This window comes from Heloderma suspectum, chromosome 3 (genome assembly GCF_057233095.1).
Source record: "Heloderma suspectum isolate Gila_16-S chromosome 3, 16-S_ref, whole genome shotgun sequence".
Classification (NCBI taxonomy): domain Eukaryota; kingdom Metazoa; phylum Chordata; class Lepidosauria; order Squamata; family Helodermatidae; genus Heloderma; species Heloderma suspectum.
Genome location: NC_139460.1, coordinates 178,253,323 through 178,375,218, shown reverse-complemented (window position 1 = coordinate 178,375,218; position 121,896 = coordinate 178,253,323). Strand labels below are relative to the sequence as shown.

The 121,896-nt window shown below is 44.7% G+C and overlaps 1 protein-coding gene across 4 annotated transcripts; it reads right to left on the bottom strand.

The window, feature by feature from the left end:
• Positions 1 to 11,783: 11,783 nt before the first annotated feature.
• Positions 11,784 to 93,420, bottom strand: ASPNAT (aspartate N-acetyltransferase). Of its 4 annotated transcripts, XR_014789289.1 has the most exons (6): positions 92,944 to 93,420; positions 53,928 to 54,092; positions 27,147 to 27,333; positions 26,791 to 26,843; positions 26,199 to 26,367; positions 25,664 to 25,967 (listed from the first exon to the last, which is right to left on the bottom strand). XR_014789289.1 is itself a non-coding variant. In XM_084845044.1 (5 exons), the coding sequence occupies exons 1-4, from the start codon at positions 93,278 to 93,280 to the stop codon at positions 26,798 to 26,800; spliced, it is 735 nt and encodes a 244-aa protein (XP_084701170.1). In that variant the 5' UTR covers positions 93,281 to 93,420; the 3' UTR covers positions 24,459 to 25,967; positions 26,791 to 26,797. The 4 variants fall into 4 exon arrangements, 3 of the variants coding, with proteins under 3 accessions (XP_084701169.1, XP_084701170.1, XP_084701172.1); XM_084845044.1 differs by lacking the exon at positions 26,199 to 26,367 and having other exon boundaries at positions 24,459 to 25,967; XM_084845046.1 differs by lacking the exon at positions 26,199 to 26,367 and having other exon boundaries at positions 24,459 to 25,967; positions 27,147 to 27,330.
• Between the last annotated feature and the right edge of the window lie 28,476 nt (positions 93,421 to 121,896).

Genomic DNA, 121,896 nt, shown 5'->3' with positions numbered 1-121,896 from the left:
TTGCTTTCACTGTCTAGAATATGTTTAAATTGTTTATTAGCTGCCTTGGGGGCTTATTGCTCCAAGAACAGTCTGGTTATTAATTACAATAAATCTAAGGTCTTTGTGTTACCAAAGACCAAAAGTGATGTAAGTGGACCCTAACTGGCAACAGTACAGAGCAAGTCCTTCATACAAGATATTTTGGTATACAAATGCAGAGCACTTGGTCTTGGTCTGAACAACGGGAGCAGGCAATTAATTCAGCAAACTGTAGCCGACAGGCCATTTCAAGGTTTTTCTTTAAGCAAGGTAGTTGCTTCATACCTTCTGCTATCCAAATGTATAAAGCTAAGTCCTTGGCCCAACTTACCTTCAGTATCCCAGTTTGGATTTCTGGGTTCAGCTGTCAGGTGTAAAGAATTCAATCTAGCTTCCTTAGGAAGATTCTGGGTTTACCTCTTGTGTGAAGAATGCAGCTATTTATTTGGAATTGGGTATCTTATCAGTTGAATTCCAGGCTTAGATAAATACACTGACATGTGCTTTTTTCTGCAGCTCCTGCTAATTATATTCATCTACTGTTTTCTGACTCCTTTGTTAGTCAGTGGATGAGGGAGATGGAGAAGAGGATTTTTAGGTTGGGTCTTTCTCCTTAGATTTTGGGCAATTATGGCTTAAAGAAGGCACACATCTCTGTCATGCAGAGATTAGAGGATTTAGATCTTCAGTGTCCTACCTGGAGGAAGATTCATCTGAAAAGAAGAGGAGCGGGAGAGCCAGCAAATGGGCCCCAGCCAGAGCTAAGCAGGGAACAGGAGGCCTTGGCTGACAGTCCTCCCCTGGAAACATTGCAGGAGCAACCTGGCCCCTCTCGAGCAGTTCCTGAATTTCCCCAAATGCTGGAAGCAGAACCTGAGTTGATCCATCCCTCTGAACGGCATAGAAACAGATGCGAACTGCAAAAGAACAAAAGCAAGTCACAGCGTGGGGCCTCCCTTAAAAGCAACACGCTGACTTAATTAGCCAGCTGTGCTGATTAAACCACCGGCTATAAATTCAACCCTGCAGACACCAACTCTCTGCTGCAAGCAACAGCGCCTTAACCTCAGCTTTGGCATTCCAAGATACCAGATCAGACAAACTCCTAGACCTTCAGCTACCCATCTGGACAATGCTTTTGGCCACCCCCCTGACTGGCCTTGATGCTTGATAAAATGGACACTGGTGAACTGACCTTTGGACTGCTTTGACCTCACCTCTGCCTGTGCCTACAAAACCTCCTCGGAATGTGTGTGTATGACTTCAGACTGAAGGGGCTGCTGTTCAGTCGCTGCCCTGGGACTACCTGCGCCTTGCCCAAGGCCCTTGCCTGTGTTGAAATAGGACACAGTGTCTGAAAGCTGCAGCTGATAAATCCTGTTCCCCATTACCTCTAAGCAATTCTCTAAAATATGGAATTGTTAGAGAGTTTCGTATCTGCATACACTGAATGTTTCTAGATACAGGAGAACATTCATGCTCATTCTTTTCAACATGTTGCCCTCTGCACTGTTAAGTGAGTGATTCAGTAAGACCCTGATTAACAAACGTCTGTGTCTGTGCAGAAAGGGTGCAATAGAGTCTGTTGATCATGTACTCCTGTACTATAATCTGTATAGAGACTGCAGATAGACGGTGATTCTCCCCTTATTAAGAACTCTCCTGGGATGATTGTTGGAAGAGCTGGTGATGTTTTGTTTGAAGGATGACTCCTCCTATATCACTGAGAAGGTTGCCAGTTTTTTTCTTATTTCAGTACAAATTATGGAAAAATTAGTTGGCCCCATTTGAAAATGTATTGTTTTTATCTAATTGCTCTTAATCAGTTATAACTGCATTTTGCATAAAAATGTGTATTCGTCTGTGACCGCAATAAACCATTCATTAGTCAATCAGTTTTATCAACAAGGACTGAGACAACCAAATTATCATTTTGGAAGTTCTTACTGAAATATGAAAGTATGATAAAATATAACCAGAAGCTCAAAAAATAAAAGATTAAAAGAATAATTTTATGCAAGGGGTAAAAACCCTGACTATGAAATAGGAACACCCTCCCCCAAAATTGATTTATAGAGGTTTTCTACACAAGGCTGTTAACTGCTGTATCTACTTTCGGTTTCATTGCAGAACTGAGATCTGAGCTCCACACAAAGAGCTTTTCCTTTCCTGCTTTTCCGCTACATAACCTCTGAGTGGAGCTGTGCTATAATAGCGGAATAGTGCAAATACACAAGTAGATACAGTGCTTTCAGAAATAATACCCCATTCTAATAAAACCTGGGAAAGTGCTCTGAAAAAACAAACGAAACTGGAGGATCACAATGTCATCTAAAAAAACTGTAAACAACCATGAGTAAGGAATCATGAGGGCACAATAAATGCCTCATGTAGAAAAGCTCAAAAAGGTTCATGAGATAGGCTGGAAGAACATATCTTCAGTATGCTAATATCTAAATGGTATTCATTTAAGAAAATGATAATAATCCATATAAAGAGGTGGGGAGAGAAATAGCAATGCTAGCTCCTGGGAGAGAGAGGGAAACAGCAAGGCTAGAAAGGGAAAGAAGAGTGCCCTAACATTTTCCAAGGTTTTTCTTAAACCCATTTTTTGGAAGGGGGCGGGAAGGGGAGAGCATTTGGGGCACCACTGGAGGTCCCCATGGGTGCCATGGCACCTATGGGTGCCATATTGGGGACCCGTGGTATATATGGATGAGGAACTTGCATATTCAACTTTTACGGGTGCATACTAAAGCAACTTGACATATGCCCAGTATCTAAATATTTTCCTGAAAATTATTTTTATTATTTGCTACCACAGGAAAAATATATATTCTGTTGATATTTTATTGTTGAGACATAGTTGCTTTGTAATTCTGGAGTAAGGAATCCATCTTCTCTCTTAACATTAAGGTGTTGGCGGACTGACTGGTGGGGCATTGTTGTACCTTACCAGTGTCCTTAACAATCAGGTGAAAAGGCCTGGATGATCTCCAAACTTAAAGTTCTTACAACTCTATCGAGGAGAGTCTCCATTGTATAAGAACATTTCAAACACCCCATAGCAACCAGTTAAATTCCAATACACTATGCTAAGGAAGTTTTTACAAGTAATACTAAGGAAACAAACCCCTCTGGAATGTTTCAAGTGAGATGCATTTTAAAATCAAATGTACTTTTTAGCAATTGTAGATTTTATATTTGAATTACTGGTGTGCAAATTGCAAAAGCCAATTCGAGCATCACGTATGAAAATAAAGTCTTGTAACACAGTAGCTCTTGGCAATATTGAGCCTTCTTCATAAGACCAACCATTTGATTACTTGGACGCTGTCCTTAACCCTTGACCTCACCGGCTTCTACTCCCAGTATTTGGAAACCCGAGTTTTCTTTGCAGTGGTAATTAATGTAGTCTTAAACATGTGCATACAACTCGTAACTTCTTCCTACTAAAAAGTACAGGGAATACTATGCTGAGCACAGAACTGACATAACTTTTCCCCATATTGTTTTTCCCCATCCCATGTGAACAAATGTAGATAGTGTAAGGAACTGTCCTGTGAGCTCAGCTAACCTTTTCTACATTGAACCATCTGCCACACAGGTCCTATGCAACTGCAGTGAAACCCCTGGGTTTATGTGATGCCTATTGCGAAGTAGGCAGTCGGGCATATTCCGAGTTTGTGAGGTACATCTGCAAAGTATTTGGCATGAACTGAGAATACAAGCTGGGGGGAGGATTGGCAATAGACAACATGCTGTCTTTCTTGCAACTTGCCTCCTTCATTTATCTTCTCACTGTTGAACCCCACAGTTTCACAGGACACAGTTGGCAACATTCATGCGTGGGAATAGTGACCAACACTCCTGGAAATGTGTTAAGACATATACTTAACTGGACTAATACTTCATAGAAAACTTTAACATTTCTTCTGTGGCTAACACTCCAGTTTAATTGTTGAATTAAAGTGTCAAACAATGGAAAGTAATACAAGAAATGCAGTAAATCTCCTTATATATTTATTTGGTATATATGCCATGACTCTGTAGGAGCAGAGAAAAAGTACAGAATGTTGTATCAAGTGGAGGTTTCAGCTTCCTGAGATTTCAGTTTTCTTCTTCTTTTAAAGCAAGGGCATAACCTTTCCCCTGCAAGACATGTTTCTTCCCTTCCTGGTGTGTAGACACCAGAGTTCATGCAAATATTGTGACTGTGTGTTTCTACAGATAATAGTGTGTGGGGGGGTAGCATTGGAGAATTGATACAGGCATGAAAAAGGCTAACTACTCCATGTCATAGCCCTGATCCAAATCAGACCCTTCGTGGCTGCTTTTCAAAGAAAGAAACGTCAGAAAATCCTATCACAGTTCTCACATGTAATGTGTATATTGGCCCTCACTGGGAGAACTCAAGGGTTTAAGTTAGCATAATTATCCCAGTTTTACCAATGAGAAACTTGGTAAACTGAGAAGGACAGAATTTGCTCGAGGCAGCCCCTGCAAGCCTGAAAGAAAATATGGACTTTAGAACACAGTATGCTAATTGTTAATTGGCACTGAAATTAATCGAATTAGGGCACAATCCTATTGGGATAGGCGGCCGCCTCTAAACTCGGAGGCGACCACCTATCCAATGTAGGGCAGGAGAAGCATGGAGAGGATCGTCCCTCTGTGCTTCAGCTGCCCTGCATTTAGGTGAAAGGAAAAGGTTATGTTTGACATCTGAATGAGGTGAGGCGGTGCAAGTTCTGGTTCAGTGCCTAGACTCACTGATGGGCTGGATGAGGGCCAATAAATTGAGGCTGAATCCTGGCAAGATGAAAGCCCAGTTCGTGAGTGATTCCCAAGTCTGGAAGATAGTCTTATTGCCTGTTCTGGATGGGTTTGCGCTCTCTCTCAAAGATCATGTTTGTATACTGGGGGTAGTCCTGGGCCCTGTTTCCATGACAACCGAAGGAGAAGGGAGGAGTGGCTCACCCGCATTTTTGAAGGAGCCGCTTTGGTCCCGGCAGGGCTCCACAGGGGTGTACATTGCACCATTCTAAGTGGCTTCACATAACTTACTTCCAGGTGGGGTGGTGGTGGAGTGAATGTCATCTGAGTGGCAGGGGCAGCTCAGCCAATAAGAGAGGCTTCCCCCACCTCCAGGCTCTGTAAGGAAGGTGTGAAGTAGTTATTTCCCCTTGTGTGCATTTGTAAGACAAGCCTCCCAACGAGCCCCAAGCCTCATTGAACACAATGGCCATTACTTCTGAATAGACACACATATGCTTGTGCTAGGGAAGGGGGGGGAGAACACAGGGATGAGAAACCAGCCCCCTTTCTTACCAAACTGATACTGCGCAGCATCTCTGTAACGAAGCTGTGAATTAGTTACTTCCTAAGGCAGTAAAGCAAACAGTGGAGAATTGGAGCCTTGAGATCGCGCTTAACCGCACTTAGGGAATTGGGCTTTAAACTGTGCCATTTCAAATAAGGGGGATCTCTCTAAGTACTGATGCGAGCATTCAGAGGGCAAGCCTCATTTACCAGTGGGAGTTACTTCTGAGGAGACACTAATTGGTTTGTGCAGGGATGGGAAACAAACAAGAAAGACCCCTTGACTGGGGTCACGGTGAAAGGCACACCCCAGGGCAGGGCTAGCATACCCCAGGTCAATGCGGGGGTTGGGGTACACAGCAACTATACCAGGGAGAACCTGATTTGAGGCAAATATTTGGACTTTAAGCAGTCTCAGGAAATCCGGTTTTTCCCTGATAAGCTCCGGGGTGGCTGCTGGATGGCCATGACTTCATGTATCCCTAACGACCTCAACACACAGCCAGCTTGAAGTAAATCACTGCAGGAAACACCCCCCAGGATCCATCTTTGTTTCTGGAGGCCAAAGTGGTGACAGCAACTCAGAATGCCTTCTACCAGCTTCGACCAGTACACAGTGGTACAGGCACTAGTAATCTCAAGACTGGATGACTGCAACATGCTCTGTGTGGGACTGACCTGGAAGCTGCAGCTAGTGCAGAATGCAGCAGCTTGTTGGGTGCTGAGGGGAACTGCACTGGCTGCTTATTTGCTATTGGGCCAAGTTTAAGGTTTGTTGCTGGTGTATAATGCCCTAGACAACTTGGGACCAAGATATTTGAGAGAGCGCCTTCTCCCTTACCAGGCTGTCCTGACACTGACCTGTAGTCTGTTTGGAATCCAGTCAGATCCCTTGGTGTATTGGCTCCCTCTCTATGAAACTCTCTGCCTATTGACACCAGTCAGGCACCAATATGGTTTTGTTTCTGGCACCTGCTGAAGAAATTTGTATTTAAACAAGGCTTCCCTTACTGACAAGGCACAGTTTTATTGGTATAATTTGATTTTAAATATTTTAATTCTGTATTTTGATTATTTTCCTTCCTTTTTATTGTTCCCTACTTGGTAATTTTACTGGATATAGAGCAGTATATGAAGCCTGTAAATAAATAAAAATGAATATGTTGGGTATTTGGATGAAAAGCTAGAGAGATTGTGAGGGCCTTAACAGAGACGGTGAAATTGAATTTTAGCTCTCAGTCATAAAAAGATTCAGCTATGCAGAAACATGCTGCCTTAAATGTGAAGGCTTCATTGAGCTACGTGCCATTTAGAGAATAGCTATTGATGGATATATTTATGGAGCACAGGTCTAATATGTTTTAAAAACCATCTAAGCAACTGTCAATCACCACATTTTGTGATTCTGAATTCCATATGTCAGTTATATTTTGCATGAAGGAAAACTTCCTTTTGCTGTCCTGAACCTACCACAAATCAAATTAACGGGAAGACCCCTAATTCTAGTATTAAAAGTCAGAAAAGTTTGTTAATGTCTGCTATGGCCACCAGTTCATAATTTCTGGTCAGTTTTCTATTCTGTTCTATTTCTAGTCAGTTGAATTTGATAGCATTGTGGATACTGTTTCTAAGTGTTCTGACAATACTTGCATCTTGTGCCATATCAGGCAGTTTAGGATTAAATCCAGGGTTGTCTCCCCTCTTGTCAATTCCATTGACTATTGTTCTAAGGCACAAACATTTACCAGAGGTATGGGTGGGGGTGGGGGTACAATGGCCAGACCTAATGGGACCTCACAAGTTCGGAGAGGGAGACTTCCTGCCCTCCCTAAGTCCCAAGGTCATACTTTGGGTAAGTGTGAGTAACCCATTCTTCCCCCATTTGATAAGGTTAGAGCAATGGGCATCTGGGGCTCTTTAGCATTTGTTGAGTACCAGCAATGTACCAACTTCATTTATAATGTCCTGTGGTGATTAAAGTGGCAAGAAGAGCAGAAACAGGATGCTGCTGAAAGCCAGTATTCATGACCCTACATGGAAGCAGCCTTAGGGAGATGCTCACTCTCCACAGACTTAAGCAAATATGTCATCTAAGGGGACAGGGCAGACCTTTCTAGGCATACTGCCACAGCAATCCTAACCGCAGTCTGATTTCCGGGACCTGCCAGATTACCGCTCTTGAGTCCTGGCTTGTCATCCAATGCTGACTGATACGTGGAGCATGCTTTTAGTCTAAGACAGTACTGCGAATTCAAACTCCAATGGCTATTTTGTTCCAACTATGCTAAGTTTACTATCTTTAACACAATTTTCTAGCAGGCCAACAAATAAAAAAACATAGATGCAGCCTACATCAATAGAGTGAGATATAATACATTCTGCAATTGTACTGTCTAGAAATATAAAGGACATGTGCATCACACAATCTCTGGCAGTATGTTGGTCAAACCATCAGCTTGTGAGAAGCACTAAGTACTTGTGTAAGTAGGGCACCCAAAGCCATCAGAAAAGATGTGTATGGGTGCTTTGAAAGACTCCAGCAAAAAGCACAGTTGGGCCAGTTCCTGGAGACATTTTTTAGCAAAAGTCTAAGAAAACAAAACTTGACAGAAGCTCAAATACATCCAACATGACAAACAAGGTTCTTGGTTTTGAAGGGTAGGAACTTCTGGATCAGCTTAATGACCAATGGAGGAAAGTCAACCTAGTCCTACATTCCAGAAGTTGGAAATGAAGAGGGCGAAGAATCATCAGGCCACATACTGGAAAGCTGTATAAAGCAGATGAAAAATCCAGTGATGTTAGCAGAACACATTTGGATTACATAACTGATAAGCATGACCTGAACACCCTTTATGAAAATCTGTCCACTCTGTATGGTCCAAATCATGTGCTTCACCCCCAGCTTTATTGCAGATGGTAATCTGCTGCTTATAGACAAAAAGGATAGCCTTTCTCAATGGGCAGAACAATTTGATAGCCTTCCGAATTGTCAATAATGAGAACTCCATTTTCCTTTTGAGATTTAGGTGCCTGTGAGGAAGCCCCATTTCGTGAGGAGGGGCCGGCACACACTTGGTAAACCACCTGTGTGCATTATCACATGTTGTTCTAGTCTCCAGACCCTTCAAGGCCAGAGTGGAACTCTTGCCAAATTAGAATGAATGATTTCAGCTGGCTGTGGTGAGAGCTTTTCACACACACACCCTGAAAGCCGAGGAAGTTATTCAGCCAGCCAGTGATTGGCTAAGGGGGGTTCACCTCTGAAGAAATTATTCAGCCAGCTATGGACTGGCTAAGGAGGCTCACCTCACATTTGTCAAGGATGTGGGAACGAGTATAAAGCAAGGGGGGCTGCTCCTGCCCTTTGTCTTCAGTCTTCATGTGCTAACTTGCTTTCAGGTTTGTGAGCTTTTCGATCCCAGACTGGGCCCTGGCCTATTGGAAGACCTGTACGAAGTTAGCACATAAGATTGGCTTAGGTATTGCTTTGTTATTTTTGCCTGCAGCATTGTTCCAAAGGTTTCTCTGGTATTCTCAAATTTTCTCTGATATTTGTATATCTTTTCACCCCTTTCCCTATGTAAATAAACGTAATCTCTACCTTTAGAGCTGTGTGTGCTTTCTTCCAGGTAAACCTCAGTATTAAATTCAGAGCCTTTCTGCTTGGCTTTGTTACTGTATAGATTTAGGCCTAGAGATTGAAATAGAGGGTGCTGACTTGGCCCCTTATTTCTGAAGCTCTAGGAGGGTCTTGTAAGGTCTGAGAGTCCCCTGGTTCAGGCTGAGGGGGACATTAAGGGGTAGTGGCAGACCACTAGGTAATTGTTTGCCCACTGTCTATACTGCAGGGAGTTTGGGCAACCCTCTCTACTCCCTTCACTATCAACCTATCATGGTCAATGAAATCATCAGTTCACTCCCACAGGACCTTATAGCAGAAAAAAAAAATGCACAGGTCATCCTTAATAGTTACATGTTCCATTCAGTCAATTCCATATCCAGAATGGAGGCTCTGTGCTGGTCATGGCACAGTGGGTAAGATTTTTGTAATGCAATAAAAAAAAAAAAACCAGATCAGAAGAACAACCTATGTCGTATTTGTGGACATGACAACAAGCCTTAATCACAGTGAATTGTGAAGGCCTGTGGAAACCTCTCTACAGATTTGTCTATCCGAAGGAGATTACTTTTTCTTCATTCATCAAATTCCTGGCATCAAGAGAATGCTTGCTGGGGACTATCTTCATTGGGTCGGACATGGGATCCACGTGGAGGCCACCCATATGCCTAACTTGGTGCTCTAGAGTCAGCATGGGCGCTTGTTCCAAAGGCCAGCCTAAATAAAATACTCTGAAGACCAGCCTCAGAACATGTGGGAGACATACATACTCACTGTAGCAGAGAGATGTGCGTGGCGAAGTCTGTCATAAGAACATTTCTGTGTTTGAGAAGCAGTGTATGTACCCCTTACAGGAGAAAGGAGCATGTTGTAAAGCCAGTCACACTATCTGTAAAACTTCTAACCTTGGTTGCCAGTCAAATTTACTTCTCTTGCAAGAAACCATATAAATTAAGGCTGTAAACCTATGCACACTTACTATGCACACCCATTGAACATAGTACGATATGCACACAACTGCACTGTGAGTAAAGATTTCATTTGATAATGGCTGTAGCCATCATAGTGGGAGTGGGAGAGTTAGTTGCTTGGGGCAAGGCTGGTGTTGGTGTGGGCCACTTCACACATAAACCTTTTTTTTAGATATACACCAAGATGCTTTGTGTCTACCTAAAAATGTAAACACATGCATATCTCAACAATACATTCATTGGGGAGCTGTGAATGTTCCCTCAGTGATGATAAAGTCTGAAATGGTATAATTCCCCACTGCTTTTTGGGCATGTTACCTTCTTCCCATAATTATACTATGGAAAATTTTGTTTCTGTATTGCATCCTATTCCTTATTTCACACCTAAAATAATATCACCTCCAATATGACTTACTCTGTCCATTCTACAGGTTTATATTGAGACAACTGTGTTCCATTGTTTCCCATTGTTCAACCAGGTTTCTGATATGCCCACTGTTTTCTGACATTCTGTTTTAGTTCCAGGCACTCGTAATTCACCACTCTTTGATTTTAGGCTATTACCATTAGTGTAAAAACACTCTATATGGTATCCCTTTTGTGTATAATATCTCATGTGACCCATTAGTCTCTTTGATTTGCTAATCAAAGCTTCCTTGTCCCACAATTTCTTTGTAACATCCATAGCAGAGGCTTTTGCATTTCCTTGTGAGGAGATACATGTGCGCCTCAATGCATGTATGGCTTGCGCACCTTCCCAAGTGCCAGCCTCCAGTTCAGACATTACATGGAAAACACAGACAGAGAAACCATGAGTGTTGCTTCCTCCCCACTTTCTGAAAGACTTAAAACCACTTCCAGGGACAATGAAAATGTGCTTTTTCTGACATAGGGCATCTCTACGCCAGCCTAAAATCCTGCATTTAAAATGGGGCTTTCCGCTTCCGTTTTAAATGCAGGATCACAACCCCCTTTTTCATGCGCTTCCTTCCCCCCCACCCCCTTCCCCCTCCTTCTCCCCGTATCTGAGTCTTCCATTATCTTTCATTGATCTCGCTCCTCTCCTTGCCGCTATTCCTCTTTTCATGGAGGAAACTGAAGTGGTACACAACGGGGTAGTTTGATAGCTCATTACCTGCGATCTATTTAAAAATGGAACAAAGGGCATTTAGTGCAGGAGATGCCTTGGATGATCACGGCGTAAAGAGCCCGCAAACTTCTGTGAAGGAGCAATCTCAACTGCAGGATAAAAACTCCGTGTGAAGAAGCCCATGGTGCAGCCCTCTTGTGGGCCAAAACCAGCTCAGAATACTCATAGAAGACTGCTTATCTGAAAACAGTTCCGCATAAAAACCTCCCTACATGTGAAAGATTACATCATCCATTCTGTATTTTTGATTTGAGAGGGCCATGCTACATCAAAAGCAGCATATTTGACTCAGCTCTTAGCTACAACAGTTTAAAGATAGTGAAGTGAAGATATAACTAGATAAACAAGAGGGAAATGTTACCTGCCTGCATTGGACTGAATTGTTTTTTTTTCTAATGTTCAGCAGAAGCAGGATAAGCAATATTCCAAAACCTGCATTATTTTCAAAAGCTTGCTTCCCTAGGCAAACTTACTAGTGTTATCATACAGTTATATTTAAATCATGTGTTTCTGTGGTGGACATGTCATGTGGTGGGGCTTTTCACATAGCCATGAAAGTGGAAAACTACAGTGGTACAAGAATAAGAACCAGCCACATACTTAAAGTGCCTCAATAAAAAATAATAATATTCATTTTAGATTATGTATTACCTTCATTCCTTCACTGCCCAATCAATTAGGCTACATAGTATTATTAATTCTCCAGAAACCATTTAGTGCAGTGACAACAAAGGAAAAAAAAATTAAAAGGCACAAGCAGTTATTTTCTTTCACTTTTTTCCTAATACTTTATAATATTATTCTGTGTTATGCAGTTCAATGAAATCACTGAAAACAGCTAGAAAATATTATACCAATTTCTGTACACTATACACCTCTATCCTACACCATCCCACAATACACATTTTAGCTTCAGGAGAAATGTACAGCATAGAAATTTTTAAAAAATACATTCCACATCCACACACACTCAGTTCCACTAGGTACATTCTGTAAATCAAATTCAATCATATTACTGATCAATTTATTTTATTGCTGGGACACAGTTTGATGCTGCCATTTTAGGCATGGCACTGTCTGAGGCAGGAAGAATACCAGCACTGACAAGGCATTAAGTAGTTAAAAAAGAGAACGTTTGGACTTTTGTGACCTATTCTTACTTAGTTGATATCTTATTATTTGCATGGAGACTGTAATGGTTCTTTTTCTGTACTAGGAATAGGGTTATGATATGAGTGGAATTTCTCTTCCATAAAGGGCGCCCCCTCCTGGATTAGGATGAAGAAGAAGCTGGGCTCTCAGAAAGCACAGTGAATAGGGTTGCAGCCTCCTCCAACATGGGTTAGATGAGGAATATTGAGCGCCCTGTTAATCCTCATGTTGACCCTTGCATCATTTTCTACAAGAATTTCTGCAGAAGCAAAGACTGCCTCCATGTCAAAGAACAAAGTTCCAACTCTTGCTGTCAAGCTGCTGAATTTTAGGAACACCAACTTGCAATTCAAGGCATTTGGTTTGGCCACCACCAAAGCTCTTGAGCACTGTACATGGATGCTTCTACCTGATGAAAAGGTCACGCCCTCTTTTACTTGAGTTCATCCCTCACCTCATTTGTGAAATGTTACCCCTCCAACATCTTGCCTAACTTCTATCATATCACATTCCTTTTTTTAATGAGGAAATGTTAAATGGGATTTCCCTTTAATAAGCTGAATCCTTCAACCCATCCAATACAAAGTGCAACCAGAAATGTTCTTAGCATTTCTGCTATATCACATTTAAAAACTCTCGCTTTCCCTCAAGATATACTTCATGCAAAGTTGCTATTCTTGAAATCAGTTATAGAATTGGTATTTCAAGCCAGAAGAAGCTATAACCTTGATTATTTTAGTGGCAGGTACTGTACAGACACACGCCAAATCTGTGTTGCATTGCTGTTTGCATTGTAGTGTACAATTCACAAATCTGACATCATTGAAGCAGCAGTTCCTTTTTATGGCAAGCTCTCTATATTTATTCCTCTAGCAACTGATTAAAATAGTATCTTTTCTTTCCTTGCCACCTTCAGCCAAACTCACAACTTCAGTCTTTTGCATATTGCTTTTCTGAAGCATTTAGTTTTGGTGCACATATTAGCATACAGGTGTGTTGCCATAGAAACAGAAGCCTCCATTTTGCCTCTGTGAAACCAGTCAGCAAAAGCTAGAGCTTGAATAAAGAAAGCAAAAAAGAATAAACAAAATTTTACATGAAGGTAACATTAAATCAAAAGGAATTCTACTGCATATAGAGATGTCTGGCACAGGACTGCAGGTTATATATACATCAGCGCAGATGATATTTCAGTACTTTACATATGTTACACTGGGCTCAGGGTTCATATTTGCTGGCTTAGGAAGAAAATGAGGATAAAAGAACAAGTCATAGTTATTGGATGCACCAAGATTCTTTCAGGCCGTTGGCAGAATGAGGTACATCAAAAAGTGCAATATCAGAGCCTACTTGGCAGTGCCATGTGTTTGAATGCATGCAAACACTTCCTCTTCATGCATTATAGCAAGCAGGTTTTTTTCACATTTTCTTTCAGTATTATTAACCAATAATACATGTCACGGTAGCATGAATGCATACTTGTCCATGAAATACTGAGAAATGCATTCAAGTAAAACATCTGCACTTAGCTGTATCATGAAGTCTCACTACATTTTTTTTTTATATTTCAGGGGGGAATACTATTTACAACACACACCAGACAAGCAGTATTGTTACATACTGAACATTTCTGTGCTTATGTAGGTAACCTGGGTAAGATGGGGAGAGGAAGGGTGTGTGTGTGTGTGTGTGTGTGTGTCCATCCTGACCTCCTTGGCCGCTTAACAAATGTATGCCTCAAGGACAGCCAGCAGTACCTCCAGCATTAGCACCATCACTCTACAAGCATGTCAGAAAGGAAGGACCCTTCATTAGTACAAGGAGTCTGTACAAAGCAAATGAACAAAATGAAATGAAGAAGCACAAAAATAAAATGAAATCTGCAAATAAACAATGACAGAAACTCCCACAAAACCCGCAAGGAAGATTTTGGGGAGGAACAAAATTAATTGGGGGCTTTTTTATTCTTCACGCAGCTGCAGGCAGTAGCGGTGATAGCGAAGCTGGAAAAACATTCGCTCTAGAATAGAATGCGTCATCCCAGGCAGAGTGTAGTGTTCAACAACACCCACATGCTTGAATCCTAAAGACTCATACAATTTGTGGGCTGCCACTTTCACTGCTGTGGTTCCCAGTACAACAGATGAATAGTTATTGACCATGGCAAACTCCAGCACCTTGCGACCCAGAGCTTTGGCGATCCCTTTACCACGGTATTTTGAGTCAACAGACATGCGATGCAGCTCCACTGTGTTGTCTTCCTCATTGCCTCTTGCTGCTACGATGCCCACTACATTGCCATTCAGTACTGCAACCCAGAAGCAGGAACCTGCAGGTACAAAGCAACATGAGAATCTGAAAAAAATAAAACTCATCTTCAAATGCACTTATTTAGGGTCAATATCTCACTTATTTTTTAAAAGTGCTGGCTTAAAACTATAAGCCCAAGACAAGGTGGGAACACAGGGATATCTAAACAAACAAGTTCCCTCTTGAGACCAACATTAGTCACAGGTCACTGTCCTACAAGATTTCCTGTAAATTTACAGCCAGTGTTACGAACACAGTCTTAAAAATCTGTCCCTGTAGAACAAGGAAGTTGAATGATGTTTTATGAATCTCACCCCTAAAAATGAGCAGCTTGTGGATGTCTTTAGAGTGATGTTGCTTAGTCGGCCCACTTCAAGGCAGCCTCAGCATTTCCCCCCCAGTAAGGCCTCATGAAGGCTTTCCTCCTGTAAAGCAATGCTGAAGCTGGACCTGTCAGACCAGCGGGGTTCAAATATTTGCATGTCCAGTGGGTATTTGGGTTTCACTGTTTCTCATCTTTGGTTAAGAAGGACTTAAGAAGAAAATGGCTGGATCTGGGCCAGCAAGGCCAGCATTCAGTTTCCAAGAAGACTTAGACAGATGCCTTTGTGAAGCTTGCAAGCAGAACATGAAAGCAACAGCCCTCCCTTCCAGCTTATCCTCACTATCTGTCATTCTAAGGTTATGGCCTTTTAACAGGGGGTCCTATTAGGCTGTTATGAGTAACAGTCACTTACAAGTGGGACCTGCAATGAAATGCCGTGATGTTTGGGATTCCAGCCGCTCCATCCCACCCCCCTTCTCCCTGGTTTTCCATGCTCCCTCCCCGTCCCAAAGTCAGTCAGCACTGGGTTGTTTGGGGGGGTTGTCCCCCACCCTGAATCTTTTTCCCCTAGACATTTCTGTAGTTCTGCAGACCTCAGCTTTCCCTCATGTCTGCTAATACCTCCCTCTTGCCCGTGGCTGGTGCCACTTTGGCTACATAAGGGCAGCACTTTGAAAATTGAGATCACTATTTGTGTGTGTGTATCAGACTTATCTTCCATTACTTAGTCCCAGTTCCTCTCTCTCTCTCTCTCTCTCTGTATGTGTGTGTGTATGTATGTGTGTGTGTGTGTGTGTGTGTATATATGTATGTATGTATGTATGTTTTAAAGTTTAAACTGTAAAATTTGTATCAAAATCCAACTGCCCTTTTGGCTTGCTTGTTTTTGTCCATACAGACAGTCACTTACCAAGTGGCAACTTACCATAGTGTGCATATAATCACTTGGTAAGTCATTTACCTATACTGTTCTGCAAAGTGGTGAAAAAAATCTTACTACACTTCTGCATCTGACCAGACATCCAGGGAAGCAGAGGGAGATCATCACAACTTAGCAAGAAAATACAAATGATTACCTTACCAAGAGATAATTTACAGATTACCAGTTTACATGTACAGCAGTGCTAATAAATACCACATGCTGAGCTGGTCATCTGTATTAATTCTTTGTTCACAAAGACTTCAGCTAATGAGTGATAAAGTTGTCTGGTATTCGTTCTATTTGTTGGGAGTTGTAGGACTTTTCCCCATCTAAACATGCATAGGATTGCTTAGAATGTAATTTATTCAGAAGCCTCATTCTGTTCAATGGGGCTTACTCCCTGGTAAGTGTGTGTAAGATGCAGCCTTAACAGCACTGAGTGATTCCAAAGGATGAGGCCATCTGACATCGCTTCCTGGTTTTTATTTTATTTTTTTCTTAAAATCTATTTTTTAAAGTACGTACTACACAGAAAACAGTGAGATCTTAATTGTATTACATTTCTCATGATTTCATGCTCTTCAGTAACCCACATTGTGGGACCTATGCTCGTCATTACAGAGCCCAAGTGTGTGTGTGTGTGTGTGTGTACATTTTAATATAATTTCTGTGTTAAATTGTAAGATAATATTACTAGTAATAACATTCATGGGTAAAATAAATGAATGCACTCCTATAGAGAGTAATGCCTCTCCCCTTCCCATCCTCTACTTACAAGCATCAGGATATGGTTTATTTTAGAAGTGTCAGATATAAAGGCCTAGACCATATCAGGCCCTCTGAAGTACCCAATCACCCAACAATGCCACACCAAACTCCACACAGTCCAACCAATTTTGGAATCAGGAAGTCAGTAACCTAAGGAAGCAAACCACAGCTGAGGGGCTGTGGATGTTGCAGGCCTTCCTCTCTGCCTGTGGAGAGGGAGGTCCATCACTGGAGGCCTCCTGGTTGTGGCAGTGGAAAATCCACTGCTCTCACTCCACCATAGCTGCTCTGATGGTGGCAGGGGGTGAAAGGGATGTCAGGAGTGTTGGGGTGGATTGGGGGAGGCCTTGGATCCACAGGATTCAAAGCCTTCTTGTTCTTCCAACACAATCCTGACCGGGGGGTGGGGGACAGGGGGATGGGACGATATTTACTGGAAAATGGCAAAAGGGTGACCAAGTTACAAAAAAGGGAGCATAGGGAAAACACCCCCCCACACACACACCTTCTGCCCTGGCCAGTGTGAGCTAGGCAGGTTTTAGGAAGTGATGGTTCCTCTATCGCAAGACTCTCCACCTATCTGACCTCCATAAGATTGCTCTGTTAATAGAGCAACGAGCATGGCTTGCAGTGATTACCACTGTGTGTGTCAGCATCAGTTCCTCTCACATTCCAATGAACATTACAGCACATAAAATAGGAATAAAGCATCTTCTATTTTTTAAAATTGCCATAGTTCCTGTGAGGTTGTTTGGGTGTGTGCACTTAATATGCACAAAGAGCAGCACAGGAGTTACCTGTGTGCAAGTGTCCAGCTAGACAAATGAAGCAGCAGGCTTGGGTGCTTGCTCTACATTAAGCCTTTCAGCCCACTGCTTTTCATCGCAGCCTGGGGTCCTTCTTCATGAGGGAGAACTGCAAAGCAGGCACTACAATGGGACATTTCAGGACACCTGGACAGCTGCTCTCTCTCCCCACGTGGCTCTGTTTGCAAGTAAGTATCACAGCCTGCTATTTCAAACAGCAAGTTTGCAGATGGCCAGTTTGCCTCAACATATCATTGCCATAAAGTTTACACTTTAAACAAAGGAAGGAAGGAAGAGAAGGGAGGGAGCTTTGGGGGTGCGGGGATACTGAGCAGCGAAGCAGGGGAAACGGGGCTGTTGTCAGCATCCAGCATGGCTGAGCAGCTGCCAGGCCCCAGAGCCCCAGCAGGGCCCATTGCTGATGCCCCCCCCCCCATTTCCCTTGGGCCTGCACTCTGAGCAGCGCCACCAGCTGCTAGTACTGCTCAGAATGCTGCTGCTGCCTGCCCCTAGCGCTTGCTGCTGCTGGCCAGCTAAACTGGAGGGCACTTTGCCCGGGGCCATCTCAGACCTGGAGCTGTCCCTGAGGAGAAAGAGCTTAACTCTGTCCCTGCCCACAGATTCTGCACTCCAAATCACTCCCCCCCCCCCGTTTCTTCCCTCACCCATGAGGGTCAAAAGATAAATATGTGTTTTAGGTTAGTGGGGGTGATACAGAAGGCGATTTTGATGGTAGGCATGGTTAGCCTTTTGGAGTAGGCATTTTGGCAGGTAGAAAGATTTTGGTGGCTAAGCAGTGGGTGAGCCTGGGAGGGACTTTTGGCACAGGGCTGGTGGTAAGAAGGGGCCAATGGTGATGTTGGAGAATGTGTTTTGCTGGATGAAGGGGTTATGGAAAACAATGTGTAAGCACATGGGAAGGGAAGCAGATGGAAAAGGGCAGCACCTGGGTAGAAAAAGATGAGGTGGGGGGAGGTTAGACAGGCAACCATCAGGAAGATTACTCTGAAAGCCTTATTTCCACCCTGCCCTCACTGCCCTCCACACCAGGCAGTGAAATAGTTGCTGGGGTAGAAATATTCAAGAAGGGGACTTTGCAGAAATGAAATTGTGGTAGAACTGAGCATTTTTAGTGAAAAATCAAGGTTGCGTCTCCTGGGCATTTACTGAATAAAGAGCTTGACCTCACAATTCATTTTAGTTGGACATGTCCTTTAGTTTGCTAAGGAAACTCTCAATGACTGTTTCCATGTTTGTAGAATTAAAGGTCTGGGGATTTTCTTTGTTTTGTTTCCTTCTTTTATTTCTTTTAATTTGATATGTATATTTCTGTTATCCAAAATTAACGCTACCCAAAATTTTACTAAATGTGGTGTTCTCCTTGGCAGGGGATAAGATGGGTGGGCTAATGGGGAGGGAAGGAGGTTAAGCAGAAGGGATTTGGGGGTGGGCTGTGAATGAAGGAGAAAATGTGGCTTGTTTTGAAACATTTGTGTTTGTTGATATTTTGGTGTGTCTGTTTATATACCAAAATAAAGGTGACAACAATAATAAAGAAGAATAATGAAAAGAATGTCAGGACATCCCCAGTCTAATCTGTTAGGAATGTTGTGCTGAGGATACTGTCTTGGGCAGGGAGCAGGAATAGACCTTACAAGTCCTGTCCAGTCTTACAGTTCTATGGGTTGCATCCAGTGTTGTCATGCTGCTGGTGCAAAGCTTCTATTGCTTGCAGAAACCTGCTTTTCATACTTGCACAAGTGCCAGACTCAAATCCAATACTTTGATTCTGCTTGCACAAGCTGTTGCACAAGCCATTGAAAGTATAGCTCATGCTTTTATTTCTGTATGTGATTCCTGAAAGCCAAAACTATTAAAAAATAGAAGGCCCTTTCAAATCTTCCCTACTCATGACAGAGCTTCCATATCAAACTAGTAATTAACCCTTCTATTGTATTTTTCTCCCTTTTGCTTCCAGTATAATTATTCTTAATCCCTGGCACCCATTCTCTCAAGCAGCTTCATCTCTTCCACCTGACTGCTAAAATGACGTGGGGGATTCTCTTCTGCATTTCCCTGACATCGACAGCACCTCCTGCTGCTTCACCAGCTGTGACTGGGCCTCTCTCCCTGAAGAACAAGCATGTAAAATAAACGGCCCTATGAGCAGAAAAGGGAAAGAAGCGAATAAGACAAACTATCACTGCTTCCTTCTCCCCATGTGGCTGCTTTACTGGTTGGGAGTAGGCCATTCCTCTGTGGGGGCAGCGACAAACATTGGTGAAAGTGCTGTAAGCCACCTTGAGCTCATGGGACAGAGCAGGCTATAAATACAAACAGACTCACAAGTTGGGTTGAAGCAAATGTACTGGTGTTACAGGCTGTTACTGCAATGGCTTTTGAGAAATGTTCGTCTTTGGTTACAAAAAAAGAGGAAATGTAGCAACAGAAGATGAAAAAAACATAGACAGCAGCCAAGTGTGTGTGTGCATGGAGACAGAATTGCTTTCTCTCCAGAGATAGCATTCTGCAGAAAGACTTATAGGGTTTTATTTGAAAAAATTTACAATCAGTTGAGAGACCTAGAACGAGATCCAGACTTAGGCCACATCGCTTTGGCACCGCTTTGACCCCCCACCCTGTTGCAACTGCGCAGCGATTCGGCTTTGAGTCAGCGTGCCCTGCGATACACTCGCGATGTACTGCTGCACCTCCCTAACAGACTCGCCGTGCCCTTTTGGGGGGCCATTTCACTGACTGCAGCTGTGCAGTCCCGTGAGTGTCGGGGTGCGACAGTTCAGTGGCTGTTTTGTATTTGAGGGGCTCAGCTGTGTCTTTCCATCTCTTTTTAGGTAACAAGTGGGTGTTTTTGTGCTCCTTCATTTCTGCTCCGTCAGTATGTCAGTTCCCCAGCCTGAGACTATTGCGATGGTTCGCACTCAAAAGCGTGAGGACTATATGCCTAGCCATCGCTCCAAAATGGTGGCTGGAGCAATGCTGTTCCTTCCCTAAGACACACGTCCCCCCTGGCCCTTGGGTACTGAGTCCTCAACCATTGCAGTGATATGAAGCTGCAAAACTGTGTGAAAGTGTGATTACATAGATGAAAACCCCTCTGTGCCTCTGTAACTGCGCAGCGGTGAAGGGATGTGGGGAGTAAAGGGGCAGCACGGAGTGACGCAGGCACTTCGCATGCCTACAACATGCCCAATGTAAAATGTGAAGTCGGTTTGGGGAAGGAACAGATGGCCTGCAACTGTGGGGGAACCCCCAGCAACCCCCCAAAATCGCAGTAAAATGATTCCTTGGAACTCCGCATTTTCCAGGCGAAAACTACAGATGGCTGCAAAGTTGTGACTGTGTCATCTCTCACGAGGGACCTCGACTTGCACCCTCCCCAGAGTAAAAGCCCGGTGTAGATGGGGCCTTAGTCATACTTAGTGTAGGCTCACTGAAATCAATGGGAATTAAGCCTGTCATGTCCCATTGATTTCAAGGGGTCTACTCTAGGTATGACTAAATCTGGACTCAACACTTAAACAATCTCAGTTAAAATTAATCAAAGAGGCCAGCAAACAGAAATCTATAGATGATGCCTCCAATGAAGATTGGAGAGTTTGTTTGTGACCAAATCCATCTGCTAAGATTTAGGAAAAGGAGGGAAGGAACAGCACATAAGTTGGCATGTTACGTTGAGCGATGGCATTTTATTGCTGTATGCTGATGGTTTAAACAGATGATTGTCAAAATATTTTGTGGACATTTGGGCATTTAAAGAAATATTTGTTCTGGTGTATTTGATAACGTACCCTAAATGTGAATATTAAAATAAAAATATTTTACAAGACAGAGATCTGCTTTTACTTTGCCTTGAAGACAGAGGTAAACAAGTTAGCTGTTCTAGAAATTATCACCAGGTCCTGCACAGCAAATAGCAAAAATCACAGAAAGATCTAATTGGATTTTGGAGCATGGTTTCTCCATCAATTTCCAGGCAAGAGCTATCAAAAACAAGATCGTGAGGTATCTGTTGAAAACCAGGATGGCAGAGGGCCAGGAAACCAGCAGCATCCTGGTGCACTAAAAGCTGCAGAATGAACCATTTGGAAATCTTCCCCCCCAAAGGTGAAGAAACTGGTTGGGCAATAAGCACTGAGAAGTAGAAGCCAAATGGCTGTACGGCTAAGAACACAGGACACCCTGCTCCCACTAAGGCCTAATATAAATGTGATGTAATGTGTGGTAATTAAGAAGAACTTACCCTTGTAGCATTACATGTATCTGGTATCTCATTTCAATTGGATCACCTCTGCAAGAAATGCAGTGTTAGCATGCTAGAGATCCCTCGTTTAGGTGAGCACTATGTGGCATGTTAGCATTTGCACACATAGCAGTTGAGAGCCTGGTTTACCCAAGAGAGCAGGCACATGCAAACTGTGAAGTGTAGGTTCTTCTTGTCTGCTCAACATCATATTTAGATTGGATCTGAAGGAGCCATTGATAACCTCAGCCAGCATGAATATTTTTAAAACATTGAAAATGTGTCACCTTACAAAAGGAAAATTAATAAATCAAAATCAAGGTTTACGTTAGTAATATATCAAGCTGCTCTGATCTACAATTCATATTCAGGCTAAAACACGATTCATTTTCAATTCTGAATCAGTACAGGGGCTAGGGGCATTTCTACACCAGCCTAGAATCCTGCATTTAAAATGGGGCTTCCTGCTTCCGTTTTAAATGCAGGATCACGACGACTCCCTTTTTCACCGGCTTCCTTTCCCCCTGCCCTTTCCCCCTCCTTCTCCCTGTATCTGAGTCTTCCATTCTCTTTCATTGATCTCGCTCCTCTTCTTGCCGCTTTAACTCTTTTCATGGAGGAAACTGAAGCGGAACACAATGGGGTAATTTGACAGCTCATGATCTAAGATCTATTTAAAAACGGAACAAAGGGCATTTAGTGCAGGAGACGCCTTGGATGATTACAGCATCATGTAAAGAGCCTGCAAACTTCTGTGAAGGAGCAATCTCAATTGCAGGATAAAAGCTCTGTGTGAAGAAAGCCTAGTAATAGTTAGATTCATTAAAAACAATAGGACTTAAGTTAGAAATTACTATGGGTGTTTGCAGACAAGGCTTTCATTGTGTAATCATCCTGCTCATTCATGGAATTTTACTGGGGTCCAGATCTCATCTTCTTCCACTTGTAACCCTCCCCTGGATTCCCACCACTTCTTCTGGTTCCCCTCCCCCTTACCATAGAAAATCCATTGAAAGATGGAAGAGGTGCACAATGCCTTTTCACTGGTAGCACTTGGAAGCACTTAGGTCCCATTGATTTCAGTGGGTCCACTCTAAGTATGATTAAGTCTAGATCCAACCTTTGGTTACAGTTTTGCATATTTCAAAAAGTTAGACCAAAATGGTCAGTTTGAAAAATAAACATGTCTGGCTTTTTTGTTTTGCTTCTCTGAACTTAACCAAATAAGTATTATTTTCATATTAGTGCTACCTTCAATAAATTTTTCAACTAAAATTTCAGCTCAGGTCCTTCACTATCTCCCAAAGTTTCACCATACATATCTGTCTTGCTGCCATCAAACGGGGGTGGAGGGAATCATTATTCTATTTTCTTATTGAATAGAGCCCAACAAGATAGTCTGTGGCTTTGGTGGATGATAATACCCAGTTGCATCATAAATTGTAGCACCTTTTTCAAGATGGTTTTATTTTAGGATGGTCCCACCATCCCTTCAGACCATCATTTTCTAAAGATTACCCAAACCTGTATGCATGATTTCCTAAGTCTTTAGGATGTAAAATACCACTGAAAGGTCATTTTGAAGTAAGGGTCTGTTAATGTAACACAGTGTGGGAAGAAAATAATTTGATTCCCAGTTCTATCCAGTAGTTCAGTTCCTCTAAATGTCCCAATTCTCTCCCCCGCACCCCACTCCTATAAATATGTCACTCAATGAGGTTTGGTTTCCAATAGAATCATATAGATCTTGCATATTCAGATTTTTAAATCCTGCTTTTCCAAGAACTTGCTTTTCATATAGTGAACTATTTCTCCGCCTTTTATAAATGTTGATTATATGATGTTGATAAAACATCAGTTACCTTGATGTTTTATCACTTAGCTAAAAAAATCGGAAAAATGTTTTTCATTTCCATTAATCCATTTCCACTGTTTAATCCAGAGGTGGGGGATGTGTGGTCCTCCAGATGTTTTTGGACTACAGTTCCCAACATCTTTCACCATTGGGTATGCTGGCTTGGACTGATGGGAGTTGCATCAGCCCAGCCAATGATATCTGGAAGGCCATGCATCCCCCACCCTTGGTGTAATCCATCTATAATGTTATCACCTGGAATCTCTGCCAGAGCTGAGATGACTGCTCAGCCTAGTGCATATGCAAGATCTCATTATGTCTAATTTGTTCATGCCTAATGTCCATAACACATAATTTCAGCGAAGCTCTGAAATGTATTTGTTCATAACCGACAAATAATAGAGCTCCCATATTTGATTTTTTATCCTAGAAATGTTTCTGACTGCATTTTAAAATATACATTCAATGTTTTCTCAGCAAGTCTTTTAACAGTATGTTAAACTTCCCCCCCTAACAATTCCGATGTAAATCTGTTGACATTATATTTAGTTTTTCCCAAATACATTAATCAGTTTCCAGAAATCCAACAGAGATTCTTCCAGATTTGCCAAAATCATCAGGTGCACGCAATTCCACATGGGTAAGTTCTCATCCACACCGTAACACATTTAAGGGTGCAATCCTATGCTGGCTGGGGAATGCTGGGAGTTGGAGGACTTTTATTCTGTCTAAATGTGCATAGGATTGCACCTTAAATGGGGATTAATTGATAACTTCAGCCAGCACAGAATTCATGTTCTTATGATTGAATTCGAGCACTCAGGATTATGATTGTCTCGAGATCTGCTACAAATTAATCCCTCCTGGAGTTAAAATAATAACTTTTGTGTGTGGAGGGGGTCCAATAGCAGAGCACAGGCAGAGTCTATAATTTCTAAGAGCAGCACACATCCAAATATGTATTTTTGTATTTAATTAATTTATAGGCTACTTTTCTATCACATAAAAACTACAATATCTGATAAAACACCTAAAGTAAAGCAGAAGCAAAGTTGTATCCCCCCTAAAACTTGTATTTCTCCACCAACTAAAACAATTTTAATTTGCTGCCAAAATAAAAGAAGGGAAGGTGCTATGCAAACTTTCTGGGAGGATTTCCACAACCTGGGCACCACCACAGAAAATGCCCCGCCCTTGGTCACTACTGATCTAGCGCCTCCACCCCCAGCACTTTCTCTGCTGAAGACCTCAGCAAGCAAGCAGTTTCGTATTGGAGAAGGAGGTCCTTCATAAATCCTGATCCAGACTGTTTAGGGCTGTATAGGCCAAGAGCAGCACTTTGAATTGCGCCTAGAAACAAACCTGTGAGTTAGTGCAGAAGTAATGTGCTCAGAGAAGTGAGTTCCTGTTAACATCACTGCTATATTCTGGACCAGCTCTGGCAGCCAAAAGAACATTACAGCAGAGATGCACACACAGCTCTGGCATGAATCATGTGGGGTGTTTAGCGCTTTTCCTATGCCATTTTCAAAACTGAACTCCTCCAGCTGCTATTAGTTCCAGTTGAGGGGGAGGGACAGGCACAACACTGATACCAATCTTTTCTTCCAGTTAGGCTAATAGCAGTTGGCAGAGGGTGGGGGTGGACTTTACTTAGGAAAATAGGAAAGTAGTAGTAGTAAATGTTCTCTCCCAGCACTGCTGCTCCTATCCAATTTGGGTCTCCTTAAAGCTTCTCAATCTGGAGGGGCTTTTTAAATCAGAAGATCTTCCACACCACATCCAGAGGCACACATTTCCCCTTGCTTCTCAACATGGACACAGAGATGGACTCTGACATTATGGTGAATTGACTGAAGAAGAAAGCCTTCAGGGGAAAATCAACAGTTGTGAATAGCAGGAGAACCAATGGATGGGCAGAGGAGTCAGCAGCACAGGAACACATTGCCAAGGACATAATATTGATTGCATAAGCATAAGGAGCACAAGTGTTCCTCTTCCCATTTCAGAATGCACAAAGACTGGATTTTCAAAACATCTGTTGCACGTGTTGCTGACATCCCATCAGTTGAGATGCAGGGAGAAATGATGGAGCCAGCAGTGGTTGGAAGAGAGTTACTGCACTACTTCCGGAGACTGGAGACATAGAAGTGGCAAGGGGAAAAATGCACACATCATCTGTTAGGAAAAAATGCAAACACCATTTATTTATTTTTAATACAAAAAGAGAAGCAAATTAGAATAACGTGGGGAAATGTAGAAAAATAGATAATTTGAAAAAGTATCCAGGAATGCATATTGTGCAATTATGTGCTGCCTTTGTATTGTAAAAGCCCATTCTTTGAGGGAACAAGGCATGTCTTCTCTGAGGTGCCCTGGAGATTCCTGCAGATTTCCTGCCAGCAAGCTAAGATCTGCAGGTGTGCTTGGCCCAGCAGGCGTTTGGAGTGGAGCCTTGTCTCCTCCCTCAAGGCTGTTGGTTCTGTGGGAATGAACAAAACACAACTCACATCGTTACGGTTTCTGCCATACCAAAATGCACGCCTGTCAGCATTCCCAGCCCAAATGCTTTTCTTTTCTCTTTCAACTACTCGGCTGGCATTGACGGAAACTATTTTCAGAGCCATCCCAGTCACCACGAAGCTGTACTGAGCTGGTCTGAGTCAATATTGTACTCAGCGTTGTATTATTCAACAGTAGTAAACTTTGCTACCTTTTGTGCCTGAGACTCCCACTTTGAGGGACTGATGTTGTGGTTGCAGCTGCAGAAGAGCAGAAGAACATTGTTGTCAATAAAGTGGAGTTCACATTGCTTCTGTTGGCTTGGAGCAACCCTTCTGGTACTGGCATGGGTGCTGGTTCTGCTGCCCTTCTGACTGCTCCTGCAGAGGAGGTTTGGAAACAATCTGCCTGCCCTGAAGGTGGTTTATTCTAACAGCCTATGCAGCCCTGTCACTGGACAACATTGAATGCTGGATGCTGCCAGAAGTTAGGAGGAGGTTATCCACACTAACACTTCTGTGTCCAAGACCTGGTCATCCAGATCTCACAGAACAGTACAAGTGTGAAGAAAGGAGGGAAATGGAGGAAAGTACTAGTACTCCTTTCCTCCACACCAAAAATGGAGGAAAGCAGTACTAGGCACTGATGTTGCCCCTGGCTTTACATTCTCAAATGCTTGCTGCTGAAAATCCAAATGGACACCACAAAGAACTGCTAAGTCACACCAGCACACAGCACATTGCATGACACCCCTCCCTCCCTCCCTCCCACCCACACACCACTGTTCATCCACACACACCTACCTCGGCCCTAGTCTCTAGCATCTGGAGGGCCTGTTGTTACTCTTTCTCTCTGCCTGAGAAGACAAGAAAAAAAATCATCCACACCAACTTCAAAAAGCACACACCAACCCTGTGGCCCCTCTTATTCAGGATGCTTTCAGGTGCATAAAATCACCCCGCCTCCTCCAGACGCGTCTTGCGCCACCTCCAGTCTTACTCCTTCAAACACACCTACCCTAACCCCTTGAAAACCACACCCACATATGCTGCCCTTACATCTTCCAATTCAACAGAACCTCACATCACAGATATTGACTCTCAAGCTCCCCACCCTTACCCCATTAACATACCAGCAGTACAGTAACCAGTATACTTACCAAAGGATAACTAGTGGTTGCCTGTAGTATGGAGCAGAATGCTTCATACTTGCCATCATCCTGGTCACCCCACATGGCTGTAGGGTCCATGTCATGGCTAGTGAAAGGTCCATGGTGTGTGTATGTGGGGAGGTACCACCAGAGCTGTTGCCGCTGTTACATTTTCCTCCATCAGTGCTAATGACTTCTGCAAACAAAGAAAGCCTCTCTACGCAACCAGTCTGATGCAATTAATGTACAATGTCCAGGAAACAATATGTACGCTATTGAGACATGTTACTTATGTGTGAAATACCATTCATACCCAACGATGGAACAATTAGGATTCCAAAATGTGGGTGGATACTGAGAACTGAGTGGTTTCATACAGCTCTAGCCAGAATGGACAAATCCCTTCCCTGCAACTGATTTCTTGCATGCCCCAAGCCTCCACACTGCTTGATGACACCACCTGAAAATGATCCAAATGCCCTTATGTTAAAAGTAGTGTGTGCACATCCCAAATAAAGCCACACTTTGAGCATCTCTACACCAGCCTAAAATCCTGCATTTAAAATGGGGCCTTCCGTTTCCATTTTAAATGCAGGATCACAACAGATTCCCTTTACATGTGCTTCCCCCGCCCTTTCCCCCCTTATCTGAGTCTTCCATATGTTTCATTGGTCTAGCTTCTCGTATTGCAGGTTTTCCTCTTTTCACAAAGGGAACTCAAGCACTGTAATTTGATAGCTCATTATCTCTGATCTTTTAAAAAAACGGAATAAAGGTTATTTAGTGCATGAGATGCTCTGGTGGTTAATGACATCATCTAAAGGATCTGCAAACTTCTTTGAGTAGCCAATCTCAATAGCAGGATAAAAGCTCTGTATGAAGAAGCCCTTTGTCTGCAAATAAGGGAGCCAATGAAAGGTTAGAATCCTGTTAGTCCAGAAGTGTCTTAGTAACTCAGACATAACTTTTAATTGCATAGTAGTTTACATGGAATCAAATTTGAATGGTTATCATGTTCAGAAATGCAACTATATTCTTTCCTTCCTTTTATATCACTAGTCTGTTGAGGCCTTTGGCAGCTTGAAATCGTTATCCATGTCTAAATTGTAACATTGATCATCTGCATAGTGAAATGTAGCTGCCTTATTTGCAAACTGCACTTAAAGGTTTGCTCCTCTCATCCGTTGCTCTCGAACTCCAGTGTTTCATTCACTAAGTGTTTCCCCAAACCTTGACTGTTACTCCATGTTTATTCCCTAGCCCAGAGAAAGCAGGTGATGAGCCCCACAGAACAGATAATTTAAAGATGATTTTATAATATTGCTGCTCTAGAGTTTTCATAGTTATGCGTTTGTCAAGTAATTTGAAATATAGCTGTGACAGCCTAGACTGTCTTGACATCTCCAAATGTTGACTTAATCATTAAACACAATTATAGGTATTTATAAACATAACTGTTTTAATCATGTATATATTTTAAATGCTGTTTTTTATTGTTGTTAGCTGTCTTGAGTGCCATTTTCTAGTAGAAAGGCAGGGTACAAATTAAATAAATTAGTGGGACCTACAATAACATGTTGCAGTGTGGAGTGCCCCCGAGTCCTGTTCAGCATACTCCGTTCATTCCATTCTCCCCACCCCCACCTCCCGTCATTCAGCATTCCCCACTCACTGAGCATGCTCAGCTGTCATTGGGCTGTTTGGGTTCTGTCCTCACTTAGCATTTTCTTCTCTAAAACGTTTCCCTAAAATTTCTGAAAACGCTGCAGTTCCCTCAAGCTACCCGGTTGATTCTCCTGGATGTCTTGACTATGCCGCCCTTCTGGTCACCTGGCAGGGAGGAGCTGATGGGACACTCTTCTGCGGTGGCTTCATTCATTCCTGGATGGTTGGTCCCGGAAGGTGGTGCTGGGAGACTGCTGTTTCGCCCTGTGGCCTTTGGCCTGCAGGGTGCCAGAAAAACAAGGTCCCATCTTGTCTCCCATGCTTTTTAACATCTAAATGAAGCTGCTGGGAGAAGTCATTCAGAGGTTTAGTCATCAGTATGCTGATGGTACCTCCTGTTTTCATCCTCTGATCCCAGCTAGGCAGTGGGAATGGCAAACTGGTGTCTAGCACTGGTTCAGGAGTGGACATGCTAAAACCTAATCCACACCACAGGGGTGCAGAGCCTCTTTCAGCCCAAGGGCTGGACCCCATTTCAAAGGCACTCTCGGGGGCACTCCAGTGGTGGGCAGGACCGAAGGCAAAAGGGGCAGGGCCCCAACCCCCAGATACCGGCCTATTGTGGCTTAAAGCTCTAGCTGCCAGTTGCTAAGCCTTCGGAGAGGCATTTCAACCTTTTAGGATGGGGAAAGCCAGTGGTTGGGGGAAAGGGGGTGGGGTCAGGGGAAGGGACCTGTAGGGGAACCCTGGAGGGCCTGATTGGGTCTCCCAGAGGACTAGATGTAGCCCCAGGGTCTGAGGTTCTGCACTCCTGCCATGCTGGGGTTCTGGGAGATGAGGCACACCTGTCCTCAATGGGGCTGCACCCCCACTCCACTCCCGAAGAAGTAGATATGCAGCGTAGTGGTACTCTTGGGCCCAACACTTTCCATGGATTCTCAGGTGGTGACAGTTGCCAGCAGTGCCTTTTTATCAGGTTTGGCATCAGTTTTCCACACTTTCATTACTTCCAGATTGAACCACTACTGCAGTGCTTACTACATGAACCTTTCTTTAAAAACAGCTTGGAAACTTCATCTGGACCAAGAGACAGCGGTGGTGCCATGGCTCTAAAACGCCCTCGCTGTCGGTCTGGCTCCCATGTTAGTGTTTTTAAGACAGAACCTGAAAATACGTTTGACAGATTTTTAATGTGTAATTTCTGCTGCTGTTAAACTGCTTTTTTTATTCAGTTGTTGCCTTTAGACTGTATTTTGGAATTGTTTTTAACTGTATTTTATTCTCTTTTATGTATGGTGCTCTGGGTGTTAAAAGGGAAACTGATTTTGTAAGTACTAACACAAGGGCCCCATCTATAGGGCACCGCTTTCACCCCCTACCTCACTGCAATTGTTTAGCAATGCGGCTACGAATCAGCATGCCCTGAGATGCACTCGCAATGTACTGCGCGCTTCCTTAACAGACTCACCGTGCCCTTTTTGGAGGCCACTATACTGAAATGCACAGCTGTGCAGTCCCATGAGTGTGGGGGTATGACACTTCAGTGGCTGTTTTGTATTTGAGGGGCTCTGCTATGTCTTTCCAACCCTTTTGTAAAAAGTGGGTGTTTTGTGCTCCTTCATTTCTGCACCATCAGTTTGTCAGTTCCCCAGCCTGAAACTCTAAGGGTGGTTGGCACACACAAGCATGAGCGGTACGTGCCTAGCCATCACTCCAAAATGGTGGCTGGAGTGATGTTGTTCCTCCCCCAAGAACCCCCCCCCAACCCTTGGGTACTGAGTCCAAAAGCAACCATTGCGAAGATACGAAGCTGCAAAAATGTGCGAAAGTGTTATTAAATAGACAAAAATGCCCCTCTGTGCCTCTGTAACTCTGTGCTGTGAAGGGATGGGGGAGTAAAGGGGCGTCACAGAATGACACAGGCACTATGCACACCTACAACACGCCCACTGCAAAATGCGAAGTTGGTTTGGGGAAGGGACTGATGGCTCACAAGTGCGGGGAAACGCGTAGCAAATGAAAAACATCGCAGTAGAACGACTCCTTGGAACTCTGCATTTTCCCAATGAAAACCACAGATGGCCGTGAAGTGGCAACTACGTCATCTCTCACGAGGAACCTCAACTCGCACCCGCCCTGGAATAAAAGCTGGGTGTAGATGGGCCCAAGAAAAGGATGAGCAGAAAGGATGATACTGCTTTAATATTCCTCAGCTACCCAAATAATTCGGGGAAAATTTTCTGGAATCAATAAAGACTGCAGCACTTCAAAGACTTTTTAAAGGGCTCCCTGATTTATAGCTCTGACAATTCCAAGTTATTGTCATTTAAAGGTATGAAAGCACTTGATAAAACACAAATGACTGCATTTTTCTCATTCAGTGCCTAAATCCCACGTTTGATTAATATCCAGTTCTGTCCTATGAGCTGAAAGGGTTAGAGCCTTTCTACCCGAGGCATTTATCGTGCACTCATCATTCCTCACTCGTGGTAGTTTGCGGGTGCTTTACATGATGTCGAAATCATCCAGGGCTTCTCCCATGTTTGCAAACATTATAGTATGTTCGTTTTCAAATGAGGAAAGTCTGGTATTTCTTGGAATGGCGGCATGAAATCCTGGTGTATTTGTGTAATTCCACTATACCACAGCACCACCTAGTGGTTGTATAATGGAACATATAGAAAGGCAGAGAAAGAAAAACACAGGGGAAAACATGCGTAAAGGAGCTGTTCTTAATCCCACAAAGAATCTGGAAGCAGAAGCCTCAATAAAGTGGCGGGTTAAAAGCTTCATGTAGAAAAGCCCTTAGACTGCGGGTGGACTGGTGCAGTATACTTGGTTCCAGCTGTCAGTTGCCCTGGGACTGCACAGCTAAAGGGGAGCACATTCTGGCCCCATGCCTTTGCCATACCACCAAAAACTTCTGTGTCATTTGCAGCACCACTATCCAAGCAAAACCACCAGCAAGGGAAGATCAACTTGTTCCAATGGGATATAATGCTTAATTACAACTCACCACTTTATTCTGGTATTGTCAAACTGATCTCCCTCCTCTACCTTTTCCTCCCATTCACCTTCCCTTGTGTGTCTTGTCTTTTTAGTTTGTAAGCCTAAGGGCAGGGCCGTGTCTCATTTTTGTTTATTGATGTGAGCCATCTGGGATCAAAGTATAGTAAGTACAGATTATTTTATTACTTTTGGAATAAAAATATAAATAAATATACATTTAATTTACGCATTCCTGCTCCTTGTTGTGTTTTTTAATTTAACTATATTATTATGGTTTTGCTGTAGTTGGTTTGTCATTTATGAATATGCTATTGATTACATATATTGATGATATGATTTGTTAGTTGATTGTTTTACAGAAAGCTGGGAGGTAAATATTGGAAATAAAACCAACAAATAAATAATAGTTCAGTGTCCATTAAGGCCTGAGTATGGAACTGAAACTGCCTTCCTCAACCCACTGGAGGATAGGGGGTGGATAGGTCCAGATAGTGCAACCTTTCCAGTGCCCATAAACATTATGGCATAAGGCTTCCAGCACTTGTATCGTAACCAATATTTCCAGCATAGCTAAACATTCCATAGTCATACACTGTATGCTTTGGCTGAAGCAAACATTACCTGACGGGTTCTCTCTAGTATGGAAGAACTCTTTCCCCTGTACCCATAGGATAGTAGGCTAGGTTTCTTCTTCCACAACAAGGCTTAAAGGTCACAACAAGGCCATTTTCATGACTAGCTCTTAGCATGGTAGCTGCTGTTTGTGCTTATAAAGCAGAGGCAGATGTGAGGGGGCAACAGTATGTGCCGGGTAATGCACTGATTTTAGTGCCAGCTGGTGAGACTCTGCACACCTGCTTCTCCTCTTAATAGTAGCAGTTCTGAATCCTAAGACCTCTGGAGTAGGGCATTCAAGCACTTCATTCTCTGTCCTGGCCAGGCTGACATTCCGATAGCCAAAATGGAATCGTGCAAGAGGTTTCCTTCACAGCCTTTTGCCGAGAGCTGGAGCTGCAGGCAGCCATGCTTGAAATGTTATCTCCAGAAAGCTGGGCGGGGGTTGGGGGGCATTTAAAAGGGAAAAGATGACTAAAGTCAACTTGTTTAATTAGTCCTCTATGACATTACAGTGACAATACATTCACAGCAGATAGGCAGGCAGAGAACCATACCAGCTAGTGGAAATGACTGAATGTGTCCACTTCACCTGGATGATTGAGTCCATAGGATATCGCACTGGCAGAGACCAGTGTGACTGGTTGCAGTCACAGCCAGGTAGAGTGGAGAAACTGCTACTGATCATAATATTAATTCTGATTCGCTGTACCAGGCACACAAAAATGTACCTCTTGCCAGGGCTCATCAGAGCCACATACCAGTATGGCATATTCAGCAAATCATAAACCCACACTGCCTGTACCTGAAGGGGCATATACAAGAGCCTCTGGTGGTGTCAGCATATTGAAGGTGAAGAGAGGGATAAAAGCCTCCTCCTCCTTCTCTCTGCCCACAGGGCTGGCCAAGCCCCCCAGGCAGCCACTTGGGGTACTACAGTTGAGTGGGACAGTACCCTGACATGAGAGGTGCTTCTAGATGAGGCTCTTATGGTGCCATTGAACTGCCTCAGTCACAGAATTTTATGGGGGGGGGGCAGACATCACAGTCTTCCACGTGTAGCCCTCCCATGTTTTCCCACTGTTACTTCTGTCTTTTTCCTTACTGCAGAAAATCCATTACAGGAAGACAGAATTGCTGCCTTCTGAGGGCTTCTCCACATGGGGCTTTTATCCTGTGATTGAGACTGGTTACTCATGGAAGTTTGTGGGCTGTTTACTTGATGTCAACCTACAATGCCTCTCCCGTGGTTTTCCATTACCTCGGCTTAATTTGAAACGGAAATAATTAGCTAAGAAAAAGAAGCACTTTGAATCGAGTTGGATTTGTCTGTGTAAAGAGGAAGGGGGGCTATAACAACAGCACCATCCAGTGGCTGAAAAATGAAACATATAGAACTTGCAGATAAAGGGGGGAAAGGGGGGGAGGGAAGCGCATGTAAAGGGCCAATCTCAATCCTGTAAAGAATCCAGAAGCAGAAGCCCCAGTAAAATTGAGGGATAAAAAGCCTCTGTGTGGAGAAGCCCTGAATGGTAGCACTAGAATTCCTCTGTCTGAAAGCACCTGAATAAGTTCTCAGCTTTGCTAAGCTTCAGAAAGTACGCCCATTGGCTCAGTTCCATAGGAAGTGTGCGAGAGGCCAAGGAGGGAGGAAGAGACAAATGCAGCAGGGAATCTGAGCAGGGATGGGGAACGTCATGTGGCCCTCCAGATGATGCTGGACTGCAACTCCCATCCTCACCATGGCGATGCTGGCTAGGGCTGATGGGAGTTGCAGTCCAACCACATCTGGAAAGTCATATGTGCTCCACCCCTGGCATAGAGCCAGGTCATAGACCAGCACGAGTTTTCTGCTGCTTTTAAGGCTTGCAAAAGCAGCCAAATCATTTTCAGGTTTGTTCAGGTCAGCAAACAGTCAGAGGATAGAAAAAAATGCTTTTGCCAACCAGCCTGTTTCTCTTTCAGTAGACACTGACAATAATAACAGTTAGCCCTTTTGCCAACAGCCAGATATTAGTGCAACCAGTTATGTAAGAGTGAGTTGACAGTTCCTTTGTACTGAACTTTGGTTGCACCTTTCATTTGATTTTGCATTGCAGATTGCAATCCTGGAGTTGGGGAAGTTGCTGGCAATGATTAGCTTGAATCATTTGCTAAAGTAACTGCAGTGTATATAAAGTTCAGATGGACAGTAAAAAATCCACACACAGCATCTTTTTTAGGAACTAGGAAATGGAACTCGTGAATAGCCCTCAGTTTGATACAGTGAAGCCTTCAAGCAAAGGAATAAAGCTGTCAGAAATGGACACATGGTGCCCACCCTGTTTGAGTGAAGGCATACCTGCTGGCACCCACAGGCACAGCCCCTGTGATGGTGCATCCCATAACCCCAAGGGATGGGTCTGTCCACTCCATTTTCCTAAAGGGGGCTGCCCCACATAAAACAGGAGGGAGCAACCATGTAACTCATATAGCCTTGGACTACCCCCCTGGTTTCAACTATGTTGATTGCAAAGCTATGTGCTGGTTTGGGAAGTCTGCTATCTGGAGACTGCAGGCTTCAAACACACATGTTTACATTAATTAAAATTAATTCATGCATTGTAAAGGTGCACACCCCTAGGGTCCTCTTAGTATGCATACCAAGTTTTAGCTGTCTAGGTTACACAGCCTTGGTGCTAGACAGACAGACATCCTCCTTTATATTATTATAGACAACCAATGTTCACAATGCAATCTTAATAAAGATACTGTTTTACTTTCCTTGTGAATCCCTGTGAATTTCATTTTAATGCATCAACATAGCTACTCATTTTTGACCTATTTGGGCACACACACACACTATGTTGGTTATGAGCCTCTTCTGAATCTGAGGAAGTCCCAACTAAAGACTGAGTAAATTATGCAATAAGAAGTACCCTTTGGAATCACCTCCTCCCATATGAACTTGCCCATGAAATCCATTATTTTGTGAGATGCCTTGGCAGAAAAGTTGGATGGAAATTAATGAACTATATACAGACATACACCTCATCTTATCACACAAGTTATACTATCTTTCCACAACCCTGGAACCTGTCTTCATAATGTCTGAAGTCATATGAAAAGAATATCTCTGAGCATATGCTGTGAGAAGTTTTCCCCATCACTAGTGGTAAACACAACCGACTCCCATGTATCTGGATTTCATGTATCTTGCCCTATAAAGAACTCACTGTCCATTAAGCACCAGTGCTGCCTTTTCTGGATCTAGGGCAAAGGTTTTCAGAAATTCGTGGCTTGGAGGATACGGTTATATCTTGCCTTTCCCCATCATGGTACCCTCAGACCTTGCCCTGGGACATCTGGAAAATGTGCAAGTTGCCCTTCCACATAAGCTCCCAGAGGAGTTATAAAAGAATAAAGCCATATTTTAAAAATTCAACAAACAATATAAAAAAACAAAAACAGTCATGTCATCAGTAATTAAAATCGGTTACTCAACATGCTGGAATGCCTGGGTCAATAAAAAAGGCTTCACTTGGCACTAAAAAGAGTGGGCGCCAAGCAAGCTTCTCTGGGACAGGCATTCTAAATGTGAGGTGCCATGACCAAGGAGGCCCTCTGTCCAGTCACCACTTGCCTAACCTCAGATGGTAGTATGGGAGTCAGAGGAAGGGCTCCAATGAAGATTGTATGGTTTGGGTAGACACATGTAGTAAAAGGCAGTCCTTCAGCTAACCAGTCTCCTAGCCATTTAGGGCTTTATCACCAGCCCTTTCAATTGTGCCTCAAAACTAACCAGCAACTAGCATAACTGTTAAGAAAATTGGTGAACAAATGGGACTCACAACAAAATGTTGGTCTGGATTAATGAAAGAACTTAATGTTTCATGCAATCATTTACTTCTGTCTCTCTTTCCCTCTTCCACATGCTACTCCATTTCAGGATCTGATTTTCTCATTCTCTTCCTCCATTTCACACCTCTCTCCTTTCCCCCTCTTCCCTGCTCTGTTGATTGACCTGCCACTTGTCTCCCCCTCTGCCTAGGCTCCTGCCCTCATTTGCTCTCATTTGGGTATATTGTCTATTAGCTTTTAAGCACTGTGCATTTGGATTCCATGCAAGATGCACATTATCATACTTTGTAATAAAATGCATATATGACTTTTGCATACTATTAGAGTCCAGTGGTTGAATTATATCACTTGTGTGCTTTTTAGCACTTTTTGGTTGTTTTCATTGCTTTTCTCTGCTCATACCATTACAATATCTTTTTTGGTTCATCCTCTTAATTGGTGAATCTCCATAAGCTAGGGGCACAATCCTATTCACATTTAGACAGAAAAGAGTCCTACAGTTCCAGCATACCCCAGCCAACCATGCTGGCTGGGGCATGCTGGGAGTTATAGAACTTTTTTCTGTCTAAACATGCATAGGATTGTGCCTTTAGTAACATACCCACATGCCTACACAATCTGGTAAGATTACAGATGTGAAAGGAATGGGTATTAGGAAAGGCTGAGAAGACTCCACACTGAAGGTAACAGATTTGCACCTAAAGAACATACTCCTAAACTATTTCTCCAGCAGTGACCCTACTTCCAAGTAAAGGTAAGGATGGGTGGCAATGAAGAAACTGGAAGTAAACACCAGAAGATTTTAGTCAGAATCTGGAAGAACCTGTATCTGGAAGTAATCATACTCCCGCATGCAAAGGATGTGCTCCACCACTGACCTATGATCCTTCTCTGTTTCACACAATATCAACAATGGAAATTTTAAAAAACAATTTGCCCCCAAAGGGAGCGTCCATTTCTTACCTTTATTGCACATATATTTTATATGACTACTTAATCAGGTGTCAGAAAAGAGGACAGTGGAATGTAGCAGCAAACAGGTCATTTGTTTCAAGGCCAAAGTTTCTCTCAGAGAGCTATATCCTCCTGTGGCGCTGTTTCAAACCGCTTTGACCTTTTCATCTTGTTTTGTTTTAGAAGACAGTTGACAAGACTGCTGCTTGGGGCGTAGTGTTTTTTTTTTACAGTTCCCTGTGATAAATGGGACTTACCAGCTATGTTAAATTTATGTCAAGCTAGAAAAGAGGGATGCCTGGGGGAAGCAGCATCTGCTGCACAATGAGTAAAGCTGATAAAACAAGCCTGTGCCTTCACCTATGATGTATGATTCTGTCATAACTGCAGAACATTCTGGTGTAGAAAACAGTTGCAAAGTTAAGACCAGACAGTTGTATCACAGTTACGTTAGACAGTATGAAAGTTAAAATTTGTTAAAATACACAATTTGTCCCTTTTAATGAGACAGGGAGTTTTAGGCACCTTTTGCTCCTGTCCTTGTCTGTTACAATCTCTTCTTCTTTTTCTTTTTGACCACTGCACTTGCCTTTGCCTTTTGTTGGGCTGAGTACTCTGGCCAGCTGCCTTGATTCGTTTTTCCTCAATATCTCTATCAGGCCCCTGCTCTGCATGTCTTTACAACCTTCTTCTGTTATCCAGTCTGTTAACTTTTCCAATTATTTTATTCTCCAATTGGTTATAGGATACCCTGTTTCAATCAGAAAAGGTTGGCATGCACTAAGTAGAGTTAATCAGTCATTCCTGTTCACAGCCTTCTTCCAACTTGCCTCCCTTCTAAACTTATCCTACCTTCTGCCCTAATCACGTGCTGCTGGTGAAGGCACACACAGTAGAACAGACCAGTGCTCACATCTCAGGGTAGACAAAGTGGGGCTGGCCCCTTTACCTCTTAGCAACTATTTTTGGAATGCTACCAGGGGCATAATTTGAATAGGGGGGAACCAGGGAATCTATAATACATAGATAATTTACCTTAAAGCAGGGGTGGGCAGAAAGTCTCCAGATGTTTGGGACTTCAACCCCCAGAAGCCCTTGCCAGGAATGCTACCCTCCCTTAAGGTAGTTCGAAATGCTTCCCATCCCCTTTCTCCCCAAGTAGCCCCATGTTCCATGTCACATAGTTCAGGATGGCCATGAACCCTCTAGATAGGCTTTTTAGGGAGGCAGGAGGAAGGAGGGAATTGCAAACTTCCCTCTTGTGAACTCTCAATTCAAAGCCCTCTTTGAATTAAGAGGTGGCACCATTAAGTGTTCTGGGAGGGGGTTTCATGCATATTAAAACACTTGGACTGATTAAGGTGGTAACGTAACAATAACTCCAGGTGAAAAGATGACAACTCGCAGCATTCATTTGTTTTACAAACACACACATACGGAACATTTTTTTTACATGTTCACACAGCAAGTATGTTTTTACTACCGTATTTGTCATACAGATGTGCATGTTAGGGAACCAGGACTGGTGATGGCTCCACACCATTTGTACACATTTGCTGCCACATAATACGTGGAAGTGGCCTTTGCTGACCTTATTCAATGATTTAAAAACTGCCAGTTTAAGACCACAGTTAATGCTGTCTCATGTTGATGCAAGCTCCCCAAAGCCAGGAAACCAAAAGATAAGGCGGACACCTTAAGAGACAGGCTCCTGTAGCAGTCATGAAGGTGTGCAATGTCACAAATTGTGCTTGCTTATAACTTTACCTCCATGCACCCACACTTTTCCTTACTATATTTCTAGAGGAGGAATCCTCCTGTGAGCTGACCCTTGCCTGTGCATCAGTAGCTGCAACACCATACCACCCAGCCCATTTTATCCCCACCAAGCATCTCAGCTTCCACAGCAACCACAGATATCTTGCAGCATGCCTGCTGGTGGAAATCTCGATGTGTAAAGATGGAAGGGGGATCTTCATTGTTTTAGCCTAGGACTGATTCCACGTTAGGTATGCTTCTGAGGTAAGGAGTGAGTGGGACGGAACTCTGACTACTGAGCTTGTGCCTGGTTATGCACTAGTCATGCTACACGACTTTGTGCAACGAAGTTTATATTACATAGGCAGAAGCTCAACAGGCAGATGTCCTCTCCATGTTTACATGGTCTCCCATGCTCAGGATCTTTATAATTATAGTGGAAGATCTGAGAGGATGAAGATTGGGAAGACCATAGGGGGAGTGAGTGAATAAAAAGCACCAGCTAGAGAAGACAGCAGAGGAGGGAAACTACAGCTTCACACACTAGGATCCCAGTTAGTATAGTAACATATAGTTTGACCCTAAGAGGTCACAATCCATAAATAAAGGAATAGGCATTGCCCATAAAATCCATTAGCTTCCCTCTGCAACACAGAATTCCTCTGCAAACACTGGAATACTGGCAGCATTCTAGCTTCAGAATAAAACTGAATATGTACTATATACCTTTGCCTCCAGTTGCTGCTATAGGGCTTTGATGTGGTAGGAAAACCTTAGTAGTGTCTGAACCACCAAACTAATGAAGGCTTGGCTTCCTCAACAAATCTGAATAAAAGTACATCAGCAGTTTTCACCAAATTGGGGGGGGGGGAGGGGATGATATGCAATTTTCAAAAGAAGCAATTTTCAGCATTATTTAGCTGGCTGTACATGTGGCAAATTTGATTTGATTGGTTTGAAATTTGGCACAACTGGATGCCCCACTTCACCTTATTATTAGTTCAACAGGTGTTTTTATAAGCAATAGAATTTTGAAGTTTATAATGGTGGGACCTTTTTTTGGTGGTACTTGCCATAACTAAAGAGGCACTCCTGTGCCCCTTGAGCAACTGTCTAGAGAAGCAGCTGAGCTTATTACAACAGTATACATCTGCGTAACAAGCATCTGCAGTTCTCAGTACTGATCTTGTCACGTTGATCAAACAAAAGAGAAGACAAAAGACATGCCCCTATAGCAGCTGCTACTAGAAAGCCAAAGCCACGCAGACTGCGATGAATCCTAACAATGCTACATGCCTAATGATTTTACAAGCACAAACAGCCTATGGGTGGAATTAGTCCTGTAGTGGACCCTAAAAACAATCCCCTCCTCCCTAGTAACATCAAGTGATCCAAAATACTTGAAGCAACCCCACTGTGCTCAGTTTCCCACCCTTACTCCACTATATTAGCACAGCTTGCTGAGGTTGGGAAACTTGGAGCACATGATATCACATCACATGGTTTGGATTATTAGATGTCATGGGGGTGCTGGGGATGAGATGTGAGGGTGCTGTGCCTTTCATAATATCTAGTTACAGCCCAAATATGAGAGAGTTCAGAGCCTGAAAATTCATAGCTAGTTTCTCTAATACTAGTTTTAAGTTGACACTATTTTCTTTTTTGTGTGTAACCTGCCTGTGAAATAAATAGATTCTCGCTGAATCAGTGTTTCCCCAAAGCATTTAATAAAAATCACACTAAGAAATATACCCCAAAGTAATGGGGATGATAGCAAACATTTTCAAAGTCTTTGACACCGACCAGGACCAAAAGTGGAGAAGCTGGGGCCAGAGATGTGTCAACTTTGCTGACTCAGTGTGTGGGGGCAAAAGCCAGTGTAAGTAGCACTGAGTCAAGTTTACCTCTGATCATACCACACAAATGCCCTTGAATCAAGGTTGCATATTCATTTCCAATTTCTCGGTTCCCCATGCTTTTCACTGGAGACCTCAGGATATTTTCAGCATTACCCAACCAGTGTAGTTCTGCTACATGTGGAATTGCATGCAGAAATGCCATTCACTTTCCACATTTGGGAGGGGTGGGGGTGGGGTAAAGTACTGTGTCTGTGTGTGTATGTCTGTGTGTCCTACTATGTTCCATCCATACCAGTGGAGGTGACAGAAGGGGGGCTCACACAAACTCCGGCTGCATGGGCTAGCAAGAACCGCGTGCTGCCTCCCCTCTCCCCTGATAGACATCCAACAGACATTTTTGTTAATGAGTTCTCTGTGCGGATGTACACAGAGCTCCTACTCTTGAGGAGCCAGCCTGATTGGGCAGGTTGCCTCCTCGAGTGTAGGAGCTTGCTTCACATACATCTGTATATGCAGAACACTCATTCTCATAAACATCCACAAATAATTTTTTTACCAATATTTTATTGCCTTTCTACAGAAGTGCAGAAGTGTTCTAGTGCGGCATAAAATTACATTCACTCAACAGCACCCTTGTCCAATAAAATAACATCAAATACTGTCTTGTAATTCTTTTGTTTATTTACTTATTAAATTTTCTTCCTGTAGGAGCACATCAGCACACCTGTGCAACATAAACATGTCAACAAAAAATAAAGCCACTTGAAAGTAATCCATTCAGCCAATTTTTAAAGATACTTTTTGAAAGAAGCTCCTTCCTACAGGAGCATATCAGCGCTTCTATGCACTATGAACACCTAACAAACTCTCTTCAAGAACAACATCTTGATCCAATTTATTTTTAAACAATTAAAATAAATTTATTTCATTTTTAAAAATGGCCTATAAGAATATTTGTGAAGAGGTTTCCCATTTTTCCCCCCAGTTAAGATATTTTTTAAAGCCTTTCTGCAGGAATGCTCCAACATATCCTGTGCAACACAAAAACAAAATGTTAATCCCTTCAGAAACAGCGACATGAATAAAAAATGTTTATTTTTTAAAACATTTCCTGTTGTTGTTTTTGTTGTAGTAGTAGTATGAGCACATCAGCTCTCCTGTGCAACATAAAAATATCAACAACAACAAAGTAACACTCTTCAAAATAACCACTTGGGCCACAAAACCTTTTTTTTTAAGGTTCTCCAAGCAGGAGTAAATTCGCAACATAACAACAGAAACATCTTCAAAAATAATGGCTTGAGCTGATTTTTTTAAATCATTTTTTTAATGTGTACATTCTAGAAAATACAACTCTAGAAGAACTCTAGATTCTGACATTATGAATTCCACTCCAGTAAATATTTCTGGTAATATGGAACCCCAAAATCCAGGAAGAAATTCAGCAGAGGAGGATTTCATCAACATCTCCACTTGAAACCCCCTTGCAGACTCCCTGTATAAACCAGCTGTGCACATCTTTAGCATTCTTCAGGCTTCTGCAATCTACTTTATTTTTTACTAAAGCCCCTAAGTCCACCTACTGGAGCCGCGATCAAAAATATGGCTGGCAGCAATGTTAATGGTGGCTCAGGGGGCAGAGCCAATTATCTGTTGCCAATGAACCATACACTACATATACTTTTTTACATATATAATTTACATCTGAGTTGTTCTGAAACAAAACTCTAGAACTGCACAAAGACCTGGTCAAAGGCAACGAATTAATAGGTATTTGACGAACACTGAAGCTGGGAGATAAGTGATTAGAACAAGGCCAGCTGTGGCTGATAATTTTAGTTCATTACTTGCAGTTCTGCCTGCTGCTACTAAACTGTTTGGAGTTAGAAATCCATACAAATCTTCTGCCATTCATCCAGAGATCTACCAGTAAATCCCAGTCTACCTTCTACCTGCCCCTGGCTTAAGAGACAATTGAGAAAAGAAAATAGAGAATCTCAGAGACATCTTTGTAATAAAACCAGAATAAAAATTTCAAACAGTTAGAGCCTTGTGTTTAATATGTGAACAGTGACAGCTATCAGTACTGTAAAAAATAATAATACTTAGAATTGAATAAAACCCAAAATTACTCACATTTAATATTAAGAGCTGCAATCCATGTGCCTCTTGCTCACAAGAAGTCTCAGTGACTGGATTTGAATAAAGTGTGGTGCCACGTATGCATATGCAACCCCTACTCAGGGGTTGTTGTGACATGCAAACCCGGCGAGTGTGGATTATGCGAGGGTTAAACAACCCTCACATAATCCAGGCTCACCAGGTCCACACGATACGACAATCCCCGGATGGGGGTTGCAGATTCAAAATGGCCACATATGCCGCAGCCTCACCATGGGTTAAATAACCTCATTGGGGCTGTTCGCACAACATACTAAACCACACTCAGTGGTTGAGTGTGGGTTGTTTGTTGAACTGTGGGTTAAAGTGTTATCTGAATCCAGGACATTTTCTGCAGGGTGGCTTGTTAACCAGGCAGTTTAGCTTGTTAACCACCCTCAACAACCCAACAAAAAACCATGGGTTCTCAAGGTGGCGTGTTTGAGAAAAATAAGCCACACTGCATGGTTAACAAGCCACCCCACGGAAAATGTCCTGGGTACTGACAGCATGCTAATCCGCAGTTCAAAAAACACCCCGCGGTTCAACAACTACCCACCCTCAGCCACTGAGTGCAGGTTAGTGTATTGTGTGAACAGTCCCACTGTCTTATCAGGAACTACTGGCAAGCCAGAAGTTTCAAGACTGAACCTTAAGGTAATCTGCTCTACTCATTCTCTGTACGTGGAAAAGCGGAATTCTTCTAAACAGTTCAACAGCAAAATGTTACTCTTTTTGCTCATTTTATATTACAAGTATAGAAATATCTATAGCCAGGTAGATTTCTGAAAAATCTGATCTTAGTCCCCTTATCAGTCACTTAAATACAAGTTCTGAAGGGTCAGGTATTCTGTGCAAAATATGTAATCAGTTTTGCTAAAATGTGGCCCAAAAGGAGGAGGAGCAGAATCAAATTCTGGATATTTTTAAAAGTTATTGCTACAAAAACACATTAATGAAATAGCTATCAGAATTCTTTTCTGAGAGCAGCAGATCTGTCTGTCTGTATTTTTGGAGAGAGAGAGTGAGCAAGCGGGTGCGCATATACACATATAGTAAGTATTTTCGAGGTGGATATCATTAAAGAAAAGCTACATATTACTTGCCTGTACAGCCTACACATATCTTTAATATTAGAATTGCCAGGCTGTTTTTAAAACCCCAGCATTTCTCAAATTAGCTGTATTTAGAAAATTGGCCCACACATTGCCAAAGGAGAAATCACTGTCTTGCCAAGTCTACTATAAAACACATTTTTAATAAGTTGTGTCAGCTCACTTTACAAAACTACAATCCTACTATTGCCTGCAAATTTAAACCTACATAATCCAAAACATCCTTCCTCCCTTTAAAATAAGTAACATTTCTATTTCTTTCAGTATAATTGCAATTCAACTATTTTAGCAACTTCAGCATTGGACAAGAAATCTGTTTTTTTACTGGCAGAAACATTTTTACCGAACATTTCAATTTTAGACTAAAAGGAGGCAACTTAGGAAACTTGTGAGGAACTGGGAAATGTTTCTTTTCTTCACAGAGGCACAAAATAGAAAAAAGTTCATGCTTCAGTTTTCATCTTTTAAAAACTGTAGAACACTTAAAAAAAATAAGAGTCCCAAGAGTTGGAAAACCCCTTACAGATTGTCTAACAGCAGAAGCAATCAAATCTCGATCTTCTGGTTGCAGACTGTGGATGCAATTTATATGATATGTATTATTATTAATATGAATCTCTTTGTTTCCCTAATGAATAATATTGAGTCCAAATATTGTCTGTCTGTGCGGTTATTTATGTTGCAAGACAATGGAAAGATGTAACTATACTATCAAAGAAGAAATGGTTGATAAAAGTTTTAGAAACAGCTGATGTGTGTGTGTGTATAAAAGATTAGTTAATCCAAGCCACCTTTCTGAAGGCATCCACTATCCTCAATTGCATTTACTCAGCTATGGTAATTACTGGTAATGGAGTTCTGCTGAGAAGAAAAGCACCTGGGAACAGAAGCTGAAGGGATGAGAAGCCACAGATAGGAAGAGGGTTCTGCACTGCTTACCCTTGTGGCCCTTTTTTCCTTGTGGCCCTTTTCCCTGTTAAAATCACACACACCCCGCTGCCCTTTGTATATACTTGGAGCAGTTCTGTGTTTATACTTACGAAAATGCTGTTGTCACATCTGGTTCGGCCCTCTAGCAGGTGCCCGCTCAGCCTTTTCTTGGCACACTTTAAGTAAAGACTGTCTGAAAGGTAGCTGTTCCGCTGCTGAACTGCTAATGTTTGACTCAAATTTATATTATGTAACTTAAACCTGTTGCTCCTTTTCTCTCTACTGGATATAGTGAGCAATTGTTCTCCTTTTACCAATGCATTCCCCTTAAGAGCAACCCTATACTGTACATATCAACACACTTATTACTTCCTGAGGTTTGAATGCAATGTTTCTGGTAGTAAAATTAGTTCTTTGAGCTGCAGCATCACAACTGGCCCACTTTCACTAATGTTCTACTAGAACATTAACGCGTTAAGCAGTCTGCTTATTTCAATCCAGAAGTATCACTTTCTCTAGAATCCCAGATCAAATTTTTCTGTAGGTAGCAGACTGGTTCCATTTTATCCTCATTCTTTCACTTTGGACTGCTTCCATTTTGTCTATTTCTTACTGCCAGGCTGGCAAAGGATAGCAGCAAAGGGCAACAGAGCTTGACCGTCAGGACTGATTAACTGGCAATATTGAGAGCCTTGTGCACTTTTGTGACCTGCTTACCTAGTATCAAAAACACAAGTCAAGGGTTTAATACCCGCTTTTCAGAAGGCAGCCTTGGCATCTTTGCTCCTTTTGTTCCCTCCGAAAAACCCCTTTTGGTAGACACCCTTGTCTTTGCTTTATAAAAAGTGTAACTGCTTTTGGCCTAAGTGTGCTTTCAAGAACAGTCCTGCTGGCAGACACTCGAACTAACTGGAACTTCCATCTGGATGTCCAACTTTATATGCCGTTGCCCTGAGTTTCCCCAGTGGAAGCCCGACTGCAGCACAGGAGCACCTGATCCCCCACGGTCCTCATGCTGCTGCCCGGTGGATGCTCTGCTGTGGCTTGGGAATGCCTGATCCGCCTTGCTTTGCATCCATTCTATTGCTGAGGACCCCCATCCCCTTTTCTCCACACATCTCTGTTGGCAGGTAACTCGAACACGCAGGTGAAATTACACCCAAGAAAACTTTACTAGTGAACACAACAATCTTTTAACAGAGAAGGAAAAGATTAGTTAGCAAGACATCAGTGTATAACTGTCACAACAGACTAGCGGGTGAGATGTTCAGCTAATGCCGGAAACCACTAGCTAGTCTGCAAACCTGCGTTTAAGCTTATCCACACAATTCACATGCTGTTATAACTCCAACAATCTCAGCAGACTAATGTCTCTTCCTCTCTCCTGTCATCTCTTCTCATCTCTCCTGACCCTTTGGCTCCCTCTCCTCCCCTCCCCTCCCCTCCCGCTTCTGGGATAGGCTTCAGTGACTTGTACTTAGCAGCTAAGGTGATTTTCTCTCTGATTGTCTTTTAATGAACTCCTTCTCTGGTTGAACTCCCCCCAGCGCTGTCCTTTTCCTAAAGAACCTTTCAGCCCCAGCCTCCGCCACTCACCCTGAGAATATATTCCTTCAAATACGTCCCACTGAACAAGCTCCTGCCATTTCATGTCAATTGCAGGTAGAATTTTAAGAATGGCAGCAAGCTTGTTTTGTAAATTGATTGACTGGAGAGAAGACAGAGGGCAATTTCAAACTTCCATTTTTCTTCCCTCCGTCATTTAGTATCCGCTTTCTTCCTTTTGCAAGTCTTCCACTGCAGTCTTCCTCCATTTTCCAGCCCTACTTACAGCTGGGTTCTCTTTTTCTCACTCCCACTTTCCATACCAGAAATGAAAACAATAACAATAGATGTTTTGCGCCAACACCAGAAGTTAAGAAACAGAAAAACTGGGTCGTGAAAGAGAGCTGCTGCAGGAAGGAAGCAAAATCTGGAGTGATGTGGGAGAGAGGAAAAGACTATCTCCTAGCCTTTTAAACCCTGGTTTTGAAACCAGACGCTTGCTGGACCATGGCTGGACTGTGGCTTGCCAGGGAAGTGGAGGCAATGTTCAATTTTCTTGAAGACCTTCAGGGTACTCATGCTGGGGAACGATACCACCTGAGCTATTAGCTCTTCTCTTTAACCATGTAGGAGGGGCAGGTTTCCACTTGCTGAGTGGAAAGGGAAAGGCACTCTGGATGTGTTCAGAGCCACTTTTACTATATTCTTGCTGCCTAGTAGAAATAAATTTGACTACAAAGCCCACCGCTGCAGTATATTCCTTGGGGGGGGGGGTGCATTACATGACTCCTGATACAATCCTATCCCCAGAGTATTGCAGTGCACACACACCAGCAAAACAAAGAAAGCACAAATTGAGCCAGCTTCGCTAGTGTCAATGAGCATTGCCCATTATTGCTGGCAGCTTGCTGCATCATCTGGGGCACATGCAAAGCAGAGGGATCATGTATGCACAGTCCTCATATGAGATCTCTGGTCTGCAGAGATGCTGTACATCCTCCTCCTTGTCCTCATTATGGCAGCGGAGGCACACCATGGGGGGCATTCAAGAAGACTGCTGTCCTGGGTGCCATTTTGGGGGGAGATCACTCCCCCCACCCCCTGCAAGGCACCTGGGGGCCAATGGGGATTATGGTGCAGAGAATGGGGGTTAAGTCCAATGCCCATAGCTAATCATTATGGCTGGTTTTTCCCCCAACTATTCACATGTGTGCAGAGGTGGAAGCAAACAGCCAGGGCCCATGATTATTCACTACAGCATGGATGGTGGAGAGACAAGGATCCAGCTAACTTTTTCTGGAGGCGGACAATGCAACCAATTTAATTGTGTGATTTATATGAGAGAGGGAAAGAGAGAGAGAGAGAGAATGGGTGTGTGCAGCTTGCTTTGCAGGCATGCTCTCTCAGTATTATTATGACATGCAAAGAGGTGGATTTTGGATACTCTCAGAACTTGTTGCCCATGCTTACTCCTGACTAATCCTTCTCCTGAGTAGACATGCATAAACTGGTAAAGTAAATTTGTACTGTGCGGTTTCTCTTACTTCTGAGAGGCTTCTTCTTCTTCTTCTTATCATTATTATTATTACTATTATTATTATTGGAGGCCCAGTCAGGCCACCCATAGTTATGGTTGGGAAGACCATTTTGCGCATTTTTCCATAGGGGCAAAAAGTCAGTTTTGGGGGCATAGCTAAGCTCCTCCTTGTCCAATCTACCCCAAAGTTTGCACATACATAGCTACATAATTTTCCAGTGCATTAGCTAGGTTTGGTGCATAACAAAGCTTATTATGAGATGTTATCCGGGGAAAAGGATTCACCCGTCATGTAGGGCCTCATGGGCAGAAGTTAGCATTGCCCTTTGAGATAGAGGTCTATGGGGAGTTCTTCTAGTGCATAGGCAATGGAAGAAAGAAAAATTGAGTGTGAAAATTCAAGACAAAAGAGTGAAAAGATGTGACCAACCGCCTGTCTCATGAAATATGGATGGAAAGCTGCCAAATTTGCCAGGCTGGGAGAGAATAGGTTAACTAGCAGTGAGGTTGAAATCCAGCAAGATCAGTCAAGGATAGGAGGAGATATGAGCTTCCCCCATCCCCAAATCCTATTTGTTTGTATTGAGGGGAGTCGGTTGGCACCTTCAGAATGCTTACACTGAGGTGTGGCATGCAGCTGGGGTGGTGGGTAGGAGTGATTTAAAGGGGCCCCCTGGAGCCCATGGCAGAGCAGCTTGGTCCAGGTCAATCAAGGCAGGGAGAGGGAATTACAGGGTCTCTGCACTGCCCCTGCGGAAGGGTGGTTGATTTGCATTTTTGGTTTCCATGGGGTTGTGACTGAATAAATAGGGGTAAGGGGAATCCATTTAAATCTGTGCTGCCATGTTGTGTAACAATGTATTCGGGCCTGGTGCGTGTGTGGTGGTGGGGGGAGGGATTTGCAAAGTGATAAATTCTTGTGTGTGTGTGTGTGTGTGTTTGTATCTAGCGCTTGGTGTGGGTGGATTCTATCCTTAATATAAATCCTTTTCAAATTATGGTACTGCAACTTAAGATGACACTATTTTCTATTATTATTGTTGTTGTTGTGACAGAATACACATTGGCATTATTTGTTTGTGTGCGCCAGGTGATTTTAAATGATGGGATATATACAACAATCCTATGTAGTTCTACTCAGAAGTATGTCTCACTGAATCTAATGGGACTTACTCCTACATAAGCATGTGTATGTGGGCGTGAAATGGCTCCCCCCGCCCCTGTTGCTTTCAATAAGTGGGCTCTGCCACAGACTGCTTTCTCTGTGATGTTATTCTGGAAAAATGTGTGGGGGGGGAGGTTGGTGGATTGAACTGTGTAGAAAAAGGCTTTGTGTACAGCAAGACAGGTGCCCTTGGGTCCACCTCCAGTGACCCCCTTGGATCCACCTCCAGTGATCCCCCCTTTCCACCCCACCAGTTAGATTGGCCATGAGCCTCCATTGTAGAGACCTAGGTGTGAACCCCCCAAACTGCCCCAACAACTGCCCCCCCAACCTGGTGCCCCAACCAAGCTCCACCCAGACCCTCCATCCCCATCCCCATCACATGCTCCCATCCCAGATTCCAGACTCCTGGCATGAGCCCTGACCCCAGACACCCGTCCCTAGCACGAGCCCCCATCCAGCAGTCCCAGGCACGAGCTGCTCCCCAAACCAGTGCCCCAGCCTGGAGCCCCCACCTCCAGGCCCCCACCCCAGGCACAAGCCCTCAGCCCCTGGCACCCACCCCCAGCCTGAACTATGCTTTGGAGGGGGAATCTATTGTAATTACAGTATTCTCCTGAGTAAACCCATTATGTGTGGGGTGGGCTGGTGTATCCCCATGCTCTAAATGTGGGGAAATCTTCTTTTACAACCCCAGTGTTAATGAACACCACAGTCTCCACATCCTTCCTAACAAAACCTGTGATATCAGTGGCAAAACCTACAGTGGTTTGTGAGTTATAGTTGAACTGAACACACAAAAGCTGGGAAATCATTTTTCCGACCATAACGCCAGCCCCCTTTCAAACCACAACGCGCCTTGGGCAAAGGGACCAGCATGTGTGTGGCAAGTGATGAAGCGCAGGAGCCCCTTGGGATGCACACATGAGTGCTGGACCACAGGGCTCTGGGGCCTATCAGTCAACAGCCGGAGTGCTCAGACCTGTGAGACATTACGCTTGCCAAGTCCGAGTTGCCCTGTCATGCCTGAGTGAAAACAACTGAGGGAAAGTGAGCAGTAAAGGGGTTTGGCACCCATAGCCTCCACCTCATATCCCACTTCCCATTTTTTCCACCACCCCCTACCCTGTGCCACTGTCAGCAGTGAAGGGGAAAACAGCTTGAGCGCTGGTTGGCAGAGAGGAAGTTGGGATGTCATACCGGATAGAGAGAGGAAAGCCAGTGCCCAGTACAACAAAAAGTTAACAGCAGCAACATGGCAATACAAACAGTCCCCACTACCCCCATAGCCTCCACCCCATTTCTACCTGCCTATAGAAGTGCAGGAGTTAATGTCAGGCATCAAACAATTGTTGAAGCCTCTCAGCTACTACAATGAGTACTGCCCCTGCAATACTAAATGCTGCCAGCAGCTTCTGCTGATGGCACAAGACTGGGAGAGCTGGGAAAAACTGGGAGAAGGACAAGAGGTATCGGCTATAGGAGCCATTAACCCCTGCAGTGGTGGTGCAGCCCAGTGGGGGCCAAACCTGTACTGCTGGTCGCTGGCTCTCTCCCTGTATCCCAACATCCTCTCTGCTGCCAGCACTCAGGTTGACAACCGTTTCACTGCTACAGGACTATAGGCAGCTTGATCTTCAGGTACAGAGAAGGCTACAGAAGCAGACACCTAGAGATGCTTAATCAACATGAAATGAGGGGGCAACTCGGACTTGGCAAGCGTAATATCTCACAGGTCCGAGCACTCCGGCTGTTGACTGATAGGCCCCAGAGCCCTGTGGTCCAGCACTCACGTGTGCATCCCAAGGGGCTCCTGCCCTTCATCGCTTGCCACACATGTACCAGTCCCTTTGCCCAAGGCACGTTGGGGTTTGAAAGGGGGCTGGCATTGTAGTTGAAAAAATTATCTCCCAGCTTTTGTGTGTTCAGTTCAACCACAACTCAGAAACCACTGTAGGTTTTGCTACAATTATTATTATTATTATTAACAAGAAAGAGTCTTGCGGCACCTTAAAGACTAAAATGTATTCTGGCACAAGCCTTCGTGGACACTGTCCACTTCTTCAGATGTAATCAGAGAGTGTCCATGAAACCTTATGCCAGAATAAATTTGTCAGCATTTAAGGTGCCACGAGACTCTTTGTTGTTTTCACTGCCGCAGACTAACATGGCTACCCCTCTAGAGATGATGATGATGAGGTGGTGTGGCTGGGTAGATTCTGCCCCCTCCATTTTTTGCAGACATGATCTTAAAGTCACTTGATTCTCTGTGCAATGGAACAGGAGAATTTGGGTCCAAAGCTTTTGCATGGCTTTGTGGACCCCCCCCCCCACTTTGCTCTCATGATCTTAAAGTTCATGTTCCTCAGTTTCCTTTTTCTGTGGTATGGGCTGTTGGGGATTCAAAAGAATGTTCTGCCTCTGGTGACCCCTTGGCTCTACCCCACTAGTCCCAATGGGCACCAGCCACCACTGCCCAGACATAATTTGTGGATCCCAGTTAATTCAGCAAACATATTAATTTCTGGACCAGCTCTACAGAACTAACAACAGTCTGTTTCTGGCATGAACAGAGCCAGGGGCTGCAGAGGGAAGAGATTCCACTAGCACCAGACCAATTCCCCCAATCATCTGTTCTTCCAGAGGGTCTTATTCCTTGAACATGGAAGTCGTTTCAAACACGCATTAAAGACAAATTTCTTGAGCAAGTGTGGTTAACACTGAACTCTCACAAGCACACCTCCAGGATACTTCAGTAGACTTTCAATTCCTCAAAAGCAAGAGATTTCACACAGACCCACACGATATTAAAATAAACACATCGACTATCCCCACTACTGGAGATTAATTATTGGCACTTCAAGCACAGATGTACAAACTGTGCAGAAGGGGGGAACTATGTATGTGTGGCTTTGTTTTGTTTTCAGGACTGTATCCAATGTACTCATGCATGGTTACAATCCTATCAGTTGGGGCTGGTTTCTCGGACATTGGAGCCTCTGAAAAATCCAAAGCCCTGCCATGGAGGGAGGATTGGCTGGGTTTTTTTCCCCTTTTCTGGATGTTTTTTCTTTCTTTAACTAATTCTCTCCCACTGAAGGCAGTGGGAAGGAAATAAATTACACCAGCATAGTTCTCACCCCCACCCCCATTTTCGGTTCCCTGCACACCCATGAAACATCCTCAATCCTTATCCTTTTTGCCTCTACTGATTTTGGAGCTCTTATATCAGAGAAGTAAGGGTTGCAAAGGTTTGCAGGACTGGAGGGGGCACCTAAGCTCAGATCTCCCCCTTCAAAAGTGGACCTCTCTTTCTGCTCTCAGAGGAGGAGATCTGAAAAATCCTATGGTCCCTGAGATCATAGATTTCTGCAGTCAAAGCAAGCCACTTTTTCAGTACAGACTGGTGGAGACATGAACCATAGTCAACAGAGCCAGCTGCAGGAACAGGCATTCCCTCCTTAGAGCAAATCCCCTTGTTCTTCCTGAAGTGCAGCTGAGCAATTCAGAGTTCTCTGTGGTGATCATAGTTAAGGCTGGCAAGGGTTTCCCATAAAACAGGGTCTGAAAGTTCTGAAAACATTTACTAGTAGTGAACATGCAATACTTTATACATGATGGTATATGCTTTTCCCAGGGTGAAAGGCTAAATATGTTTTTATAGTTGGTCACAGTTTAAATAGATTTAAATATTAATATCTTGCATTCCGATAAATAATTCACTTGGGCAATATTACTAGATTTCAAGCAGATGGAGAACACATTTGCATAGAAGAGATCCTACATACACAAAAGTATACTGAGAATTACTTGGAAGACTCATTATGCTTAACAAATACAATACAATAAAGTATATATTAGTATACATGTGTATATAGATTGTACAGACAGATTTTAAAGAATTCTGCACTCTGAAGCAGGGACAAGTTTTTAAAAAACCAAGCACTCAGCAATTCCTATTCTGGCAAGTTGTTAAATCTCTCTCTCTCTCTCTCTCTCTCTCCATACACACACACATACATTACTCACTCAGTAAATGACAGCTGCATACCGATTGTACCAGTCTGTCTGTATTACAGCAGAAGAATTCATTTAAAAATAGTATGGAATATTTATCCATATATACCACATGTGCCCGATTCATGTGCCTTCTAAATGTGTGCCCACTGGAATATAGCTACATGCAAAATAACTAAAATACCAGAGTCTCTAAACCTCAAGTAGAGTGGGTTTTTATACATTTCTGTCCCGAGAGTTTCTCCCTCTCTTTAAGGCTGTCTGTGCTGCTGTTAATTATGAGGCATCCAAATCATCTGAACAAAGAGAGAAACTGAAGTTCTGTAAAACTGAACTGCCTGTAGTATTATCTGCTTAATACAATGAAAATAAAATCCATGGACACTACTGTGGCTTCCAAATTCTGTCGCTTCCATGTGAGCCCAAGTACCAAAACAAAAAACAGAAGGAACATATCCATTGTTTGATTTCCATTTAAAGATAATGGCTTTTCTTATTCGTTTACATGAGCTGCATTCTTAGCATGACTCTTCAGTCATTATGACACAAGGAGAGATGTTTAATTATTGTATTTCACAAGCAGGGTTTGGTGATCAATCCCTCTGTGGACTTATTACTCACCTGGTGATTTCATGTAATATTGTTCAATATCAGACATGTCCGTATTCAGTGCGCACTCGAGATAGTTGAGGATAACTTTTCTACTGAAGTAGTACCTCATACCCATTAGAAAGATGGGTAAACAGCAGGTCAGCAGCAAGGACTTGGTCACAACAAAGCATATTACTATGGAGATAAGGAAGAGAAATAAACGATACCTGTCAGAAAAGAGAATTTAGTGTTGATTTTGGAACACAAACCCGTAAGTCACAGATATTATACAGCAAAAGAGTTGTTCATGCAATACAATTTCATATTCATTTATACATCCCTTCTGTTAATAAAACAGGTCTTTTAAAAATAAAAATGTGCTGCTTTATTCATTTAAGACTCTTCATTTAGTTTTAAAAATTCAGATCCTGTCCAGATGTCTTATTTAGTGAGCTATTAGAAATCCATTGGAGGTAGGGATGGGGAAGAAATTAGTTCTCCCTAATTTCTCACTTTCAAACCACTTATGTGAACCAAAACTCCGTTATCCTTCAAAATGTGCAGTTCTCTGGATTTTGCGGTGAAGTCCTCCAATTAAAAAATGCCTCCAAAAATATCTATATTAGGGAACATAACTTTCAAAAATACATTATATTAGGAAAATTGCTTGCAAAAATGTGTACATTAGGCAAGAAAGCATGCAAAAATGCAAGCATTAGGAGAAATGTGCACAAACATAGATGTTCATGCGAACTTAAAAAAACAAAATTCCAAAGTTTGAGACAAACCAAACTTAAGACTGGAGAAATTGTCAATGTTCAAGATGAACCAAACTTAAGTCTGGAAAGATAAAAAACGAAGAGAAACCAGAATTGGCAGATTTGTCCATCCCTAGGCCAGCAATTATAGGTAAGAGTCAGTAAAGGAGGATGAGGAAGTGGCTATATTCTGAAATAAAAAACATGAATATGCTCAGAAAAGAGACTTCTCTATCAACTGCAACCCGTTACAGATCTGTCAGTTATCCATGACAGAACCATGAGGAAAAGAAACCAGCCTTTCCAGCTCACAGTGGAAACACAACACAGTTAACTTTATGGACTAAAAGGACTGGCTACTTAGCTTAAATTAATTCACAAAATTCAACCCTTGTTTGTTCTACCACAGTTTGTTGGTCCTTACCGCCTCCTAATGGTTGCCAGATCACGGTGATGCTATGACAGGAGCAGTGGCAGGGCTTTCACCTCTGCTCAGTTCTTAGAGGTACATGATCTCTCCATGTCTAGACCTTTTGCTTCCCTCTGCCCACTAAGGTCTAGTCTTAAGGGCTACACTGGATATGATGGGCAGTGATGTGGGGCAGAAAATTTTCCAGTGCTTAATTTGTTTCACAGAAAATTTTCCAGTCCATAAGTTCATTAGTAACAATTAATGGATGCCAACTGCAAATACAATATTAGGCAAACTTGGCAATTTCAGAGTTGTGATTAATGTTTTTCAGGAGATTATCCCTAGTAGGTTTGTGAGACCACAAGATGCCCCCACAACCTATGGAAGAGAGCTGAACTCTTGAAATAGATGAGTGGTTGTCAGCATATCATGAGCAGTTCTTTGGGTTGCTAACATTGATTAGTGTATGAACAATTTTCACTACCTTTGTTTCTTTCTTAAACATATTATCCTTTTCTACAAGAAAATGGTGCCTATTCCCAAGAAAACGTGTTCAGCATCAGGGAAGCAAACTCCATTTTATTCCTATAGTCATGATGGTGCTATGATTTAAGCAGGTTTAAAATATAAAAGTGCACATGCTCAAGAGTATTTCTTTTTTATCAGCATGGGCAACAAGTTTTTGCTTGTTCGCTCTAAAATGGCTTGGGAGCAGGCTACCTGATACTACCTTATACCATATGAGCCTGCCCGATTTTAGGTCTTCTGGAGAGGCCCTTCTTTTGACACCACCACTTTCAGAGGTCCGTTTGGTGGCCACCTGAGAAAGGGCCTTTTTGGTGGCTGCTCCCAGGCTGTGGAACTCCCTCCCAAGGGAGGCTAGGTTTGCTCCCTCTCTGTTGTCCTTCTGCCAGCAGGCAAAGACAATTTTTATTTAGGAAGGCCTTTAGCCTGTTAGCAGGTCTGTTGGGTTGGGTGCTGTTTGTCACAGTTTGTTTCTGTAATTGTTATGTTTTTATTGTATTTTAATGTATTTTATTGTTTTAATCAATTTTAATTGTTTCTGTAAGCTGCCTTGAGCGCCATTTTTTTAGTAGAAAGGCGGGGTACAAATAAATAAATAAATAAATGTCAGAAACGTAGAAGCAGTTGTAACGCATGGAATGGGGAGGGATGAGACACATGTCAGTTGTGTGCTTCCCAACTAAAGTAACATGCATGGGTGTCTAAAGGGGACTCTGTAAGTCCAGGGTATAAAATTACCTAGCTGACCCACTGAAAGCTGCTCTTACCATTAAGACATTTCACTTAATGTTCAGTTGAAAGCTACCCTCCTGTAACTTGGACCCATTAGATCAGGGGTAGAATGAGGTGTGTGCATGTACCCCTGGACACCTTTCTTGGCACCTGCCAAAGTGCATTATCCCTCACAGTTAAAAACAACAACAATTAACACGTTTTCTTATTGGCTGCTGGGAAATGGGTTTCTGATGGTTCTGAAAACTATCGGTTGAAATATTTGCTGAGTGTGTTGGGGCTCAGACTCAACCTTTGCCCTATACTCAGTCTTTTGGGTAGATTACTTGTCCTTTGTCATGCCTCCCAGGGCAGCCATTTTGTAGTGGTGCCCAGGACAGTTTCTAAAATTGCCAGATGTGCCTACGGTCCCACAATGTTGCCTGTCCCTGCTTTAGATCTATCCCTGCCCTTTGTGGCATCAGCAGAGAACATCTCCCCCTGATTTAAGAAGTTTTACTACATGACCTTTGAAGTCCCTTCCAACTCTTTGACCTCTTCTATGTGATACCATTTCTGGTATGTAAAAAGTGCTATCATGTTCCCCCTCATTCTTCTCTTTTTCAGACTAAACGTATCCAGGTTCTTCAACCTTTCCCTACAGGACTTTTTTCCTTGCCCATCTTCATTACCCTCCTCTGAACCTGTTCCAATTTGTCTACATCCATTTTGAAGTTTGGCACCCAGAACCAGACACAGTACTCCAGATGAGGCCTGACTAGTGTAGAATAAAGTGGAACTATTATTTCTTGTGACTTTGAAACCATAGTTCTATTAATGAACCCTAAATATCACAGTAGTCTTTTCTTTTTTGCTGCTGCATCACACTGCTAGTGACTGACTTTTCACATGTACTACTGCCCAGCCAGGAATCTCACATTCTAGACCTGTGCACTTGGTTTTGTTGGCTTTGTTTTTGCTTAATTGCAGAGCTTTGCATTTGTCTCTGTCGAATTCCACTCCGTTAGTTTCAGCCCAGTTTTCTATTCGATCAAAGTCATTATGAATTTTATTCCTGTCTTCTGGGGTGCTGGCTATCTGTAATCATGTACTTGCCCAGCCATCCATTGCCTGGTTATAAAATCTTTCTTAAAAATAAGAAGGAAGGATGCTGCAGCAGCCCTGGAGGGCTCTGGCATGCCTTCCCCATCACTTGCTGCTCCCATTTAGGGGTGGGGGCTGGACTTTGGCCCCAAGGTCCAGCCCTAGCTGCACCACTGGGCAGGCAGAGCAGCAACTACAAAACAGAAAGCAACAAGAGAGAGAATCAGCGGAATTAACAGTCACACAAGAACCTCTTGAAACAAGTATTCAGGCAATGACTGAATACCGACAAGCATGGGCTCTCTGGCATCGGGAAGTCCAAAGGCTGGGCGCTGCAACTGAGAAGGCCCTTCCCTATGTTCCCACCAACTGAACTGCAGCCTTTCCAGATGACCTCAATGGATGGGCAGGATTGTATGGGAGGAGATAGTCCTTTCAATATGGTAGTCCCAGGCTTTTAAACTTTGAATTGCCCTTGGAAATGGACCTGCAGCCAGTGCACTTCATGTAAAAGAGGAGTTATATGCGCCAAAAACTGACCCCAGTCAATAGCTGAGCTGCTTCACTTTCTACTAATTGTAGTTTCTGGGCAGTTTTCAAAGGCAGCCCTACACAGAGCATGTTACAGTAGTCCAACCTCAATGTACCTAAGACATATGTAATACTGGCAAACTCTGCCCCCCACAAAATGGGCATGAATGTTGTCCTACCCAAAGCTACACAAAACCATTTCTGATCACAGATGCTACCAGGAATAAAGTCAGATACAGAAAACTGTTAACCTTCTTTCAAGAAGAGTGGAACTTCATCTCAAACAGACTGGTCAAGTTCACATGATCGCGGGGGTAAAAGAAGCTATCGTGGCTTCTCCTCCCGCTCCTGCGCATACGCAGGTTTTTCAGCATAATTTCATGTGCTGCAGCACAGGTTAGCATGTTGTTTGAACCCGGTGCATGGCGGGGGTGGCTTTGTACCCACCCTACAACCTCTACTGCACGTCATGGGTTGGAGGGTGGGTATGAAGCCACCCCTGCCGCACCACGTGCTGCGTAATTATGGAAAAAACAGCGTACGCACGGGGTGGGAGGAGAAGCCACCGTGGCTTCTTTTACCCCTGCAATTGTGCGAACTCAGTCACTATGTCCCTATTGCTGGGTCACTGAGACGACTTCTGCCTTGTCTGGATTAAGTTTCAATTTCTTAGTCCACAACCAGCCCGTCACTGCTCTCAAACACCAATTCAAGACTTCCACTATATGATGGGATGGAGAGATGGAGTTCGGTGTCATTTGTATACTGGTGACACCAAACTCTGAAACCCTGGACAATCTTCCTTCACAAGTTTCATTTAAATGATGAAGAGCATGAGGAACAAGATGGAGCCATGGGGGACTCCATAAGCCAAAGGCCATGGTGTCAAGCAGAAGTCACCCAGTTCCACCTTCTGGAATCTATCTTCCAGAAAAGACGGAACCACTGTAAAATGGTGCCCTCGAGTTTCATCCCAGTCAGGTGATCCAGAAGGATTGCATGTTCAATGGTATCAAAAGCTGCTGAGAGATCCAGCAAAACCATATTTCCCCAGTCCAATTCCCAGCATAAAGCAGCCATTAGGATGAACAAGGCAGTCCCCAAACTGGGGCATAAACCAGATTAAAACAGATATAGATAATCAATGTCATCCAGATATGTCTGGAGTTGGATTGCTACCACTTGCTCAAGCACCTTGCCTAGAAATGAAATATAGGAGACTGGCTTGTAATTTTCCAGTACAGTGGGTCAAGAGATGCTTTGTTTTCAACAAAAGTCTTACCACTTTTTCCTTTAAACAAGTGGTATTTCCCCTCTCCCAAGGCAACATTTACAATATTCAAATATTCATAACCCACACAGCCCCCTTCCTGACTGCTTTCAACAGCTACAATGGGCAAGTGTCAAACAGATAACTGCACACCTTGGAAAATTCTGCCCCCATCTTCAGATTGAACAAATTGAAAACTATAATAATTAGGCACTGACAAAAAAGAGGAAATGTATTACCAAAAAAGAGGACAAAAGAGGATACAGATTTGCCATGGAATTTGCATATGCTAATTCACGTGTATAGATGCAAATTTAGAAATAATGCCTATAATGTAAATAGAAATGCAATACATCTCCCATAGTGGTGAAAACTGACCAGGTGCCCTGTGTCTGCTGTCCAGGGGCAAACCGTTGATGGGCAACCTCAAGGCCTCTGCTCTCCCTTCTTATGGTTCTTTATCTGCTCTCCCTTCTTATGTTTCTTTATCTATAAATTGGATTTGGACTGGACAGCTCTTCAAATGAGGATGTCTTTAAATAGAGGGCTGACCTCTGACAGTCCTTCAAATACAGGGCTGTTCTCTGTAAAGTAAGATACTGGCCACCCTAATAACAACAGGACAAGCAGTCACCAAAGGTATATTGCCTGCCACTGTAATCAATGTAGAGTCCATGTTGGAATGGATGTGAGTGACTTTGTTTGCAAAGTGTCTTGCAACTTAGTCACAGCAGACAACTGAGAATTCCTCCTCTCCACCTCAAAGGTCAAGATGTAAAGGCCTCGCTCTCCCCAGAAAAGTTTCACTGGCCAACTGTGTGGTTGTAACGGTGGTGGAAAAGTAAGACCCCTTTGCCATCATCGCCACCATGGAGATGGTCCTAAAATGGACTCTGGCTTGGGTTTGGACTTATTGCAAGTTTCTCTCTATTGTTGGTCTAGCTTCATAGGGCCAGATGAAACTTGCCCCCCCCTCCCAAGAAGAAAGAAAAAGAAAAAATGCATTTAAGTATTTACTTGCATTAATCGGTTAAATATGTCTGTGTGTTGTTGTTGTTCAGTCGTTCAGTCGTATCCGACTCTTCGTGACCCCATGGACCATAGCATGCCAGGCCTTCCTGTCCTCCGCTCTCTCCCGGAGCGTGCTCAAGTTCATATTCATTGCATCGGTGATGCTATCTAGCCATCTCATCCTCTGCCGTCCCCTTCTCCTTTTGCCTTCAGTCTTTCCCAGCATCAGGGTCTTTTCCAGGGAGTTTTCTCTTCACATTAGGTGGCCAAAATATTTGAGCTTCAGCTTCAGTATCTGTCCTTCCAATGAGCACTCAGGGTTGATTTCCTTTAGGATTGACTGATTTGACCTCCTTGCAGTCCAGGGGACTCGTAAGAGTCTTCTCCAGCACCACAGTTCGAAAGCATCAATTCTTCGGCGCTCAGCCTTCCTTATAGTCCAGCTCTCACAGCCATACATTACTACTGGGAAAACCATAGCTTTGATTAGACGGACCTTTGTCAGCAAGGTGATGTCTCTGCTTCTTACTATGCTGTCTAGGTTTGCCATAGCTTTCCCCCCAAGGAGCAAGCGTCTTTTAATTTCATGGCTACAGTCACCGTCTGCGGTGATCTTGGAGCCCAAGAAAGTAAAATCTGTCACTGCTTCCATTTCTTCCCCTTCTATATGCCAGGAAGTGATGGAGCCAGATGCCATAATCTTAGTTTTCTTAATGTTGAGTTTCAAACCAGCTTTTGCACTCTCCTCTTTCACCCTCAACAAGAGGCTCTTTAGATCCTCTTCGCTTTCTGCCATTAGGGTGGTATCGTCTGCATATCGGAGGTTGTTGATAATTCTCCCGGCAATCTTAATTCCGACCTCTGATTCATCCAACCTGGCATTTCTCATGATGTACTCTGCATATAAGTTAAATAAGCAGGGTGACAATATGCAGCCTTGTCGTACTCCTTTCCCAATTTTGAACCACTCAGTTGTTCCATGTCTGGTTCTTACTGTTGCTTCTTGACCCTCTTACAGGTTTCTCAGGAGACAGGTAAGGTGGTCTGGTACTCCCATCTCTTTCAGAATTTGCCACAGTTTGTTGTGATCCACACAATCAAAGGCTTTGGCGTAGTCAATGAAGCAGAAATAGACGTTTTTCTGGAATTCTCTTGCTTTCTCCATGATCCAGCGAATGTTGGCGATTTGATCTCTAGTTCCTCTGCCTCTTCAAAACCCAGCTTGTACTTCCGGTAGTTCTCGGTTCGCATACTGCTGAAGCCTAGCTTGTAGGATTTTGAGCATCACCTTGCTGGCATGTGAAAAGAGCGCAATTGTGCGGTAGTTTGAACACTCTTTGGCATTGCCCTTCTTTGGAATTGGAATGTAAACCGACCTTTTCCAGTCTTGCGGCCATTGTTGAGTGTTCCAAATTTGTTGGCATATTGAATGCAGCACTTTAACAGCATCATCTTTTAGGATTTTAAATAGCTCAGCTGGAATACTGTCATCTCCGCTAGCTTTGTTGTTACTAATGCTTCCTAAGGCCCACTTGACTTCACTCTCGAGGATGTCCGGCTCAAGTTCAGTGACCGCACTATCATGGCTATCAGGGACATTAAGATCTTTCCTGTATAGTTCTTCTGTGTATTATTTCCACCTCTTCTTAATCTCATCTGCTTCTGTTAGGTCCCTGCCTTCTTTGTCCTTTATCATGCCCGTCTTTGCACAAAACATTCCCTTGAGATCTCCAATTTTCTTGAAGAGATCTCTAGTCTTTCCCATTCTGTTGTTTTCCTCGATTTCTTTGCATTGTTCATTTAAGAAGGCCTTCTTGTCTCTCCTTGCTATTCTCTGGAAATCTGCATTCAGTTGGGTATATCTTCCCCTTTCTCCCTTGCTTTTCGCTTCCCTTCTTTCCTCAGCTACTTGTAAAGCCTCATCAGACAGCCACTTGGCTTTCTTGCATTTCTTTTTCTTTGGGATGAATTGAGTTGCTGCCTCCTGAACAATGTTACGGACCTCCATCCATAGTTCCTCAGGCACTCTTGTCTATCAGGTCTAATCCCTGAAATCTATTCCTCACCTCCACTGTATATTCATAAGGGATATGATTTAGGTCATACCTGAATGGTTTAGTGGTTTTCCCTACGTTCTTCAATTTAAGCCGAAATTTTGCAAGAAGCAGCTCATGATCTGAGCCACAGTCAGCTCCAGGTCTTGTTTTTACTGACTGTATGGAGCTTCTCCATCTTTGGCTGCAAAGGACATAATCAATCTGATTTCGATGTTGACCATCTGGTGATGTACATGTGTAGAGTCGTCTCTTGTGCTGTTGGAAAAGAGTGTTTGCTATGATCAGCATGTTCTCTTGGCAAAACTATATTAGCCTTTGTTCTGCTTCATTTTGTACACCAAGGCCATGCCTGCCTGTTATCCCGGTGATTTCTTGACTTCCTACTTTAGCATTCCAATCCCCTATGATGAAGAGGACATCTTTTTTTGGTGTTAGTTCTAGAAGGTGTTGTAGGTCTTCATAGAATCGATCAACCTCAGCTTCTTTGGCATCAGTGGTTGGGGCATAGACTTGAATTACCGTGGTAGTGAATGGTTTGCCTTGGATTCGTACTGAGATCATTCTATCGTTTTTGAGATTGTACCCCAGTACTGCTTTTCTCACCCTTTTGTTGACTATGAGTGCTACTCCATTTCTTCTAAGGGTTCTTGCCCACAATAGTAGATATGATGGTCACCTGAATTAAATTCGCCCATGCCTGTCCATTTTAGTTCGCTGATTCCCAAGATGTCGATGTTCAATCTTGCCATCTCATGTTTGACCACCTCCAGCTTACCTTGATTCATTGATCTGACATTCCAGGTTCCTAAACAATATTGTTCTTTACAGCATCGGATTTTCTTTTCACCACCAGACACATCCACAGCTGAGTGTCCTTTCGGCTTTGGCCCAGCTGCTTCATTCTTTCTGGCGCTACTTGGAAATACCCTCTGCTCTTCCCCAGTAGTATATTGGACACCTTACGACCTGAGGGTCTCATCTTCCGGCGTCATATCTTTTAGCCTTGTGATACGTTCCATGGGGTTTTCTTGGCAAGAATACTGGAGTGGGTTTCCTTCTCCAGTGGACCACATTTTGTCAGAACTCTCCACCATGACCTGTCCATCTTGGGTGGCCCTGCACGGCATAGCTTATGGCTTCACTGAGTTACGCAAGCCCCTTCGCCACAACAAGGCAGTGATCCATAAAGGGGATGTCTGTGTGACCTATTATTATTATTATTTACATTTCTATACCATTCCATAGCCGAAGCTCTCTGGGTGGTTTACAGAAGTTAAAACATTAGGCGAAGTCACTGACTAATTAATCCTGGTTTTCTTTGGGTTGTCCCATCCCACTGCTTTTCTCCCATGTCTGCGTCTCTAGTTTCAAGCTGGCTTTTCATCCAGGCCTCTCTGACGCTGTCAGGGCAAGGGGGAAGGGCCTGCAGCCTAGAGACTCACATGTCAAGGAGCCCTGGCTCCAGTCTTCTCAGTGCAGGGAGGGCCCAATTACTGGTTCCGTTTTGGGGTCCCTCTTCCCAGGGAATTATCAATGCTTTCCGCCATGGCTGCCAGAAGTTGTAAGGCAATTTTCCGCCAATCACATAAATCCAGCGAATCCTGAGTAGGGCCAGCCCCTCTGATACCTCTTGGACACCACTTTCCAAGTGGCTGACTTTTCTCTCTTAGGGCAGGGCCATGTTGGAACGAATTGCGGTATTAGGGGGAAAAGGGCAGCTTCCCCCTCCCTTTGCCAGAGTCCCGGTTCCTATAACACAGGAGTGAGCAGAAAGTAGATCTCCAGATGTTTTGGACTTCAACTCCCAGAAGACCCTGCCAGCTTGGCCAACTGTCAGGAATGCTAGGAGCTGATAAACATCTGGAGATTTACTTGCTCCCCATCCCTGCTCTAACAGGCCCAGTTGGTGTAAAAAGGTAGGCCTGGCCACTGCCCCCTCCCTCCCTTCAGGGAATTATGTTCACATGTGTGTCCCTTCCCTCCAAGAAGCTCCAAGTGGCAGACATGTCATTTTCTCAGCCCTTTTATTCTCACAAAATCTCTGTGGTTAAGCTGTGAAATCTTGATCAGGCTAAAGCACAAATGTTCTTAAGAGTATAAATTTGTGCAGTTCTGGACTAGGGTTGCCACCCATGCAGGATTGGCCTGAAGTCTCCAGGAAACAGCATTAATCTCCCAGAGATTACAGAGATTTTAATAGTTTGGTATTGTGTAAAATATGGGGGAGGAGGGAAGGAAATATCCAGAAATAACTTCAGAGTTGGCAACCCTATAATCTGCACTGGGGAGCCTGGGAGAGTTGTGTTCTGTATTGTCGTTGTATTGTTGCCTCACACAGCCCCCCATATGGAGGCTGTTTCTTGTACTGTGCTCATACTGAAAGGCTTTGAGCATGAGCAGAATGTCCAGTAAATATGTGTCTTATGTTATATTTATTTTGTAGGAGATATTTCACCTTTGAAATTCTTATCCAGTATGGAGAATAAAACTAGCATTTATATAATGTTGAAGTGTTCAAAGTATTTCACTAGTATAATTTCATTCAAAGTAGTTCAATGCAAGTTACTTTGGGAAATGGAGTTAAGTTGGCTATATGTTAAATTCATGCAGAACCTTTTATGTAAGGGGACATCCTTCATCTTTTGGGGTTCCCAAAGGTATATTATAGCTTGGCCTCAGGGTGCCTAACTTTATTTACAAAAACATAAACGAACAAGGGATAAGTGTCAGATCTAGTGTGCTAATAAGGCAAGAAGTGACTGTATCAGGTGTCTTTTGCCAGAGGATGGCAGGTTAATGCTTTTGAAAAATACATCACAGGGAGAAGCGCCAGTGAAGGGCTTTTGTTTGGCCCACAGTGTTTGTCCAAAAGTGTGCATACACACAAGAAAACCGACATTCTTTACTTACCAGTGAATTTCTGTTCTCCTCGAGCGCAGGAGGCCAGCTACCCTGGGAAAGGCCCTGCCTCCGGGGCCAGGACGGCAGTCTCCATCTTGGTTTTCCCGGAGGAGGTTCTTCCAACGAGTCTGTGTCTCATCAGAAGTAACTGTTCCTTGTCAACACCCTGTCGACTTCTTCGAGTGACCTTCAGGCTGTGGAAGCAATGTCGGTAATGGAAGTCATCCAGAAGGAGGCCGGCCTAAGGATGGGCCTAGCTGGCTTCCCTCACTCGAGGAGAATAGAAATTCACCAGTGAGTAAAGAATTTCCATGTCTCCACTTGAGTGCGGGAGGCCAGCTAGTTTAGGGATGTAAAAAAGCAGCATCCCCAGGTGGGCCAACAGACCTCGTGAGCCGGCCTCCTGCTAGGATGAGAGGACCCTCTGGAGAACATACCTGCCAAAGAGTATTAGTCTTAAGGCCCGTAGATAGGCCCTCCTGAAGGAATTCTGGGATATCTGTGATGTTTGAGGACAGTAGGTCTCTCCCTGAGGACTGACATCAGTTGAGAAACGCATGCCAGGTTCGTTCATAGGTCCTGTTAGTAGAGGCCCTCCTGGAGGCGAGGAGAGTAGAGACCACTCAGATGCTTGGTGGGATCCCTTAGGCAGTGCATCCTGAAAAATCAGTCTCCAAGTGTCTTTTGGAATTCCAGGGAGTAGCCCTCCTGCACCACCTCCAGAACCCACTGGTCGGAAAAAAATCGCCTCCAAGCATCAGAGAAGTCATGCAGCTGCCCTCCCACAAGGGGAGACGGATAGTCATGCTGGACCGGGCTTTTTTCCCTGGCAGGGTTGTCTTCTCTGTGTTCCTGGCTTGGGTCTGGGGCCCTGCTGCCATCTGGGCTTGCTTTCCCTGGACACATAGCTGGAGGGAAAGGAGGGCCTGAAGGACCTAAAAGGCTTGGCCTTCACTGGGAAATGCTTTGCCTCTTTCCTTTGTGTGTTTGGCACGGCCTTCTTCTTGTCCTTGGTTTCCACCAAGACCTTGTTGAAGGAGTCACTGAACAGGTGTATGCCCACGAATGGGACACTTGCCAGGCTGGACTTTGTCTTTGCATCAACGACCCAGTTTCATAGCCAAATATTCCTCCTCGCCACAACACTTGATGCTGTGGCTCTTGCTCCCAGTTGGAAGGAATCCAGGGACGCATCAGCCAGGAAGGCTGCCACCATGACTATTTCCTGTACAATTTCCTGTGCGTCCTTTCCCAAGGCTCTGTCCTGGAATTGGCTGTTTGCCTCATGTAAATGCCACGTGCGACAATGATAGATGTGGTCACTGCCCAGAGGGACGTGGCTAAGGCCTTGAACCATCTATGAAGAGCTAATTCAGCCCATCAGTCATGCTGGTCCATAGCGAATTCATCATATTCCAGAGCCAAGAGTGACTTTGAGGTGAGTGGGGCCTCCAGGTCATCCACCTTCAATGTGATGTCTTCATGCAGATGGTAAAACCTGCCTTAGTAGTGACGGTTTGCCCTAGGTTTGGCCAGCCTTGACCATTCCTTAAGTAAGATTTCTTCAGGGCTCAGCAGGAGGGATACAGCTGGGTGAGATGGAGGGGCTACTGGGAAGGCCACTGCTGCCCCAGCCCTCCAAGCCCGGACCTGGGTGGACGATGGATCCTCCTCTTGGTCTGCCAGCTCAAGAATGTTGAGGCAACTAGAGATCATCTTGGGGAAAGCCTCCAGGTGAAAGAGTAGGCACTGTGAGGGCTTCTTTCTGTGTTTGTCCCCTTCTGGGAGCTCCCCCTCCTCAGTGTCTGAAGGCCTTGAGGTCCTGGGGGAAGGGGATCTGGAGCCTGGGGAGTTGGACTAGTAGTAGGGGGAAGGGGATTGGGTCCTGTCCCTACACTCCTACGCCCTCTGCCTCTTTGGTCTACACTTTGGGCTTGAAGGTGGAACAGATCTGGTCCATTTCCTCTGGGTGGGGCCCCAGGGTTGGTTACTTGGCATGTGCCCTGCGAGTCTCTTCCCCCCGCATCTCTCCTATGGGGGTGGGGGTGAGGGCTAGGCATGTACCTGTGCCTGTGCCTGGATCGGGTTCTGCGTTCACCATCCCTGGAGCTGGTCCTGGAGGAGCGTGAGCGTGACCGGCTGTGCTGCCTTTGGCAGGATCTCTCTCTGGATCTGCTTCTGTGGGAACTCTCCCTGGCCAGGGGCCTTTTTTGGTCCCTTTGCCCCTTGGAGGCTGTTTTGACTCTAATCTGGCAGATCGCCACCTCCAGGACCCTCAACATGGCCTTTTCCTGAGCCTCTGCTAAGCCTGAGGACTCTGGTGAGGAGGAGGGAGACTGCTCCTTTTGGCTAACCCATTTGTTGGACCCAGGTCGGGGCTGGGGAATGGGCTGCTCTGATTCCCTGGGGATGCTCCTGGGCCAGTGAGTGTGCTGGCCTGGGGAACCTGGAGGGTGAGGCCATTTTCTTATTCTCTTTTTCTTGTCCTCCCTTGGTATCACTCTAAGAGGCCCTGCTGGGCTGACTTTCTTGGTTCTGGGCTGGCTGGCGAGGCCACATGCCCCAGCCCGCAGTAGCAGGGGGTGGGTGGTGGGTGGGAAGGCCTTGCTGGGCTCCCGTCACTGCTGCTTCTCCCTCTCTTGTGGCTCTGCCACAAGCTCACTTCTACTCTGGAGGGGTCCAGACGCCTCTCAGCCTGTCCATCTGGTTCCAGCGTGCCTATCTGGTGTGACAAGGAGGGAGGTGGTTGCGCTGTTGCCACGCCCTTGTTGCCAGCCACCACCGAAGCTTCCCTTCTGGGCCACCTCTTCACTCACCATATCAATCCCTGGTGGTGGGCCCAGTCACTTCCCCCCGTGTGCCTGTGTGGCAGTGGGAAGGAAGCCTGCGGCTGGGCGCTCCCCCGGCAACGCTGGTACAGCTGTGGGACGCCTGGGCATGGGAGGCTTCCCTGGCACCTGTGCAACAGCGGGCAGGAAGCTGGGGGTCTTGGATCTGCAGCTCTGCTGAAAGCCATCCACCTGTGTCCCAGCCAGGTGGAGCGGTTGCCTCCTCCCTCTCTGTTACTCTTCTTTTCTTTTCTTTTCTTTTCTGCTCTCGCTATGCAAGAGCCTGGAGACATCTGCCTCCCGCCATGAAGCAGGAAGTCAAACTGGCAAGGCTGGGGGAGGCCCACCTCCTCCAGGAAAACTAAGATGGAGACTGCCTTCCCAGCCCTGGAGGTGGGGCTTTTCCCAATCTAGCTGGCCTCCTCCACTCGAGGGGAGAAACTGTACATTGTGTTGTACACATACGCCACTACAACTGTTGTAGTGATGCACACTATGCACGAGCAAAAGAAATAAATTGGTTCCATCAACTGCAGACCTTACCAGCTGCCACTGCTCTAGCTGTGCCCCTGCCATTTCATCACCACCAGCTCCCAAGAAACTCAGGGAACAAATCTGGCTTTTAAGACCAGAGGGCGCTCAAGAGTGATTGTGCCAATGGATCTAGCCTAGGTTTTTGCCCATTCCAGATGTCAGCCAGGATTTTCACAGAACTACCAGTCATGGCAGCAGGAAAATCCCCACGAGGATCTGTAAGTGTTTAGGGCTGGACTGTCTTAATAAGGCCACCCATTGTTACAGAGCTAAGAAGCTCCAGTGAAATTAAACCCTACTACCAAATAATGACTTGTCCATGGCAAAGGGATTATGCTGAGGTCCCCACAGCCGGATCGCTATAGTCTTGTCTAGTACAGACCACCATGGCCAGCATGTATGTCAGGGTTGCCTCTGAGCACACAGAGTGGCAGAGCAGTTCAGATTCTGAGGAAGAGCTGCAAAATGTGGGGGAGGAACTTTCCCAGTCTTCAGAGGCACAGCTGGACAGAGAGGGGCCCCCTTCACACTTCCCTGTGATACATAGCGAACAGGGGGAGGCGGGGGAAGGACAACCTGAACTCTTAGACACCAGGTGCAGATGCAGAGTCAAGAGGGAGATGGCAGGGGCAGAGCTTAGGCGGTCTGCCCAACTGGCTCGGCGTCAACAGCTGTGTCTAGAGGTGTCATGGGAGAGAGGGAGATCTTCCCCTCCCACTCCTTAAGTTAGGATAGTTTGCTGCCTTTTCCCAAATGGTGGCCAACTCTTGTAGCTTCCCTTTGATCTCCTTGAAGGCTTTTCCTTTGTAGTCTGTGAGTCACTAGCAATCAGCATCTGTATCTGTATAACCCATTAGAGTAAGTGGATTAAAGCTGTGGAATTGAAGCCTCTCGTCTGTGTTTGATTTGGCTTCTGGAGTTCTCAGAGGGGCAAAGGGGATCCTGACAATGTTTCCTCCAAGGCGAGTGGAGCCAGGTATCATTTGGGACAGACCCATACGTTTCTTTTTAAAAAACTGAAAGGGGTGCATGTGTAAGGAAAGCTGGAGTCTGCCCTCTCTCTGCCTTTCCTCTCCATATCCTTTTGCAGCAGACATTTTTCTCCTAGACCAACTCCAATAACAAGAGCGCACCCACCCCTGCTTTATACATGAGTGGGGAAGACATGTGAACAAACAAACATGCCTAATCTCATTGCATCAAACCTGAACTGCACAAAGTTGACAGACCTATGTCTCTGGGCTGTACCACTTCAGAATGCAATTACGAATGCATGTGACTCTACCATATAAAAAATCCCCTCACATAACAGACCAGATGTCAGAGAGAAGACCTCTAGCTTAGCCTTCTCGTTGCCATGCTAATTTTCTATGTGTGGTAATATATGTTTTGTATGAAGGAGCCCTTCTTCATATGGGCCCCCGCTTGCGCTGTGTACCGGCACAGTGCACTTCAGTAAGAACTAGATCTTACCTGCCTACCTTGTCAAAAAGCTCTTTCTGCCTCTAGCCCAAGTGACCTCATACTTCCTGTGAACATTCTATACTGCTGTTACAGATCTGGAGGGGGAATCTAACTTCCCCTGCCGGTGGACCCTTTATTTACAAAGGTTCCTCACCAACAAAACTGATAGTCTGCTACCAGTCAGGCTGACACACCCTAGTCCAGAGATGGAGAATGTGCGGTCCTCCAGCCGCTGTTGGGCTGCAACTCCCATCAACACTTAGCCAATGGTGAGGGATGATGGAACTTGCAGTCCAACAACATCTGGAGGATTATACATTCTCTATCCTTGCCTTAGTCTATTGAGCTGCTTCAGGAGTTCTAAGCCCTTCTTCCAATGACCACTTCCTTCAGCCCAGCTCTAGGAAAAAATAAAAATAAAGGCACTTCGGATTTTCTTGCCTAAAGCCCAGGAACAGGACTTAACAAAAACCTTGTGAAAATCCTAAGGATACAAGGGGAAGCTTTGCTCATGAAAAAGGTTTTAGTGAGAAATTCCCTTTTAAAGCAACACAGCCAATTGTCCAAATATAAAAAGGATTTTATTTGGGAAAAGGGAAAAAAGGAAGAACAAGGGAAGGCAACTATCACACACAGAATTCAAAATAAAATAAATAAAACCAGTCTAACGTAGCTAGTTACACATTAACTACTTGAGCAGAGTTCTGGGTTTCAAAGCATATACAGAGTTCCTTGCAGAGGGGATGGTCTGAGGGAGAGCATCTCCTAATTCGATATTATTAGAAAGACAGGGAGTGAGAGCAAACTCTCATGAGAATTTGCTTTCACTAAAAGCCAGCCACTTAATGGAGACTGACTGCAATTTTTCCACTAGTGCAATACCCTCCATTTCTGATGTCAGTAGTCTAGCCAGCAAACCAGAAAATTACTTAGTGACTGGACCCACCTTCTTAATAACTCTACACTTGAATGGTAAAAGAGGTCACCAGCTCCAACTGGACAAACCATTGTACTGAAGAGCTTAAGTTTCGAATGTGTGTTAGAGAACCAAGGGTGATATTTGGCCTATTCAGGTTTCCCAGTAGGGTACTGAAATGTAGAAAACCTAGGGAGCACTGTTGAGTTACAGCAGAATATAGGCGTTTGTCACAGTTCTCAGAATGTCTATGAATAAACACATCAACTTAACTCATCCTATAATTATCTTTTTTGTTAAATCTATAGCAAACTTGGTTCTGTTCCTATCAGCTGAGCAGCAAAACAGGGCCACCCACAGATGAGGTAGTGGTTTCTGCATATATAGAGGCCTGTCCAGGCATGCAGAAAAATGTTTGTAATTTAAGACAACAACAACACACCCCACAATCCAAAAAAGGGCAAGTATGCTTGAAATGTTGAAAGCGTCTATTGTGGCGTGGTGAGCTGGACAACAGGGTAAGGAGAAATTGGTCTCATCAAGCTGCTAACAACTTTCATTATTCTGGAAGGGTGTGCATCTCCTGCCCATAGCAGCTGCCCCCCCTTGAGGATGTTTTCAGCTTTTACGGGCTCTGAACATTTTGATTCTAAAAGAGTCAGGAGGTGTTAATTAGGATTGGAGAAAAAGTGCTTAATTAATCATCCCTCTAAGGACTCTAATCTGGGAAGCAGGCAGAGCACCTAACAGCTTCAAGCGTCTTGGAAGGAGGAGTGAAATTAGGTTATGGGGGTGTACTCTTTGAGACACACTTCCCCCTAGCCCAACCCTTCAGCAATCAGTGATATAAGGCAGTTGCACCATTAACACTAAACTGCTGAGGTTTCAGGAAAGGGGAACAGGAAGCTAGTCATCTAGCCCTCAGAGCTCAGCAAGCTCACATTATTGCACTCTTGGGGATTTTCCATTCATTTCCGCTTCCCCCACTTTGTACTGCTAGTGGTGCCCCAACTTGTAACCTGGTAATACTAACTATGCTCAATTAATCTGTGCACTCTCTGTGGCAGCAACTGATTCTACCTGCCTTTAGCTTATCCTCAGAGCTGGTCTGTTTATTTAAGGGGCGGTTTTCCACCACAGGGCCCTCAATGCAGCTTACAACAAAATAATTTTAAAAACTTAACAGTATAAATGTTTTTTAAATGAATACATAAATTCCAAATCTAAAACAGCAGCTTAAGTAAGGATAAAACCCAGACCCAAAGACCTCATTCGAAAAGCCTAGCAGGCAAGGTTTTCACCAACCACCTAAACATTTCAGTGGGTGGGCATGGCAGATCTTCCTTGGGAGAGAGTTCCACAATATAGGTGCCCCCACAGAAAAAGCCCTGTTTCTAGTGAAAGACAATCTTACCACAGATGGTGGTATGCAACACCTCTTCACTTGATCTTAAATAATTCACAGGGGGTATATATGGGATGAGGCGCTCTCTAAAGTACCAAGCCTTATATGGCTGTAAACATAAAAAACATAAAAAACATAAAAAACCAGAAACAAACAGGTAACACATAGAAACTGAAGAGAAAATGGTGTTATTTTGGAGCTCTTGCAGTCAGCTCCAGAGAAAAGCTGTACTGCCACAGTCTGAATCAACTGAAGTTTCTGAATTGTTTTCAAGGGCAGAATCACATGCAGCCATTCCATTGAGAGATTACTGGCACATGCAAGACAGTAGCCTTCACCCTCATCTTCATTAAGGAACATAACTGCATACCAACTGGAACTGGAAGAATGTATTCCTGACACAGCCATCACCCAGGCATCTAAAAGCAACAACTGGGCCCAGTAGCACTTCAACGCTGCAAGTCTGCTAATCTAGATCAACAAGAACAGTGGTATGTCATCGTCCACACCTATCTAGATCAACAAGCCCACCCACCATCAGCATCTCCATCTTGTCTGGTTTGAACTGCAGCTTATTCACTCTCATCCAGTCTATTACTGACCTTGGGCAGTCATTAATGGAGGAACCTGACACACCTGACACAAAGGAAAAGGAGCAAGGAAGCTGGGTGCCACCCACATACTACTAATGTCTATACACTCCAAACCCAGCTGGTTTCATATAGATGTTAACGAAGCATGGGAGACAAGACAGAACACTGTGAAACTCTCCAGTGGGGAAAAGCAGTAGTTTCCGAGCACTACTTTCTGGAATTATCAAGACAGAAACCATTGCAAAGCACTTCCCCCTAGTCCCAACCTATGCAAGCAGTTCAGGAGACCATGGTTCACTTGCATTGAAAGCTGCTGAGAAATCTAGGAGAATCAAGAAAGACATATTCTCTCTTTCTATCTCGGTCTCCTGGTACAGGTGGTTACTAGGGGTGACCGAGGCCATTTTTGTTCTAAATTCCAGCCAGAAGCCAGATGGACAAGAATCTAGATAACCTATTTTATCCAAAAGTGCCTGAATTTGCTTGACTACCACCTGCATGACTACCATCGCCAGGAATGGCAAATTGAAACTGGTCTAGTAATTGCTTTCTTAAGAGCGAATGGCATTTCCCTCATGCAAATATTTGTTAATTATGAACATAATTGAATTTAGCAGCCTCACTTGACAAGCCTGAACCAGTCAACATGGACCCACATTCTCAGCACTAGGAAATGAAACTAATCCAGTATAATCGGTTAAAGGAAGCTCTGAACACCTCTGCCAAAGAGCCTGTCTCTAAAGAAGAAGACCCATTGAAATAGAGCCATGCAATGTTATCCACCAAGTACTCAGCAAAACTGTAAGTATGCACTACCAATGGTTCTAAAATCCCAAATAGACAAGGACTAGGTTGGAGCATGGCTTGACCTAGACAAAGTTACATAGACACAATTGTAGCAGAGAAGGATCTCGTCACTGCCATAGAATAGGCATTCAAATGTGCTGTAAACTGTTTGGTCAGATTCACTGCAATTTTTTTCTCCACTTGCCATGACAAAATTCACTGGATTTCTAAGGTTTGGTCAACCTAACCTGAGCATTTTCATAATTCTAAAGTGAAAAACTCCAGCCTTAAGCAATCTGATTGTATAGGTGTATGATCGGTTTCCTCAGTAGGAAACCTGTATCTCACAAAAGAACCAGAATATTGTCTACTGATTTCCTGTCAGTAGACAAGATTAAGTAATTTCCTGTTACATCTGCATGAATTCTGAAAATCTTATTTGCCTACTCTTCAGTGATTGGCTAGTTTTTCAGTCATTTTCTTTATTGGCTACAGAGCCCTTTCAGCCCATCTTGACTGGTTAAGTTTCTAAACCACAGAAGAGCCATGGGGGATTCAAACAGAAGTCTCTTGGCAGATTGTTCTTTAGGAGGACAGTCTGTTTTCCTGATGCCTTGCCTACATAGCTGCCCAGAAGCTCAGGTAACATGTAGTTGATTCCATTTTGCAGTGGCTTCAAACAAAGGCCTTATGAGAGCCATGTAACTTTCTTCCCCATGTTTGTTCTTCCCCTTCCCGTGTATTTCCATTTATGCATGATGTGACATTGTCATATTGTGCATTTTTCTGCCCCTGGTCTGCATCATCTCCTGTTGGTCAGAGACCAGGGAAACACAGTATCATTCCTACTGATCAAAAGATGCCCAGAACACCTGGTTCTCATGGGTTTTCCTGTAGTAGAGGAGGATATCCTTGTATGGGTTGCTCCTCCTTCTCACTCTGATTGGCAGAGACATGTAGATTCTCAGAACTGCCCCTTAACATGGGAGAGTAGCCATCCCCTTCCAATTTTGTTTCCTGCCTAGCTATGAACAGGTTCCTAGAGATGTTTTTTCTTGCCTCCAGCATTTTTCTCACTCTAGTTATCTTTTTTATTTGTTCTTTCCTTGTCATCTTTACTTTCCTCCTCAACCCTTTTCCGTAAAGTGTGTTTAACTTTTTTATTATTTCCCATCTGTTTTTTCAATCAGAGTGACTGAGGATGACAAGCTCAGCTTGCACCTACAATGCCAAGAAGCCATTTGGAGGACAGGCTTGGCATGTTTTGTGATTCCCTGCTACAGCTGAGATTGGAGTCAGACATGGCCTCCCAGGCTGAGTCTGTCTATCCAGACAAGTGCTCCACTGGAGGCCTTCAATCACTGGGGCATCCTAATGCTCTCCTAGCATGGTGACGCATCCCAACCCCACCAGGGGACTGGGAGTGTGCCAAGGAGGGCTTGGATGGGGTAAGCAGTGGTAGGAGGAATCACAACACAGCATCAACTGGTTGGAACTGGGAAGAATACGCTTGGTGCTCATCTCCTCCCAGCGCCTCATGTTAAATAGAGCAGTGCTCATCAGAAGGGACAAGGTGACAGCCAAGGCACACGTGAATTGCCAAGGCGGGACCACATCACATTCTCTCATAGTGGAGGCAGACTGTCTCCTAGGCTGGGCAGAGTTAAATTGCATATCCCTATCAACCAAATAGAGCAGAGCAGAGCAAGCTGCTCCAGCTGGTCCAGGGACTACAGAAGCAGGCAAGCTCCCAGAGAGCGAGCGAACAGAGCGAGCCAGCAGGGGGAGCAAACAGGAGTTGGCCAGGGGAGGTCAAGGGGGAGGTCAAGGGGGAGGCCCCTAACATTTTTTTAAACATTATTTTTATTTTTTATTTTAACTAACTTTTTTCCATTTATTTGTCTTGTAACACACACTTTCACACCAGTGGGACTCTGCTTTTAACCTCTACTGAGTAGAGGAGCAGGCACAGGCTAGTCTAGAACAATCACAAAGCTAGACACAAAAAGGGAAAAGAGGCTATGGAAGGACAAGACTCTCCAGTGGTGGTGACCTGCAAGTTGTGTGCAATGTTTGTTTTCTTGCCTGAGAACAACATGGCCTACACCTGCAACAAGTGCAAGTTGATCACGCTGCTGGAGGAAAAAGTAAGTGGACTGGAGCGGCGACTGTCGACCCTCCGGGGAATAAGAGAACACGAAGAGTTCTTGGACAGAATGGGGGAACTACAGCAGCAAAGGGCAGACCAGAAGCTTGAAGAACAACAGCAAGATGAGGCAGTAGGAAATGCTAAGGTGAAGAAAAATGGAATAGAGTATACTCCTTGGGAAAGGGTGACAGTTAGGAGAAGAAGAACTAGACGCCACTCTGCACCAGTGGAAGCAGTGGAGCTGTGGAACCGATTCCAGGTACTTGCAGATGAGACTGGAGGACAGCCTGCAGAGGAAGAATCACAGGGGAACCTGCATGAGTGTGAGCAAGAGGCTAAAGGTCAGTCAAACAGAGGCGATGAAACCCAGGCCTACAAGAAGAAGAAGAGAAGAGTGGTAGTAGTGGGAGACTCCTTGCTGCGTGGGATCGAAACCCAAGTATGTTGCAAAGACCCATGGACTCGCCAGGTATGTTGTCTCCCGGGAGGACAGATTAGAGACGTGACTGAAAGGTTGCCTGCACTCATAAAGCCCACTGACAGGTATCCTTTTCTTCTCATCCATGTGGGAACAAATGATACCGCCAAGCGGAGCTACGAAGAGATCACGTCAGACTTTGAAGCTTTGGGAAGGAAACTCAAGAACGGATAGTTTTCTCATCCATCCTTCCAGTAGTTAGAAGAGGGATAGAAAGGGAATGAAAAATACTCCAGGTGAATGACTGGCTACGAAGGTGGTGCCGACGAGAGAGATTTGGATTCTGGGACCACGGGCTATACTTCCTGGAAGATGGGCTGTTGGCTAGGGATGGGTTGCACCTCACAAAGGCTGGGAAGACAGTGTTTGGCCACAGCATGAAGAACTTCATCAGGAGGGCTTTAAACTGAATCCTACGGGGAAGGGAGATGTAAAGTTGGGGGTAACAATGGACATAGGCGCATGCACTGTAATGGAGAGAACAGCTCTGATAGCGCCCAATAATAGTTTTCAGACACATGTAGGAAGAAAGCCAGACTATGAAGCACATGGTCTTCGATGTCTATATACTAATGCCCAGAGTATGGGAAACAAACAGAACGAACTTGAACTCTTAATACAAGAGGGAAATTATGACCTGATAGGTATAACTGAGACTTGGTGGGATGACTCTCATGACTGGAATACAGCAATTGAAGGATATAACTTGTTCAAAAAGAACAGGAGGAACAGAAAGGGAGGTGGGGTTGCACTGTATGTGAAAAATAAATATCTCTGCACAGAAATACAGGAGGATGAACTTGGTAGCCCCATCGAGAGCATCTGGATCCAAATAAATGGAGCAAAGAATAAAAGGAACCTGGTAGTCGGAGTCTACTACCGGCCACCCAATCACGGAGAAGACGAGGATGAAACTTTTGAAAAGCAAATAGCCAATGTTTCAAGGAAGCATGATGTAGTAGTAATGGGGGACTTCAATTTCCCCGATATTTGTTGGGAGACAAATTCTGCAAAACATGGCCCCTCCAGGAAATTCCTGACTTATGTGGTGGATAACTTCCTCCTACAGAAAGCAGAGGAAGGAACTAGAGGATTAGCTATCCTTGACTTGATCCTAACCAACAGAGATGACTTAGTGGATAAAGTAGCAGTTACAGGAACTCTGGGGGAAAGCGACCATGTTGTACTTGAGTTCTTGGTTCTAAGGGAAGCAAACGCCGAGTGTAGTCAAACGCGTACCCTGGATTTTAGGAAAGCTGATTTTCATAAACTCAGAACAATGATCAGTAAGGTCCCATGGCAAGCGATGCTAGCGAGAAAAGGAGTCCAAGATGGGTGGGAGCTTTTAAAAAAGGAAATTCTCAAGGCACAATCACAAGCAATTCCAACAAGAAGAAAAGGTGGAAGACAACAGAAGAAGCCAATGTGGCTTCACAAAAAGCTTAGGGATGACCTGAAAACAAAAAAGGACACATATAGGAAGTGGAAAGAAGGCCAAGTAATAAAGGAAGAGTACAGGCAGATAGCACAGAATTGCAGGGATGGCGTCAGGAAGGCTAAAGCTGAGAATGAGCTGAGGTTAGCAAGGGATGTTAAAAACAACAAAAAGGCTTTCTTCAGCTACGTGCATAGTAAAAGGCAGAGGAAAGAAATGGTGGTTCAGCTATTAAATAAGGATGGCAAAATGATAACAGATGACAAAGAAAAGGCAGAGGTGCTCAATTCCTACTTTGGCTCAGTCTTCTCCCAAAAGAGGGTCTATGACCCCCCTGGCAAAGGTGAAGGACAGGCTGAAGGGGCAGGATTGCAGCTTGAGATCGACAGGCATATGGTCAAGGAACACCTCATTACTTTGAATGAGTTCAAATCTCCAGGGCCAGATGAACTGCATCCTAGAGTCATAAAGGAACTGGCAGAAGAACTCTCAGAACCGCTGTCTATTCTCTTTGAGAAATCATGGACGATGGGGGAAGTGCCAAATGACTGGAGGAGGGCTAACGTTGTCCCTATCTTCAAAAAGGGTAAAGAGGAGGAACCTGGGAACTACAGACCAGTCAGTCTGACATTAATCCCTGGGGAAATTCTGGAGCAGATGATAAAGCAATCCATCTGGAAGCACCTTGACAACAATGCCGTGATTACTCGAAGCCAACATGGATTTGTCAAAAACAAGTCCTGCCAGACAAATCTGATCACATTTTTTGATCAAGTAACCTCCCTTGTAGACCGTGGGAATGCTGTAGACATCATATACCTCGACTTCAGCAAAGCTTTCAACAAAGTGCCCCATGATATCCTGATAAGCAAACTAGCTCAAAGTGGGCTAGATGAAACAACGATCCGGTGGATCCACAGTTGGCTACAGAATCGGACTCAAAGAATGCTTATCAATGGGACCTTCTCAAACTGGGGAGAGGTAACGAGTGGGGTACCGCAGGGCTCAGTCCTGGGCCCAGTGCTCTTCAACATTTGTATTAATGACTTGGAGGAGGAGGTGCAGGGAATGCTGATCAAATCTGCATATAACACAAAATTGGGAGGGATAGCTAATACTTTGGAAGACAGAAACAAAATTCAAAGTGATCTGGATAGACTGGAGCGCTGGGCAGAAAACAACAGAATGACATTTAATAGGGACAAATGCCAAGTTCTGCACCTAGGAAAAAGAAACCAAATGCACAGTTACAAGATGGGGGATACGTGGCTCAACCACACTACAAGCGAGAAGGATCTTGGAATTGTTGTCGATCACAAGCTGAATATGAGCCAACAATGTGATGTGGCTGCAAAAAAGGCAAATGCTCTTTTGGGCTGCATTCATAGAAGCATCGCTTCCAAATCCCGGGAAGTACTAGTTCCCCTCTACTCAGCACTGGTTAGGCCTCATCTGGAGTACTGTGTCCAGTTCTGGGCACCACACTTGAAGAAAGATGCAGACAAACTGGAGAGGGTTCAGAGGAGGGCAACAAAGATGATCAGGGGACTGGAAACAAAGCCCTATGAAGAGAGACTCAAAGAACTGGGCATGTTTAGCCTGAGAAGAGAAGACTGAGGGGAGATATGATAGCACTCTTCAAGTATTTGAAAGGTTGTCACAGAGAAGAAGGCCAGGATCTCTTCTTGATCATCCCAGAGTGCAGGACACGGAATAATGGGCTCAAGTTACAGGAAGCCAGATTCCGGCTGAACATCAGGAAAAACTTCCTGACTGTAAGAGCAATACAACAATGGAACCAATTACCTGGGGAGGTGGTGGGCTCTCCCACACTGGAGGCCTTCAAGACGAGGCTGGACAGCCATTTGTCAGGGATGCTCTGACTTGGATTCCTGCACTGAGCAGGGGGTTGGATTCAATGGCCTTGTAGGCCCCTTCCAACCCTACTATTCTATGATTCTATGATCTATTCTATGAATGCATGCAAGGGGAGTTAAGCACCACAGCAGACTGGCTGAGCTGCCAGGATGTCAACTAGACAGAGTGGAGTCCCAACGTCAAGGTGTTCCAGGAGACTGTCCATCGTTTGGCAGCCTGATCACAGACTTGTTCACCTCCCCCGTGAATCACAAGGTGAGTGGGTTTAACTCCAGATACATGGTGGAAGGCACAGGCCATGTTTCCATGACAATGGAAAGAGTACTGGATTTTTAAAAAGGAATCGGCTTTGCTGTGAGCAGGGTTCCACAAGCAGATTTTCCGCAGCAGTAAAAATCGCTTCACAGAACATACTTCCTGGTGGGGGTGGGGGTTGGAGTGAATGTCATCTGACCGGCAGGGTCTGCTCAAGCAATGAGAGAGGCTTCCCCCCCACCCCCTTTTCTCCTTTCACCTGAAAGTCCAGATGCACCTGCATTTCAGGAGCAAGCCTCATTGAGCACAGTGGGAGTTACTTCTGAGTAGACACACATATGCTTGTGCTGGGAAAGGGGGAGACACACAAAGAAGGAAGCCAGCCCCCATTTTAACCCGCAGGACCTCATTGACCACAATGGGAGTTACTTCTGAGTAGACACTGGGTTTGTTGTGGGAAAGAGACCGAAACCAGCCCCCATTTTAATGCATAGGATCTCCATAAGGAAGGTGTGAAGGATTACGTCCTAAGGCAATGAATCGGAGCCTCGAGATCATGTTTAATCGCATTTAAGGAGTTGGGCTTTGATATGTGCCTGTCAATTGAGGGGCTTCTCTGTTATTTCTGTGGTCATTGAGAGGGCAAGCCTCATTCAACACAATGGGAAGAAACACCCCTTGACGGGGGCCACAGTGAAAGGCACTCCCCTGGGCAGGGCTAGCATACCCAAGCTAAATGTGGGGGTTGGGGCACACAGCAACTATACTGGGGAGAACCCAACTTGAGGAAAAGAATCAGACTTTAAGTAGTCTCAGGAAACCCATTTTTTCTTTGATAAGTTCCAGGGTGGCTGCTGGATGGCCACAACGTCATATATCCCTAACGACCTCAACACACAGCCAGCTCGGAGTAAATAACTGGTGGACCCCCCCCCCCGAAGACATTGATGCCCTGTCTGCTCCCTGGCTTTCAAGCATCCTGTATGCCTTTCCTCCCACCTCGTTGCTGGCCAGATTTCTGAGCCAGGTTCAGATGAAACAGGCACACATGATCCTGATTGAGCCTTACTGTCCCAGGTGCGGATGGTTCTCTGACCTTTTGCATATGTCAGCAAAATCTTGGCTTCTACCAGTATCCCAGGAACTTCTCAGCCAGGGCGAACTGTTTCACCTGGATCTGGAGTGGTTACAACTCCATGCCTAGCTCTTGAGAGGTTAGCACTGGAAAGGAAGGGTTATCATGACTGTCATTTTTATCATCTTATCTTCCTGCAGCACTTCCACCAACAAGATTTTTGAGACAACCTGAAGAGCCTTTCACAGGTGGTGCAGGCGAAAAGAGGAAGATCCTGTAAGGGCATCAGTAAGGGTAGTGTTGGCCTTCCTACAGGAGGGATTGGACCAGGGTTGTGTCTCAACACACTAAAAAGACAGGTCACAGCCATTGCCACTGTGGTCACAGGGCCTCTTGTCACTTCTCTGTCAAACCCCTGGCCGCATCAAAAGCTTTCTCTGTGGCACATCCTTGCTAATACTACCTACCATCCACAGATATCCTACATGGGACTTGCATAAGATCTTTAAGCACCATTTGAGCCCCTCTGGAAGCCTCTCTCAAATGTCTTGTTTGGAAAGTTCTTTTTCTAGTGGCAATTACTTTCTAATGGCAACTCGTCACATGTCTGAACTGGGTGTAATATCAGCAAGAAAAGAACTGCATTTTCCAACCTGAGACAGTTGTTCTTCTCTTAGACCCAACTTTTGTTCCCAAGGTTAATTCTGTTTTTCACAGGACTCAAGAAATTGTGTTACCTTCCTTTTGCCCTAAACAGAGTTGTCCTCTTGAGGAGTAGCATACTTTGGATGTTAGGGGAGTGCCAAAGGTATGCCTCAAGAGGACTGCATCCTTCCATGTGTCTGACTCTCTTTTCATATTGTTTCAACCAGTACTGATGGGCAGAAAAGTTCCCAGTTCACCCCTAGCCTGCTTCACCCTCTGTTAACAGACCTCTGGTTCTGCTTTGTCGAGGGGAATTTCTGCCCACTCCATGAGGAGCATAGCCAGGTTTGCCACCTTTGGGACTAATACGCCTCCTGTCAACATTTGAGGCTGCTACCTTTGTAAGACACTAAGAATTGGACATTTTTGCTTGGACAAGGCTTCGTTTCACTGGAGGATGCTCCAAAAGGTTATTTCTGCTTAATTAGCTATACAGCAGTAAATGTTCCTCCCTTTGGGTCACTGCTGTTCAATGTCCCATACAAGGATATTCTCCTCCACTACAGGATAAAGGAACATAGGTACTTACTGTGATACATTCATTTTCTGTAGTGGATAGAAGATATCCCCCCCACTCGGCAGTTTGTGTTTATGTCACTGCTGGGAGCAGGGAGAACATGCTACTACTCTTGATTTTCCTGGGCTTTACTTTTTTCCCTCCTGTTATCCCATTCTGTCTTTGACCTTTGCCTGATTTTCCAGTAGAAGGGGTGTTTTCTTGTTCAGAGCTCTTAGTTTTATTCTTAGCTGGGGCACCTTCTGAACTTGAAAGAGGGAGGTTGCTCTCTCATGTGAGAGGGCAGTTCAGCTAATTTACTCTGCCAACTGGAGCGAGTGGGAAAAGCAACCCATGCAAGGATATCCTCCATCAACTACAGAAAATGAATGAATCACAGTAAGTACCAACGTTCCTTTCTCATCACCATAATGCATGCTCACTCACAGAAATCTGCCCTCCCAAACATTATTGGACCCAAGCACACACACACACACACACACACATCTACACTGACATGGTTTGGACACCATGTTTGGAGTTGGGCAGCATGCTGGTGCACACTGCTGAGATCTCCCACTTGGCTCTTCCTGCAAGTGGGAGCAGATGACCAACCACACATGCTTCATCTGTGGTTTGTTTAGCATGACTTCTGAACTGGGGAGTCTGGCTTGTCTCTCTCCAAATAAGTTATATGCCATGGTTTGTTATTGGCTTATGACTCTGGCTTGCTTGGGAAGAGACAAGCCAGTCTCCAGTTTGGATGTCATGCTGTGATTTGTTTAGCCACTCCTGTTTGCAGGAGGAGCCAAGTGGGAGTGACTGGGCAGCATGCACCAGCACAGTGCTTGATACCGATAAGCCAGAATTTTATGGGACCCTGGCTTATTGTGTCTGAATGCAGCCAATGGGCTAGTCGTTACTGACTGGAGATAAGCTCTCCAGAAGCCATTTTGAAGCTGGGCAAGGGGGGAAAGTCCCCCCACCTCAAGGCCTGAAATGGAGGAACTGGAAATTTGGGGGGGGGGGAGATTGAGAAAAAGACTTTTATGAAATATTTTATTTCAGAATGATTAGTAAGAGTCAAGCTACATATTACACTGCTCTTGTGGCAAGCACCTTGCCTGTCCTTATTTGGAACACTGAACCTATTATCAGACTCACCTTTAGCAAAACAGCTCTTTGCTACAGAGAAGGAGCTGTTGGCTCGCAGATCTTACTTGTACAACATATGGATGGGAGGAAAAAGTACAACCAACAGCTCCTTCCTTCTAGGAAAGAGGGGTTCTGTCAAGGATGAGTCTGATAACATCTCCCTCCTTTCCAAGAGCACAGGGATGGTGAGGGGTGAGTAAGCAATTCCTACCCTTCCAGCCTCACCTATCTGTAGCGACAGCTTCTAGAAGGAGCCTTCAAAGTTTTACACAAGCAGAGTAGAGCTGCTTGTCACATGAACAGTGTAACATGTAGCTCAGCTCCTAAATACTTCTTAAGGCAATATTTAAAAATATTATTACAGCCAATTCACACTGCTGCAAATGTCTTATATCCAAGATTCAAAGGTAATAGTGATAGTATTGCAGCTGCATTCGTCTGGATTACTAGACAAACAACACATTCAGGACTTGATGAAGAAATACTTTCAAAACTTGCAGAATACAGAGCATCATGGTGTAAACTAGGAGGCTGCCAAGCATATTATATCAGCAACATAGTGGCAAGGCATGTATCACACCCTCTTGCTCTTTAATTGCCTCATTTTTCCCATCTTCTGCAACACATGGAATAAATGAATACATGTTTGAAAATACACAAAGTCAATTACTTATTGAACTACCATAAACATGAAAGAGTTGAGAAGTTTCTTCCAATTAATGAAACCTTTCAGTTTTCTGAAGTCCATGAAGCTCAAAGTGAATGTTCTTCATCATAAGCAAATAAATATTGGTCCGGATAACAAATTTTGTCTACAATTACTATGACACTATGCACGATGATGAAACAATACTGAAGAGTTCCATGTTATAAAATGTAATATAATATCCAAATGTATAATGTCCCTCTATAAATCATTTATAAGATTTTTCATTTTTAGACGTTTTCTTTAAAAAAAATATGAATTTATTCTGTTTCTGCATGATAATGTTAGCTACTAGCCAGGACTCAAAGAGCTGAATCTGCATGAATCTACTTTGTGTTTCAAAGCTCAGATAATAAAACCTTACTTTTGCTTACTAGAATGTTGATAGTTTCTATTTTCAATTTTTATTTTATGCCTGCTAAGCCACACATGGTGACCAATCCACTTGTTTAAACCTAGAAGATAAGATTCCTGTTGAATCAGAGCAAAGGCCTATCTAGTCCAGCATTCTGCATCCCACAGTGGCCATATGACTATGGAAAGCCACAGAACAGGACATGAGGGCAATAACTGTCTCCTGCTGTTGTTCTTTAGCAACTAGCATTCAAAGGCATACTGCCTCTGAATCTGGAGGTGGCTGTATGCCATGACTAGTAGCCATTGATAGCTCTGTCCTCCATGGATTTGTCCAATTTATTTTATGTATTTATTACATTTCTATACCACCCAATGGCCAAAGTTCTCTGGGCGGTTCACAAAATAACAGGCTGATTTATATAATCAAGGGACTGGAGCATCTCCCCTCTGAGGGAAGGTTACAACAGCTGGAATTGTTTAGCTTGGAGAAAAGGAAGGTAAGGGTGCTTGGTGTGGAGAATGTGGATAGGAAGACATTTTTCTCCCTCTCTCATAATACTAGAACCAGAAGTCATCCCATGAAGCTGACTGGTGGGAGATTCAGGACAGATAAAAGGAAGTACTTCTTCACACAGCACATAATCAAACTATGGAATTCACTACCTCAAGATGCAGTGATGGCCACCAATTTGGATGGCTTTAAAAGGGAGTTAGATAAATTCCTGGAGAAGGCTATCAATGGCTACTAGTCCGAATGGCTATGTGCTACCTCCGGTGCCAGAGGCAGTAAGCCTGTGTACACCAGTTGCTGGGGAACATGGGCAGGAGAGTGTTGTTGCACTCATGTCCTGCTTATGGGTTCCTGGTTGACAGCTGGTTGGCCACTGTGTGTACAGAATGCTGGACTAGATGGACCCTTGGTCTGATCCAGCATGGCTCTTGTTCTTATCATTTATCATGTAGATACAACCAGTGATGTAGTGGAGGCAGGGCTCGCAGGGATGCAGCCCCAGCACTTCTTCATTAGCAGGGACTCTGATGTCATCTGCCACCCCCCTCAGAATTCAGTGTTCCCTCTGAGCTTAGCTGTGATCCTCACTGTGAGCGGGGAATGAATTTTCCAAGCAACAATATATTGTTCCACGTTGTAATGCAAGGTATTTGGGATGACTTGTTCTGGACTGGGCAATTAAGACCTATTTGCTTTACCAAAGATGTGCTCCTGGTGGAGATGAAAACTCCTAGAACTGGTTTGTTGATATGGATCAACACAGCTGCCTGAAATTTTTGGACCGCCCTTGGAGACTGTCACAATGAGCTCCTGCAATTCCAAATTTACCACTACACCACTGTATGGGTGGGATGGGTGTAGTTCAAGCCAGCTGGGTGTGTGGACGTTTCTGTTGGAGGAGGGGAGAGATATAATGAAGGCGCTTAGGGAAGGCTAATGGGTAATGTTGGGGTGCTAAGGGAGCGTGCAAGGGGGCTGTTTAAATGAGAAGGGATCTGTCCATGAGGGCTGAGTTGAGAGGGTGAAGCTTCCATAGAGTATCATATTTTAAAAACCTAAAATGTTTGCATGTGAGTGAGTGGGTGATTGAAAAAGATTTTAACACCCCTGCATTTTTTCTCAGACATCCAATTGAAATACCACTGCCTTACTCTCAGCTGCGCTGTTTTTCAATCCCAAGTGAAGGCTATATATCTTACAAGGCTTTATAATCTTAGAAGGGGGTGTGGCTGTGTGGGGGGCGTGGCTGTGACTCTCACGAAGCAACTCTGAACTTCTGAATTTGCCACTACTTCTGGCCAATAAGCATCTCTATGGTTCCTCATGTCTAGGCAGGGCCAGCCTTCAGATTACGCACAGGGAGGCAAACAATTCAGATGGCAGACTAGGGAAGAGCAGCAAATCATGGCCAGCCCTCACCCCTGCTTCTCTTCTTACCCACTTCTGCTTGCCTCAGTGCTGCTGCTGGTTGCTTGCCCTTGTTTTGTTTGGGGTCAGTTTGGGGGTCTCCACCTGCCACCCTCACAGCCACTTGCAGCCTACCGTGAGGAGGCAAGGAGAGCCCAAGTTCAGGAGGCAGATTGTGGGGGAGCAGAGAGAAGAAGTGATCAACAGGCTTTTCCCCTCATGGACTGAAGCTGCACAGCAGCCACTTCGATCCGAGAGAGAAAAATTCAGTTGCTTTGTCAGCCCCGGCAACATCTCACAAAGATGAGATCAAGCAGGAAGGGAGGCAGAAGGGGAGGAGAGGCAGAGGCGGTGAGCAGAAGCCAACATTTGTCAAGCTGGGGTGCCTCTTGGCAGAGGAGATGTGGAGGCAGAGTGACCGTCCCCATCCAGCTTGTCCCTCTCATCATCAACCAGCTTCACAGCCTCCCTAGTTTTCTCTACCACACTGCCTACAAATTCATATCAAACTCTCTTTTCCTCTCCACTCACATCACTTGGGGATGTGACTTGTGTTCACACATTCACCCTTCCAATCTGAACTTGCTCTTTTAGCTCCATTGAAATAAATGGGGCTTACTTCAATGTTAAGTTTCTTGAAGGAATGCACACTGGCAGTAGTTTGAACCTGTGCACATCTATGAGTCAGTCCCACTGACAGTGCAAGCCTATGAATATTTACTCAAAAGAAAGTCCCATAATATTCAGTGGAGCTTATTTGTGTGTGCATAGGGTTGCAACCTGAGAGGAAGAATGAGAGGTGGGGTGGGGTGGGGTGGGGTGGGAAGGTGGGACAGGATTCTGGAAGAAAGAGAAACAGAATGTGGGAGAGCAGATGGGCGGGTGAGAGAGAGAGGGAATATGAGAGACCCCATATGAAAGAGTCAAGAGTCGGGGACTAGCTGAGGAGCAAAGCAAAAGGGACAGGCTGGAAAGAAAAAGGCTTTTGCCTGGCTTGGGAGGGGAGAAGCTTTGAAGTTCCCTGGTAAGTTGTTCTGTTTCACAGAACTAACCTATTCATGTCTACTCAGAAGTATGCCCCACTGAGTGCAATCAGGCTTACTCCCAGGTAAATCAGCATAAGATTGCAACTTTAATTTCCAGTAAGCTCCAGGTGACAAGGCTAGGGAGTTCTCTGTGCCTGATTCTCTGCACATCCCTGGGCATTTCACTAATTGTTCCACTACTGTGATGACATATAGATATTTTACCAATACATTATGCTCATGCCTTCTTTTGAAGGGAGTTCTGCCTCAAACTTGGGATCACCCAGTGAATTTGATGGACAGCATAGCAGATTGAGGACAGACAAAAAGAAAGTCCTTCTTGTAACACATTAATTTAATTGCAATTTGTTGCCACCAGATATGAAGACCACTAGCTCAGATGGCTTTAAAAGAAATTAAACAAATTCATGGAAGAGTGGAGATTTAGCAGGTTTCAGCCATGACAGATAAATGAGATCACCAGGCGCTGAGTACTAGATGGTGGAGACATGCAACAGTCAAGAGATGCTGACTACTGTGGGAAGCTGGAGGACACTGGTCTAGATGGACCTTTTGGTGTGATCCAGCAGAGAAATTCTTAAGTCCCTCCGGTATCCCTTCCTTTGCACAACTCAGCAGGTTTTTAGGTCCAGGAGATGAGATTAGAAAAGGCATCAAGTTTTAATAAGAAGAAAGAGGCTGCCTTGGTGTATGCACAGAGTGCAGATTCTGCAGCAACATGCCTCATGTATAAACAGTGCTATCTAAGGCTTGGATGGGAGAGCTGAGCACCAATTGATTCTCTGCCTCAGGGAGCAAAATGTCTTGGACTGCCCTGCACCTAGGTTGGCCCCAAGATATACTTAGGAACCATCTGGTGCAGGCAGCAGCTTGCAGTTCCACCTCTGAAAATATTCGTAACCACTGCTTGATCAAAATTAAGATGGGGTGGGCAGACTTTAGGATTGCAGGGTCTACTTTGTGTTTTATTGGAACCCCAAAATCATTTTGTTGCTGCTATTGTTAAAAAATTGGGAGTCCAAAATATTTTCTGATTTACTTTCTGCCCATGCCTGAATTAAGGCATTTATACTTTTACATTTCAAAAACAATACCACATCATATGTTTTTATTTGAGAAGTTTATGTTGTTCAGTTGTTAAATCGTATCCGACTCTTCGTGACCCCATGGACCATAGCACGCCAGGCCTTCCTGTCCTCCGCTCTCTCCCAGAGTGTGCTCAAGTTCATGATAAGTTTATATATAACATATTTCATGTTCATGCAGAGCAGTCCTGTGCATGTCTATGTGGAAATAAGTTCCAATGGAACTTACTCAGTGGGGACTATTCCATGTAAATGTCATAAGATTACAGCCTTAAAATAATAAATTAAATTTAGGTTTGGTAAGGAAGTTGTGTTGCATATACAGTATGGCTGTCACCCAATTAGAAGAAACTTTAGTTAATTAATTAAATCTGCATATGAATAAAATCAATAGTTCTGAAGCAAAAAAGCTTAATGTGTGTGTGTCCCACCAGGCATTATCTTAGAACAGGCATCCCCTCCTAAGAGACAGAAGAGGAAATTCTTAAAATTATGCTTTCCATCTGCAGTTTGATGTAAGTATTTGTATTAAACATAACCCCCTCCCTCCCTCAGAAAAATCTGCTGTCCAAAAGAGCACCTTTTTAGTCAAACACTGGGAGATGGATGGAGGTCATGTTGGGTATCCTGGAGCTCTCAGTACCTTTCGATACCATGGCATCCTTCTGGGATGCCTTGCAAGGATGAAATTAGGGACACTGTTTGATAGTGATTCCATCCATTCCTGGTAGGCTGACCCCAACATGCAGCAGTGGGAAATTGAAAGCATGTAACTCCAATTTTACTCCATCTGTACTGTTTGCACAGTTGTTTCCAGACTTGATTTAAAGTGTTGGTTCTGACCTTTGAAGCCTTAATTGATTTAGGACTACTAGATTATCTCAGAATCAGTTTGCCACTCCCATATGCTCAGCATGTATGATCAGCCTCACAGCCCCTCCTCTGTCCCATCCACTCATGGAATTAGGTATAAGAACCGAAGCCTTTTTGGTTGTGGTGCTGAGTTTGTGGCATTCCCTCCCACGCTTCCCATCCATGAAGCTTCAACTTTAGAGTAGAGGAGGATATAAATATTAAACAATCACTATCACTTATGGAGAGGTGAAAGAGATCACATTTCTACATCTCCCACCACCTTTGAACTGATGCACCAGGGAGCCCTGAGCAGCAATCCAGAGGCATAGGAATAAACATGCACAGTCATCGGAGGTGCCTACAATCTCTGCATTCCTAGGATTGAGTGCACTGTGTAGATTGGCCCCTTCCTATCATGACAAAACCAGAGGCTTCACTGTTACTCCATGTCAAGTGTACAATTCAGGATTGGGACCCATTGTTACAATACTCTATGTATTTTTATTTAAAATATTTATATCCTGCCTTTTGGCTGTTAGCTTCCAAGGCAGCTCATAACAAATAATAAAATCCATATTATTATTAGTAAATTAGATAGATAGATAGATTTCAAGCATAAAACAACAGCAGCATCAAAACAGCAACAATATATAGATATATTAAAAAAGCATCACTGGATAGCAGCAATACTAGAATATAGCAATAGTCTTAATTCAGAAGATATTCAGCCAATAGTGACCATTTGTTAATTAAATGCGGTGTTAAGTAGCATACAGACAATCAAATACTTCCCTAAGGCTTTGTATAAATATACATTATTTGAGCATTGGAACTGTAGTGGATCCACTCTGAAAGCACACTCACCACAGTTGTGGCAAATGCATCAGCTCAGAGAAAACCAGTTCTGCCAGTTCGTAGCAGAAATCAGTTGTGCACCCTGCTGATTGGTTGGTAGCTGTGCAATTATGATCTCGCCTCCCTCCCTCTCCCCGCCACCTCTAGAGCAGTTTTGGAATTTGTTTAACTTTTTTTTTCCTTAAAAAAAATGTGTACATTAAAAAAATAAGTTAAAAGGCAGGCAAGCCACCAATAGAATGGGAAGGGGACAAGACTAACAACTGAATCAGCATTGATCAAGTACATCTGTCAATTAGATTGTGAAGGCCATGGGAAACTGAGCTCACAACAAAGGAAAAAAGAAACACACACATGGTAAACGATGTTTCAGAGTATATTTGTATGCAGCCTAACTGATCACTGACAATTGTGAGGGAAGGCCATGCTCATTAATACTGATCTGCCCTGTAATTGAAACACTCTCAAGTTTATTTGGATTCCTGTCTTCCATCTCTGATTATTTAGTATAGAATAGCATTTTGAAAGTCTGCAAATGAATATAAACACACATGTAACATACTGTGCCAGGCAGTTTCCCATTTCTGACTCACCTTAGAGCACATTTTCCATTTATGCATTCTAACTTAGCCAAGGCTATGTTAAAAAAGGCAACTCACCGAGTTTTAAGAATGTCATTTCAGGTGGGTGCCAATCCATGCCTCTGCCCATTCCACAAATTACCACGCAGTTCCAACTGACTCTAATATTTTGAAGCCTTCCCTGATTTCCATCCTAAATGCATTCATGAATCATTTTTATTCATTCTCCTTCTCCTACTTTTGCTGTATTACTCCACTGATGTATTTAAAAAGTTCCATCATCAATTTTGTTCAATTTCTTTTAAAGCTGAGGTTTAGTTTACTTTTGCCTATCCCCTTGAAATTTCATCTATTTTTCATCCAAGTCCTGGCCACTAATGTCAGTTCATGGGGAAAAAAACCTATGCAAAAGCCTCTGAAGGCCAGCTTTTAAAGGCTCCATGCAAACATTACACACCCTGCATTTAGTACCCAGAAAACACCTCAGGAAAGCTCCTGTGCCTTGGGAGCAAAGAAGTAGCACAATTGCTCAAGGAAACTGGAAAGTTGGACTCACCTAGAATGTCTTTATATTTTGTTCAAACAGTAAGGTTTATGGCTGGATCTTCTAAGGAAGTGGACAGTCCTAGTTTATTTGCTGCTCATACTCAGGGGTTGGTGGGTAGAGTGGGAATACATGGAAATCTATTGGAATGGTGAAAGATAATGTGTGTTTCCTGCATTCCACATGCCTTTACATGAACATTCACATGGCGTTAAAATGTGTACAGGTGACCCCTTAATTAGCAAGCATGCAGCATTACAAGGAGGTGCTGGTCCAGGTATAACATTTTGATTGGTAATTGTTATCAGCCATTCCCCGTGAACATTTAGTACTGCTAATCAGTACTACAGTACAGTACAGGTGAAGCTTCAGTCCAGGCATTCTCTTACGACTGATAGCTTGTCTTCACAGGTCCATGCTAAAAAACTCACTACTCTTCTTGCTACCGTCCAGGCCAGCTCTAGCCCCTGGCCATATAATGAGTCTGGCCTTATAGTGACTCAGACCATTGGTCTGTCTAGTCCAACACTGCCACCTGAGCTGTCAGCTGCCCTCCAGGGTCTCTTGCACAGAGTTCCAGCAAAACAGGGCCCCTCCCACAGAGCTATAGCCCAAGTGTGGTATTCTGATAGGTAGGATTTCATTGCAACTACTCACAAAATGGAATTTTTCAAATATAGCTTTTAGGAAGGGAAATCTATTTGTAGTCATTTAGCCTTGATCACAGGAGCTAGCTGGATGCCACAATAGCTGCATCTTCTTGCCACTAGGCTGCCCACAGCAGCCACTTGCCAACCTCTTGCTAAACCTGCAGCAGGCACCGCACTGAACCTGCTTGCAAGCCTCCCCACCTAGCCTCATGGGAAAGGCAAGGAGGAGGATTGACGGCAGCAATGGCAGCAGGGCCATTTCCCCAGCCTGCCCGGGTCCTGCGTTCTTCACATGCCAGCAACCCAAGTGTGTGCCATGCAATGAGGCAGCAGGCCGGCCCTCCGGTCTGCCTGGCCTTTTAGCAGTTTCACAAGTGACTCTGATCCTCAAATCTGCTGGTGCATTTCTCATGTAATTCATATCAAACATGTATGGTTTGGAGTTACATTTCCTTCCAAACAAGCGCTGGCAAAGGAAGGCAGACCCTTCTACAGGTCGGCTCAGCACAGGCGCCGGGGAAGCCGCGGGCTTCTTGGGCCAGCCACATGACGGAGGCTGATTCCCTTCCTCCCTGGGCCGCTCGCACTGGGGCGGGGGCAGTTGTCCAGTCCCAGTAAGGAGGCGGGCAGACGGGCTTCCGTCGCGCCTGCCCCGGAAAGGCGCCTCAGTCCCCGCGCCGCAGAGGCTCCTGCGCAGCCACTCAGCCGGCTAGCAGTCTGCTGCTGCCCACCCTGCAGGGTCCGAACAGAAGAGACCCATCCGCCCCTCCAGCAGCCGAGCACACGGCCAGAGCAGTTCCCGGCACTGCAGAGAATGAGCCGGGCGCGCGCTGCAGGCATAAGGCCGCCGCCTGCCATCGCCGGCGTTCGCCGGTACCTGGAGCGCTCCGGTGGCGCCTCCGCCCCCCCGCCCCCCCTTCCGTCTGCTGCGCGCCAGCAGCCGGGGGGAGGGGGCGACTGAGGCAAGAGCTTCCGGTTCTTTCCCCCCTTCCAAGTGCAAACAGCGGCTCCACTTACCAGCCATTGTCCCATAAACGAGCTGCGTAAAGGGCTGGTCTTTCAACCCTCTGAAGGCTGTATTGGGGATTCTTTCCATGATACCTTCGTAAAATATGCGTCGCGCCACTTCTTGCTCCGAAGGGTGGAATTCCCTGATGCAGACGCCCTCCTTCTTGTCCCCTTCATTCGCCGGGGCGTTCAGAGAAGCCGGGGAAGAGGGAGGCGAGCCCGTTAAAGAGGGCCACATCTGCGAGGAAGAAACGATGATGGTCTCTTTTTTGGGTCCTGAAATCGATTCATGATCTTCCGCCACTATCTTAGTCTCACAAACCATTTTGGGAGACAAATAATGCATGCAAACTGGCCAAGAAAAAAATGGCTTGAAATTTAGAAAAATAATAAAAAAAAGAAAGACCCTTGCCAAGTAGCGGCTGCGCTAGAAGCTTTTCAGAGATGCGGAACGGATGGAGGAGGCGGTGGCAAAGGGAGAAAGGAGCTCCGCCGCATTTTGGAGAAGCATTTATAATGCAGCAGAGCCGATGCAGTTTGGAACGGGGTCCCCCAGGGTCCTAGCGTCCTTTCTATTGGTTGGGGAGGGTCACCACGCGCTCGCTCGTTCGCTGGCTCGCAGAGGGTGGGCGCGTGGTGGGCAGGAGAAACGCCCCCTGACTGTGCTTATGGCAAATTACTACAGCATTTCCTTTTCGCTTTTATGTCCCCTTTTAACTCTCCGAGTCCTGCTGAGGCTTACAGAAATTATGTGCCAAACTGTTGGAGGTGGCGCCTCACTGGAGAAAGAATGTGACTGACTTTCTTCAGGGGAGGAGGTGGGGAAAGCGAGGGCGACACCTTCCAGCACTCTCAGCGTTTCGTCTTAAAATAACTCTCAAAGCAGAAAAAGGAATCTAGGAGGAATCCTACAAATATACAGTATATGTTTCTATGCACGTGCGTGTGAATGTGTTTTCATTCTTGTGAACAGGGATGAGACTGCTTTTAAAATCCACACTTCAGATACAACTTATGTCTGAAGACTTTCTGTAAATTAAAGAGTCTTTGTAAATTTCCAGCCATTTTCAAAATTTGACGCTAAAATCCATCACATTTATGTACTTTATTTGTTCATTTCATTATCATTCCCGAGGGCCGCACAAGAGGAAAAAAGAAGATAGATTTGGCACTGAGATAAGTCAAAGAGCCACCTTCCAAGTAGAGTCTGTTTCTGCGAATTGCCACTTGCCGTTGTTTTCATGTGACCTAAGAGTTGGTGCAGTCGGACCCAACGCATGTATACTTGGGAGTAAGACCCACCGATTTCAGTGGGGCCTTCTTCCAGGTGAGAGCGCATGGGATTGCAGGCTGGAAGAGATTACTTTCTTATGACGACATGGCAGCAACTGATTTTGGTAGGTTTTGTTTTTAAGCCTGCAATCCTACGCAATTTGGGAATAAGACCCATGAGACTCAGTGGGGCTACATTCCGAGTAGACATGCTTAGGATGGGGCTGCATGACCGTAAGCGACATCTTCTTTCTCTTCGACGGAGACCACATTCAGCTGCTCCTTTTTCTCCGCGGTGATTGGATGAGTCATTCACCACTGCGGTAGTTTATAAGTATCTATTAGCACTTTACTTGTGCGCAGAATCCCCGCTCGCCGTTACTCTGCTCTCCAGAATCCCTTGCTCAGGTTGCAAAGAGACTATCGCGAAGACCCAGGACCCATCCTCATGAAACAGGCGAATAGGAGTACTGTGTGTGGGAGTGGGGGGGGGGTCCCTTAAGGAACATCGTAAAGGTGGTTCCCCCGCTTCTAGCGTTGCATAACTCCCACCCTTCTCTCTCCCCAGCAGAAATCTCGTGGGGATCGCCCGCAGGGCAGCGTCTTTAGAAGACCCGAGACATTTGCAAGGGGAAAGGCACCGAGGAAGGAAAGAAGAAAGCCCATCTTCCTCTAACCACCCCTGGGCCTCTAGTTTCTCCATCCCGCAGGCGGCTCCCCAAAGCGCAGGCTTGCTTCTGCTACCCCCTCTCTCTCCGGTCGCTGTGACTCTGCTCTCTCGTGCGAGAAACAGGAAGGACCTAATCTTTCTTTCACCCACCCGTGTGATACGCCACGCATTAAAAACGTGGTTGTTCAGGCAGGCATTTGGGGTGGGTTAGGGTATGTAGAATTTTAATGTAGAATTTTATTGTTTTAAACTGTTTCTGTTATTGTACATCGCCCAGAGTGGCTGGGTGACCAGCCAGATGGGCGATTGATTGATAGATAAATAAATAAATGATGACGCCCCCTCCGCCCGCTCCAGGGGGCAGGGGACACAACAAGGTCTCCTCTTTGGTTCGAAGCAGGATACCTGGAAATGGAGTGGGGCGCTGGAATTGCAGCTTCCGCGCCCAAGACCCCAACCGGGGGAGAGGAGGGGGGGCTGCCCGCCACCTTCCTTCGAGTATCCTGTGAAACAGACAAGCAAAACATCGCCAGACGCCGAGCCCTGCGTGTCTCCCTTGAGGCCATGGAGGCGGAAGGGGTTCCCTCTTTCTTCCCTGCCTCAGTGAGCCGCCCCCTCTCCCCCGCCGCAGGCGTCGCCTTTTTTCTTTCCTTTCTTGCTCACCCCTTGTCGTCCCCCCCTCGGAGTGTGGCGAAATCTAGCGATAAAGCTCTTTCTGGGCTGTACCACTTCAGGCTGCAGGTGGAGCGAGGCATGTTTGAATGCTCCCCCGCAAAACACGCATACACCTAAAACTCTCCTTGCACCCCCCTGTAGCCTACAGCTCGGGCGAAGCTGTGACACTTCGTGTATACATTCGGCCTGCGTTTGCGGGTATCCCACGTAAGTTTGCTCCCTCCCCAATTAGTCGTAGTGCACAACGCTCCCGCCGGTAGGGAGAGAGAAGCAGCGGGCCGGGCGCAAAATGTAATGTCGACCCTTGAACGAACAGAGGATGCCGAGGCTGCCCGTCGAGCGAGCGAGTCCCCAACCCCACCCCACCCCACCCCACCCCGGGACAAGCTGGAGGGGAAGGAAGAGGAGCCGGTTCCGCGTCCCGGGATCCACCTCGGACATTTGCAGCCAGCCGCGTTCTCCGCGCCGCCGCCGCCGCCTTCCGGCGGGAGCATGCGCTTTGGCTCGTAGCTGCAGGTGGCGCTGCGAAGAGAGCTTGGGCCGCGCCGCGGAATGGGCTGCAGAAGCGGCGGGGAGAGAGGCCGGCCGGGCTGCGTGGTCGGAAGAAACGCGGCCCCATTCTGGGCTAGCCGCCGGCAGCCCGAGCGCCGCCGCCGCCGCCGCCGCGCCCTCGACGCTTCTGGGGAAGAGTGGCTTTGTGCCGGCGCGTGGTAGCCAGGCGACGGCTGAAAAAGTCCCGCGAGGCGCGCGGAGCGAACTGGAGGCCTGCCGTGCTCGGATGAATGGACGGTGGAGAAGCGTGGCCTCAGACCGAGCTGGCAGCTCTGGCTGGAGAGCGGGGACGTTCCCCGGCTTTCTCGGGGTGGACGCAGGCAAGGGATGCTAGGGTGTGCCGCGTGAAGTGTGCCTGGAACACGCATTCGCCGCCCTGAGGACGAATGCAGCGAATGGGCGTTCTGCCGTTTCCAAGGCGCTTAGCGCGTCTGCCGTCACCTTCATCAGATGGTTTCGGCAGACGGCAGAATGTTTGTCCGTATACGTCTGTGTAAGGTTTTGACGTCGAAACAGTACAATCTGACTTGGTACTGATTCCTAAGGGATCGTCATATCTTTGAATGAAAGCCACAGAAATCCATACTTTAAGCATCAGATCTTCTACCCAGCCGCTCCAACTGCCTGATAAAAAACATGAGTGGAGAAACTTGATATAAAGTGCAGCGCTTTTTGTTTTTTGGATGCAGAAACGAACGGTACTTTTTATCAATGGGTAGCACCTTTAATCTGTCATTCAGTGTAATAACGGCTAAGATTTACTTGGGCTGATTTCAGGGCTATTGGGTAGAAGCCAGCTAAAGTCCTACTTAGAATAGATGCACTGAAATGAAAGGAAGTTAAGTTAGTCATGACTGACTTAAGCCCCATTCATTTCAATGTGTCTACTCTAAGTAGGACTTTAGTTGGCTTCTACCCATTGTAATGTGCAGGGTTTGGAACAAATTCAAAAGAAACATCAGATTCTGCCCAATCCAGGCCCCTTGATTAGGGTGGAGTTGTGGGAGTTTTCAGATGCTTCTGTGTGTAGGTCAAACTTCAGTAATTTGTTAATACTTAATGGAGAACAGCAAATACAAGGTTAGAACAATCACTGGAAAATACCCTATATAAAAATTCCAGTTTAGAGTATGCTAATAGGATTTTCCAACAGTTCAGGTTTTGAAAAGAATAACTTCTGTAGGTCTCAGTTTGCTAAAGCTGCAGTCCTGGCATGCTGACTTGGACCATAGTTCAGTGGTAGAGCACCTGCTTTGGATGTGGAAGGTTCCAGGTTCAATCCCTGGCATCTCCAGGTAGGGGGAGGAAAGAATCTTGCCTGAAACCCTAGAGAGCCACTGCCAGTCTGTCAACAATACTGGGCTAGATGGACTAAGGGTCTCACTCAGTATAAGGCAACTTTATATGTTCCTAACTCCATGAGACTTCCTTCTGAGTAAACCTTCCTTCTGAGTAAACATAAGATTGTGATGCACATCATAATTTAAGTCTCAGAGTCAAAGTTTGGAGATCCACATTAATTTTGTATTTATTTGTATGTCAAATATTCCCCCTGGTTTGATGCTTTAAAATATAATCGCTTTATGTAATATAAATAGGTGCCTGTAAATAAAGGAAAACATTTACTGCCTTCTCTTTTCAAAGGATTCTTTTTAGGGGCACAGTCCACCCCCCTAATTAGTACAATCTTAGGAAGGTTTTACCACTTGATTCTGCTAAATGTATACATTGGATTGGGTTGTGGTGGAACCCTTGAAACTGGCCTTTCTATATTGAACAGGTACACATCAAGTATATTATTGAACAGAACTCATTAAGTTGATGGATGTGTGGTTGGGGACCCCCCCCCCTCTTCCAGCACTTTTCCTCTGATTCCCCCTCCTCTTCATCCTCACCCACAGGGTGTTTGGAATGCTGAATGCACTGCAGAGAAGGAGAGGTAGTTCCCAAGAAAGATGTGTGCCCCAAATGTGTGGCTTTTACAAAGACTGAAAACAGCAAGTGTGATTCATGTTTCCTGTTGTCCCTCTATCTCCAACATCGTCTTGAGTTTTAGGAGATATTAACCACTGTGGTTCTTTTATCACTCCCTTCGGTAGAGAGAGAGTAACGCACACACTAGCCCGCTGCAGATTGGTCAGCTCTCTGACAGAGGGGCAATGTGTACACACCAACAACACTCTTTAGTATTTCTTTGCTGTTCCAAATATTAGTCTGAACATTCATTAGAAATTAAGACCAAGGTTCCCTTTAGGAGTCCATGGCAAAGCCAGACAAATGTAAAAGGAGAGAAGTGCCCACAGAGGACATAAACCTTCTGACCTGAAAGTTTGTTCTCCTGATTTGAAGTGTGTGTGTGTGTGTGTGTGTGAAAGAGAGATCTTTTGGGAGAGGGGTTGCTGGTTGTAGTTAATAAGGGATGGGGTACAGGCAGTTCTTACATGTTTACAGGCACTCTACATTGCCATTTTTTCCAGCAACTAACTTCTGTGGGACTGAAGCCTGCTAAAGTAATTCCTTCTCTGACCTGATTACAATTCCACCACCACCGTATGTACTGTATAAACTCTTGGTAACACTTCATGCATCTGATGACGTGGACAGTGTCTATGAAAGCCTATACCACAATAAATTTGTTAGTCTTTAAGATGCCACAAGACTTGTTGTTTTTAACATGGCTACTCCACTGGAAACTATCCCTACGCTGTTATTCTACTTGTATGTCGTGTTTTTCCTATTTCTCTGAGCTCTTAAAATGTATGTTTCTGTCAGTTTCCACCTGGACCCTTTTTGATATGGTTTTGTCTGTCCCAGGGGCGTTGTTAGGCTTGGACTTATGGGGTACCAGCCCCAAATCTCTTTTCCACAACCCTGGGTCTATTGCCTTGTGTCTTAAGTGTCCATTGGTGCCAATAATGGAATATTTCTTTCTTAGCTTAACTGCCATGCAAGGGGCAATTTTTAAGGGGAATTGCAGATGTGGAGTTAAGTTAAGCCCTCCCCACATGCTGCAATGCAACCCCCCCCCCCCCATGGCAGTGAAGCTTAGAAAAATATATAGCTGCCATGCAGGGGGGAACCCTCCCCTGCCTATGCCTCCCCCCCAATCTCTCCTCCACATGGCAGTTAAACTTATTTTATTTGTTTCATTATTACATTTCTATACTGCCTAATAGCCGAAGCTCTCTGGGCAGTTCACAACAATTAAAACCATAAAAGCAACAGTTAAAACCTTCTTGCGCACCATGATCCCAATCCTGATTGGGTCACCCAGCAGTTTTAGGTTTTTTTAAATGATACCCACCACAATGCCAAATCACATGTTTAACATCATGTATAGTTTGGCCCTTAGTCCATCTCAGATCAGGGATGATGGCTCTGGCTAGCCAGTCCTTCTACTAACAGAGCACATTCTCCCAATTCAACTTTTCTTGCTTGCAAATATTCACATTATAGATGTTATTGTTTTTAGGGATTAGGGGGAGAACAAAATATAAAAGTACTGAATTTTGATCCAGCCACCACAAATTGATTCACTTATTAACCCGCTTTATTGATATTGATAATGGATAGCATAATTATAGGTGTTCTGCTCCCTTTCACAGAAGTTGTGCAAATATTCCAGTAAAATACTGAATTCACAGTTAGGTGCATTGAAAGCAATGATGGACGGCATAGTTGTGGTGCTGGAGTATGCTGCACTTTTCACCAGGCTCTGGAATGTAGGAGAGACACTCGATACCTTGTAGGAAATGGGATAAACTTGTCCTTGGTTTTTATTTTAGTCTAAAATAATGGCAACTAGCTTGAATGAAACAACATCCCAATTTATGTCAGCTGCCATTCTGTTTGTTTCCATTCAGGGTTTGGAAGCAAGGAAACGTAATCTTTCACAGGCTGGCTGGCTGGCTTTAAAATATGTGTACTGCAGTATCCACCAGACCACTTTGAATTTTTGCTGAACCACCTTATTCTTGAGAGCCCAGCTCTCAAACTGTGGGGAAATGATGCACAGGGAAGGGGGATGGGTATGGAACACCGACATGGGGAATGAATTTCCCAGGAGGAATAGAATCCTTAGGGCAGGGAAAGCCTTCCTTCCCTAAATAGCCATGGTTTGGCACTGCCTTGAAGGCTTAGGTTTCCTCAGAAGATGGAAGGGGTGGCAGTAAAGGGCACACTATCCAGGAAATGCCCTTTGTGCACAGTGAGGCAAAAAACCTTTGTCAGCAGATCAGGACTTGCACGGTGATTGTGAGGAGACATATACCATAACCACTGATGACATTAGCAGGACATAATCATGATGTCATTAGCAGGACATAATAATGATGACATTATCATGGACATAAGAGCCCAAAGAACATGGTCCACAAGGAAGTGGAACAAGACATTTCTATGGGAGTAGAAGCGACTTAGGGTGCAATCCTATGCATGTTTAGACAAGAAAAAGTCTTACAACTCCCAGCATGCCCCAGCCAGCCATGGCTGGCTGGGGCATGCTGGGTGTTGTTGGACTTTTTTTCTGTCTAAACATGCATAGAATTGCACCCTTCAGGTCTAAATATAATGGCAGGTCACATTATATGTGAAGTTATTGATTATGGTTCATACACTGTTCTTCTAAGCTTACCATATTGGTTTCCTGACACCACTGGATTAGTTTGCTACATTGTTTGGATGACCCTCATTTCAGGATAGCATACTGCAGTCTTCCCCAACCTGCCACCCTCCAGATGTGTTGAACTACAACTCTCAGAGGTGGCATACTCACAACACTCCCTTTGGAGAGCTACACCAGCTCTGGTGGGGAAGCAAGGGCCCATGCGACCTGATGTCAGAACACCAGGGTAGGACACCAAAGTGCCAGCCACAAAACCGCAAGCAAGCAGGAGACTCACCTCTGTCTCCCCACCCCACCTGGCTCTTCCCATGGAGATGAATTCTAGTGGCTGCCACCTTATTTATGGGTGAGGGTGCCCGTGGTATCCATACCTGCAGGTCAGGCATTTTGCTTCCCAGGAACAAAGAAAAGAGTATCATCTACTGACTTGTTAGAGGAAAATCAAGGCAGAGAGGACCATTTTTACAAGATTGCCACCATGAAACCTATAAAATATTGTGACCAGCAGTGGTGCTGTTACTACCAGACCTAGGGGTGGAGCTCTGTCTCCTCAGCAGGAGGGCCCCCAAATTCAGTGGGTGGGAGTGTCACTTTAAGAAACTTCCCAGTCAGCAACAGTGAGCAAGGCTCTCTTCACACCTGAGGTTTTTTAGCAGGATCGTTCTTTAATCACTGGTTTTCACAGGAGCTTTAGGGGTTCATCACACCGGGCTTTTATCCTGCTATTGAGATGGCTCTCTCTCAGAAGTCTGTGGGATCTTTAGATGACGCCATTACCTCCAGGGTGTCTCCGGCCATTTCCTCCAGCCTATCTTGTGTTTTCCCCAAACACAAAAATGTGGTATTTTTTCCAGCCCACAGAACAGGAGTGCCATGACCTCCCTGTGAAATTCTCCAATAGTGGGAGAAACCGCTTTGTCTGCCTGCTGTGGGCGTTTGTTTTCAGTTGTTGGGGGCATGGTCAGGATGACAAAGGCATTGAGGATCGGAGCGGGATTGCATGGAAGGAGACCTGAGCAGATTTGACAGGAGCGAGGGCAAGAATCACCTGCTGATTGTGTCTCCTGCCTCTGCATTTCTCAACTGGAGGGAGAAGAGGGTAAAATACCTCCTTGCAACAAAGCGAGACACATCTGATCCCCCAACCCACCAAGCTCAGAAGCAACGTCCTCTGTTGTTTCAAAGCACTCTATTAAGTTCAGTGGGGTTTAGTCCCAAGTAAGTGTGCCAAAGGTTGCAGACTCACAAGATGATCTTATGTCTACTCAGAAGTACGTCCCATTGAGTTAAATGCAGGTTACTGCCACATAAGTGTGCCAAGGGCTGAAAATTACGGCACAATCTTACATTTTATGTCTACTCAGAAGTAAGTAAGAGGTTTCCTGGGGACTGCAAGAAAAGAGTACAGCAGAAGTTAAGCTACGAAACAAAGACCCCCCCCCCTTTTGCACACATGCCAGGGAGGGAGGCACTCCCTCATTTCAAACTACATGACTGCCATGTAAAGAAGCCCTTCCTAATCCTGCAAACAAACCAAAAGCAGGAAGCTCCAGAAAGGATGTGGGGTCTTGTGGATTTTTCGTTTAATGCAGAAACACCCTTAGATGATGCCACTGCTCTCCTGCTGTTATCTCACAACTTCCAGTAACTCTGTGTTATCTGAGAACGGGGAAAACCCAGCATTTTCTGTGCTTGCGACGGAAATCGCCATTTCCTCCCTGCTGTGTATTTCCCCTTTGGTGCTCTGTCCCGCTTTGTGTGGGCGTGTGCTAGGGGGTGTTGCTGAGCGCTGTTGAATAACATTGTCATGACAACAAATTGGTGGGAAGTGGGGGAAGTGCCTCTTTCCCATTCCACTATGGGCTCCGAGATCCCCTTGAACACAGCAATGCCTACTTCTGAATAAACTCATTGGCTACAAGGCTTTCCTGTCCTGGGAGTAAGTGCCACTGAAATCTGTGTGGCTTGCTTCTGGGTAGGCATACATAGGAGTGCACTGTAAGTCTACTTAGAGTTGCAGTCTTAAGGTCTCCCATCCCCTTCAATGCATGTACTTGGCACCTCCCTCTCCCACTAACTTCACTGACTGCTTCTTCTCCCTTTTACTCACCAGTTTGATGAGCTTTTTTCCTCCCAGGTGATGGGAAAGTCTCCCTTCTCAGTCACATAGGAGAATGGCTTGACAGTTAGGATTTCAATGGGTATTAAGAGTGCCCTTTCTCCTCTCCTGAATAAATTCATCATGCAGAGCTCGGAATGGTCATTTTTAATAGTTTCCTTTTGGGGTGTGGAGTTGTAGATAAGGCAGTAATGCTGAGGTGGTTTTCCATAGTACTCCCTCCCACCTAGCCAGCCACTATCTCTTCTCCTAGCCCACCTTGCAGGGTTGTTTGGAAACCAGAATAAGGGGGAGGAGCAACAACAGCATGAGGGGGGGAAAGCAAGCTGGGTTTAATGAAGGTGTCCCCCATGAAGCGGTCGCCTGGGTGGGGAGGGGGCTGCGAGGGATGGCTTGGTGCATTGAATGTATACAAGTCCATTTGTGGATTTCTTACTTCTGTAGTTGGGAACCTGGAAATCAGTATATCCTTCAAATTCAGTAGTGCAAGCAATATATTGCATTTAATTCCATCACACACTGACATATTTAGCAGAGAAGGACTAGCAGCGCCAGCAACCTCAGGGTAGGCCACCGAGAAGACTCTCTCCTTCGGAGGAAGGAGGGGATCAGGTCCCATAGCCTGCTATCCAGATCACTTCCGACTTCCCTCCTGCTGTGGAGGAGTGGAGGGATGGGGCGGAGCCATCAGTCATGTTACAGGAACCAATGATCGGGGGAGGGGGTACGGAGCCAGCAGCCCCTTTCTGTCCTGATTGTTCTGTGCAGCTTGGCCCAGCCATGAAAAGATAGGAAGAGGAGGGACACGGTATGAGAGATGCCTGAATACAGGGCCAGTCTAAATCCCGGAAAGGCTCAGGAATCAAAAGGAACGGTTTGTGGTGGAATAAAGTGCCAGGTGTGAAGAGAGCCCAAGACTTCACTCATTGACTGAGAACAGCTCTGCTGCTTTTGCTTGGTGTTGCTGCAAAACTGAGGCTGAACAGTTTCCGCTGCATTGGTAGCCACACAGAGATCTCAACAGCAGCGCAGGGTTTACATGGAGAAGTCCCCTCCACCATTAGGAAAATTAGGAGCTCATCTCCCAAGAGGCAGGAAAAAGCTGGGGGTTTCTTTCCCTTCCTCAAGATGCGAGTGACTGTTTGTTGAGAGAGGGTGAATGAAAGAGCCCTCATTAATTCTCACCCACTCATCACTTCCCATGCCAGTTGCTTGTTGAAATACAGCCCAGCGGAGCCACCTTTTGGAGTCATCTACCAGTAAATGCATGCATTTCATCATCACCACCACCACCATCACGCAAACATTTCTCTCTTAATAATTGTTTCTCCTTTCTCAGGCACCTTTCCTCCTTCTTGAAATGCTTCAGCCCAAGCCTCCCTGATGTTTACTCAGAAATAAATCCCATTGAATTCAGTAGGACTTACTCCTGGGTAAATGTGCAGAAGGTTGCAGCCTTAACTTCGCTTTTCTCTTATTCCTGCAAATGTCTTTTATCCCTCCCTCCCCTTCCTCTCTTAATTTTGCCTTTCTTATTGCTCACACACTCTTGTCTTCATTCTCTTCCTTTCTGACTTCATCTTGTGTTTCTTCCTTCCACCCTCTTCTTGCTCCTGTTACATCCTACCCTTCTGCATTTTTAATCAGAAATAAGTTTTGCTGAGTTCATTAGGGGTGTGTTTCCATGCTGTCAGCTTCACTTTGTTTGCAGCTTTGTTGTGATGTTTCCCCAACCACATCTTCTCCTTTCCCAGTTTCCACAGCCCTTAAAGTCTGGGGTTATCATTGCTGTAGCCTGGGGCTATAAGCTCTAATTGAATTATTTTCTTGATGGCTAGGTGGAGTCTGGGTGGAGCCTGGGTTGGGTCTGGTTCCCACCTCCTCGGCCATGTTTCCAGGACAATGGAAGGAGAAGGTAATGGAGGAGTACCAGATTTTTTTAAAGGAATCAGCTTTGCTGTGAAGAGAGGCTTTCCCCCTCTATCCCCCTTTCTCCTTTCCCCTGAAAGGCCAAATGCACCTGCGTTTCAGGAGCAAGCCTCATTGAGTTACTTCCAAGTAGACACACACATGCTTGTGCTGGGAAAGGGGGAGGGAAACTAGCCCCCATTTTAACCCAGAGGACCTCATTGACCACAATGGAAGTTACTTCTGACAAGACAGTAATGAGTTTGTTGTGGGAAACAGAGTGAAACCAGCCCCCATTTTAACGCACAGGATCTCTATATGGAAGCTGTGAATGAGTTACTTCCTAAGGCAATGGACCAAAGCCTCGAGATCGTGCTTAATCGCATTTAAGGAATTGGACTTAAAAGTGTGCCATTTCAGTTGCGGGGGAATCTCTGTAAGTTCTGATGTAGGCATTCAAAGGCAAGCCTCATTCAGCACAATGGGAGTTACTTCTGAGGAGACATTAATGGGTTTTTTGTGGGAAAGAGACCGAAACCAGTCCCCATTTTAATGCACAGGATCTCTGTATGGAAGCTGTGAATGAGTTACGTCCTAAGGCAATGGACCAAGGCCTCGAGATTGCGCTTCATCGCATTTAAGGAATTGGGTTTTGATATGTGCCCTGTCAATTGAGGGGCTTCTCGGTCTTTTCTGTGGTCATTGAGAGAGCAAGCCTCATTCAGCACAATGGGAGAAAACACCCCTTGACTGGGGTCATAGAGTCATAGAGTCATAGAATAGTAGGATTGGAAGGGGCCTACAAGGCCATCGAGTCCAACCCCCTGCTCAATGCAGGAATCCAAGTCAGAGCATCCCTGACAGATGGCTGTCCAGCCTCATCTTGAAGGCCTCCAGTGTGGGAGAGCCCACCACCTCCCTAGGTAAATGGTTCCATTGTCGTATTGCTCTTACAGTCAGGAAGATTTTCCTGATGTTCAGCCGGAATCTGGCTTCCTGTAACTTGAGCCCATTATTCCGTGTCCTGCACTCTGGGATGATCAAGAAGAGATCCTGGCCTTTTTCTCTGTGACAACCTTTCAAGTACTTGAAGAGTGCTATCATATCTCCCCTCAGTCTTCTCTTCTCAAGGCTAAACACGCCCAGTTCTTTCAGTCTCTCCTCATAGGGCTTTGTTTCTAGTCCTCTGATCATCTTTGTTGCCCTCCTCTGAACCCTCTCCAGTTTGTCTGCATCCTTCTTCAAGTGTGGTGCCCAGAACTGGACACAGTACTCCAGATGAGGCCTAACCAGTGCTGAGTAGAGGGGAACTAGTACTTCCCGGGATTTGGAAGCGATGCTTCTATGAATGCAGCCCAAAAGAGCATTTGCCTTTTTTGCAGCCACATCACATTGTTGGCTCATATTCAGCTTGTGATCGACAACAATTCCAAGATCTTTCTCGCTTGTAGTGTTGTTGAGCCACGTATCCCCCATCTTGTAACTGGGCATTTGGTTTCTTTTTCCTAGGTGCAGAACTTGGCATTTGTCTCTATTAAATGTCATTCTGTTGTTTTCTGCCCAGCGCTCCAGTCTATCCAGATCACTTTGAATTTTGTTTCTGTCTTCCAGGGTATTAGCTATCCCCCCCAATTTGGTGTCATCTGCAAATTTGATCAGCATGCCCTGCACGTCCTCCTCCAAGTCATTAATACAAATGTTGAAGAGCACTGGGCCCAGGATTGAGCCCTGCGGTACCCCACTCATTACCTCTTCCCAATTTGAGAAGGTCCCATTGAGAAGCACTCTTTGAGTCCGATTCTGTAGCCAACTATGGATCCACCGGATCGTTGTTTCATCTAGCCCACTTTGAGCTAGTCTGCTCATTAGGATATCATGGGGCACTGTGTCGAAAGCTTTGCTGAAGTCGAGGTATATGATGTCTACAGCATTCCCACGGTCTATAAGGGAGGTTACTTGATCAAAAAATGAGATCAGATTTGTCTGGCAGGACTTGTTTTTGACAAATCCAAAACATGGGTCATGGGCTGTGTTCTAGTGCTTATTTTCAATGATGTTTTAAAAGTTGGTCCCTCGGCAACCTGCTCCAAAATGGCGATGAAACTTCTGGAAAACAGGGAGGGAAAGGGTTGGGTCACAGAGGTCAGAGCAACACACCCACAAAGGCTGGGCTATATGCCCCATGGGCAGGACTGTGATACCGGACCAAGTGAGATTGTGGAAACAGGTCAGTAATGGGGCTGCTGTAAGCTGGAAAAGTCAGACTATAAGCAGTCTCAGAAGAAGTGGTTTTTCAGCAATAAAATGCGGGGCTGGTGCTGAATGGCCACGACGTCTTGGAAACACAGGGACCTCACCATGCAGCCAGGTTGGAGCAAATCGCTGGGGGAAACACAGCTTAGGACTTACTCTCAAGTAAATATGCATCGGGTTTCAGACTTAATTTTATCCTTCACCTTCTTATTATTTTCCTCCACCTTTCCAAATGCTGTCTTGCTTCTAATGCAGTGATCTTTTCATCCCACACAGACATCCTCCATGCTGGGATTTGGGACAGTGTAAAAGCCGGAATGGCACTGAATGGGCCGGAACAACCCATTTATATTTTAAAAGCATGCCAAAAATAGTGGCAGAAACAGTTGAGAACAATATTTTAGGACTAAAACCCTTGCAATATTGTATTATTATTATTACCCCCATAATGCCCAGAACACATCCGGAACAGAACAGAATCGTCCGGAACAGACATTTCCAAATGAGCAAAATCAACTAAACTCACCAGTCACACATAACTCCATGGAAGGGATGCAACAAGCCACAACATGTCCATAGAAACCATGTTCCGATACCCGTTCCAGGCCATAGTCCGTATTGAAGAAAAATGGTCTGGAACAGCAACTTCCAAGTGAGCCAAATCAACCAAACTGGCCAGTCACACACTACTAGATGGGACAGATAGAAAAAGCTCCAAAACTTCCATGTAAGCCATGTTTCAATAGCTGTTCTGGGCCTTGGTCCATACAGCATATAACAGGCCGGAAGAGGAACTTCTGAATAAGCTAAATCAACCAAACTTGCCAGTCACACAGTACCAGATGGGATTGCTATAATAAGCTCCAAAACATCCACAGAAACCATGTTTCAATAGCCGTTCCAGGCCATAGTCCGTATTGCACCAATCTGTGTGGATCTATACTTCTATTATTTTTACTTTAAAATATCTTATCCTTTTCTACAATGAAATGGTGCTTATTTGTGTTTAGGATCAGGGCAACATAAACAAACTCCATGTTATTCCCAGAGTTATACCGCTGTTCTGATTTAAGTGAGTTTAAATGCAAAACTCTGTATGCTCAGAGTAATTTTTTCCCCTTTTAATCAGAGTTGGCAAACTGTTTTGTTGTTGTTGTTTGGTTTTGATCTAACTTATCAGGAATATAGTGGCAGTTGTAGAACATGGAATAGTGGTTGGGGGCAGGAAGAAAATAAATGTTTACTTCACAGCTGAAGTAATACATATGGCCGTCTAAAGGGGGGGGTCTGTAAGACCATAGGCACAATCCTATGCATGTTGAGACAGAAAGAAGTCCTAATGCTCCCAGAATGGGCTGGGGAATGCTGGGAGTTGTGGGACTTTTTCTGTCTAAACATGAATAGCATTGTGCCCTAAGTCCAGGGTCTAAAATTACCTAACTACACCCCTGATGAACAGAGGATTGTGGTATTGATATATCAGAAAATCTCTGGTGAAAGATTCATAGTACAACTGAACTGTTTTTATTATGCATCTCTGTAAGGAAAACTCAATGTAAATTGGTGATCCAATGGTATATGAGTTATGTACGATTAAACAGGATCTCGAAAATATGATTTTGGCTGTAATCAATACACATGTCCCCAGGAGTAAGCTCCATTAAACTCAGTGGTACTTACTTTTGTGTAGACATGTACAGGATCAGCTGTAAGTGTTGGGAATGCAAGAGTCATTATGCAGATTTTATTCATATTTGGTGGGTCTGTTCAAAGACTCAGATATATTGGAATCAAGTCACTGAGATAATTTTTCAGATGTAAGAGTTGAGCCTCAACTGTGCCACTGAGCAATTGTGCGGATGAACAACGACTGCCAGCCGTGCTGTGCAGCAGGGTGGAGCAATTTGATTCAGGTGGCACCATGAGGTGGTGGTGGTGGTGGTGGAATAGAAGAAGTCTAGAACTGGTGTCTGAGTGGCGCAGCAAGACTTTTTGAAGTGTTTGCCCTGGCAGTGGGAGAGGGGTGGCATTTGGGCTCTGCTTCAGACAGAAGAGAAACCGTTTCTCAGGATGCAAGATAGAATTTATTATAAGAAGCCCAACGTTCCTCTTCTTTGTGATCTACTGTGGATGCTCACCTCCTTCTGTTTTCTCTGCTTCAGACAGCAAAATGCCTTGGCTTCACACCAGTGTGGGCCCAGCGTGCAACTATCCCAACCATTCCAACAACTGAAAGATGGCTAAATAAGGCATTGTAGATTGCAGAAACTGATATCCACAAAACAGTCTATCTGTTTCAATAACTCTACATGTGGGTAATGAGAATTCCAAAACCACAATGAAAAGGATCCACTCTTCGTGTATATTTGTTTGCTTATTTACTAGCGAATGCACCTGGCTTTGCAATTTGACACTGCAAAGCCTTCAAGCAAAGCTACACGGCTATCAGAGTTGGATATATTGTGCCTGCCCCGTCTGAGTGAAGCCATTGCTGCTGGTACCTTAGGCATGGCCCCTGCCATGGTGCACCCCTATAGCTCCCTGAAGGAAGGGTCTGCCCTCTCCACTCCCCTGAGGGGGGTGGCCCACAACACGGGGAAGGGGCAACTGTATAACTCTGTCTTTCACTACTCCCCCTGGCTTCAAACTGTACTGACTGCAAAGCTATATGCTGGTTAGGGAAGTCAGCCACCTAGTGACTGAAGTCAGCACTGCAGCTTCAAACACAGACACATTTAAGGGAGTAATCCTATGGCCACTAGTCAGTGGCTAGACAGCCATAGGATATGTCGGTTTCCGGGAACCGCCCCCCCCCCCCGCGTTGCCTTGAAGACAACTCGGAATGGCCCTGTGCACTGCACTTGGAAGAGGAGCATGGAGCAGCAAAAACAGGGCGTTCCGGGGGACATTCCAGGGCGAGGAAGGAGGAAATGCCAGTACGACACATCCTATGTGTCGTCTGGCAGCCATTTCCTCCGCTCCGCATTCCCGTGCCTAGACAGCTGAAATCGGCTGTCTAGCCACAAATTCAGGGCAGCTGAAGCGCGGAGGGGACGATCCCCTCTGCACTTCTCCTGCCCTGCATTGGATAGGTGGTCGCCTCTGAGTTCGGAGGCGACCACCTATCCCCATAGAATTGTGCCCTACATTAATTAAAATTAATGCATTTTCAGGTGTCTAGGTTTCACGGTCATGGTATTATGGCACAGACAGACACTCCCCCAACCAAGGTGAGGGTAAGATATGGGCAGGACAGGAAGGAGCTTACAGCACATACTATACCCCTTCAGGGCCTGAATGCATCCCTGCCTATGGTGCAACTTTATGCCAACCTCAGAACTGGCATAAGGAAAATGGAGAGGAAAAAATAGTCAAAGGTCACTGCCCTGCACCACCCATCACACCCATGTCCCCATGACAGAATGCAGGACTTCAGACACACAGCCACCTAATATCAAACTCCACTTCACCCCCACTTCCAGTTGTTCCTCCATGGGTATGGCAACCTATCCTTCCCAAATAGGAATTTGCATCCTTGTACGTGCCATGGTGTACTTACAATGAAGAGGGAACCATAAGGAACACCACACCTGCTACCCTGCTGTCAGTCAGGCAACTGTCACAGACACAGGAGACCTGCTGAGGCAACTGGTTGGCAACCCCATATTTTATTTATTTGATTTGGGCCCCATCTTTCTACCAAGAAAATGGCACTCAAGGTGGCTTACAATCATAGGACCTTGAAAAAAAACCCATAAAAACTTGGTTAAAACAATAACAAAACAAATACATTAAAAACACAGCAGCAACAAATTAGCACCTAATCCAACAGAGCACCTTACATGCCAAAGGCCTGCTTGAATAAAAATGGGAGCAGTACAGAGGAAACAACTGAGCAGAGTGGGACTGACTGGCTGACAGAACGTATCCAGCTCTCTGCCTCAACTGTTACTACCTGCCAGCAGGAGTGCCTTTGTCTTCTTTCTTTTTCTTCTGAGCTTTGCTTGCTTTGCATTATTGGACTGTTTGACTGTTGCAGCTTGCTGGTGAGTGTATGGAGTGGGGGACTGGGCTGTGGCTGCATTGGGCTAGAGCTTCACCTGTGACTGGACTAGCACAGGGAAGAGGCTCAGAAAGAGCCGGCCTGCCTTGGGTGGCAGGGGCAACCCTGAAGGCGGTTGTCCCTTTGGGAAGTCACATGGGCAGGGGCATCCCCCCCCATTGGCTGGGAATAGGAACATTACTAGGTTCCTGTGTGAGAGACCTGACCTAGGGCGAGAGTCTGAGCTGGGGAAGTTGTAGCATGTGGGGTCCCCTCCCCAAATGGGAGTCAGGGGAGGAAAAAGGAATATAGATTATAAGTTAGCATCTCCCATCTGACTGGGGGTGGGAAGTAATCACCTACATTCATCCCATCTATTTAATTGCCCTAATTCAAATGTGAATTTAAATGCTTTGGAATGTTTATGGCATTCTGAGAATGTACAACTCTTGTTGAACACCCTGTCCTCTTCCAAAGAGACGGAAGTAGTACTAGAATGTTATGCCCAGATTGTAGCAGCAGTCGATCCTCTCTTATTTTGGAAAGGCCAGTCAAGGAACCAGAGGCCAAAAGAGGGCAATCCATGGTTTGACGCGGACTGTAGGAAACTTAAGCAGGAAATCAAAAGACAACATAAATTCCTTAGAGATAGAGGTATAGTCTCTTTACTGCAGCCCTACTTGGCACTGCATAAATTCTATAAAAATACAATTAAAGAAAAAAAGCAAGAGCATGCCAGGTTGCAATGGGTGGAACTAGCATCAGCACTTGAAAGAAATGATAGACCTAGATTTTGGCACCTTACTTCAGATTTAAGATCCTATGGGACTCCATCCATTGACTCTGATATCATGACACATGAATGGGAACGACACTTCCATTCCCTCTTTTATGATGAGATGGCCTGTCTTCCCCCATTGCACGACGAAGACCCAGAATCACCTAATTGGCCCCCAGTCACCTGTGAGGAAATAGCTATGCTGATACGGAAGTTGAAGCATGGAAAGGCCCCCGGAAGGAGTGGCATTTCACCAGATTTCTTGATCGATTATCCTCATTGGTGGATCCCAATGTTAGCAACCTTATTTACACTTATTGATAGAACTGGGAAATTTCCCCAAGATTGGGCAGTGGCTATTGTAGTGCCTATTTATAAAAATGGCAATCGGTCAGACCCTAAGAATAATCGCCCTATAAGCTTACTGGATGTTATAAGTAAGTTGTATGCAAGACATCTTTTAGATAAGCTGGAAAACTGGGTGTTCAGGGAGAATCTCCTAGCTGAAGAACAAGCAGGCTTCTGATGTGGCAGATCTACAGTAGACCATTGTTTTATACTAAAATATTTGTCTGGGAAATATACATCTCCCCCTTATCACTCACTTTTTGCTGCATTTGTAGACCTTCGAGCAGCCTTTGATTCTATATCTAGACCCTGTCTTTGACAGAAGCTTACAATTTTAAATGTGTATCATAAATTGCTCAGGAGAATACAGGGGCTGTATGAGAATTCTATCTTGTGTGTGAGAGTGTCTTCAGGTGATCATTCAGACCCCATTATTGTTAAGAAAGGAGTGTGTCAGGGATGTTTGCTTGCACCTCTATTATTTAATCTATATCTTAATGCTATAGTTTCCTACTTATCTAGCCCAAACTTCTTCCCATCTCTCTTAAAGGACAGGAGTATTTCAGTGTGTTATTATATGCAGATGACGCTGTTCTCCTGTCATATACCCAGTTGGGGATGCATAGGCTTTTAAGAGCCCTAAGCTCATATTATATGAGAGAAGCCCTTCAGGTCAACTATGAAAAAACTAAAATCTAGTGTTTGGCAAAAGGAGGAAAAAATACCGATGGCAGCTGGATAACCACCTGCTTGACCAGGTTAATAAACATAAATACCTAGGAGTGACATTTCAAAGTTCAGGATCTTGGTCTGAGCACTTGAAAGCAATAGCCCTGACAACCAATGCAACTAGTAATGCCATTCTTTGTTTTGCTGCAGGACCAGGTGGTAAGATGGTGGCCCCTTTAATACAGCTGTTGTTGTTGCTCAGTCGTTAAGTCGCGTCCGACTCTTCGTGACCCCATGGACCATAGCACACCAGGCCTTCCTGTCCTCTGCTCTCTCCCGGAGTGTTCACAAGTTCATATTCATTGCATCGGTGATGCTATCTAGCCATCTCATCCTCTACTGTCCCCTTCTCCTTTTGCCTTCAATCTTTCCCAGCATCAGGGTTTTATCCAGTGAGTTAATAGAGCTATATAAGGGTAAATTACTTCCCCAAATATTATATGGGGCACCTGCCTGGACCCATGTTAATATTGTTTCATTGGAGTAAGTGCAGCATAAATTTCTATCCAGAGTACTTGGGGTTCCTAGATCCACTTCCAAGGCCATTGCCCGACTAGAAACAGCCTGTCACTCAATGGGAATGCTTGTCCAAAAAGCTGCCATTTTCTTCTGGTTAGAGATAGTGTTCCAACTGGCCTCCCCTTTGGTCTTATTAGCATATGAAGCAATGGGAAGGGGCTCATGGGCAGACAAGATAACCACATCTATTTCTGAGTTGGGCTTTTCACAATCATATTTGCTTGCGAGGGGCTATGATTGAGCCAGGGAGGAGATCTCAAAGAGATTACAAGATATTGATATCCAAACAACAATGGCTATTGCTGCTGAAAGTCCCTCTAACAAGATCTATAAAAGCATCATGACCACTCCGGGTAAGGTTCCCTCATATTTGATTTCCATCACCTCACATGAATTGAGATGGCTCATGACTAGGTGCAGACTGAACTCACTCTAATTGATGGAGGTGAAGGTACATTATAGAACCCATCATGGCATGAGTGCAGATTGTCCAGCTGGTTGCCCCCAGGTAGAGGACATGATGCACTTTCTAGCAGAATGCCCATTGTACATCGATTTGAGGAAGCAATACGTTGAGCCCCTATTAGTTGCGCTTGAGGATACTCCCGGTGCAAGTATAACTCGATTATTATTAGCTGCAACAGATCATTATGCATCATATAGGACTGCTAAGTTCATCAGTAGAGCCCTGGGGAGGCGAAAATCATTGACTGTTAAAAAAAACAAAATCTGTAAATATGGTAATAACACGCTGGCAATTTTTGTTTTAGGATTTTAAAATGTTTTTAATTTGTTTTGTTGATTGTTTTATTGGCAATTTGTATTTTGGTTTCCCTTTTGGTTGATGTGGGAATTCTGTTTGTTTTTGTGTGCGGATGGCGTGATTGGCTAGAAAGCAATAAATTTCAAATGTCAATCGCCCCAATTTGTCATCATTGGCTTTTATTACTGTGTTTTAGCCAGTTGATTTACATTTATTGGCCAGCAGAATTATTACTGCTTGCCTATGGTAATGAAACATCCCCCCCACTTCTTTTTCCTTTATTCCTTTCCTTTATTATATTTATATTTCTACACCACCCCATAGCTGAAGCTCTCTGGACAGTTCACAAAAATTAAAAACCATTAAAATACATTATGTAAAATATAAAATCATTCACATAATGACATAGAACAAATGACACAAACAACAACATATATCTAAAATTATTTAAAACAATCAGCCAGAGACAATCAAGAGACTCATTATATGCTGCCAAATGCTTGAGAGAAGAGGGCAGTTTTAATCTAGCACTGAAAAGATGACAATGTTTCTTCCTTCTCTTTTTCTTCTTTCTTTTTTCTTGCTACTTTCTGGGGAAAGGAGTGGCTACAATGAAGGATGTGTCAGGGTCAGAGGGAGGGTGATATGGAGGTAGAGGGTAACCCTGTAACAGTTGTTGTAGGTAAGGGGCCAATAGACTGCAAAGGCATGTGCTGGTTATGGTATGATGGGAAGGAAATGTCATCAGAGTGGTGGGGGACCCAGATGGCTACAAGCCATTTCCCTCTCTGATCCCCTCTCCATCCTGCAGGTTGCTGGTGGACCAACTACTGCACCCTCTGGCCTGGTTGTGGTGTTCGTGAATGTCAGCTCAGTTCATAACAAGATTTCAGTCATCCATAATATGATAATCACGGAGACCTGGATTGGTGACCTCAGTGATGTAGACATGATGATACTTTGCCCAGCTGGTTACACAGTGCAGCATCAGCCCAGGCTGGAGGGCTGGGGGAGGGAGTTGCCTCTATCCTTAAAAGCTCAGTCTCACTTACCAGGAAACCCCTCTGCCCTGGGACAGGCTACAAGGGCCTGTACCTTGTGTTGGGCCAAAGAGACATAGTGGGAATGCTATAGAGTACCACCTATCCTGCTACCCAATGGCCTCCCTGACCAAGCTGGGTGAAGCATCTCAGATACAGTGTTGGAGAACCCAAGGACTCTGGTCCTGGGAGACTTCAACATGCATGCTGAGGCTGCATTAAAAGGACCAGCTCAGGACTTCATGTCCTCAATGACAACCGTGGGCCTGTCTCAGTTTGTCCAACACATAGGGCAGGGCATACCCTTGATTTGGCCTTTGACTCTGAGAATGAGGGGGGAGGTCTGGATGTTGGGTGTGTATGGAAATAGTCCTGTTGTCATGGTCAGACCGCTCCCTGGTAAACTTTGGTCTCTCGGTGCCAGTCCCTCCCTGCAGGGCTGAGGGACCCATTAAGATGGTCCACCCCTGGAGACTTATGGAATCCAAGGGATTCTTGAATTTTCTGGAGGATTTTTCAGTACCCAGAACCAGTGATACCACAGTTGACGATTTCGAAAGCTGCTGGGAGGTCCAGCAGAACCAACGGGGACACACTCCCCCTGTCCAGTTCCTGCCATAGATTGTCAACCAAGGCAATCAAGGCAACCAAAGCCGTCTCTGTCCCATAAACAGGCCTGAAGCCAGACTGAAATGGATCTAGATAATTCGCTTCATCCAGAAATTGCTGGAGTTGAGAAGCCACCACGCACTCCACCACCTTGCCCAAGAATGGAATATTGGAGGCCAGGCAGAAATTATCCAATGCAATGAGATTCAGAGAGAGTTTTTAAAAAACAAAGAAAGGTCTTACCTCTGCCTCTTTTAGGCAAGATGGAATCACTCCTTGCTGTAAATTGGTATTTACCACTACGCTTACCTGCTCAGGAAGCCCTACATCCCTGGCTGTTTTTATAAGCCAGGAAGGACAAGGGTCCAGCACACAAGTGATAGGCCTCACTTCATCAAGGATCCTATCCACATCCTTAGGCTGTACAAATGGAAAAGTATCTATTATAAGCAGACAAGCAGGGGCCAAAGTTACATCTAGTGGACCTGTATCAACTGTGGCATCAAAGTCGAGACGGATATGATTGAATTTATATGCAAAGTGTCATGCAAGTTGGTCATGACAGGCTATCGAGTGGTCCACCTCTTCTTCTTGTGGGCCAGAGCATACAGCTCTGACCACCCAAAACAGCTCTTTTGGGTGACTCGGTCCAGATGCAATGGTTGCAGACAAGTATAATTTCTTTGCTGCCCTCACTGCCACGGAGTAGGCTTTCAAATGAGGTCTAGCCCATGTTCAATTGGACTCATTCCCAAGTTTTCCTCCAACGTTTCTCTAGTCAACATCCCACTTGTTTCATTACCTGAGATACCACACACACCCCACAGGTAAACAGGCCTTAGTGCCAGAACCAGAATGGCAGTGGGAAAGCAGCAGGGGAGGGAGAAACTCATCCCAGGAAGCCTCCGTGAGCTTCCCACATGGAAACCTGGGCATAAGCCAGGGGAAGGTGGTCCTGAGCCACTGCAGGTGCTCCCCATCCCCACTGGGCCAATGCAGGAAGCTGTAGGGGAGGGGGAAGGAGGAAAGGGCAGTTATCATGGAAAGCTGCCGCACAGCCAATCCTGGTGGGGGAGTGGAGACAGCTAATTGCTATCAAAGGGGAATGGACAGCATGTGATTGGCAGGCAACTGATCAATTGGCAGGCAGCTGACTGATGAGTCCAAGCGTGAGGAGACAGCGATGAAGCATCTCAGCCCCAGTGACAAAGCATCAACAAACAAGTGCGTTTAGCAACTGTGCAAGCGGAAGGTAAGTTAAATTACTTAGTTATCTATTAAATTACCTCAGGTAATAATTTCTAATCCATAAACAGCAGCTGAAGCCAAAACAAGGGCACAGCGAAAAGAGCTGAATCCCAGAAGGGTAACACCTTACTAACTTGCAGCAGAAAGCTAAATATCCGGCAGGGGCAGGGGCGGGATGAAGCAAGAACTTGCAGGTCTTCCAGCTTTGCACTAACTAAGATCCCTTCATGGCTGAAAAGAACCTCAGCCACATATTTTAACTAATCTCAAAGGGAGAAAGGGAGAATAAAAGCAGTTCATAGCTCTATATTGACAAGAGCCACTGTACACCACTAATTAGTGGAAGAGTGTGCTTATAAACAGAAAAAGGGCAGGCTAGCTTCAGTTTGGGCTCAGTCAGGTTCAGGTTTTAGGCCTGAAAGAGCAGTTCATTATATAAAGCAAGTTTAAGAGTTCAGCTTATCATTTTGTTTTTTAAAACACACACACACAGAAAAAAGACTCGGTCCTTACAAGCTGCATCCTTCCCAAACCACCTACCTTTTGTCTACTGTCCCCTCCAATGACCCATTGAATAGAAGGTCTCCCCTAAACAGGTCTCCTATTTGCTACTCCCTATAGTCCTTAAATGGGAATTGCCATCCCCTGGGTGGCCAATTCATCCACATTCCCAGCCACTGGAAGCTAGTGATGATCAGGGGTTCACACGCAGCCTCCCTTGCTTTTCAAACAAGGCCCTCCCATCAGATCCCTGCAGTAGCAATTAGGCCTATCTATATAAGGAGGCACGCTTGCGAGGAAGTAAACTCTCTGGAGGAGAGGAGCCCCAGTGATGAAGCATCAGCAAATAAGCGAGTTAAGCAACTGTGCGAGTTTAGCCACAGGGTGAGGAAACCAGAGCAGTGAACTCTTCCCTCCCTACTCACAGTAACTGTAAATAAATACCTGTAACTAAATTCCCCCCTTTCTTGTAGTAAACAACTAAGTTTTCCAGCTAAAACACACTAAATAGAACACCCAAATAACAAAAACAGTTATGAAGGTAGAAAGCCAGCAGGGGTGTGAGGGCTATCCAGTGTATTGCACTGAGTGCCACATGTATGACTATCTGCCTCCTGGGCAGAAGTCATGGGTGTGTGCTTGGTGTCATGAGCTCCTGGCTCTCAGGGAACATGTTTGTTCCCTTGAAGCCAAGGTTGCTGACCTGAAGAAGCTAAAGAGGCAGAGGGGTTGGTGGATGAGATCATCAGGGACCTAACAGTGGTGTCCCACTCCATGGGTGACAGCTCCTCTGCGGTCACGGAGAATGGGGGGTCTTGGGGAAGGAGGGCGTCATTCTGAGGAAGAGGGAAATGATCCCTTAGAAGGGACCCATTCCTCAGAAGACAAGCAAATATCCTCTCGCACCGAGGATGTGCCTCCGGGGGGAGGGGGGTTGTGGTAGTGGGAGATTCGATCATTAGATACATAGAGAGCTGGCTGAGTCTGTCTCCTGTCTCCTAGCTGAGCAGAGCAGAGGAAGCTGCTCCAGCTGGTCTAGGGGCTATACAAGGAAGCAAGCTCCCAGAGAGAGAGAGTGATCAGAGTGAGCGAACAGGGAGAGGAAACAGGAGTTGGCCAGGGGAGTTGCAGTGGAAGAGGAGACAAAGGCAAAGCGTGGGACTGTGTTTTTAACCTCCAGTGAATAGAGGACAAAGCACAACCTATTCCAGAACAATCAGAAAGCTAGAAATATAAAGGGAATAGAGACTATGGAAGGAAAAGACTCTCCAGTACTGGTGACCTGGAACATCTGTGCCATGTTTGTTTTCTTGCCTGAGATCAACGTGGCCTACATGTGCAACAAGTGCAAGTTGATCATGCTGTTGGAAGAAAAAGTAAGAGGACTGGAGTGGCAAGTGGCGACCCTTCAGGGAATAAGAGAACACAAAGAGTTCTTAGAAAGAACATTGGAACTACAGCAGCAAAGTGAAGAACAGAAGCTAGAAGAGCAACAGCAAGCTGAGGCAGAAGAGGAGAATGCTGAGGCGAGGAAAAATGAAGTAGAGGATACTCCTTGGAAAAGGGTGACAGGAGCAGACGAACTAGAAGCCACTCTACACCAGTGGAAGCAGTGGAACTAGGGAACCATTTCCAGGTACCTGAGGATGAGACTGGAGGACAGCCTGCAGAGGAAGAATTACAGGGGAACCTGCATGAGAGCAAGCAAGAGGCTGAAGGTCAGTCAAGCAGAGGCGATGAAGCCAAGGCCTACAACAAAAAGAAGAGAAGAGTAGTAGTAGTGGGAGACTCCTTGCTGCATGGGATCAAAACCCAAGTATGTCGCGAAGACCCATGGACACACCAGGTATGCTGTCTCCCAGAAGGACGGATTAGAGACGTGACTGAAGGGTTACCTATACTCATAAAGCCCACTGACAGGTATCCCTTCCTTCTCATCCATGTGGGAACAAATGATACCACCAAGCAGAGCTACGAAGAAATCACGTCAGACTTTGAAGCTTTGGGAAGGAAACTCAAGAACTTTGGGGCCTGGATAGTTTTCTCATCCATCCTTCCAGTAGTTAGAAGAGGGATAGAAAGGGAAAGGAAAATACTCCGGGTGAATGACTGGCTACGAAGGTGGTGCCGGCATGAGAGATTTGGATTCTGGGATCATGGGCTATACTTCCTGGAAGATGGGCTGTTGGCAAGGGATGAGTTGCACCTCACAAAGGCTGGGAAGACAGTGTTTGGCCACAGCATGAAGAACTTCATCAGGAGGGCTTTAAACTGAATCTTACAGGGAAGGGAGATGTAAAGTTGGGGGTAACAATGGACGAAGGCTCATGCACCACAACAGAGAGAACAGCTCTAATAGCACCCAATAATAGTCTTCAGAAACATGTAGGAAGAAAGCCAGACTATGAAGCACATGGTCTTTGATGTCTATATACTAATGCCCAGGGTATGGGAAACAAACAGAACGAACTTGAACTCTTAATACAAGAAGGAAATTATGACTTGATAGGTATAACTGAGACTTGGTGGGATGACTCTCATGACTGGAATACAGCAATTGAAGGATATAACTTGTTCAAAAAGAACAGGAGGAACAGAAAGGGAGGTGGGGTTGCACTGTATGTGAAAAATAAATATCTCTGCACAGAAATACAGGAGGATGAACTTGGTAGCCCCATCGAGAGCATCTGGATCAAAATAAATGGAGCAAAGAATAAAAGGAACCTGGTGGTCGGAGTCTACTCCGATCAGGGAGAAGACGAGGATGAAACTTTTGAAAAGCAAATAGCCAATGTTTCAAGGAAGCATGATGTAGTAGTAATGGGGGACTTCAATTTCCCCGATATTTGTTGGGAGACAAATTCTGCAAAACATGGCCCCTCCAGGAAATTCCTGACTTATGTGGTAGATAACTTCCTCCTACAGAAAGTAGAGGAAGGAACTAGAGGATTGGCTATCCTTGACTTGATCCTAACCAACAGAGATGACTTAGTGGATAAAGTAGCAGTTACAGGAACTCTGGGGGAAAGCGACCATGTTATACTTGAGTTCTTGGTTCTAAGGGAAGCAAAAGCCAAGTGTAGTCAAACGCGTACCCTGGATTTTAGGAAAGCTGATGTTCATAAACTCAGAACAATGATCAGTAAGGTCCCATGGCAAGCGTCTCTAATGAGAAAAGGAGTCCAAGATGGGTGGGAGCTTTTAAAAAAGGAAATTCTCAAGGCACAATTACAAACAATTCCAACAAGAAGAAAAGGTGGAAGACAACAGAAGAAGCCAATGTGGCTTCACAAAAAGCTTAGAGATGACCTGAAAACAAAAAAGGACACATATAGGAAGTGGAAAGAAGGCCAAGCTACAAAGGAAGAGTGCAGGCAGGTAGCACAGAATTGCAGGGATGGCGTCAGGAAGGCTAAAGTTGAGAATGAGCTGAGGTTAGTGAGGGATGCTAAAAGTAACAAAAACGCTTTGTTTAGCTACATGCATAGTAAAAGACAGAGGAAAGAAATGGTGGTTCAGCTATTAAATCAGGATGGCAAAATGATAACAGAGGAAAAAGAAAAGGCAGAAGTGCTCAATTCCTACTTTGGCTCAGTCTTCTCCCAAAAGAGGGTGTATGACCCTCCTGGCAAAGGCAAAGTACAGGCTGAAGGGGCAGGATTGCAGCTTGAGATCGATAGGCATATCGATCTCAAGGAACACCTAATTACTTTGAAGGAGTTCAAATCTCCAGGGCCAGATGAACTGCATCCTAGAGTAATAAAGGAACTGGCAGAAGAACTCTCAGAACCACTGTCTATTCTCTTTGAGAAATCATGGAGGACGGATGAAGTGCCAGATGACTGGAGGAGGGCTAATGTTGTCCCTATCTTCAAAAAGGGTACTAAGGAGGCGCCTGGGAACTACAGACCAGTCAGTCTGACATCAATCCCTGGGAAAATTCTGGAGCAGATTATAAAGCAATCCATCTGGAAGCACCTTGAAAACAACGCAGTGATTACTCGAAGCCAACATGGATTTGTCAAGAACAAATCCTGCCAGACCAATCTGATCTCATTTTTTGATCAAGTAACCTCCCTTGTGGACTGTGGGAATGCTGTGGACGTAATATACCTCGACTTCAGCAAAGCTTTCAACAAAGTGCCCCATGATATCCTGATGAGCAAATTAGGTCAAAGTGGGCTAGATGAAACAACGATCATGTGGATCCACAGTTGGCTACAGAATCAGACTCAAAGAGTGCTTATCAATGGGACCTTCTCAAACTGGGGAGAGGTAACGAGTGGGGTACCGCAGGGCTCAGACCTGGGCC

What these genes read in the sequence shown, in the direction of transcription:
- ASPNAT (XM_084845043.1), bottom strand. Translation starts at nt 93,280, where the DNA reads ATGCATTATTTGTCTCCCAAAATGGTTTGTGAGACTAAGATAGTGGCG. An exon ending in CGTTTATGGGACAATGGCTG is followed by an intron (nt 54,093 to 92,943) that starts GTAAGTGGAGCC and finishes TTATCTCCATAG; the next exon opens with TAATATGCTTTGTTGTGACC. An exon ending in ATATTACATGAAATCACCAG is followed by an intron (nt 14,568 to 53,927) that starts GTGAGTAATAAG and finishes TTGTACCTGCAG; the next exon opens with GTTCCTGCTTCTGGGTTGCA.